Raw genomic sequence first — 144,179 nt, 5'->3', positions numbered from 1 at the left:
TAGTGGTTGTGGAGAGTACTGGCTGTAGACAGTAAAGACATTATTGGCATACCAGATTCAGTAAGTGGCCTACTTTTCTTTTTTTTTTTTTTAATAGTATGTGAAATTCTATATTATGCAGTGATTTCAAAGAGTAGTAGTGCCACATCGATGTCAGATTTGTCTGTCTGATGAAATAGACTTAAGATCACAGTTAAATATTACAGTTTTTGTTACTTCCATTTCATTCTTCCTGATGGAGGATACAGTATTCTTGCAGTGTTTGGTGGAATGTTTGGAATAGAAGCCTACTTACTGAGTACTGTATACTGATTTTTTAAAAGAGTATTCCTCAGTACATGTTATGAAGAGTAGTATGCCACTGTACTTGGTCATCACATGACCTCACTATATTTGTCAGATGACCTCATTGCATTAGGATGCGGTGTCCAGTTACTTAATCTTAAAAATTTAGCATTAGAAATCCATACGTGTGGGCTGTGCTATATAAGAGGTTTCCAATCCTGTTCCTAGAAGGCCACGGTCCTGCAGGGTTTACCTCCTGCAAAAAAAGTCATCAAAACATTAAGTAATCACATGTATATAAACTACCGCACTTCTCTTACTATTGCTGCAGAACAGTATATATCACAGGGGTGAACTGTAGTATGGCTGTTCAATACATTCTTACAATTTCTGCAACACTTTAACAGGGCATAATCTATTCTCAGAATGTCACAGTGATACTCTCTGCTGTTAGTTACATTCTGGCAAACAACATCCCGTGACCATTTAGTCCATAAGGGGGAGACAGAAAATGAATACACATTCTACAGGAAATGTCACTGAATGAAAGCAATAAGACATTCCATAAGATAATGCAAGACTGAAGCATATGCCTGTGGTTATCTATGGTTTATTTATTGGTCATACTCAGCCTATAAACACTCAAGGTAATTCATGTGCATGCCTAAAGCAGTGGCAGTCTATTATCTACATATTTAACAGCCTACACTTTATCTTAAAAATTTTTGAGGAAGAAAATATTATAATTCTCATATATTTGTGGCAACTCATTCTGTTTGAACTCTATTATATCATATCTATTATGTAATCTAGTATTTCTATGGCTTTCTGTTTTCTTAAATCGTTAAATCAAATAGATTTTCTGATGGTATGCTCTGAATCATATAGTGAATTAACATACTTGAAGACAAATATAGGGAATGTTTATACTGATGCGATCAAAGAATGTTAAAAAAAATGTGATGGAAATTTCTATTTTTTTTTCTTTATTTTCTATTTTCCATATTGTATATTCTCTGTTTGCACAGGTGTTGGCCTTCAGTATTTTCTCTGTGTGTGTGGCTAAAACTTCTAACAGGGGAATGGAAATGGCTGTTTAGAACGAATCTGAGATGATTTTGTTGAAGGTCATACATGTAATAGTTGCAAAATTAATTACCCAGTATATAGTTTAATCATGACGATAATATTCCCATGCCCTTCCCGTCTGCATGTTGACGCAAAGGGTTTCTTACTCTAAGCAGCGGAGCGCCCTGCATGTCACTGTGTGTTAAAAAGTGACGCCAGAGAGTTTAGAGTGAGAAAGTGTAGCTTACAGTATTTGTTAAAATGCTTTTATGGTCGACGTTGAACTAAAATGTTTCAGAAAATGCATACATCACGTGAATGACTTTTTGTGTTTGTGTTTGTGTCTGCTGTGCAGGTGACATCAGGTGCAAGGGGATGACCGAACGCATTCACCACATTAATCTCCACAACTTTAGCAATTCTGTACTTGAGACCCTCAATGAGCAGCGAAACCGCGGGCACTTCTGTGACGTGACGGTTCGGATCCACGGTAGCATGCTGCGAGCTCACCGCTGTGTGCTGGCTGCAGGCAGCCCCTTCTTTCAGGACAAGCTGCTCCTGGGCTACAGTGACATCGAGATCCCCTCTGTGGTTTCTGTGCAGTCCGTCCAGAAACTGATTGACTTCATGTACAGCGGCGTGCTGCGGGTCTCCCAGTCCGAGGCCCTGCAGATCCTCACGGCTGCCAGCATACTTCAGATCAAGACCGTCATCGACGAGTGCACCCGCATCGTTTCGCAGAATGTGGGCATTGCTGGACCTGGCAGCTTTTCCGTCGTCCCAGGCGACTCGGGGCAGGAGACGCCTCGGGGAACCCCTGAGTCCGGCACGTCCGGCCCCAGTAGTGATGCCGAATCAGGCTACATGCAAACATCTCACCAGAGCCTTGAGCGCGTTTACTCCTCGCTTTATTCCAACTGTTCTGGGTTGGGCCTGCAAAATGGTACCCGTGGAAATCGCTCCCACTATGCCAGCGCCGTGGTGAACGCCAGCTACGACTCGCCCCTTCCACTACAGCAGAAGGAGGGAGGGCAGGACCCTGCCTGGATCACACGCATCCACGAGCGCTCGCAACAGATGGAGCGCTTCCTGGCCACGACAGAGACTACACACTGCCGGAAACAGCCTCGTCCCGTGAGGCTCCACACAGGTGATATTCACATCAAGCAGGAGCAAGGGGACGAGTACACCTGCTACGGGCTGGAGGACTGCCGCGAGGACAGCGAGCAGCTGGAGTGCGTCGAGAGCGAGCCCAAGGGCGAGAGCTTCGACTCCGGCGTCAGCTCTTCCATCGGCACGGAAACGGATTCTGTCGAGCAGCCCTTCATGTCTGGGTTCGCTCGAGACAACTGTCCGAATAAAGGCCTGCAAGCTGAGCGGGGAACCCCTGTGCAGATCGAGGTCAACGATTCATCCCCCGAGCAGACCCAAGAGTCGGTGGAAGACGAGAATAGAAACGGTCCTTCTCAAGAGAGTGGCGAGCTCGGAATCCATCAGCCGCCACAAGCGTCCCAGTCGATGCCTGGTGGGCCGTACCTGCGGCCAGGTGAGCCACTTACCAGCAACCTGCGTATGCCCCTCACCCTGACCAGCAACACCCAGGTAATGGGATCCGCAGGCAACACGTACTTGCCTACACTCTTCGCAACCCAGTCAGCCAGCGACAACAAGCCTTTCCTCTTCAGCCTGCCCCAGTCCATTGGGAGTCAGCAGCCCCAGTTTGTGGCAGTGCCCTCTCCCAGCATGCCTCCGTTCCCCGGTGGACTGACCGTGCCACCGGGTGGAAGTCAACAGCAAGGTGGTGCTACCGTGGGACAGCACGGGGAGAAGAAGCCCTACGCGTGCACTCTTTGTTCCAAGACCTTCACTGCCAAACAAAACTTCGTGAAACACATGTTTGTGCACACAGGTGAGTTCCCTTGGCCTTCATCTCTGTATGGTTAACTAGTTAAGTTGTGTCCAGTTATATCCATAAGCTGGTCTGAAACACTTTCGATTCAAGGTGAATAATTGGTAATAATCAGCGCTGTCAAACAATTAATTGTGATTAATCACATCCAAAATAAAAGTTTTTGTTTACATAATATACAGTGTGTGTGTGTGTGTGTGTGTGTGTGTGTGTTTACGCGTATTATGTATACACTACCGGTCAAACGTTTGGCATCAGTAAGACTTGTAATGTTTTTTAGAGAGTAAGTCTCTTACTGTCATCAAGGCTGCATTTATTTGATCAAAAATACAGGGAAAAAAATGTTAATCTTGCAAAATGTTATTACAATATAAAATAATGGTTTCTATTTTAATATCCTTTAAAATAAAATTTATTTCTGTGATGCAAAGCTGAATTTCCATCAGCATCATTACTCCAGTATAAAGTGTCACATGATCTTCAGAAATCATTCTGATATGCTGATTTATTATTAGGATTATCAATGTTAAAAATATATATATATATTTTTTGGAAACTGCGATACTTTTTTCTGGATTCTTTGATGAATTAAAAGTTAAAAAGAACAGCATATACAAAATATAAATCTTTTCTAATAATATAAATGTTTGCTATCACTTCTTAACAATTTAACACATCCTTGATGAATAAAAGTTTTAATTTCTTTCAACAACAAAAAAGAAAGAATAAAAATGTACTGACTCCAAACTTTTAAACTGTAGTGTATATTGTTAGAAAAGATTTCTATTTTAAATAAATGAATCAAAGAATCCTGAAAAAGTATGACAGGTTCCAGAAGAATCTGAAGCAGCAGAACAGTTTCAGCTCTGATAATAAATCATCATATTAGAATGATTTCTGAAGATCATGTGACACTGAAGACTGGAGGAATGATGCTGAAAATACAGCTGCGCATCACAGAAATAAATTATATTTTAATGTATATTAAAATAGAAAATTGTTATTTTACATCATAATAATATTACATTTTTCCTGTATTTTTGATCAAATAAATGTAGCCTTTTTGAAATTGAGACTTCTGTAAAAAACATCAAAAAACCTTTCTGATCCCAAAATTTTGAGCGGTCGTGTATACAAATACAAAAACATACATGTATATATTTTAAAAAATATTTACATGTACATAATTCATATATTATATATAAATATTAATATTTTGTATATATATAAAACATATTTTTCTCAAATATATGCATGCATGTGTGTGTATTTTTATATATACATAATAAATATACACGGTACACACACATATATATTATGTAAACAAAACTTTTGTTTTGGATGCATGTCAGTCGTTTGACAGCACTGATTGTGAAGTGTCCTTGTTGGCTGTCCTCTGTGGATTAGGTATTATATTATAAGCAACCCAGTCCATTTCAGCAGTGTGACATCCATCAGGACCTCAAAATTATTGATATGATTCTTCAGTTATTGGGCTTTGAGATACAAAATCAACTAAACCTTTCCCTCAGGCTTAGCTGTACACAGAATGTACTTGAGCTGTTTACCAAATACATGTTAGTTCCAGCTGTGTCCATGCATATAAGCAGGTGCGATCTGGTTTTATGAAAAAGTCTGCACTTTTTTTTTTTGACATGCCTCAAAATCATTGACATTTTAGAAAGGTGCTTTTTATCCAAACCAACGTTCAGCACATCTTTGAGCAACAAGTGACATGTCCACTTGTTAGAAGCCGAGATGAGATTCTACAGTAGAAGTCATCTCTTCAGGAGACTGATTTTTCAAACTATTTATTAGCAGGGCATATTCTGAACCCTTCTCTTGTGACGAAACAGTTCTGAAGTGCACAGTAATATATCCTGCCTTCAAAAGAGCATTCAAGTATGGCAACGTTAAGTTTAGTAAGATAATTAGATTTGACTCTGTGATCTCCTGAAGTAGATTACTATGCAATTATGGTCTGTCTTCAGGCCAAAAACAATTCTGTGTATTCTTATATGTTTATTAAAACAATCGGATGTCTTCAAACATGCTGCCATAATTGAGTCACAGGAGCTTTTATCATGCAGAATATGACATAAGATTGTCAGATGTTATTGCCTGTGACCTAGAAGATTGAGGCTGCTAAAAACATAAATATGGAAATAACTGGCCAGGTATGGCCTTCGAAGGGAATGATTTATACTGCAGAGTTTCCAATATTTTTAACAAGTTTATATTTCACTTTATATGTAGTTTACTGAGATAAAAAAAATTTCTTTACTGTAATTTATACCATCATTTGGTGAAACTGGCACAGGATTTACTCGTTTCAAAAAGGAACTTTTACACCAATACACACTTACTTTCTTGTGATTTGTACTTTTCTATCATAATTCTCTCTTTTTTTTCTACTAATGTTTTAAAATGGACTTTTCTTGTTTTCCACTAACGTCTTTTGTATGCTCTGCAAATGTATGGTACAGTTGCAGTTATTTCTAATTAATTCTCTGTATCTAATCCAATCAATTTTCAGTAGAAATTACCACCTCGCAAGCTTTACATGTCATTCCTGACTGTAATAATGATAACTGACTACAAACCTTTAATCTAACTTTAGCTTTTTCAAAATAATCTGATGTGTTTTGGATAAGAAGAGGAACGTCTGTGAAATTTCAGTGTAGCTTAAGCGTGTTGGCTGTGCTGGCCTTTTTAGATTTCGAAATTTTACATTGCTGTTGCTAGGCAACCACAGCACTAATTAATTCCATAATTTAAATTAATACATTTAGCAAGTAGTTAGTAACCTGCACGCAAAGTTCAACTTTTCAGCAAAAGTTACAGTTGAAAGCAAGAATGAGGAACAACCTTTTTTATTATTATTATTATTTTACCTTTTAGAATGGTAAGCACAGAGAATAGCATGCCAAATTGAGTATTTTTTAAAAAGGTGTTATCAAAAACCAAAACATAGACATTATGCAATCAAGAAGCATATTCGTTCCTAATAAAGAAGTACATGTATGTGTCAAATTTCAGGTCTGTAGCTGTCGCATTGCAACCATAGTCCATTTCATAATCACCTGCATGCAAAATATGGTAACTTTTCACCATGCAGTCACAAAAATGAGAAGTCACAAAGAAGAACCTGCTCAGCTTTGCTGCCTGGATCTATAATAGCATGATCTGTGATGGGACAGTGCTTTATGCAGGAGGCTTTGGTGAAATCTTTGTGCTCTGTGCTCTTTCAGGTGAAAAGCCGCACCAGTGCAGTATCTGCTGGCGTTCGTTCTCGCTGAAGGATTATCTCATCAAACACATGGTCACACACACAGGTGTCCGAGCGTACCAGTGCAGCATCTGCAACAAACGCTTCACCCAGAAGAGCTCGCTCAACGTCCACATGCGCCTGCACCGTGGAGAGAAGTCCTACGAGTGCTACATCTGCAAGAAGAAGTTCTCCCACAAGACCCTGCTGGAGCGCCACATGGCCCTGCACAGCTCCGAGACCGGAGTCTCCGGGGTCTCCGGGGTCAGTGCCGCAGGGAGCGCCGGAGGCCCCGCGTCCATCCCGGTGCCGATGGCTGTTCCCGAGCCGGGAGCAGGAGTGGTGGCTCTCGCCATGCCGGTGGGAGTGGGCGGTGCCGGGGGTGGAGTCGGGGGCGGAGTCGGAAGCACCGGAGTGAGCGTCGCTGCGGAAGCAAGCTGCCAGGAGGGGACCACCTACATGTGCTCCGTGTGCCCTGTCAAGTTTGACCAAATCGAGCACTTCAATGACCACATGCGCAAGCATGTCTCCGACGGATAAGTACAAATAAAAAAAACATGAAAAAGAATGAAATGATTCAGAAAACGGCACTAGATTTTTTTTTCTTTTCTTATATTGGGGCATGAAGAGTAATGAGTATAGACACTGGCACATTAAGTTTTCTAGAAAAAAAATAAGCGTTTAATTTCTTTTCTTTCTTTTTTTTTTTTTTTTTTTTTTGTCCTTGCTATTCTTAAAGAATAAAAAAAGATGGTGGCCTTAAGGCTGTGTAGTTGGATGATGATCCACTGGCTGGATCCATACTACTGGCCTCTAAATGTATGCTTTCCTTAAATACTGATTTATGTGTTGAACACTACCGAAAGGCCTGCGAAAGAACACACAAGAAAAAAAAATTCACATGCGCGCACACACTCAGACATACCCACCAACACAAATACACAAAACCCATGCATGCACTCACACGCACAAACTACTTATACACACTTATATATGGTAGAGGTATTTTGTACGTCTGTGTATTTGTGCATGTGAGCGTGCGTGTGTGCACAAAATTAAATATTGCAGTGAATTTTTTAAACTTGTAGATCTTTTCCCATGTAGACCGTATTGGACACTATAAGCGTCCAAGCTTACTGTGGTATAGATTAAAAAAAAAAAAAAAGAAAGAAAGGAAAGGAAAGGAAATTAAAAAAACAGATTTGGCTCTAGATTCGTCCTAAAATAACGATGGTCACATGTTTGCCTTTTTATGTGCGATAAGCATAGGAGAGTTGTTCCGATTTGACACTGGGTTTTTATTTATTATTATGGCATTGAGGGATTATGATGTTGATGTTGTCAAGGTACAAGCCAGTTATACTAACTGTACTAAAATGGGAATTTTTGAGTGGCTAGATGAATGAATGACGATTATAATTAAGACATTTTCCTTTTCTCCCGACACACTTTTAGTTATTTGATGGTTCAGGTCAAGTTTACAAAAAAAAAATATATATATATATATATATCAATGACAGTATTCGAGCAAAACCTTTGAATGCCGTTAATAATAATTTCCAATTCGTTTTGCATACACTGCCACTAATAAGACGACTGTTAGTTGACCTCCTCCGCTTCAAAACGACTAAATGTGATATAAAGTTTCGAGAAGCTGATTTATTCTTTTCAATTTGCTCCATGGTTCTCTTTTTTATTTTTGGAAAAAAAGAAAAGAAAAAGGAAAATGGCAGATTTTAGTATGCAAACAGGCCCGAAATCCAAGTGAATTGCTGCTCCTCACGTGCTCACTTTGAGACTGTTATCAGCTGTAGAATCCCACATTATGTGTGGATATTTCTCTAATTATTATTATTTCTCAGTGACCGTGGTAAACGTTAAGCTATTTGGAGCTGTGGGCTAGATGAGATCAAAGTGAACTGGACAGAAATAGCCTCCTAAATGCATAAAAATGATGTATGTCCTGTTAGCGGCGACTGCTGTGACTCAGTTGTTTGGGCCGGTGGGGTGACTAAAATGCACTACTCCTGTTCCTAAAGCCCCACCTAGTGGCTCAAACAGCCGTCCTGGTTTTTGCCTGATGGGACATACAGAACAAGGCAACAGAAAAAACATCTACTGAACCACAATAAAATCAACACGGTCATTCTTCTTTAATATACCACAGGGAGAAAACTCTCCAAACAATAAGAAACATTCCCAGTTTTACCGATATCTAGACATCGTGTGTGTATTTCGGAAGTGAGTTGAAAAGGTTGTGTTTTTGGTGTTACGTCACTCAGAAGCTCTGTGTTCATATTTGGCTTTGTTATACACGTATTTTATCGATATAAAAAGACTCATCCGCCGTGCAACTGCAATCTGGCAACTTTGCTCACTTATCTGAGATAAGACACACCTTGGAAGTGTAGTTAAAATGATGACAATTTATTTAGACCTTTTCCTTTTTGGAAGTTGTAGGTTTGAAAAACAGTGCTACTTTGCACATTTACTTCAAAATCCTGTGCTTAAGCATCGAATTGTTTTACTTAAGAAATTAAATTCTATGATTTTCTTTTCATTGTTTATAAAGGAAATATCTTTTCTTAAAAGCTTGATAAGAGGACTGCATTGTTTTCTTGCATATATGTTGCACTGCTTAAACCAATAAGTGCACTACTGTTACCAGAGATGTTCTAGTTTTTAGAGATAATCTTTTTTTTTTTTTTTTATCAAAAATATAACCATACATAAACCACTTGTGTTTGAATAGCTTTGTTCCTTTTTTTGATTAGATGATTACATTATTCTTGGCTGTGTTATCATCACTTGCTGTTGTATTTACTTTGTGCTCTTTATGCAAGCATTTTTTGTTCTTCTCCTCTTTATTTATATTTAAAGCATTGTGAGCTTATCCCTGTCCGATCCTAACGATGTACACCACTTCCATCCCCATCCCAACACTATCCCAACGCAGTTAATTCATTGAAGCAAATGCTCCGTTTTCCTCTCATTCATACCAAACTAAAAAAAAAAAAAAAAAAAAAAAAAAAAACATCAAAACCATAAAACCACAAAAAAATATTCGTAGTGTATGACTAAATATATGATACATGTCTTTTAGAACAAGTACGTTTCTACAAGAGGGTCTTTGTGCAAAGCTTTTTAGTGCTGTCTAGGGATCAAGCACATGTCTGTATGTGTTTGTATGAGCATGTGTGTGTGTGTGTGTGTGTGTGTGTGTGTGTGTGTCCCTCTGGTATGTCTCTATGTACAATTTGTGATGCCTGAACTGTAGGGCTTCCTTTGCAATATGCAGTACAGGTACGGCAACAGTGACAACATGTTATCTTACATACTTAGGAGTACATTTGGTAACTTTCTCAAGAACAATTACTACAGTAAATAACACGAGGAACGTCATGCTGTTAAGGCCCTTGCTTTAAGTCTGAATAATATGATCTGGCCTAACCCAATACGATGATTCTGTATCGTTCTCCAGTGCTTTCAGACCAAACACTTTTTAACTCAATTATGCTGCAAAGTTTGGCCACAGGCTGTGTTGTATCGGTCTGAGGTGCTGCCTTAGACAAGCATACTTGTCGGATCTACGTATTGTTTTATTTCAGCTCGGTGTACCATTTTGACAGTTGTGTTGTTTGGTAGCGAACTGAGAAGAAGAAGAATGTTCCTTTGGTTACATTCGGTCTTGCTGTTATAGTTTTGTCGGTTCTGAATCGTTGTGGTCGCACTTGATATAGTCCAGTAGATAATCCAGTTTATTTTTGAATTAGAAATGTCATTTTTTTACGATTCAGGAACCGTCCATGTGAATTTAATCTGCAGCAATTCACAGAAACGTTATACCGGAACATATATGTGACCCTGGAGCACAAAACCAGTCAGAAGGGTCAATTTTTTGAAATTGAGATTTATACATCATCTGAAAGCTGAATAAATAGCTTTCCATTGATGTATGGTTTGCTAGGATAGAACAATATTTAGCTGAGATACAAATATCTGAAAATCTGGAATCTGAGGGTGCAAAAAATGTAATACTGAGAAAATCACCTTAAAAAATTGTGCAAATGAAGTTCTTAGCAATGCATGTTACTAATCAAAAATTAATTTTTGATATATTTATATACCCCATTAAATATCTTTAAATATATCCCTGCGACTTAAGACTGCTTTTGTGCTCCAGGGTCACACATGTCTCTAAAAGAAAAGTCAGGCCTGCAGAAACATTCACATTTCTACACATTAAAGCACTTAATGAGCGCCACCAGAGAGCAGAGAAATCAATATCACTTCCAAATAGTTTGCTGGATAAGGTGTATTGTTCAAATAACATCCGTTTTGGGGGTGGACTTGTATTGGCCATCAGCTGTGTCTCTTTACAGATAGCCTTAATCATGTTTGACTCAAGCGACCAAATGCACTATTGCTTGTGAAGGTGCTGTTGCAATTTCTAGCGTTCATTTCACACAACAGGATTTATATTCAAGAGAAGGGCAGAGAAGGCAACCTTGCAATACAGTATTGGATTTATGAAGTACATATAGCTTCATGCAAACAGCTGACTTCTCTTCTCATTTCGGTATCGAACCATGCGTTTTAACCATGCATGAAGGCAACAGCGTCACCGGTCCTAGTATCAGGCTTCATATATATACAAGCTGTGTTGAAGTGAGTGCTATGAGGCTTTAATGTCCGATATTACTGTTACTCTGTGTTTGTTCATATGTAAAAAGGAAAAACAACAACAGCAACACAAAACAAAACAAAACAAAACAAAAAAAAGACGTTCTATTTCACAGAGACTTTGTTTAGCCAACATTGTGTAGTTTGTGAAAGTGTAAAAAATGTCATAAATGTCGTAGTCTACTATCCATTGCATCTAGACTGGACACCGAAAAGCACTATGACGATCACTTCTATGGCTAGTTCAGATAGACTTTTTACATTACTTACAGTATATATATATATATATATTTACAGTTCATAAATGTAGAGTTAGCTTTTATTTTTGTTTTCTGCTTAAAATTGTAATTTTACAATACATATTAATTTTCTTCAGTGTACAGAATAGATACAGCCTTCTCTTTGCTATTACAGTGAGTTTTTGTTGTAGGACTACCACCTTCTTTTCTCCTTGCTTTCTAACAAAGGTACTTAATTTATAAAGAATATCTATTCCTAGAGTATAGGCTTGTGGGCACAGAAGAGACCTTGGAAAACATCACCAATGTTTAAGTAGGAGCGAAAGAGGTTTAGAGTGAATATTACTCAGAACAGTTGTGTTGTACGCTCAGAGACTAAGCTTTTCCATAACATACAAACTATATCATGCATCCTATGATAAAGCCCCACTCAAATACTTTAGTCCGATTCAGGCGGCGCAATCTAACATCGCTGCATCGAAAAGGTGTTTTCTTCTTCGAACGAACAAACACAAAACTAAATCACGACAAGCTAGAGTATCCATGTCTTCATCAGCATCTACAGCAGACAGTACTGTAACCAAAACAACACCTAACACTGTACATGTGGAGCTTTACAATGCCTCTCCTTTGTAGAAGAAAAAAAAAATGATGATGAAGTGCCTCTTTTTACAGATCCAAGCTTAATGAAGCTCACGATAACACTGTTATTTTTATTCTGTAATAATAATGCTTCACAAAACAGTAAAAACAAAACAATATCCACTGCCTAAAACGAAACACACACATAGTTTTGTCGAGGCAAGCATGAGGACTACCAGCAATAATAATGACAAAAATAGATCTCAAATGTCACAAAAAGTCATTTAAGGACCACTAATAAGTAAGGGTGTTTTATTATGTTTTAACCCCTGAAATCACCAAAATGAAGCTTATTTTTTACTACAATATACAGTGTTATATTGTGTCCAAAGTGCCCCTGTTAAAATGATTAATAATAATAATAATAAAAAAAATTTGCATATGTATTAATTTCATTTCATATTTTTCAAACCTGCCTTTAGAATTTTATAAGTCGCGTATTTTAAATGCCCTATTGAAAAGTCTGCATTTTCAGTATGCATTTTATTGGACGTTTATGTATGTGTACAAAACTAAAACTAAAAAAAAAAAAAATGTTCTTCCTACTCTATTTCCTCTTCTTCCTCTCTTCCTCTCGGTTCTTTCCTATAGATGCTGAATTTTTCCTTTCGAAGATGTTAATGCTGTATGCTTTTGAGCAGTCGTTGTGATACATAATCAACACAATATAGTGTGTACCGTAATCGATATTGCGATGGTTTATGTGAAAAGAGGTCATTGTTGTTGTGTGATAAGATTTGCTGTGTAAGGGCGAGCTTATACAGACTACTCTGTAAACTACAGACAGTTTTTTAAAGAATATAAGAGAGAAAATGAATACCGTTTTAATCTTTGTAGTCAGTAGACAACTATACGATATGTTCAATACCAAATTTATTTAATCTTTTTTTTTTTTTTTTTTTTGATTCCCGCCAGAGGTTAGATATGTAAGCATGCTTGTGATTACACACTTCTCTTTCTGCGTTACAGCTCTGAATGGTATTCACTATGGATTATATGATATTCTTCTGCTTGTATCATAGGCTCAAATCCAAAGACAAAGCATTTACTCTATTTATGACTACAGAGTTTGTTCGTTTGTTTTTCAGAAACAATAGAAGATTATACATATATTTACAGGACAAAGTACAATGCAGATTTTAACAGGAGAAGCAAGCAAACGTAAAATATCTTTAGATGAATCATATATATAAATATATATATGATATTTCAGATACTGCAGTTTCTTTACTAATCACATAAGGCATACTTTTAATAATAATGCTGACTACACAGTTTTAAAACATGATGTGCATGGAAACACAAGCGTGCTCATGTCATTTGCATGTTGAGGATCGCTTTTTCTGGGCCACTGAAACCTGGAGGTTCATCTCCCGTAATGAGCCTAGTAGGGATTTGGATTAAGGGAGCGGATAGTCTGCATGCTTTTTGGGACACCCACAGTTTGCAACAAGGCCATTTGCAAAAAGTACTCAGTGGATTGTATTTGAGGGCCGGCAAGGAATGGACTACATGTTTGTGAGCTACATGTTTTGTGCTTTCTCTATCTTCCACAACCAGTGCATACACGCAGAAGCATCAATCTGCCCTGTTAGTTGACACATTACACCTCAGTTCACCAGTAACAGTGTGTTTCTGTATAATTAATCAAACTATTAATCAACTAAACATCAATTTATGAAACAGGTTTTGTTCTGCTACTACAGTTCCAGACTCTAAATTTCCTAAACAAATAAACTTTTCGTATGGACGATAATCTGATGTCGCATTCACCCGGTTGGATTAAATTCAAGAATAAATGTTTCTATGATTAGACACATTAGTAAACTTCCACCACGTGTCTACAAAATGTTTTCAGATCATTTCATGATAACAGGTACTTTCGTGAAAATTTGAATCGATTGATTATATACCAAAATAGGCATATTCACATGTATTCTTTGGCAAATGCCTTAGTGTAACAAACAGATAGCTAGAGATACAGTATAAGGACCTCTTTAATAACATCTCTTAAAATGACCTGTTTCACAAAGTTCACCATTAAACAAAACAGGATTTCAGTCCAGCAGAAGAGCAAATCTCTCCATTTGATTTAGTGGTTATTTGATGTAGTCTATTAGATTGACCCAAGATCACAGTGGATGCTTAGATTTCCCCGCATTTATTCAACACACAAGAAAAGACTTCATACTAGCTGTTTAGACACTACACGTTTGGTAAGCACTCATTCTAATACCATTCTTATCTGTCATTTTGATCTGAATTTAGTATCATCATACGCTAAAACACTCCTCTAAATTGTCTCAGTGGCTTAAATCTAGTGAGCTTTTTCACCCTCCTTCAATGTATTTTCTTTAAGCATTTTACTGCTTAGAAATGTAGACATAACAACATAAAATGTGCATAACGCAAGGAAAAAAAGACCATGTTTATAGACCTGTCGTCACAAAAATGTAAAGTTTTTCAGATTTTAACATGGAAATGCTGTAATTCAACTGCTCCTTTGCACTCAGATGTTTGGGGCCGCTCAGTTCTATTCAAATACAGTTTGTCTACAACAAAACATTTTTTATTTAAAAATGCTTTGGGAAACTTTGCATAATATCACAATCAGTTTGGCATAGTTCCCTTGTTTTGTTTTTTTTTACTTTATCCTTTAATGTTCTAACCTTTATTTTAACCATTCTTATTGTACCAAATGTGCTATTGTTTGAGCAACACAAAGCAAACCAATTGAATAGTCCAAAGCTCCGAAAGTCATTTGAACGTAATTCATTTGTTTTAATGTTTATATTTCATCTTGGACTCTGAAAAAAGTTAAGTCAGACAAGCTGAGTTTATGTTAACACCAAAGAATTCTGTCAAAGAAACATACTGAAATTTGATCATACTTCTGAGATATGTGCATCATTTCTCATTATGTGCTATGATAACTTGTCTTTTGATTCCACAGTGACTCCTTTAATCAGTTTTCGATTTGTAAAAGTTAGTTCTTCAGTAAATATGATTTGCTTCTGTAACATCAAACATGAAATCAATTGCACTGATGCAAGATAAACTGATGTGTGTTTATCCTCATATTTTTCTTTCTTCATTATTTCAGCTGCTCTGCTTCTTGCAGTGGATGTTTAGATCCACATGTTATTTGTCAGCATGGACCAAGCGTTTTATTTCTGGTGTTTGCATGTAACCGTTTCATTTACCAAAAGCTGACATTTATAGAACGGCTCAAACTAATTTACCAACATCAAATGAAATATTAAATACAATTAGTAATGGATTCTTTTTGCATAAATCAACATAGAAGTACGTGAGAGATTAGTATCACCATTTTATCTTTAAGGACCAAATTCCCATTTTTCTTTTTTAACATATTGTGATATCATATAATCAGTGTAAAAAAGTAAAGTGTCATGTGAATATTTGGATTTTACCCCTTGACAAATAAACAATGTAGTAAAATAGCTTATTTCTACTAACGTTTTTAGCTCTGTTGGTCCAGATACCCATTAGGAAGACTTTCATCCCTGTTTTTGTGCTATAAAAATGTTAAGGTGACTACATAGAAACCTAACAGTTTTCAAAAAGATTTGGTATTTTTCACTATTTAAAGCCATATCTTAAGCCTTGTTTTATTCTTGCACTAGCACATAATTTATTTTCACAAATTTCATATTGAAGCATTCAAACTGAGTGAATGTGGAGCTGTTGTAGTAAAGGTATTAAACATCTTACAGTATTCAAGCAACCGTAAAATCTAAATCTGCAGTTGTCATTTTAATTTGTGTTTAAAGTTACTTTGTCCAATTTCTATTATCGTTGTGAAAAAGTTTGTTTGCTTTATAATACCTGCTGTTTAGAGATATAAAATAAGGTTTTTTAGAGTGTGCACAAGGCCATTTTATCATTTATTTTTATATGTCAGACACTGGACTACAATAATTTTTACAAATTTGTGAGACATCAGTCAAGCCAAGTCAAATAGTAATTTGATTTGTATAGGGCTTTCATGAACACAAAGCAGCACAGCACACAGATTTCTTACACGGGGTTGTCTACATTCAACTGTCTCTAAATTCACAGTTTGTAGGGAAAACACCAGTTTTTAATCACCCTGAATTTTCCCCAATCATTCTACAAAATCTAGGAAAATTTAAGAATTGTAAAGAAAACCCCTCGGCAAAGTTATTGCATGATAAAATGTCAAAAGCAAACCACTTCAGCGAATACAACACCTGAGAGAAACCACTAAGCATAAACCACAGTTGATCCCTGTAGCAATCCTCATTGACCACTTATCAAACCAGAAAAGAATTTTGCACTAAAATGATTCTAAGTCTTCTTCGATAAATAGCAATAGAACACTTAACATAAACACGAACCAACCACATATAACAGCGAAGGCTTTCTGTGCTCTTTAAAGATGCTATTTTGTGTCTTTTTTTAAAAAGACGTTTGCATTATTTGTTTATACAGATACAACAATGGAGATGTGTAGTGATGCTGAGGCTGTAAAGTTGGGTAGAAATGCTGATAAAGAAAACACATATAACATGTCCGAGTTCTAGGTACATTAAATGATATGCTTCCTGTATCCTCTTGCGATTGTTCTGAACATTTCTTTTACAAGCTCCGAGGAAAAGAAGAAGGCTGTCCCAGAAACATGAAGACACTTCTTTTTGTGGTGTTTCATATCCATATAGGCCAACTTGCTTGACTCTGGGGAGAGATGTGAGAGTCGGAGACCTTCCGTTGAGTGCAAACATATACTTATTGCTTCTTGTTATTAAATGAGTTGATCTTTTAAAAACACTTTGTCAGTACTGCCGTGTTTCTGGGACTTTTCTGGGATTTCAGAGAGGGATGTTTTGTCGGTCCTCTCAGAACGGTTCTTTTCCTTTTTGCCGTGAAATCCACACTCAAAACCTACTTAAAGTCATAATCCATAAAAGAAGAAAGCGTGATTTCAAACTGGAACGTCAACGGTTTCCTATGCCTAACTATAGGTGATCAGTAATAACTTCTAGCAATTATACGTAGTGATGGTTTTTGGTTTTTCTGGAAATAGTGGCTTTCCTGTTAAAACTGCTTCGTGGTGTTATTGAAAGGTGTTGCAGTTTGTCTCAATATGTTGAGTGTTAGAGGAAGCATAAGTATGTGCCTTCATGTAATCTTCTTGGTGAGCTTGTTTTTATGAAGAAGCTGAAGCCAGCCAGTTGTGTTTGCACTAAAACCAAATTGCTTTCGTGATGTTGGTTATTTGAGCAAGCTTGTTGCGTCACTTTAGCAGTATGCATGAGGGTGAGCCTTGGTAAGTTCTAGGGATAGCGCTCGTGTCTTTTTACTTCTAAACTAGTGCAGCTTAGGAAATCCCCGGAATAGTATCTCTGCTTCGTTCTGTTTCATTTTCATCAAATCATCCCACCACGTCATCGTGTCTTGCAGTGACATATTCCATAATGCGCATACAAAGAAATATAATATTGCATACCATACGATATTAGAGTATTTAACATGTCTGTGGAAAAGACTGTCACACATTTCTCTGAATCAGTGGGAGTGCATGAGTTCACGAGGTCGCCTCAAGACTATTGGTCATGTTATTATTGGTTCTTTTGTGCTGTTTTGAACTAAGTAAGTTTGTGTTGCATTTGTAATTTATTTCTGTTTTGTTCATTGAAACCTAAAAAAAAGGCCTACATGCTTTTCAGTCTTACAAATGCACCTTATTCTCACCTGTCTGGAACAGACAGGCCTTGTAATATCTCTAATTTAGCACCTTACTACACAGCATGATTTCACTTTATGCCAGTTTTGCTATACTTCCATGCATATGATTTGAAAGAAAAATAAAACCTTATATATTTTGTGAAAATATTTAAAGGGATGTGCCAAAGTTTGGAGGCGATCTCCCTTATTTGTATGTTTATTATGACTTTTTTTTCTTTTCCTTCTGCTTCAGTTATTTCAGTGGTATCTCATGTAACCTTTCTTACAAATGTGTTTAGAAAAAAAAAATCAGCAAACAGTATCATTACTTGCCATTTTACAGTAAGCCCTGTATTTTCACGTATATTTACCAGTGATGTGTATTTGTTATTAAACAGAAAATAGCCGTAAAAGCTTCATTATGTTACATAATATTGTGACTTTTTTCGAAAAACTGTGAAGACTTGCATATACTTTATACAGAAGTATTAAGCCTTAATGCAAAAGACTAAAAAAAAAAAAAAAAAAGAGTGGAAGAATAACTGATTGTTGCAAAGTAAGGATGATTTTTTTGTAAATGTTACCAGCACCTTTTTTTGTAATTTTCACTCTCTGAGGTATTGTAAGTTCACTCTGTTTGTGAAGTTTGAATATGAAGGAATAAAAAAATAGTACTTTCCTGTACATTAAAGAATGGAACGATTTGTGTTTTTATTTCTGGACCTGTGGCGGGATTATAGAAACATCCTAAATCAGTAACCTATTCCCTTTAGATACCATAAACTTTTCTCTCTCTGTCTTTTTTTTTTTTTTTTTTTTTTTTTTTTTTTTTTTTATAAAAAAAAAAAAAAATATATATATATATATATATATATATATATATATATATATATATATATATATATATATATATATATATATATATATATATATATATATATATATATATATGTATATATAAAATATATATAAATCAAATCTTAAGATAAGAAAATTCTGTAACACAGCCTCTGGTGGATTTTGTTCAAATATCAATGTCCATATCAACAGAAGAAAATACAACTAACACATAATAGTCTTAAGTTATATTTCATTTGCGTGTTTCTCAAGTATATATTTATCAAGTATTCTCGGTTTTCCTAAGTAAAATTGTTACAGTAAAGTCACAATCTATAATACTGAACCACTGTTTCATATATATGTATTACTATTATACAGGTTTTCATAAATATTTTTTCATCAACACAAAGCAGAATAGACTGCTATGGAAAGGATTCGATCCAGAGGCCCATCAGAGAGGTCATCGGAGAAAGATGTTCATTAAGAACATTTTGTCAAGAAAAGCAGTAAGTTTTAAAGTACACACAGTAACATTTACAATATTGACCATATACTCAGAATTGACATTTGACATTGATGACATTCACGTCATTTCATTATGTACTGAATTCTATAATTGCAGGAATGTTGGATTTTTGTTTTGATTGGACAATGTAAGTGTATTGCCTAATGATGCAACTTTACATTTTCAGAGCTGATCCAAACTGATCAGAGCCACAGCTTAAGTGTTTACAATATCTCTCACATGCACATGCACATGCACACGCACACACACACACCGACAAGCACTTTAAAAATTTAAAAACACTATAAATTTATCAAGACCCCACCCGCATACTCGGGTAAGCTATACAAACAACATGGCAATATATGAGGTCAATAAGTAAGACAGGATTTTAAATTCTGATATAATTGATTACAATGGAAGGACAAGATGATAGCTGGTCTATAAATCAGGACTATTCAGTTCCATTCCTGGACAACCATGATCCAGAGAGCTTAGATCCAACCCTAAATAAACACATCAGAATCAACTAACGTTCCGGTTACCAACATAACCTTGGATCCCTCAGACAAAGGAACATGCCTTGCATCACTGTGGCTAAATAAGCCATCTCAGAGCGCCAGTTACGCAACGCTTGTTCACTTATCTAAGGAAACCAAGTTTACGTTAGTCACTGGAGTGTTCCCTATCAAACAGTCACTCTCGTTGCGTTGGTGACGCTAGGGGAATGCATCCAGCAGTGCCATGCTATGAGCAGATGCAAAACTAATCCTGCTTTACAAGCCCAACTCAGTAGCACTCACTAGAGGGTAAGTAAGCTAGTAAACCTAGACTAGTAAGCCTGAGCCACAGAAGAGACCCGAGTCATTAATCTAAGCTCTACTTAACATAGCCCTTTTCCACTAAAGGGGGAATGGGTAGATTTAAGCAGATAATATCCATGCCTGCAGGGCAGGGACATCCAAATTGTAAAATCTAGCGAAGGTAGATGGCGATGATCAGCTGTTGACCTCCTAAATCTCCCCAATAGAGATCCCACTGGACCACGCCCAGGAGGAGGCCATTCCTCTGGTGGAATGGGCCCTCACACCTATAGGGCATTGCAAGTCAACTGCGGCATAAGCCAGAGCTATAGCATCTACTATCTAGCGAGATCTACTGCACAAAAGCAACAATAATGACTAAAAATAAAAACGATTTACAGGTGCAAGGTCGGAAGCTAACATTGCGTGGTGTAGGCTATAGGCCCATACCAAGGCAAAATGTCTGTAGAGCATGACACAGGTGGATCGCTTAATGCTACAGATCTTACAAGGTTACAAGGCATATCTTACATTTTTTAATCCAAACAGAAAAAAAAAAAAAAAAAAAAAAAAGAAAAGGAAAAAATTAAACCCTTACAAAGAATGCAGAATGTACTCAGAGATGAATGGCTACATGTCCTTGTAGGTTTAGGGAGTTGCCAAACAAAGACTGTTTGCCACATGACGGACTAGGGCATTCCTGATTTCCTGTGCCTCTCCGTTCGGTTGATCATTGTACGGTTTATGAGGTGACTGAGGTTGGGGGTTTACAGGGGGGTCCAGGTAGGCAGGTGGGCAGTGTTGCTTCTCTTTCTCCCACATAATGTGTATTACACAACATGCAGCCCCAACCGTGGGCATTAAAGAGTGGTGCACATCTGACCACTTGACAAGAATACGCCATCTTGCCTTAAAGTGGCCAAATGTGTGCTCAACTTTAACCCGAATAGCACTGAGCTGAACATTAAAAGCTTCTTCCTCCTGTGAAAGGTTGGGACCGGAGAACCCTTTCATAAGCCATGGGAGTAATGGGTAAGCTGGGTCTCCAGCTATGAGTAGAGACACTCTCATGCCCTCTACATCTACACTGGCTTGGGGGTGTCTCTCAGGAAATCTGTTGAAAGTCAGAGTTATTTGTCATATGCACAGGTACAACCTACAAATATTGGGTGCTGATGTGCTACAAAGGTAATAAGCTACAAATATAAATTTCAGTTCCACAAATCAACAGACAGGAGTAAAAACAAAATGTCTACAATAATAGCATCACATTGGATTTTTAAGTGTACTAGAGGTAACCAAATGGAACTGGAATTTGGAATCATAAGCCTGCCAGAACAAATTGGAGGTGCTGAAAACAGCAGCGTCATGCACACTGCTGGGTGATCCAACACAAATATCTCTGATTTGATACTGATCATCCACAAGCGCTTGTAGGACTATGGAGGGCCACCCTTTCCGATTCACATAATCCTGGTATCTATCTGATGGGGGAATTATCGGGGTATGGGTCCCATCCAGTGCGCCGTACACTGCGGTACAAGGTGTGCCATTAAGTTGCAGTGCGTTATTGGCTGCATCTCAGGCAAGTCGGGTAATTTGATGAATTGGTTTAACATCTTAAACCATATAGCCCTGCATATGGCATAGACACAGCAGTAAACGGTGGTTTTGCTCACGCTGAATGTCTCTCCGACAACTCTGTATTCAACACAGCTGGCCAACTTGTACAACGCAATGGCAATTAGTTTTTTTGTTGCGATCGGACGTTGTCCAGGGAATTCAGCTGGCGCAACGGATGGACCAATAATGTTGCATAACATTTCAAATGTGCCCTCTGACATTCTGAAATGTCATAGCCACAGGTTGGGCGTAAAATGTATGGTCACTACAAACTCCCAAAAAACCTGCTGACGTTGTCTTTCCCGTATGTATGGGTCTCAACGTCATCTTAATGCCCTTGCTTTTCTGAATTTCATCTTCTGTGCATAGCATTATTTTTAGCAATTGCAAGCTGCACTGCTAGGACATTTAAAACTTGCCCAATCGCTACTAATTGCAGTCCTGTCTCCATTATGCTTGCCTTGTTTACTGTTGGTTACTAGGTTACCAATACCACAGTCAGCCGTGCGAACAACTTAATGGAAACGCATCTAATTAGCATATGGGATTTTTCCTTGTTTTTTTTTTGTTTTTTTTTACATAGATGCAAATTACGACTTGATGTCAAAGGTGCTTTTTGCAACACCATTCGATGCAGGCATTTCATAAACCGGTGAAAACATTCAAGCTTAACTATTTCAAAATCTCAAGAGTATTTGGAATAGTTAGTTCACAGGGAAAGAAACTTGTCTTTGTCACTGACAGAGGAGCGAACATGATTGCAGCTCTCCACGGTTTCACAAGACTGAACTGTAGCACATATTCAACATCATTCTTTCACATGCATTCTCGTCCACTATGATGGACAAAACACCTGAAGTTGGCCACCTTCTGAAAGACTTGAAAAATCTAGTCACTTATTTCAAACATTCTGGCCCTGCAAGTGAAGCTAAGTCTCTAAAGCAGTCAGTGGAAACAAGATGGAGTTCTAATTTCGAAAACCTAGATTCCGTGTTTCAACAGTATGACGATATTGCAACAATCCTGTTGGAAAATAAACAGTATGACAAAGTAGGGTGCATCAACAAATATATTCTTAAAACCCTGGTGACATTTTTGAAGCCATTCAAAGACGCAACCAATGACTTGGAGTCATACAATACAACCTTGAGTGCATTTCTAGTTCTGCCGTGGTCCGTAAAACTAAGAAACCACTGCTAGGCAGCCATGACTGCCTGCATTCTCACTGAAATTGCATCAACTTGTGTGCAACGTCTGGACAAACTAATGTCGCCGAAAAGTTTGGCACCAAAATGCGTCAGTTAAAGATGATTGATGATAATGAAATACAAGCTATGTTTCATGCAGTCAAAGTTCTAGTTAATTAGTTGGGGTTTTATGAAAACAGAGAGGAAAACCTACTGCCACCAGCAAAACATTCTGCTTTTCAAGACTTTGCGGAATGGGAGGATGTGGATGATACCATGGACAGCGACGTGTCAATCGATTCTGAAATAGCTGGATATTTAAAGGTCAGGTTGGATGGATCAGAAGCACACAGGCCCAAGGATGTCCTCCAGTGGTGGAAAAGATGATGTCAAGAATTTCCAAGATTTAGCAAATTAACACGCCATGTACTTTGTATTCCAGCTTCCAGCGCACCATCAGAGAGAGCTTTCAGTATTTGCGGTCCCATACTCAGAATCAGAAAGAGCTTTATTGCCAAGTATGCTTGCGCATACAAGGAATTTGTTTTAGTGACATAAGCTTCCAGTACATAGAGACAACAACACACAGAAAAAAAATAATTGCAAATAAATAAATTGTATAAACAGTTGTGCTATAGATGATAATGGAATAGAATAGAGTGAGATGCAGGGATGTACTAGGATGGAGGGGTAACAAATAAATATTGCACATTTTTATTATTGCATAAGTGGGGAACATTTAACTGTTCATGAGGTAGATTGTCTGGGGGAAAAAACTGTTCTTGTGCCTGACTGTCCTGGTATTTGTGGCTCTGAAGCGCCGGCCAGATGGCAAAAGTTCAAAGATGGGGTTACTTGGAGGAGAGGGATCCAGAGTGATTTTCTGAGCCCTTTTCCTCACTCTGGATGTATACATTTCTTGAAGGGTGGGCAGGGGAGCACCAATAATCCTTTCAGCAGTCCGAACCATTCTCTGTAGCCTTCTGATGTCTGATTTTGTAGCTGAACCAAACCAGACAGTTATTGAAGTACACAGAACAGACTCAATGATGGCTGAGTAGAACTGTTTCAGCAGCTCCTGTGGCAGGTTGAACTTCCTCAGCTGGCAAAGGAAGTACAACCTTTGTTGGGCCTTTTTAACAATGGAGTCAATGTGATTGTCCCACTTCGGGTCCTGAGAGATGGTCGAGCAGATACGCATTAATCTGAAGCCCTTATCAGGGAATGATATGATATTCCTGCAAGGACACATTAAATAGGCCTGCATTTGTTTTTTAGTTAACTCAGTTTATGTTTATTTAGTTAGCTAAATATTGAAAATTGGCCTATTTTTATTTATTGAGAAATAAGGATAATTTATGTTCAATGTTTGGACATTGCTAAAGGCAAAAAAGGCTAACACACAATCTTAAGCAGTAGGCCAAATGCTTTTCTGTTTGACCACATGAGAAATCCACGTTTATTATTATTTTGTTTCACTGCAAAATTATTAGCCTATTTCTGACTGTTCTGATTGTTTTTCTGTATTTCTATGTTCTGAAAAGCTTCTCCTTCATGTCCATGTTCTTCATTACATTGAATTAAACTCAGATCAAACAAAACAAATTTGTTTATTTTCCGTTTCTTTTTTATTAATATTTAAAAGGGAAGCAAGTTAAACACACAACAGAGTAGAGGGAACAAGCAGTGAGGGCGGGACAAAACTTGAATATTACAGGGCCAAAAACTCAAGGCAGTTGATGTGCCAGAGTAGAAGGAATCTGAGGCTGCACACCCATTGTATAAAGTGTCCTAGCCTGTCTTGGAGGCATCTGTTGAATCAAGATTCAAAATTTTTATTTGTCACATACATAGTTATATGGAGAGCATATGACCAGCAGTGAAATGTAGGTCAGGTCCGCTCCATGGACAGTGCAATTATTAAAGAATACAAACACAAGAAAATTATATATAAATATGGTATGGAAGAATAAAATAAAATGCTTATAAAATAAAATTTGCAGGACAGTATACTGTAGACTTAATAAATATTAAGATGAGCAGGAATGTACAAGAGAAGAATGTGCAAACAGGTTGTACAGGGTATTTACATAGCAGCAATAGAGGTAGTAAAAAAAGTAAATAAAAAATTATAGAAAATGCTGTGTGCTAGTGACTATGTCAGTATGTTAAGTATCTTACTGATAATTAAGTGAAGTCATGTAGAAGTTAAGAGACTGAGTTAGAGTTTATGAGCCTGATGGCCTGGGGGAAGAAGCTCCTCCTAAATCTCTCAGTTTTTGCCATCAGGCTACAGAAGCGCTTACCAGATGGCAGTAAAATGAAAAGACATTTATCAGGGTAGTTAGAGTCCTTAATGATTTTAACAGCTCTGCTTTTGCAGCGTTTGAGGTAGATGTCCTGCAGAGAGGGGAGAGCAGACCCTGAGATGCGCTCAGCTAGGTGGACAACTCTCTGCAGGGCTTTGCAGTCATGACTGGAGCTGTTCCCATACCACACTGAGATACACTGAGACAATACACTTTCTATGGCCCCTGAATAAAAAAGTTTTCAGGATGGCTGGTGAAACCCTGAATTTCCTCACCTGTAGCAGATGGTACAGTCTTTGCCTCGCTTTATTAACCTGAGTTTGGATGTGTGAAGTCCAAGTCAGGTCCTCGGAGATGTTTACACCAAGGTACTTGAAGCTCCTCACCCTCTCCACAGGGGTCCCGCTGATCATAAGAGAAGTATAGGGCCGCTGCTGTCTCTTCCTGAAGTTCACAATCAGCTCTTTAGTTTTACTCACATTCAGAGAGAGACAATTGTCCTGGCACCATGATGTGAGTTTCTCTACCTCATCCAAGTATGCGGCTTCATTATTGTTGGAAATGAGGCCCAGAACCACAGTATCATCAGCAAATTTGATAATAGATGTGGAGCTGTGGGAAGACACACAGTCATGTGTGTAAGACAATACATCTGGACACTTGTTCTAGGGGAACTGTAGATATGAAAGGTCTGTTCAAGGGCTGAATACTTGGTGACAACCTAACATGATGGCCACACAATGTGTGTCACTGTACCATGCACATCTTGGGATTGGGCTAGTGCTGAAGTGGTCTTATTTGCATCAACCCAAACAACGTTACCATGGCTGAGGATTCCATGTGTCCTGGAAGCCTCTGGAAATATTTTATAGGGAATGAGCACGGTCTTCTTTTTGACAAAGTCCAGCTCTACACCAAGAAAAGGGATGCATTGGACAGGGGAGAGCTTGATCTTCTCCCAGTTGACCTGAAGTCCCAATTAGGCTAGGTGCTCATGGACCATGTCCCTGTATGCACATGACAACTCTCACAAGTGAGTTAACATTAGCCAGTCATTGAAGTAGTTGAGGAAATGAATGCCTGCTTACCTCAAGGGGGAAAGGGCAGAGGAGACAAGGACAACCTGAAGGGGAGGACCTTGTACTCATATCCCTGCCCCTTGAAGGCAAACCATAGAAATGGCCTGTGCTGAGGAAGGATTGATAAGAATGTAAAAGCTGTAAAACCCCTTCTTCATTTTGACTGGAGGGACAGGCTGAGATAAATAGAATGCCACATTACTTAAGCGGGCACCTAGAGAATTGGAAGCCAGAGTAATGGGCTGAGAAGTGTTATCCAGGCGCCCAGGCTCAGCAACAGTGGTCTCAACAGAACCACATCCAATGGAGCACGGAAAACAAAGTTAAGAAACAAAGCAAGACATGAACAGGGAAAAGCACAAACTAAAAGTCCATGATATTACAGTTCACCCCCCTCCCGGAAGGCGGATCCTTGCTGCCTAAAGAAGTCTAACTGAAGAGGGAGGGCAGGGGCTCTGGAGGAGGGCATGGAACAAGAGAAAGGCAGGGACTGGGAGAAGATGATGGTGGGAGGAACCATGGTGGAAAAGACGGAGGGAGGAGCCAGGAGCAGGAGGAGCAAGGTGTTGGTCCAGAGACCAGCCAGGATAAGGCCCCAGGGCAGGGTCAATGGAAGGAGGAGCCATGGTGGAGTTGAGGGAGCTAGGAGTCAAGAGGAGCGAGGTGGAGTACGGGAGTGGAGGCTGGAGGCAGAGACAGGGGATCCTCACGCTTAGGCGAAGCTGGAGACTGGAAGTCCCAAAGTGGATCAGAGTGCTCAAATGGTGCTGACTGAGGGTGAGCTGAGGGACTGATAGGAACCAGTGGAGACAGAGCTGAGGAACTTGCTGATTTTAAGAGAGGAGGTGGGAGAGGGAGGTTGGGTGGGATCTTAGGATTCATAGGGAGCTCAGGAGACGTAGGAGAGCAGGACAGAACCAGCAGAGACATAGGAGATTCAGGAAACACAGGAGGTTCAGGGGAACTGAGAACAATCTCTCCAAACAAGTCAATTAAATCCTCCATATACATGTCCATTAGTTCCTCATAATATGGTCCAGTGGCCAGTTGCAGCTCACCCTCAGTGGTGGGAGTATAGGCAGGGCTTCCCTCCAGGCCCTCAATCTCCACTAGTACTCCCTCTGGGACGGGTGATGTTGCTGGCTCACACACCTGGTAGTCAGGGCACTGATCAAGCTGGCCATTTTAAGGGCTGTCTCAATCGCAAAATCCTTCCAGTGCACTGGAACGTTCACTCCCTGAAAAATCCAAAAATGCACCGTAAAAACCAGGGAGCATAGGTGCTCACTATGTTCCCTTACTGGAAATTACATCACATTTCTTAAGCGCGAAACATAATCCACATGAGACAACTCAACATATATAATGATACGCAATAGAAGATTTGAAAAGAAACCGTTTTTTTAGTATAACAACATAAACACACATTGTTCGACAGGTAATAATCACATCTAGTTAATATTTATAATTAATATTCGGCTAAAATGTTGTAAGAACATGTAACAGAAAGATGTGTTTAAAGAGAATAAAAAATAATATCAAAAAGAGATCGGTCCTGTCTGTTGTTGATTAATTCCAGCAATGACATTCTATAATGTTGTCCGTTGACGTTGTACATAGTCATGTAACTGGAAATTGAGTAACCAACTTACCAGTGACCGAATTCATGTACATGATATACTGATTCATGAGCTCGGGAGCTAGGGAGCTGATTGAGATGCACCCTGCGTTAAGAAACAAAACAAGACAGGAACGAGGGAAAACAAAATCTAATGCCTTGTCCAAATACCCACACTTGCGGTCTTGGCCACTCAAGAGCGCATGCACGCGACAGGAAGTAAGTGTGCCAGACTGTCCATATCTTAAAAACGTCAAAGCGCAGTGCCCTTAACGCACACCAAATCCACACTATCTCGAATACCGCTCCAGAGTGGTATTCAAGGCTTAGTGTATCCCATCATGCATCATGTTGTGGAAATAAATCGTGAGACTTTTTGCCAAGATCGTGAGAGGTCACGGAAACCTTTCCAATGTAAGTTAAATATTAATAATAATTAGATATTACATATAATTTGGTAGTAAAACAAAGTGCTACACATTTTATTGTTGCAAAGGTGAGTAGCCTATATATGTTTTGTACATCATTTGCAACTGCTTTTTATCACTTAATTAGAAGCTCCAGAAATTAAAGTGTGTCTTATCAGGTAATGAAAAGTTGTACACACACTTGTGTTCTTAATCTTACTTGAACACTTGGGCCAAATATAAGAAATACGTCATATAAGTAGTCAAGTGATCAAGTGCAAAGACCGCAAGTGTGGGTATTTGGACAAGGCATAAAAGTCCATGACCATTGCACATTGGCCCTTCTTCTTCTTCTTGGTTTTATGGCGTGTTGCAATCTTTGAGCATATCGCCACCTTCTGTGCTGTTATGCAATCAGGATTTTCTATTATATTACACACAAGTTCTTGAAAAATAACTTTTATTATTATTATTATTATTGGTTTTATTTAATTTTAAGCTAAATAAAGACATGTTATGTGTCACAGCAGTTAAATGTGTGTTTATACTGCATAATATCATAATATCATTCATATTAACAGGTTTTCTCCAGGAATATATATTGAGTTTGGAAATTTTAGATAAATGCTTAATGCATTACAATTTAACTAAACCCATTAGATTTTAGTTGACTACTGTAAAACGAGAATAAAAAAATAAAGCAATTCAGATTACTAAAATATGACTAAAACTAAATGGCATTTTAGTCAAAAGACTATTACTAAAACTAAATCAAAATGTAATTACAAAATTAACAGTGGTGCAGTGCACTTATCTTGTTCCTTTGGTCTGTTGTTAAGTAAGTCAGTGACGTGTCATATCTTGTCATGTCATGTCTGATCCATACAACAGACATGGTGCATACGAACGTGAGGAGGCAGTACAGTTGTATATCCGATCAGGTTCTGGTGCAAATGTTTGACACCTGGCTGTTGTGGTGACGATGTTCATGAGTGCCGTGTGTGTGTGTAAAACCCAGAGAACAAGGAAATTGCTCTTTTGCTGACCATAGGTAGCCATCCACCAGATGCTGTTTGGCTGATGATAACCACTCTCCTCCGATCCCCTCGCCGGGAGTGAGGCTCAACCTCAAGCCTGGGATGAACAGGTGAGCAGGCTCTCCTCCTTCCCTAGGTCGCCTGTCTCAGGTCCACTTCGAAGCCTTGTGTGGTTTCTTAGTAGCCTGTGGATAAGCTGGTGGTGCCACCTTCCTGCTGTGCAAAATCCGCAACAGTGTCGACGATTAAGCCACCACTAAGCATACTTTCTCAGCATCCCACATCCCCATCAGGTTAAGCCATAGGTGGCACTCCTGGACCACTTGTGTGGGCATCATCTGACCCAGAGCCTGCACCATAACCTTCTCAGACCGCTTGAACTGAATGCGGTTTCTGCATGACTTCTGAGTTGGGACCACCCTTGTGCAGACCTGCAGAATGGCCATGGTGTACAGAACAGAAGTGGCTTGTCCATTGTAAGGCATTTAGCCTAAGCCCTTGCCACGAGGGATGAGGACAACTTGCATGCCCTGGATAAGAGACCTGGGCGTCCTAGCCAGGTGGCAGCATTTTGTAGCATAAATGTACCACAATCACTCTCTCCACCTAAAGCGGTTCTCTCTGAGTATCCCTTCGCCACACTGCCATCGAGAATGATAAGGACGGAAGACCTGGTGTATCGTGTCCTGGTGGATGCCATGATTTCATCAGTTTTTTGTGCAAAGGAACTGGAGCACAGTGCAGCTGTGTGTCATGCTCAGACCCCAAAAAACAGTCCTCATGTCCTTGGGACAGGGTGGAGGAGTCCACTCTAGTCCAATGCTCTTGGCCACATGGGCAAGCATGGCTGCCATTTCAGCATCAGCCTCAGACTGAGCCGTTGTATCTAGAGGTGAGGGCTCAGCCGAATCTCCAGGGTCAGATGGCTCTAGCCCGGCTCCCGAGGCTGCGATCGACAGGTCATCCTCATTTTGAGGCCTGAATGAGAAATTGAGTTCATCCTGAGGCATGCTTTCAAACCCATCCAGAAACATGACAGTGGAGCAATGGAAGGCCCACTGGGATATATATATATATATATATATATATATATATATATATATATATATATATATATATATATATATATATATATATATATATATATATATTTACTTACAAGTATTTGGTTTAAATTACACTAAAACCCCAAAATATAGGAATCAAGTAAAAGTATTTTACACCCCTGCATATATATCAGATACTGCTGCCTACCTTCTTTTACACTATATGTATGTCTTTTCCAGTTAATTTACACTGATATATTAGAGAGAGGCAGATTTAGGAAAACAAAAGAACATGACCTGTCTCTGTACAGTCTGTTTTGAACTCTTCACCTTATACACTAGGACACTGCATGCACTACCCACACAAAAACTGTTAAATGTGCACCTCTCTCATAATAAAGCATATGAGGTAAAGTGAACACACAGCAGGACGCTTATATTTACTTATTTATATTTATGTTTAGACTTTTACATGATTCTGTAAAAATGTCTAATGCAGTCAGTGCAGATGGTGGCGTTGTGCACTTTTAGCAGGTTGATGTGGTGAAAGAAGAAGGGACTGGAGTTTCCGCTCACTCCAGCACAGGAGGGGGCGTTATGCGCTGAAATGCTGTTGGTTTGCGACACACAGAAGAAACCGATGTTGGAGACGCACACAGGGAAATTGAGCTCGCCGCCTGATATTCTCTTTTAGCAGTTCTGATATAATGTCGACATTTTAAGCTGACGGATATATTGCCTGTCGAAACCTCTGATTTCCTCAGTCACATCAGGGACACGTGAAATCAGCAGCTTTTTCAGTTCGCCCGGACACGAGGGGAAACACGTGGTCAGCTCAGCTCTCTTTACATTCCGGTTTACTCAGCGTCTTCTCTTCTCTTGTTATGCACCTTGTGTGTTTTAAATGAACAATATGATTATTTTCTGAGGTTCTAAATACCAGCACTGGCCTAAAACATTCGTTAGATCGTCCTAGAAGGCTTAAATATGAGCAACATGTTTGTGTTCCTCCCCAGTGACGTGTACAGCCGAGCTCAGCCATGGCTCCTGATGAAGAGGAGCTTTCCATTAATGAGCAAGCCATCAGTGCCAGTGAGGATGAGGTGAGGAAGATCAGCTCCCAGTCCTGTATATGCACTTCAGGATCCCCCTGTTTGCTTGATATTATGGAAAAAAAAATGTTTTGCTTGTACTTTATCTTAAATTGTCCCTGTCTCAGTGTAACTATATATTTTAATACTGAGCAATATAAATGCACATACTGTTTTGGGCTTAGTTGCATGTAGTTGTTTAGCTATAATATACTGTTGTTACTAGGCCTGTATCTTGTGAACGCAGTGCCCAAACTTCACGAAAGTTAATACACTTGGACAACAGGTCATTCTGAGGACATGTGCCAAATTTCATGAATTTCTGATGATCAGTGGGCTTGCAGCAAATTCTGTGAATAACAGATGAGGAGCTGTAATGCCGAAGTTGTCCACAAGAGGATGATGCATCATTTTACACCTGCTCTTACTCCATCAGTTTCATCAAACCCTCACTGATCTATACATGGAGCTAGACCACTGCTGACTTTGCAGTGAAAACTCATATCTGGACCGATGACTGGCAGGTGCATCACCTAATTGTTCACATGAGCTATTATTTTTTCATTTAAATACAGGAGGGCAGTGATGATGAGCGAAAACACAAGAAGCTGCTGGAAGCCATCGGTTCTATGGGTGGAAGAAAGAGGTGCGAGATATTTGAGAGCTATCTTTTTAGTGCTGGTCCACCTACATGGAAATACATGACTGACAACTGGAATGTTTGGACGATGAAATAAGCATTTATTAAATAACTTGCGTATTTAATAAACCGTGGTTAAACCATGCTGGCAAGTTAAAATGCACAGTTGTATAGTGCTCTAACAAATTTTCAGTTGTCATAATTTTGATGCATCCCAACTTTTTAGTGTCATGCAAAATGAAAATCTTGTCCAAATCAGCTTTTTTAATCAATTAATGCTTGTTCATCCCAGGAAAAAGCAGAATGAGCGTTCTGAAGCAAGCGTGCAGGTCTCCGAGTACTTCGTCAATGCAGAGGGTAAATGCAGAATTTATTCACATTATGTCCGTGACTGAGACGGAGCATCAGTCGCAAGTTTTCTCTGTTCTATTTTTAAAGGCACAGGAGACAAAGTCAACCTCTCTGACCTCCTGGGAACTGTGGAGAAGACCTCAGGAGCCTCCAACAAGACCAAGAAACAGCTGAGGAACCTGCAAAGCAGTAAAGAGACTTTGGAGCTGCCTCTCAACAAGCAGCAAACGGAGAAGGTGAGTGCTGAATTTTCAGTTCAGTTGCTTGCTCTGTAATGAACCTAGAAGCTCGTCGCCTGTCTTAAACCCTGTGCTTTTAAATGAGTTGGAATCAGGGATATTATTTCAGTTGTGAAGTCCATATGAAGTTGTGCTCACACAATTTTAATGTGATTTAGCACTCTTCTGAAAAGTCTCTGACACACTTGAGGGTTTTAGCAAAGTCAGCCAAGAGATCCTTAACATATTTTACTATTTACGTCTATTTATCATGGCATTGAAAAACATAAAAACACAGTTTAAGTTTAAAGTAGTGTGGGCTTTGAGATTAATCAGGAGCCACTTTTCTAAATTGAGCCCACAGTGTTTTAGTCTTTTGCTGAAGTTTTCTCTCTGTCATGTCCACAGATTCAGAGAGGCATAGCGTATGAGAAGACCACTGCAGAGGTGTCATGCTGGAAGAACATCATATTGCAGAACCAGAAGGCCGAACAAATGGTGTTTCCTCTGAACCAGGAGTCCTCGGGCCCGAAGCGTGTGGAGCAGGTTGTGGCTGGATGGAAGGTGCGCTTGGTTTGTTCCTCAAGGGCTCGGATTCTCATTCTCTTGCGGTCACTGTTTTTGTTTGGTAAATGAATACGTTGCTAACAGGGGTGCACGGTTTGATTTGATAACTAGACAGTTGGATATTTTCCTTTACCAAAGCACTTTTGCATAAAATATGGTGCAGATTTTTTTTTTTTTGCCTTGTCAGAAATCATAGCATCTATATTATTCGTTGATGCTCCAGAGTCCAGGGCCTGTATTTTGCTCAGTTTATAGTATTGTAGTTACACAATGATGGCTAAGTCAATGCATTTTTACAACTTTTTTTAATGCAGCTATGGTTGACATGTAAAAAGTATTTGTGATAATGACAAGTTTTACCAATATAAATATTCTTACTGCCATTTTAGTTTATGAAAGTAATGTCACCGCTGCGTGTTCATTAGTGTTTCTGTCTATTCTACATTGTTCTTCGTAAAACTGCTTAAACGTTGACTTGAATAGAGTGTGCAAACATTGAAAAGTGCCTAAAACGGCTCAAATATTCCCTGGCCTTTTGTTTACAAGCAGTCTAAACGCAGACGCTTATGTTATATATAATTTATCATCTTTGTTTTGTTTAATTCATCGTTACCTTTCTTTTCCTCTGACTGTGCAATGATTCAGTGATGCAGAGAATTACTGTTTACTGGAATTATTCACAATTATGTTCTCAGATGAGATTCTCTATCTCTCTCACACACACACAGAAGCAGTGTTTGTGATCTTGAAATGTGTGTGTTCTCTGACAGGTTCAAACTCCTCTTGAACAAGAGATCTTCAGACTCCTGCACGGCAGCAGGCAGCCCGTCAATGACCCCGTGTTGACCCCTGTAGAGGAGCAGTCACTTAAAGCCATGAGCTTGGAGGAGGTAGGACTTTCCTAAAGCGTCTGTTCTTTTGCCAGAGAGGTTCACAGCCGTTTTTGTGACATTAAGTTATTAATGGTTACAGAGCGGTGTTGCTACATTAGTTTAGTGAGTCACTTTCTCATGGTCCATAAAAGCCTTAAATATCTCAAATGGCACAAGAAAATCTTAATGACGATTCAAGAGGTCTTTGATTTGGGGATGGAAAGACAAGAATGGATGATTATGGATTGATGTGAGGATTAAACTTAGACTATGATTTCATGGAATAAATATGAGCGCTGCAGGATTCAAAGACTAATTGAGGCGGGGGTGATTTTACGGTTTATGAATGTATCGCTGAAGGGAAGAGTTTCACTAAAGTGGAAAGCTATAAAGCTGCTTTGATTACAGCGTTACGTGGAAACCGCTGTATTTCTGATGTCACAGGCGCCCCCTGCTGGCTGAGGATGAAAGTGCAATGAGCCTGTCTGCAGTTTGTGTTCAGACCAACCTGTGATAAACACAGCTGAACACGCAGAGTTATAAATGTGAAAGAAGATAGTGTGCCTTCTAAAAGCCTAACAATTAAGATAAGCAAGATAGTGTAATACAATAATTTATAGCCTACATTTGACATATCTTTTTTTTTTTTTTTTTAATGGTTTAAACGCTAAAATGTGATGTTTATCATTTTGTAAAACTTTTTGTAAAAACTTTCTGAGTAAATCTGAAATCCTAATTTTTAGGGCAGGATACTGTAACATCAAAATCCAGCAGTTAACATTTTTACTCTTGCGATGTGCATATATATATATAGTTGCAAATGAATGCTTATGATTGGTCACCAAGCAGCACATTAATTATTCTATCTTTGTTATTCTCATTTTTCATAAGTATTATTATTTTTATTTTTTTGTATTCCTCTGTGTGACGTTTGTTTTGCGTGGCAGGCTAAGATTCGTCGCGCTGAGCTTCAAAAGGCCAGAGCGCTCCAGTCGTACTATGAGGCAAAAGCCAAAAGAGAAAAGAAAATCAAGAGCAAGAAGTGAGTTCCACAGCTGAACATGTCTTAACAACTTCCTGTTAGCCTTGCTTTCATCTTAAGTGCATAAAATGCATCTTCCTCAGGTACCACAAGGTTCAGAATAAAGCCAAGCGTAAGGATTTCCTGAAGCAGTTTGATGAAATGGTCAAGACGAATCCTGAAGGAGCGCTGGAAGAGCTAAAAAAGATGGAGCTGTCCAGGATGGAGGTGCGTGGTGAACTGTAGAGACGGTATGGGAAGAAAGATTATGAGTAAGTCAGAAGGATTTGGGCGTGAATATATTTTTCCTGGTTTTCTCCGCAGGAGAGGATGTCTCTGAAGCATCAGAACAGTGGCAAGTGGGCAAAATCAAAGGCCATCATGGCTAAATATGATGATTCGGTGAGAGCGGAATGAGAGTGAAAATCTTATGATTCCTGTTCTTTATCATCAGTTTTATTACCGCATCACTGTTAACACATTTGGGTGTGTCCCATGCTCTTCAGGCACGCAAAGCAATGCAGGAGCAGCTGCAGATGAATAAAGATCTTACCCAGAAGATGGTGGTGCCCTCTGATGACGAACATGAGAGTATCGAGGAAGGCTTGGAGACGGTTCCTGATTTTGTGAACGACCCCGAGACGGTCATTGACCCTGTCAACCCCTGGATGAGAGGCCAGCTTACACACGAAGAGCCTGAGGTCAGCTGTGTCACAGCCGAGGAGGTGCAAACCGCAGAAGAGGAGAACGAGGAAGAGGAAATCATTGGAGAATTTGAGAGGAAGAGGAAGCTGAGGCAAGCTGATGAAGAGGACTTGATTCCTACAGAAGAAGAGCGTAAGAAAACACGTACGATTCTGTCATTGTTTGTGTCGGTCCTCATCTAAACTAGTTTCTGCTCTTCTTTTAACAGAACCTGCGAGCGAGGTGGTTGAAGAAGATGTGGTTGAGGTTTCTGACAAAGAGGAGGAGGATGAGGATGAAGAAGAGGACGTTTCTGAGTTTAACACCCTTTTCAGGCTCATGAGGAGTGAGAAGACGCGTGAGGGTTCAAATCAGACACGAGGAGGGTTGAACACAGCCGGGGAAGAAGATGAAGAGGGGCTTTTGAGCGAAGGACAGATTCGAGTCAGGAGTATAGAAGACCTGGAGGTTTTAGACGAGGTCGTCGAGCCCCGAGCCATCGAGGAGCCGTCAGCGCCACAAACCGCCGCAGCGGAGGCCACTTCTGAGCCACCTCATAAAAAGAAAAGGGAAATCAACCTCAAAGAAGTACTCACCAAAGAAGCCAAAGCCGTCAGACTTCCCTTTTTGCCCACAGTGGTTGATGAGGAAGTGAGTTGAACTTTAAATGAAGTGTAACCAGTAGACCTTAGTGAGTGAGCGTGAACACCACGGCTGCATCCCAAATCCAAGTCCTACTTCTAAGTAGGCACGTCTTTTAAATAAGTCATTACTTCACATCCACTGAAAAAGTAAAGTGTCTGTGGGATACACACTTCAGAATCTTGCTGGAGATCTGGGTTCTCTTCATCTACTGTTGTATGAAAACTGAATTTGAACCGTTTTTCGCCTACTGTGCAGTAGGGAAGTTTGCAGTTTGGGATGCAGCCCGTGTGTTAAGACATAGATATAGATGTACAAGATTCTGAAAAACCAGCTGAACAGAATTGCCAACCCTGACTAACGTCTTTCTCTGTTAACTTTGACATTTAGGGCCATGTTTTAACGATCTAAGCACATGGTCTGAAGTGCACTTAGGGGGCCGAATCCACTTCTGCTAGTATAACGACGGGAAGAACGGTCTGTGCAACCGGCACATGGTCTAAAAGTGTTGTCCCTATTCTCTTGAATCATGGGAGTGTTTTGAGCGTAACGTGGCATGAACCAATCAGAGACTCATCTCCCATCCCTTTAAAAGCCAGTTGCGTTCGTGCCATTTGCAAAGACTGAATGCTTCTGCAGAGAAGAAAGCTTCTGCTCTGGCCGTCTATGGGGCACCATAATAATAAAACCTTTTTAATTTTTAATATTTGGCATGTTTGTGTGCTGCTGCGCGTCCCTGTGTGTGTAATAAGCAGAGTGTCCGCTCATTGTTCACCTACTTATAGACACATTACTAACAGACCCTTTAAATAAAAAATAGTGCGTCATTGACTTTAGACCAAGTTCCAGTTGCCTCAAAATAGCAAGGCACCAACAGTGCGTCTTTTCAGTCCAGCACGCTCATGGCAACACAAATGCATTTGCTATTTAAACAAAGTGGCGCAGGATGTGAAAATGATAACTGTGTCCGGCTGGAACTAGCAGAAACACTTGCGTTGCGCCGGGTGTATGATAGGGAGCTACGTTTGTTTTCCTGTATTTAAAATGTTTCTCTTTTTTTTTAGGAGCGTGATGAGCAGATCTCCATCATCAAGGAGGCGTTTGCTGGGGATGATGTCATTTCTGATTTCATAAAGGACAAAAGCAGACAGGAAGCTGCGGGGAGGCCTGCGGTGGTGGACCTGACTCTGCCGGGCTGGGGAGAATGGGGAGGAGTCGGCCTCAAACCCCCGCGCTGGAAACGCAAAAGGTACTGCTAGTAAATCACTCTTATCTTTAACCTTAACTGATTGTTCCCAGCTTTATTTTTAAGCTGTTGAATTATTTAAATGACATTTTATTTTAAATAATAAAATTTTTCTTTCCACGATAGTAGCTTAAAGTTCTATTTAGTATTTTTTTTTTATTAGAATGTTATAAAAAAAAAATGAGTAGCACTTCTGATGATGTTTAAAGTGATACTCACTTGAGATGAAGACTCTACTAACAGCTTCAAATCGGTCTATTTTTCTTACTCCTAACTAGACATGTGCCGATAATTGGTAATGCGATATATCGCGGTAATGAATATGCACGGTATTGTTATCGTGGGCACTTCTAAATACCGAGAATAATTATATATTACAAATTATTCCGAATTTGGAATGCATTTTAAGTATACTTTTCCCATCAAGTGGTCAAAATGCACAACACCGCTGTATGCTGCTTTAAAGACACGTGTGCGCTCTGATGTAAACAAGCACGCACGAGAAGCACATGGAGGAACACGTGAGAGACGCGCTGAATGAAAGCAAATGCACAAACTGAAACCATAACCCGCTAAACTGCAGAAACTGCAGCCCTTACCCTGGAAACCCCATAAATAAAGCAGCTGCTACTTTCTAAACATTTAAATAATATAAAATAATATTTATATATTTCCATAAAATTTTTCCATTTTAATCTGGACTACAACATGCCCTAGATATTGTTTGAAAGTGGTTTTGATTCTCTATTGTTCATTAACACTTTACATTAGGGCTTCATTAGTTAACAAACTGCCAATGAGAAATTCTTCTGAACATTCATTAATCTTAGGTATTCCAATATTTAATAACACATTGTTAAATTCGAAAGTTGCAACTTTGCTATTAAATGAGCTAACATAAGCTAAGACTTGAATTTTTTAACAAAGATTAATAACTTCTGTACCAAATGTAGCTCTTGATCATTGTGAATGTTAATGCATTAACTAAGGTTAACTAATGAGGTCTTATTGTAAAGTGATACCTATGGGCCTTTAAAGTTCTTTTGCACTTTAATTGGTGTAAAACTTTTATTTTAAATATATTTTTTGTATTGCTTTATTGTATTCAAATGTTTAGTTATTTTTGTTATAAAAAAAGTTATTTAACCTGTTATACTGTATTATGACCACTTTTTTTAAAACTTAATTTCAATACCGTAATAATATCGCATACCGTGACAAAACATTATCAATTAATCGCAACAGAAAAATTTGATACCGGCATATCCTTACTCCTAACACTGTGACAGGGAACGCTCTTACTTTGTAGCGAGTTCCGTCTTAAGTTTTACACAGCAGTCTAATCATGCATACACATCCTCAGCCCAAAGCCTTATCATAGCACTGATGATTCATTTGTCTCTGTAGATTTAGGATAAAAACGGCCCCACCTCCTCCACGGCAAGACCAGAAACTGCCTGATGTCATCATATCAGAGAAAAGAACTGCATCAGTCGCTTCTCACCAGGTAACTCAACAGTAGCAGAGTTCTATGAAATCCATACGAACGATCTCTTTCACTCGTGAATGCATCGAATTCCTGATTTTGGGACGAGATGCTAAACAAAAAAGAAACAAAGCAAATGGAAGTTTCAGTTGAACCAGCTACTTTTTTTGGATTGATGGAAACGTGACAGAAGTTTCAGTCATAAACTGAAAGAAAGCCCAACACTGCATCACTCTGATTATTATTCTTGTTATTTTTGCAGGTGAGTCAGCTGCCGTTCCCCTTTCAAAACACTGCACAGTTTGAATCCTCCATCCGTACTCCTATCGGGTCGACGTGGAACACACAGACTGTCGTGAAGAACATGACAAAACCCAAAGTTGTCACTAAACTGGGTGCGATCATTGAGCCTATGGTCAAAGAGGACTTCATAAAGAGTAAGACCACAGCAGCAGGGGGTAAAGGAGCAGCCATCATGCTGGGAGAAAACAGACGGGCAAAAGAGGGCACGAAGCGGTCAGCAGAGAAGCATCGAGGAAGAAGATCACAGAAGAGGAAAAAGTAACCGAAAGATCGTGTGGCTTCAGTCACTGCATAAATAGATTTCATTTGTGAGGTGAAGTGTTTCAGGAAGATATCTCTCTAATAAATTACCAAATTAACTTTTTGTAATTCTTTTCATGTCCTCATACATCAGTTTGTATATTTAATTGATGTGAGTAATAGATGAGCTTGCTTTCTTAAATGAAGACCTTGTTTTTCTGTCCAACTGCCCTAAAAAAATAAATTTTATAATCTTTTTTTTGTTGCAAACCCTGAGTAGTATTTTTGTTGTCTCCCTGCTTGGATGTCTTTTAAATGTTCCAACATGATTAAATAGCATCAATACTTGTTCAAGCGTTTAAAACTGAACGTGGCAATATTACACAAACTATTACACTCGTAACACTGTAAAAATATTGTTACATTTAGTAAAAAAAAAAAAAGTAGCTGTGGTTGCTAGAAATTGGCCATAAAAAATTTGTTTTTTCTGTTCTTGGTATTGTGGGGTTGCATGTTAATTCCTGTGCATTTTGCTTATAACACTGTTTTTGTATTGATTTTTTTAATTAATATTTTATATTATATAATATTTTCAAAGAAAGAATGAAAGAACTAAAATTCTTGCTCTAACAGAGCTCCCTACTGCATAGTTATTATACATTATATTATGCACACTCTTAATCCGTTCTAAAATGCATAAAGGAGAGGAAAAAATGACAACAGCAAGATCAAACAGCAAATAATAAATTTGGATCCTGTACTGTATATATACTGGCTGCCAAATAAGAGAAAAAAGTTTGAGGACAGCCTATGGTGGAGTACTGAATCTTCTCTAGTGCATGATGATTATCTGCAGAGTTCTGTAGTTAAACAGGAGAAGGATTAATAGATAAATACAGAACTCCTGAAAGAAAATTAAATATTAATTGCCAGAAATGAACAAGCTTAGAACAGGGCCAAACGTGTGTATGATTAGCTGTTTTTGTATTCTATTTGTATTATGTTTTTGTATATATTCTTAAGCTTTTGAAAAACTGATTTAAATTATAAAACTGAAAATCATTAACAAGACCTATGCTCAATAAAATAAAATACTGTGCTTTAATTTGTAGCATCAAGAAAAACAGGATGGCTTTTAGTCTTGGTTCTTTTTAATTTATGGAGCGAATCACAGAACAAACCAAAACTCAGCATAGCTTACTTGTCTCACAGGTTTTTTTTTTTTTTTTAATAAGTGAAACATATTTCATGTAAGCTTATTTATTGAATTAATTCAATTCCCCGTTCAGGCACTGCAGACTCTTCTCTGCTCTTTGGTCCACTGACACACAGTTGGAGATCACTTTGGTCTGATCCAGTCCAGTGAAAGAGAGAGAAGCAAGAAGAACACGAGGCAACCAAAGCAACACATGCACTCCACACAAAAACAATATCTCTCAGGATGTAACAGCATTCTGTCTTAGAAAGAACCACTTGATATTTAAAGACAGCATCGTTTCACCTTTGATGTAAAACATGCCACAAAAGTAAGTTTGTTAAGGTTTAAATGAAGACAAATTGATCAACGTAAAGAAAACAGGTATAGCATCATTTCCCAGTGATATTTAATACACTTGTGTGAACAACACCTACAAAAATCACATTCACTCCACTGTAGGGTTGTACACATTTTCTGATTAAAAAAGCCTTTGACAGAAGTTTCAGCATTTAATATTTTATAAATGACATTGCACAAAGCAAAAAAGGCTGTTTACCAAGCACCTGATCTTATACGCCAGCATCCAAACATTATAACAGCAGGATAGGGCAAAGGTTGGGCAAAGAAAATGGACATTTTCCATGCTCTGCTCATCTCCTTCCCGACAGAGGACGTCTTTGTTTCTTTGTCCAGATCAATGACAGATTCCTGGAACCGAGGTTTTTTTTTTTTTCTCTTTTTGAAAACCATCTCACCTGACACCACGTGAATACTTTATGCAGGGGAGGAGCAGTGTATCGTGTTGGCATGAAATTCACATTTTTTATGCAATTGTGACTCAGCAAATGCGTCTTTCAAAAGTTAGTTGTCCACTGCGAGTTCTGGGAATGTGTGAATAAGTTTTGTCCGATTGCAAACGAGCTGGCCTGGTTCAGGAATCATGGATGCTGTGTTTTGTGGGATTGTCATACTACAAGTTTTTACATCTGTCCTGTCCTTTCAAGACGGGGCACCAGGTTCAGCTTGTGCGGATATGATGCCGAGGCACACAGGGGTACGTCCCCAGACGAACCCTGCTCCATACACCATCCATCAAAGCAACACGACTCTCCAGACCGGCAAACCCATCACAGGTAGGGGATGAAGCAAATTTGGATGGGGTCACTACAGTTTTAGAAAGAGAGTTTTAGTACATTAATTCATGAAATTCTACATTCTTTGTTTTTCAAGATCTGCACGTGTATATATATGTATTTCACAAGTGCCTAAAATGAGGATAATAGCATCACTGCTTGTAATGTTTGTTCATTTGTTGTTTGTCAGTTGTAATCGAAGGTCCAGATTATACGGGCGTGCTTCTTGAGGCTCGTTCTGGATCCGACTCAAAAGCAATAGGAACCTGGCAGACACCTCCAAATAACACAAAGTTCTTAGCGGTGAGACTTTGGACTGTATAGAGTCCAATATCATGCTTCTATTTACTGCAATATTTATATCTGAAATAATAAGATCAGATATGATTTAAATTATACAGAACCCCTTTTTATGATTTAGAAACATTAGACTGCACCCCTTACAACAATTTGTCAAGCTGATTAAAGCTTCGATGCATCATAGTTACAAATAACACTATAGTGTTGCTCTACTTATAAGTAGAGTAATTATGGAAACTGTGATGCATAGTGAATTCTTCTCAGGGACTGCACATATCTAGTCATTTTGTAAGATTAAAACGGCTTTTTCTCCATTCCTTGTTTTTGTTTTGGTGGTGTAACAAAACATTCAGAAATATGTCATCAGAGGCATTATAAATTTGGTAACTGTAGTCACTGAGGGTCATACACTTGTGTTCCCTAGTGTTCAGGAAACAAGCAAGGTGCCATCACGCATGCAAACTCCAACATAAAAAACAACTCCACCGTCTACACCTGGATTCCACCAGCTGCAGCGGAAAACATCTTCTTCATGTAAGAGTGAGCATAAACCATCTCAGATGTATACTGCATGACTGTACTAATGATGTAAGATGTAGGTTTGAGCAAAATTATGTCATTTGTACGCTTATACTCTTGTTTATTATAGATTAGATGTTTTTTCTCCCAATTAATCCAGAGAAATGATTAAAACACTTCAGTATTTGTCCACTTCATCCTTAGAGCGACTGTAGCCCAGCAGCGCACTGTGTTCTGGGTACAAGTGAGGTCGTCCACTTCAAGTGAGTAAATATGGAAATCTGAAATCCCTTTTGTTTTATACAATATTTGTGACCCTGGACCACAAAACCAGTCATAAGTGTAATTTTTTTTAAATCGAGATTTGTACATTATCTAAAAGTTGAATAAATAACCTTTCCATTGATGTATGGTTTGTTAGGAGGACAATATTTGTCTGAGATACAAACTATTTTAAAATCTGGAATCTGAGGGTGCAAAAAAATCTAAATATTGAGAAAATCATCTTTAAAGTTGTTCAAATGAAGTTCTTAGCAATGCATATTACTAATCAAAAATTAAGTTTTGATATATTTACAGAAGGAAATGTACAAAATATCTTCATGGAACATGATCTTTACTTAATATCCTAATTATTTTTCTCATAAAAGAAATATACAAATATACCCCAGAGACTTAAGACTGCTTTTGTGCTGGATGGACACACACACACTCTCTCACACACACACATACACACACACACACACACACACACACACACACACACACACACACACATATATATATACATATATATATTAAAAGGCTGTGAAATTGTAATGACATTCATACAAATAAGGAAACATCCATGCATCACTGATTAATTAATTAGACTTCTGTCTCTTAATCATCAGGTGGAGGAGGAACGTCACTTGATGTAAACAATACTGCTGAAAGGATTGTCACACCTGTCCTGATACTTCCTGTTGTTCTGCTGGCAAATGTTCAGTTTCTACTTGCTTAAGAAAGGTCCAGACTGATTGAATTATACTAGGTCAGTTACCGTGTATAAAATATTTAATCAGCATTAAACATTTAGGCACACAATTTTATTTGCCCGACTCATGTTTAGCAGATACTTGCATATGCATTTAAACAACAATAAGATCAATTAAGATAAATAAATATAATGCACCATAATGTTCTTTTGTGCTTGTTTATGTATGCATTTATTTTTATTTTTGTATGTACATTATCCCCTATAAATTCTAATTTTGTTTGTCTACTCTGGTGAACATTATCCTGCTGATTACACAACAATTTACCAAGTGAATAAGTAAATGGACATGAGCAAGCGATTTAAATGGAAACAGCTTTAATTTAAGAATGAAGCCACGGAGAGCATATGCAAATGAAGTTTGGGACACAGTCACAAAGGCAATAATTTTGCAGCTTATTTGCATAGTTTACCAAGGCCCATTGGGTGATTATTATTATTATCATTATCCATAATGGTCACACTTATTTTAAGGAGCAATTCTCACTATTAACTAAATATTAACTATGCTTTTTGCCTCAGTAAACTCCTAATTTGCTGCTTATTAATAGTTAGTAAGGTAGTATAGCTCAGGTATGGGGTGTATTAAGGGATTAATTATTGACAAGCATTCATATGTCCTTTATAAGTACTAATAAACAGCCAATATGCTAATATGTATGCTAGTTAATTGTGAAAATTGGTCGTTAAAATAAAGTGTTACCAAAATGCCACAATATTAGAGCACATCCATAAATGGTTCAAATAAGCCATCTCGATAACACTTTAGATTAGGGAACACATATTCAATATTAATAAGAGTTTCCCTGAACAAGCTCCTAGATTGCTGCTTATTAATAGTTAGTAAGGTAGTTGTTAAAATTAGGTATGTGTAGGATTAAGGGATCTAGAACATGGTCATGTAGAATAAGGCATTAATATGTGCTAAATAAACAGCCAATATGCTAGAAATATGCATGCTAATAAGCAACTAATTAATAGTGAGAATTGGTCCTTAAAATAAAGTGTTACCGAAAATTATTTTTCACGATGCAGAAAAATTAAATCATTATACTTCAATGCTGCATTACCATAATGTGCTTTTCTAAATTGAAAAACTGCTTACTACAAAGTAAATACTGCCTACTATTTTTTTCAAACAATAATATGCTACATTATTTCCACAACATCACTATGTTGCATATTTAATTCAGCAAGTTCTCTCAAAAGAATTAGTACTAAACTTTAACCAGAGTTAAAGGCTTTCTTCATTTTTGATGAAACACAAAGAACAGTCACATTATAAACAGAACTGTAAACAAACATAACCATTGTGAACACCTTTGTGTGTGCAGAGATGACAGCTCAGGAAATACACAGCAACGTTGGATAGTGACAACCGGTAATAAAACGTAACACACAGTGGAAAACTGTTTCCAATCATTGTTGTTGTTTTTCAATGATAATAATAATGTATTGGACTGTTCTTATATAACAAATCACCCCAATACAATAAAGGGGAAAAAATGTACTGACAGAAATCAAAGATTTGTGTTTGAAATAAAATTCAGTTCAATTTTAGTTTAGGTTTGGAAGTAAAATGGAATAAATACATCTTAGCTTCTTGTATTCTGAATCAAATAAAGAACAAGCCTGTAGCTGTAATGACTTCCAGTTCATTCAGTGCATGGTCAAGCCAAGCACTTTGTGGTTTACGGTAATCCAATAAGTACCAGTGATAAATCAAGGAAGAGAAGAAACATTAAAAAGTGCATATTATCTTTTAAATAACTTATTTAAGTACTTGTACAACACTAGTCAGGCTTCATGAGTAAAGCAAGAGTCCATTCACTTAATACACAGTTTTGTTTGTTTTTTCTTCAAATACTGAATTCTATAATGTATTTAAATGATCTTCTTGAAGAGGAAGGCTCCACCCATGACTCTGAGCACATTGGACCAAGTACCCCAGAAGAAGACCTTGCCACCCTCATCACGTGCAGTCTTCCTCCAGCAGTCAATGCTGCCACTGTACATTGTCAGCTAAAATAAAAAATTTAAAAAAAAAAATTAAACACTTTAAGGAATAGTTCATCCAAAAATGAAAATTTGCTAAAAAAAAAAAATAATAAAATAAAAAAATACTCATCCTCTGGCTTTCCAAGATCAGGATGAGTTTGTTTCTTCATCAGGTTTGTAGAAATGTAGCACTGCATCAGTGTCTCAGCAATGGATGCTCTGCAGTGAATGGGTGCCGTCAGAATGAGAGTCCAAACAGCTGATAAAAACATCACAATAATCCACAAGTAATCCACAGCACTCCAGTCCATCAGTTAATGTCTTGTGAAGCGAAAAACTAAGTTTTTGTAAGAAACAAATCCATCATTAAGGCATCTTAACTTTAAAATGTTGCTTCTGGCCAAAATACGAGTCCATAAACCATAATAACCATAATAGTAAAAAAGTCCATCCCCCGTCCATCCTCTCAAATCAAAATCCACCAACATGTTTGTTTAAAACTGACTGTTTTAGCTGGTAAATGGTGTTTGATCTTTGCATATTTCCCTACTGATTCAGATGAGATTACTTTCTTCATTGGGAAAAACAATATTATGGTTTAAACTAAAAAAAAAATCTTGAGGAATGTATTACAAACACACAGCTTTTAGCTTCACAAGACATTAACTGATGGACTGGAGTGGTGTGGATTACTTGTGGATTATTGTGATGTTTTATCAGCTGTTTGGACTCTCATTCTGACGGCACCCATTCACTGCAGAGCATCCATTGCTGAGACACTGATGCAATGCTACATTTCTACAAATCTGTTCCTGTGAAGAAACTAATTTCCATCAAATTTTCATTTGCATGTGAACTATTGCTCTAACATTATATTAAGACTGAACGCAACCAAACATCAAAAGTCCTATGAATGTTGTATGGAGCATGGGAGGAAACAGGGGTTGGACATTACCTTCCTTACGCGCAGACTGCATCATCACACGACAACAGATTGTGTCGAAGGGATGCGATGCAAGACCAGCGACAGCAGTGACTGACTGACTGAGCAATCATCCAGCTGACCACAATATGAGTGTTCTTTGGGTCAGGTAGCATGCCTGTAAAACAAGGATATCTCAATGAAATACAAAAAGGATGCTATTTCCCAATACAGGTTAACCATTTTGGATTAGTGTCTTACTAAAATAGTTTTCAAAACTACTGCATCTTTAAGGTGTTATGAAAGTGAAGTGTGATGAAGTGTTAAGCTGTAACAGTTCTGATTGGCTGTTATTGTTGCAGAATGCTTTCCTTTTCAGTGCAGACAGACAAATTATTAAGATACTGTAGCTGGAATCTTGATGTGTCATTCCTGGTTAAGACATGATGTGAAGGGTCTCGCTCCATGTGGAGCATTTTAGTTCACATAAATTAATTATTTACATTCACTTTATTCAAAACATATTTTTTGGCAAAAACAAGACAGATAAGATAAATTTTACATGCTGCATGTTGGAGTAGTACAACTCAATTATATGCTTTTTTCAGGACTCAAGGTTGTTGTTGGAAATGATACATATATTGGGAGGTGGGAGTACAGAAACTAATAATAATCACAATATTACTATTTTATTTTACAAATACAGTAAGTACAGTTACTAACAATATTATTGCATATTTTGTCTCGTGACATGGACATTGACAGTAAGCTGCTGAATTTAAGTTGCAGAATGTAAATGTACTATATTAACATCACTATAAGTAAAAAGTGTAAATAATCAAAGAGAGCTGGGCAACTTTATAGTGGCACCCATGTGACCTGTTGAAATGACAGGAAGACTAGTTGCAAAATATGGCCATTTAGTCATTTAAAAGTTTTGAAGTTATTTATCATAGAGCTGTCGGGTCCCAAGCACTCAAAGTATGAAGGGCCCCTGCTTTCCCAAGGATTATTATTCTTATTAGGGCACAAAGCACTGAAAGTGCTTGTTTTTCATAGGGATGATTATTATTTTGAGCAGCAGATTTTTTTTATTTTTTTATATTAGTAAAATGGTTTGAGAACCACTGTTAGGCATAGGCAAAAGGTATCATGTGGGTTTAGCAGGGAGTATTTTGAACAGCTGTTGGAGTCATATTTGTGTGCAGACAACAGATGCTGAAAGCTGCTGCTGTTGTACGAACACTCATAGAAAACAATGTTTCCTAATTTTAAAGATGTGCTGCTTCTTATTCATTGTGTGACCCTCTTTATACTTTGTTTTGTTAATGTTGGAGGCTTCTGGTTAGAGGACAGAACTAATAAATCATAACCCACCAAAGTGGCTAGTGAATGGGATTTGATTTGCATTACCAACCATGTCTGATTTTCTAACCCTGGTTCTCATCAAGCTTGACAACTTTTTAAAGTAGTCATACTTAGTGAATTAGTCATTTGACATTTCAATTAAACTAAAATGGTAAAAACCCTCTGTGACGAGTTGTTATGCATCCAAACGGGTCTCAATTAAGTTATATGCGACTGTAGTTGCTGAATAAATGCACCTTTGATGTGGTTTTAAACCAAATCTGAGATAAAATAAATGTAAGTATGCAAGTGAAAGTGTGATAATTCTAATGAAATGTAAAAAGTGAAAACATTTGTGATAACTTGATCAATATAATTGTGATTTTCAGTTTTACATATTTTGTTTAGCCCTAGCTCAGCCCCTGATGTTAGCATATACTAGTCATGACCCTTAAGGGGTAATCTGCCTTGTGTCTAACTCTAATGAAACACACCTTTTGCAGTGTCATAGATGCAAAAGTAGGCCCATCCCCTTAGACCATCAAACTTGAAGATCTTTTCCAAGGCCTGTGGCCTGTTCTCTCTCTGCACCAGCCTTCCCGAGATCAGCAGACAAACGGGTTCTGGCAAAGTCAAGGGGGTAAATGAAGCACAGAGACGTGGCTCCAGCAGCACCACCAGAGGTGAGGTTCCCAGCAAAGTACCTCCAAAACTGGGTGCGCTTGTCCACGCCTTCCAGGAAAATCTTCTTATACTTATCCTTGAAAGCGAAGTTGAGAGCTTGTGTTGGGAAGTACCTATAATGACACTGGCCTCTCTAAGTTGCCTCTCTAGAAGGACAGGAAGCCCTGCTCCTTGGGAATACGTACTACAAAGTCTACAATACCTTTGTATGGTTTGTCTGCTGTGATTTGCTTGTTGGCATGCTGGACCTGTAAGAAAAGAGCACATTTTACAAACAATTAATGTATAAAGCATCACTGAACGCAACCATTTCAAATTTATTGCAATGACCTTTGTGTCACCAGATGCAAGACACCAAGTTGTCAGTCAACACAAAATAATTCAATATCACTTCAAAACATATATTGGTCCACTTTTCCAGAAGAGAGACAAAAAGCTTTGATCTGCTACCTTTGTCAGCTTTAGTATACAAATGGAAAGTTAACAGATATAGACTAAACAACACAATAATTTCAATGCCATTATATCAGCCCTGCAAACAAAACATACTCTCCATACCATAGACCACAACTACAACCAATTACGTCAAGTTCAACTTCACCACTAACCAGAATAAAGAAATCACAAGTTTTGCCAACATCATTGCGGGGTCAAGCACCCATGGGAATGGCCAAGCAACCACAGAAAAACATGAGATATTCTCCATAAATTTTAATTTCTTAAATAATCCATAGAAATGCTGTTTAGAAAGCTTTTGGTAGTATGACTTAAATGAAGAATAAAAAAGACTGCAGCTGTAATAGCATCCAGTTCATTCATTGCCCATGCAACTGCCCAATCAATCACATTACACTGTGGTATAAGTATTCCATACAATGTGTACTTTTGTAAATGGATATCGTAAAACAGGGGTTGTTGGAGAGCTACAGTCCTGCAGAGTTCAACTCCAACCCTATTCAGTCACCTGAACAAGCTAATCAAGTACTTCAGCGCTTCTTGAAAATATCTGCCCAAACAGGAGCTGGCCATTTTAGATTTAATGTGGATTTAATTTGAGTTGCAGGCTCTAAATATTTTTAAATATTCATACAATGGGATTAATGCGATTCTCACCAAAGGTTGTAAATATTATGCAAAAACACTGAATATGCCAAACTGTGAAAATGTATATTACGAATAGTGCTGTCATGATAAAGGGCCATCAATGCTCTTGCAGCTAAATTTTTAATTGTTTGTCTTATTTTTGTTAATATCCTCTAATTAACCATTTTGTTTGTACATATGATCCAAATGCCCCTAATAACTAATATTAGTAAATTCCATTTGTTCACTTTTGTGAATTTATTATTAAACCAGCATACATTTGATTTCAGAGATTAGCTGTGTTGTGCATTAAGTAAAGAAAGAAAGAAAGAAAACAAATTAAGACATTAAACAACCTTGGATCACACAGCCCTAGCTCAGCCTGTGATGTTGCAATTTGCCTTATGTCTAACTCTGATGAAACCCACCTTTTGCGGTGTCATAGATGCCAAAGTAAGCCATCCTGTAGATGATGATGCCTTGCATAGACACGCTGAAGCCCTGATACAAGCCCTTTATACCATCAGACTTGTTGAACACACTTCTCGTGTATCTTGCTTGTAGCAAATGAAAATATCATATATCTGAAGTTGTAATTAAATATTGAGCAATAGTGCGTAATATATGTTTATTGTTTTAAATGCTGCTTATTCATAAGAACCCAAGAAGAGGACGCATATGCAGTTACTTGTTTGGTTGATATAATCCTTAGGTGTGTAAATGTATAATTTCCTTTTCATTATTATTATTTGTTTTTTAATTTTCATTAAAATGTATAATTAAAATAACTAAAATAATTGTGTTTTAAAGTTTAGAATAAGACAGCCTTACGCTGGTAACTCATCACAGTCATCAGTGGACTTTCCTCCTCAGTATAGGCTATATTTTTCACACTTTTCTCATTCTCACTAATTCAAGTTTTTATATGAATGAATCTCTGAAGGGAACCAACTGTCTTCAGAAAGGTTTTGATGGCATTTTCATTTTATCTGATAAAGTAGAGTTAATAAGTGCAGCACTGCTTTGTTTACAGCCGTTACCGGGGAAACCGTTGTATTTCTGATCTTCCAAAAGTGCTTCCTGCTGGCAGAGAATACAAAGAAAGCCATTATAACATGTGCATGAAAAATGTAGAAACACTGGACACAACTGTGGGGCACCGTTATGCAGCAGCAAGCATCACAACAAAAAAGGAACCTCAAGGCTAAATTTGTAATATGTGCAAATACATAGGGCCAATTCATATAGTTTGTCTGGGGCCCCCAAATCACTAAATCCGCCCCTGAACACAACTCCAGCGTCTTACTGGCTAGCTGCAGCAATCAAACTATTATTGTAAGAACACTGTAAATGAAAGTCAGGTCATTAAATTTATGTAGTATCATCATTATGTATTATTATTAGTAGTATTATGTAGTATTCTTACAAATAACCCTAATATTAACAGACTAAGGCCAGATTTACTAACAGCTTGCACCAGCGCACACCGTCTTTTGGTGTTAAAATAGTACTGTCAGGATTTACTAAAGACGTGTAGTGAAGAATTAGTGCTGAAAACGTGTGGACACAGTTATTTTTGCACCTGAAAAATTTAATGTGGTATGGTCAGTATTTATTCATATTTGCTCGGGAAATATAATACATTAAATATGTAATGTTTGGTTTCAATCTATAACCTTTTGGGTGTAATGATAAACTAATCACTATTAAGTGATGTGCATTATTGCTGTGATTAAAATCTCACATGTCAGGGTTTATAATTTTGATCATATCTCTCACCTCTTTATGTTCTTGGTTTGAAGAGTAATATGAATAATGTAACTTACTGTAATATGAACAATAAAATACTCTGAATGTAGACTGTAGTTGTATACAGTATGTTACTGTAATCAACAAAGGATTATGAAAAAAATATATGGTCACTACTGTAATTCTTCTCGAGCCCCCCAGCAGTTTAACAGAAAAGTTAATTGACAATCATGCCATAATATTTATATATAATATAAAATATCTTTAGTCCCCTAGTGTGCAAGCTAAAGTCAATTCTGGCATGGATCAAAAAACTCCAATGATGTTGAATAATAGTGGTGGTGGGGGGGCAGTTCTTCTCTGGCTATGCAGTTATAATACAACAACAGTAATTAAGTAGCTACCTGTTTATTGGTTAATTGTAAGATTATGGAGTAAGTGTCTTTAAGGTACAGATTTGAAGGAGCAGGAATGTGTAATGCCCATCTGGAGACAGCAGCAATTCCCCCACTGTGAGGTCAATTATAAAAGACTGAAGAGATGCAGATGTTGATCCATTGAAATGCACTGGTTGCAGTTTGGAGACACTGGACATCAAGCTGGGCCAGAGGTGGATCTGGCAGGCTTTAGTATGCACTGAATAAGTATCACAAGGGTAAGAAGAAAGGCAAAAAGACTTACATTAGCATAGATTCTATTAATTTAATTTAAAGCAGAGTTACCATCCTTTTCTCCACTCCAGCTCAAGGACTGATAAACACTCACACTTAATATTCATAATTTGAATTTCAAAAAACATGTTTAGTATGTTTTTTTAAGCCATTTGGTTTATGAGGACACAGGAAGTGTTCTTATAAACCTTGTTTATTTTGTATTACTCATGTCATTATACACCTCATAAACCATGTATCCAAGTACACACATATATACATTGTCTGGTCTGGTGGACCTTAATGCAAAAGACTGGATGCACTCCTCTTCACTTCCCTGATGGTCTCCATTGTTGATCTCTAGCAATGTATTTCCCTTGTTGTTCTCTTGCATGTAATTCTCCCTCAGAGTATTTCCTGCAAGACAAACACAAGTCACTCTCAAGGTACTGTAAGTGTTTTCATTGACGATTGGGTCCTTTAGACCATAGAAAGAGGCTACAGGATTCAGTTCAACACTCATCCACCTTGCTTCTATAGTGTGCTTCCACTGTGGTGACCAAAGGGCAGAGTGCACTGTTAGAACAGGAACTGAAGTTCCTTCTGGACAAAGTACCGGAACTGGAATCTGGCTCTTAGGACCCTCAACTCCACCATTGCTCATCATCCCATTGGCTTCACTGGGCTCCCTTATCCCTCCAGCTCCACCTTGGTCAGTCGTCGACCTTCCTCCACCATGGGATTCCACTGTTCCGGCTCCACCTCATCACTCCATCCCTCTTGCTCTATCTGGCTCCTCCTTTCCTCCAGCTCCATCTTGGTCCTCTGTTGCTTGGGCTAAGCTGCGGTCTTCTGGATCCCCGCCTCCACCTCATTCGCCTGCGCAAGCCTTTGGCTTCTACCTGGCTCCTTCCACCGTATGCTCCACCCTGGCCCTATGGACTATTTCCCTTTTTCCCCATTTTTGCCTGCCCTCTGCCTGCCCTTTGTCGTCCTCCTGAACACGTGTAATTAACACGCTGAAATGTCTATATAAACATGCGTACAGTTTTGAGTTGATTTTTATTTTGTTTTGCAATTTAATTCCTCTGCCCAACCAAGAGATCATTGGATGAGGGATTTACAGGCAGCCTACATAGGTATCCAGCGATTACGTCATAAGCTATTTTCACAATCAATTTTTTTTTGCTTCTAAGGCCACTACGAACCCAAGCTACATCACACTACAGTTCTCTTTTGATACGATTCACTATGGGTAAACTCCACTTCTATGAAATACTGAAACCTAATTTGATAACATTCTTGTAGCCGCATGCACAAATGGTATTTCAGCCCGCCAAAACAGGTGGCCAAAGTCAGCACTGAATGTCATTTGATCAGAATCTTTTTCTTTCAGTGAAAAGATTATATCCTTGTTAAACTCTGAAGAAAGAAGAACAAAAAAGTCTACTACTCACCGTAGGAGAGCCCCAGCAGCAAAAAAACGCTTGCAAAAGAAACAAGCAGTACTCGTTTCCTGCAGCAAATTCAGTGAAGCTTAAGAGCCATTTTCACTCTGTTAGAGCAGGTTGTTGCAAAATGTCGCACCATGAGTGTGGCACATGCAGGGCACCCCTGTATCTTTCACTAAAGCGGTCCCACCCTTTGTGTTCTCCTTTTTTTTCTTCCCAAGAGAATCAGAAGAAGAAACAGCAGAGTCATGAGGATGTTGCCGATGACTCTCTCATTGACAGCTTCTGATGCGGTGGAATGGTAGTGCTCCATGGAGGACTTCTGCCCAGAGAACCAAGTGATGTCAGGCCCAGTGTGTACAGCAAGCTCATCTGCATCCTCATCAAGGCTGTTGAAGAGCTCAGCTTAGAGTGGTCGCCCCAGAAAGAGGCCACCAGCAGCTACCTCTACGAATGGTTCCAGCCAGGGCATCATCAGTGAGCCCCTGCCAGAGACCTGCACCTTTTTTTTGGACCTTTGTGAAGGACTCACCAAGTCATGGCATGCCCCTTACTCGGCTCGTGTCCACAATTTTGCCTCCACCGCCTTCACCTCTATTGATGGCACCGAGCAAAAAGTGTAAGAGAAGCTTCCCCCTCTTGAAGAGGCCGTCGCTGTACATCTCTGCCCACTCATGGCCCTGGGATGGAAAGCCACAGCAGTTCACCCTTCCAAATCATGCAGTATTATCTCAACCCTTGTGGCTAAGGCCTACTCTGCGGCTGGACTGACTGCCTCTGCACTCTTTACTGTGACAGTCTAGCAGGTTTTCCTGGCCAAATTCCTCCGCTCCATGGACAAGTCCGACCCAGACCATGCTGCCTTTAAAGAGCTGCACAGTGCAACCGATCTGGCACTCACCACTTCTGGCTCAACTTAGCAGAGTTCAGGGAAGCAGACAAAGCCACCTTGCATAACTCTCCCCAGCCTCCCCCACTGGGCTGTTTGGCCTCAGAAGAAATCACAAGCTATGTGACACTTTCTGTCACTTTCTTCTATGTGACACTTTTTATGGCCTTCTCCTGGGCTTGGTCCAGCTGAGTTTCTATTAGTGATATCTGTGTGGCAGCCAGCTGGTCTTGACCATCTCCTTTGTTAGGTTCTATAACCTGGACGTCCCTGCCCTTCAGGTACGGATTTGTCTGCCTAACCAACCTAAGCCCCTACTGGGGGTCAGGCCTGTTTGGGCCATTTTGCTCTGAGTACTGCAGCCTCATGACCTCATTGATTCTGGGAGTGTTGCGCCCCTATATTAACATCCTTTAGGGCTCTTACCATGAGTTCACTATAGTATTAAGATTAATGCAATGCAAGTGAACTGCATTGATAGAGAATGCTCTGGTTACTAATGTAACCTAGGTTACTTGAGATAACGGGAACAAGCATTACATAGCTGGCCATGCTACATTGCTGCACCTAAGTTGATCCTGTCGATCCTCTTTGCAACCTCATGGGATTGTAAAATGTCCATGCACACTTCAGAATCTCACTCAAAGTACTTATAAGTCATCCAGGAACTATAAGCCTACTGTTTTATGAATACTATGAATTTGGACATTCTACTCGACTCACATACTGTTTTTCTGGTGATCCCAATTGGATAACATACAAGTAGAAATGTGTGTGCATTTGCTATATTCAAACATGGAGCAGGGTAGACTGGAACCTGCAAAGCTCAACCATCAGATCCATCATCAGAACATTTCACAAAAAAACAAAAACAAACAAACAAACAAACAAAAACAATTAGTCTAACTGTCACACTTTTTTGTCATTTACAGTAGTAAATTCTGAGATTATCAAAGAGAGCAATTAAACCTATGAAATGTGGCATCAGTCAATCAGAAACAATACCTGAGTGAAACGGCTATGTTCAGAATATGTTCAGGTACAGCGCTATGTGGTGTACTGTATATGTTCAGTTTTTACATATGTGAAACTCATGCTCTTTACAGTACTGTACTACAGACTAACAGTGTCAACTGTTCTTGGTAAAAGAGCTAACCAAATTATCTCTTTCAGAGGGTGATGAATCTGGACGTTGCTGTGAATCATCAATTTTTGTTGTATATGTTGATGAGGTGATTTTCAAACCAAACAACTGTATTGTCATAAAAATAGTGAAAATAAAATATTTCTTCTGCATGTGATTTCATGTGTTTGTTTATCATATTTTACTTGTATGTTTACTTGGATAATAAGTGTAAATACTGTATTTCAACACAGTAACATTCATTCAGCATCGGGGTGATTTAAAAAAATATATCTTGCATTGCTTGCCATTGAATGAACTGCTAATCAGAAATACTTAACTGAAAGAAGATCATACTGTTGTGTTCTGCTGATTTTAAAAGAATGACTAGCGAAATGACTAGTGTGATCAGGTTGGATTTGTGTTTTGAAAATTTACCATTTACTGTGAAATCACATTAAAGCAAATAAAATAATAATAACAATAAAAAAGATCTAAACCATGATCAAAAAGTTTTGTTTCTCTTCGTTAATGATGTATTTGTGCACACGTTCATATTTTTGGATTTGTAAAGTACAAAATCTTTTTTTTTTTTTTTTTTTTTTTTTTTTACAGAACAAACAGAATTGTGATATATCTTTAATTAAAAATTGGACAGTTAAATATGCATTTAAATGCTTGTACAGGATAAATCTCTTTAACTGGATTCTGCTTTGTCTGTCTATAATAATCTATAATAAGCAATAATAAATAGAATTGTTGATTTAGTGTTTTACATTATTGACAGTTCAAATAATGTATACTGTATATGAGGGTCATCTTACAATAGAATTTCTCACAAGAATTTTACTTTCTCTTTAGTATTTGTAACAGTGTTTGAAATCACCCTTGGAGCCCAATTAAAAATGTTACAATAATACTGGCTACAGTTATTGCATTAGAAAATGCACTTGCATTATGTATTTTTATGTAACTGCAATGTGATCATTAAGCAATCATCAGAATTGTGTTGCTCAAACATCTTGTGGCCAGCAGATGGACCCAAACCAGAAGTGATGAGTAGCTGGAGCAAGAATTCAGCAGGACTGCTGATCATGAGCTAACAAGTATTTTAGATTTTATTCCATTTTGTGTGCTAAACTCACAAAAACAAATTAAGATGTGTTCTTTTGTGAAGCAATACTTTGAAAATCACAAAATAATCATTATTTAATTGAACTGAATGTATTTATTGTATTACTTTATAGAATGTCATAATAGAATGATCATATAAAGAAAATCAGAAATATAGAGGAAGGTGAGTTTTAACCATATTTCAAAAATATCTAAATAAGAAAGATTCCATCAGAGGCAAACAGAATAAAGAGGCAATTGATTGACAAGTGTATATGCTCAGCCAAAGGCATGCTATCACATACACAAACATAAACAGAGGCAGCAGGTGCTCCTACTTGGGCTTTAATTACATGATCTCTGATTCATCTAATTGATATGCTAATGAGGGTGTAATTAATGCATGAGAGAGAACATCCGCAACCTCTATTAATTAATGAATAATCATCACATATGCCCTTGCATATTCAATCACACATACATTTATAGGGTTTTTGTTTGTTTGATTTTGTTTTTGCAGAAATGTTTTACTTGATGGAATCATCTACAAAATTCCATGCAGTTTCAGTTATACAATGCATTTTTAAAAAGAAAGTATGGAAAACAGGAGTGACAGACTGAGCCTTGAATGTTCAGAAGATATAATATTAATAGGGAAACAATAATGCACTTACAGAGAGATGTTTAGTGCCCACCTAAACTAACAGCAGAATTAGGTTTTACCCATACTACTGTCACCTTCTTCCTAATAAAGTCACCCCATCCACTTTTTTTTTCAGATGTGGCTACCACCCAAATGTAAGATCAACAATCACTTTCTCTTTTGTCTCCCTTCTACAGCGCTCATCTGTGAATGGTGAATTAAACATATAGCTAATGATATCACATCACTGCCATAGACTGAATGCTGCTGTAGGGCTCTGGTGATTGATGGCCCAACAGACCTCAAGACAATCAGCGTGTGGACTTTCCCCCCATTGCTGGGTATTGTCTGGTATCCATCTGCTGTCAAATGCTATGAGTTTAATTTGTCATTCGACCAGCAACCGTCTCAGCATAATTAAGACTTCAGTTTACGTTGATTCACCCAAATCCATCGCTCCCAATGCATGAACTCTCACGTTTCAGATATTTGACATTATGCACTATTTATTTGTATATTTCTGTCTGTATTTTCTTGTACTTTTCAATAAAATATACTGGACAATAGCAATTAAAAAAGTCAAAACAGTGGTAGATTTATAAGAAATGATTGTTTGAGACAGTGGTTTGGAAGCATTCTTTGCAAAAACAAGCAGGGAAGCACATGAACTACAGATTTATGTGAAAGCGGACATGTGGCCAAAACTGACTGAATGCATGTGTGTGTGAGAGACATTCTGTTTTGCTTTAAGAAACACACAAGGGACTCTTTCTGTGTATTCCATCTGCCTTTGACGCCCAGGGGACGTGTGAATCTGTGAATCTGGAAGAGTTATAATGTACCTCAATAAAGGATTTGTCAAAAGTGTGCAAACAGCCTTTAGTTTTTAGATGCATTCATTCGCACACATTTTATTTATGCAGGCTGTTGGCCATGTCAAAGTAGTGTCCTTATACTGAGATTAAAATAACATATCCTGTGAGGAAAGGGCAGAATATCAGTTATGTATTTATTTAAACAGCTCTTCTAACTTACTATTAATGAGAATGAACAAAAAGCATTACATGTGTACATTCTTCTGACGGTTTTCATCAATAGGGAGAAGCTGTTTGTCCGTGTGCTGTATGCACATTCAGATAGAATATGTTAAGACATGCCTGCACATACATGCATTGATTTGTGCACTGTGTTTTTAAACAGATGTTGTGTTCATGTAACATAAATTTGATGGTCAAAATAGAATTTAATTTACTGATCCTGTTTACCAAAGCTATTTCTATAATTTTCAGTGAGATGGTTTAATATGTCAGTAACACTTTAGTTCACATGAACTAATAATGAACAACACTTCTACAGCATTTATTACAGTAATCTTAATGTTAATTTCAACATTTACTAATGCATTATTAAAATAAAAAGTTATGCTTGTTAACATTAATGCACTGTGAATTAACTGATGGACTGGAGTGCTGTGGATTATTGCTGAGACACTGATGCAACGCATTTCTCCAAATCTGATGAAGAAACAAACTCATCTACATCTGAGATGGTGAAAAATGTTCAGCAATTTTTCATTTTTAAGGAAACTATTCTTTTAACAACAACCCTGTCTTTAGTTTGTTTGGAATGACATAAAAAAATGAAAAACAAACTCTTTGATGTTTACTAAAAGGAATAAATATATGGGAAATAATGGCCATGTGGAAGAGAAAAAAAAATGCCTTGAGATTTTAATGAATGTCAGAAATATTTTGAAGGGATACTACAGTGAGAACACTAATGTGAAGAGTGGAAGTGATTAGTGATCAGAATATGCTAAACTACTTAATCCTTGATTTTCCAGTCCTCTGGAATATTTGTTTGTAAATTTAACAACAAAACTCTCACATGTAAAAATCTACAGCCACTATTTTAATATGAATAACAAAATGACAACATATAAAATGTTTACAGAAAACAAATTCAATTAGATAACAATAACAATAGCAAATACAATTATGGTTCCTTATATTAGAACTTAACCTAAAAATATAACTTATATCGTTTTTCTCATTAAATAAGTCAATATATGAGGTAATCAGTTCATTAATCTAAACCTAAATAGACATTTTCTGTTTCTCTAAATGAAAAGCCTGGTATATGCTTTTAAAAACATAGTTTCAGTTTAAGGATGTAGCTCTATAAGCATATGGTAAAAAATCTTTGACACAGTTGACATCCCTTTTACTGGCATCTACTGCGGTGAAAGTCTGTTGACCAGTGTGTCTGTCAGGAACACATGGCCAGACAGGTGTAACAGTCTTAAGTCACTAAGTTGTGTTTCATGATAAATTATACGTCTTTTGGCATTTTGTGGCTGGAAGAACCTTTAAGTAACACCATCCCTTTGGCAACCTCCTCACAATCAGAGGCAAACAGTGTGCATAGAGTGGATACGTCTTAAGAAGGTTCCCAAAATGTTTTTGTCTCTAATTCTCTTGATGGCTCTTCATCAGAAGATTAGACAACTGTATCTTTTTCACAGAGACGACGTTGATGTCAGTCTAGTTCTGGCCACTGTCTGTAGAGCTTATAACTGGAAAAGACTCATCCTCTACATTGGGTGAACCACAAGGCCTGTCATTGCTGGAAAAGAAAGAAAAAAAAATTATATTTCTAATTCTATATATTCTTAGGTTTTATTCAGTGACAGTAACATGCAGCTTGTCACACTGGGTTGTAGATACACACAATGACAATGAAGATGAAGGTTCATATGGTTTAATAATGCATAGCTGACGTAGCTATATCAAAGAGATGATTCAATAAACAATTACTATGTTGTGCCTGTATCGCCATAGCAAGAAAATAAATGATGAGTTACTGTTGACACACAAAATGTAATACTTATATATGACATTTAAAGAAAAAGTTCACCTAAAAATGTATTCACCCTCAGGTCATCCGAGATATAGATGAGTTTGTTTCTTCATCAGGTTTGTAGAAATGTAGCATTGCATCAGTGTCTCAGCAATGGATGCTCTGCAGTGAATGGGTGCCGTCAGAATGAGATTTGTTTCTCACAAACCCACAGCTTTTGTCTTCTCCAGATGTTAACTGATGGACTGGAGTGCTGTGGATTATTGTGATGTTTTTCATTCATTCATTCTGACGGCACCCATTCACTGCAGAGCATCCATTGCTGAGACACTGATGCAATGCTACATTTCTACAAACCTGATGAAGAAACTGGTCAGAGGGTGAACACATTTTCAGCAAATTTTCATTTTTAGGTGAAGTATTCCTTTAATCAGTACAGTATCCAAACAGAATCCCTGATCATTCTGGAAAGTTAAAAAAAGAAAACATTTTTGGAAATGTTATAAAGAGGGTCTGTGATCAACAGTTGTACCTCTAAAGCTGGACCCTCCTGAGGTTTGGCAGACAGGTGATGGAGAACCCTGAGGTCTCAGGACAGGAGCAAAGGCACTTTTTTGTTTGATGGAGGATGGGAAAGATGTGAAGGACAAGAGGGAGGATGAGGAACTGGAGCCTGGTACAGTGGGGCTAGAGGGCATGACTGAAATAAATTGTGATAGTGATTTGATTATAACAAAATACTTATCTGACTGTCAAAATTCATACTGTATTTTCAGCAGAAGCAACTGTGAATAAAAGACAACAAAACTGAAACTCACTAGCATAAGGAGAGCTGTTTGGGGAGGCACTGTTAAAGCCAGGTGACCCTGAAACACCCAGATTACTCATGGGCACTGCCCCGTAACTCACATTCATGCCTCCATTGGATCCATAGATGGACTGCTGAGGGGTCGATGCTGAAGGGTAGCCCCGTGGGGACAAACTGCTTGGGTTGCGGGTGTAACCTTGAATAAAAACAAGAGAAATCACAATACTAATACAGCCAGTCAGTCAGGGGCAGTCGTGACCTAATGGTTAGAGAGTCAGACTTGAAACCCAAAGGTTGTGGGTTTGAGCTTCAGTACAGGCAGATGCATAATACATATATAAACATTCAACTCTTAAAACCTTAAATGGAATCATTCTCACAAAAGCTGGTGTTGATATGAAAAGTCAAGCATAACCATTCAATAAATCTGTTGAGATGAGATGTATTGGTATCCACAGTTATCTATAACACTGAATAAGACAAAGACTTCTCAATCGTAGGGTACTTGTCTGCGGGTCCTAACCTTGGTTGCTGGTTTGCCCAGGTTCTCCAATGCTTACACCCAGCTGTGTGGGATAAGAGCTGAGGCCCATGACGCTGCCATGGACCGGGGAACTCGGCATGGCCTGCAGCTGACTGTGAGGTCGTGGCACGCTGTACAAAGCCTCCGCTATATCTGCAGCCCGTTTTAGCAACATGTCCTGCGCCAACACAATATCAAAGAAAAGTTTTGATTGACGGCAATGCACAACAGGAAAACCTATTGGGTGATATGGCTCATGTTAAAGGGATAGTTTCCCTTAAAATGAACATCATTTCCTCACCCTCAAATTGATAAACAAAAGAAGATATTTTAAAGAATGTTGGTAACCAAGCAGTTGACGGTAGCCATTGACTTCTATAGTATGGAAAGTCTATGGCTACCATGAACTGTTTAGTTACCAACATTCTTCAAAATATCTTCTTTTATAATCAAAAGAATAAAGAAACTCACACAAGTTTAGAACAAATTGAGGGTCAGCAAATGATGACAGAATTTTTATTTTTGAGTGCACTGTCCCTTTAAGTAATTAAATATATGTTGTATGAACTGGAAACATTAATATGTAGCTATGAACGTACATATAAGCTAATTTGTTTCATTGACCAAATGCCTTTGCTTCCACAGAAGCACAAATGATGCACTATGGAATATGTTTATTTTATGTTGAATAATAATCATCTTAAGATCATCAAGGAAAACTTGTGAAACGGGAACTAAATTTAAAAACAAATCATGGAATTCATGTTTTAAGACGTCTTTTAGTTCAGTTATTACCCAAACTGCTGTGCTGATAATGTCATAAGAAATGAAAGATAAAAAATGTGTTAAATAAAAGCATCTGAGACATCTGTCCTCCATTTGTATGTTTAACGTATACAATATTAGCTCCCGATGCCACAGACAGTATTCTGTATCTACTGCACTTCAGTGCTTACCTGATTGCTGGTGCTATTTCCATAAAGTGATTCAACAACATCTGCTGCTCTTTTAAGTAACATTTCCTAAGACAGAGAAAATCAATTCCAGAGATAGTTTAAAAAAAATGTTTATGGGTACTTTTTATTTATTAACAGTTATATGCATATAGCAGTGTTCACTAACCTTTGCCAATTTTTCAGGGTCACCGGGATGTCGAGGGATCAGCTTTTGAAGCCTCTGGAAGCCGTAGTCAATAGTTGGCTCATTCAGCGCTAGAGATAATCATATTAAGTGATTCACATATTCCACTGTCTGCATAAATCCCATAGTATGTAATGTAGTTCATAAAACAGAATTAGGTAATGAATCCATTATCACTCTCGTCCTCAGTATTATTATTAGTCTTGTGTACACAAATTGTTAAATATGAAGTATGTCTTCTTCACTATAGTGGCACCAATCAGAATTGGAAAAATAATAATTGTTTCCAAAAAAGATTCTTCCAAACTCTCAACCATTTTGCATTGCTCAGCCAAACTCAAAACTTCTATCAGATGAGCCAGAAGATGACAAACATGGCAATGTTTTGCTGTGTGTTCACCTGTGTAGATGAAGCGGCCCGGAGCTCCTTTACAGAACTGCTTAGATTTGTAAGACAGTGTAACTTCTACGACCCCTGGAATGTGTCGAGGGGGCGTTTGAACTCGGATTGCATGAGGAGTGATTAACTGCAGGAATAATGACAGAGAAACAAGCTCTGAAGGTTCACTGTTACAGACTGTTGGTACGTAAAATATTACAAAAGCTTTCCTTATTGCAAGTCAAAGCTTGCTTCGATATACTCTTCCAATGCATACCTCACTCCACACTAGCATGCTCCCGAACACCACCTGCAGACCGTCGAAGAAGTTTTCCCCGATCACAATCACCATAGCCCCGCCTGTAGTCCAGCCTTCACTGGGGCTGATGGCTTTGATACAGGGAGTAGCTGTAGTGCAGAAACCACAAAGATGAAAAGGGCATTAAAGATGCAAGGGTCTGAGAAGCATCCCTCAGAGCTGCTCTTTTCTACTCCTTCAAATCAAGAGAACAAGCTCATTTACAGCTGCTCTTCCAACTTCATGGTTAAAACCTTCCTCCCCCTTGTATATAACTGAGGATTAATGCAAACCTCTACTCTACAAAACTCGTGAATCTCACCATATTCCATGCTAGTCTCCGCCGTCTCGTGTGAATCCGTTCTTCGAGAGCGGCGTCCGTGTTTGGAGTTGTTGTGCACAAACATGTTGTCAGAAATGGCCAAGACAGGACCATCCACACTGACCGTAGTGGACAGAACCACCTGATGGATTGCAAAGAAAGATTTATTGATAACAAAAAGAGTAGTCCACAAGATGTCCTTGCAGCGTCATCTTTAGAAACTTCTACTGCTGCTGATATAAACTCACAGCTTTATAGCTCTGGTTGAATCATTTGTCATCAAGAGCATTACACAAATAGGAACCAAAGAGGAGAGTAAGAGAAAATAATTAGAGAATTCCCCACAAGTATTGCATTTCTCTCTCATCCCTCTTCTTATTGATAAAATTATCTGTTCTCATCCTTATATGTTTCCTCATTTATTCTTTGCCTAATAATCTCATTTACACTCTCACTCTTTTCCCCATCTTTCCTGATTCATTTCTTCTTTTTCTTCTCTTTATCAACGGACAAATGTCTTTTATAAATATGCAGTATCTACATTACTTGCCATAATTGATGACTCATGTTCATCCTGACATCTCATATAGGAACTAAATTCACAAGACACCATACTGTTTATATATCCATAAGCCATTTTTGTACTATTTTCTTTTAAACATGGAGTCAGAGGAGAAGTTTGTTGCATTACTTGTTGCTGCTATAGCTTTGGATAAAAACATTTTTTTTAACATGCTGCTTGGGTTCATCATTCTTCTTGCACGAGGCAAGTCTCAACCAAAAAGGCATCAATGAATTTGACATGTTTTCTTCTGATGGTTCAAAAACATTGACAAGCTCATATGACAGCTAAAATCCCACCATGTAAGGTCATTATTAAAAACCTACTTGACATTCAGTGAGGCCTTTCAAACTGAGATACATTTCCAAAAATATTGTTTTAATTGGGTTTTCAAACCACATACTAATGTGGTTTCAATTGGACGTTGTTTCAGAGAGAAACCAAAGTTAGTTAATATAATATGAGACAACTCAGTGCTGACATGTGCAAAAGACTGCCGAGCTAAAGACACAACACATAGAAATGTGGAATAAAATTGAGTAATGCTGCAGAAGAAGAAATGTCACACTCCAAAAATATGTAAATAAATGCACAAAAATGAATAAGGAAGGACAGCGGGGAAATGAAGAGTGAGGGACGGAAATGTCAGATAGTGACTCCAGTAGTGAAAGACAAGTGGCAGGAAGTAAAGCAGGAGGGTCCCCAGTGAGCACTTCCTGGGTCACAGAGCCTGACCTTCCCCATCTGGAGCCCATCACTCAACTTCCTGAAGCACCTTGGCTGATTTCCTGATGATCCTTGCTTCTTCAGCTTTTCTTTTTCTGATCCCTCCCTCTCTCTTATGAGATATTGTATTTAAACACTTAATATAAATCACACACTCTGTTTATATAAAACTACATGGTGGCCCCAGAAGAACTGCTGTATATATTACCAGAAATACATAAGAAAAGCTCCCACTAAACTGCAAACAACACTTATTCTTAATATTTAGAGTATTTGTCTTGTTTTCCAGTAAAAGTATATATATTCTTTAAAAGAAAAAAATATATATATATATATATATATATATATATATATATATATATATATATATATATATAATGCAAAAATAAAAAATCCTTAAGAACTTGCATACAATGTTTTTTTAATGTCTTGACTGCAAAAAGGAATACAGAAATAAAATCTTTAAAAGAAAAAAAGATACATTGTTTTTAGGATGTTTGGGTGTTTTTACTGGAAATAAAACAAAGATTTTTTTTTTCTTCTGCAAAAAGGAATACAGTCTGTGGGTTCTACCTAAGAGACACCAAAACATTTCTGCACTTTGCAGAATCATTTTCTTTACATACAGGTATACATGATCGATACCTGAAATCTCCTCATGTCCCGGGGGTTCCCTGCTGTCTTCAGACAATTTTGATTGCACTTTAGGAAAAACTTCAAGAAAAATCTGTGGGAAACACACACAAAGAAACAGACAAACTGTAAGCCACATACGTTTTATTCAAGGAAGGAATGGCCTTCACTTCCCATATGTTTTGCTGTTGACAACAGCTGTGTGTAATATGAAGCTCAATATGCAACGATGCCCCTGTTCAAAACTATATTTAAACCTTTAATTCAACTAAAGTAGGCCCACATATTTCACAGATCATCATGACAGATTTATTCTCTTAATAAACAATCTTTTGACACAGAACCCATCCTTTCCCTTAAGTATAGTTTCTCCGTACTTCTTGCATTTCGAATGCATGTCAAATTGTCATTGAATCAGCAAGGCTGTGTTTACTGTGTTTACCTGTTACTAGATAGCCGTAACAGCAATTCATTCCATAACTGGGATTAATAAACTTAGATATAGATGCAAAACGTGGTCACATATTAATAGCTGTTTTAATAAGAAATAACCCCAATATACAAAAAGCAATGATCCTCCAGCAGTTTTTCTGTAAAGAACCTTAAATTTTTCCTTATTGTTTTTTTTTTTTTTTTTTTACATTTTGTGGACACAGTTTTAGAAACTGAACCAAGGTGACCAGTTAATTGGCTGTAGTTGTACTTTTGATCTGTACTTTTTAACAAAGGACACTCCATAAACACTGCATCTGAACCACTGTCTCTCTCTCATAGTGTCTTACAACACACTTGTCAAGGTTTTGTGTGCCGTTTCATACCGGACCCAAGCTCCACGTACCATTCTTTTCACTTTAACTACATGATAAACATTTGAGCCCTTAATGAAATCATAGAGCACAGCTGCAAGCAGGCAAATGAAAGCACATGGGCCACGCAGCATTAACATGCATTAGTCACTCCTCCACTCACTTAGCATGCAAATCTCTAAGCCTCACTGCCTCGCACCTTCTGCCATGGATCCATTCAGTGCATCATAATTAGACCCATCTTGCATAATTAATTAGGACTCCTGGAAACCTTGCAACTTCAGCACAACACCCTTCCATCGCTGTTGTGTCATGAGGAAAAGTGTAATAATAACAATGCAAGTTTTGCTCTGTTGTGATATTTAGGTTAACTGGAGTAAGGTCTTCACAGTGGACCAGTGATACATATTTGGAACTAAATTGATTCAAAAATAATACTTTCAAAATTCACTGGGAAAATTGTAAAAGATACAGCTTTTCATTTCCATTAGAAAAAAAAAAAGTCTTGGATGATGAGTTACTATATAGTTAATCAAGTAACCAAAAATTAAATACACTACCATATACTAAATTGGATTAAAATGTGTCAAATAACTTCTTGAAAGTTAAAAAGAATAGCATTTATTTGAAATATAAATCTTTTGTAACATTATAAAGATCTTTACTGCCACTTCTGATAAATTTAAATGCATCCTCGCTGAATAATAGTATTAATTTCTCCCTTAACTTTTAAATTGTAGTGTATCATGGTTTCCACAAAAATATTAAATAGCCAAAACGATTTTCAGCATTCAAAATAATATGAAATGTTTCGGAAGTACCAAATCGGCATATTAGAATGATTTCTGAAATATCATGTGACACTGAAGACTGGAGTTTTTAGATTATATTTCAAAATATAATAAAACAGTCCTTTTGGATTGTAATAATATTCTATAATATTACTGTTTTTATTTTTGATTCAAAATCAATCTATCTATCTATCTATCTATCTATCTATCTATCTATCTATATATTATATTATATATATTATAAACCGATAACTGTGATAATTTTTGACATTTTCAAAAATAATGTTTTTTTATCATGTAATCATGTTTTTATTGTGTTTTGTGTAAGTTAGCTGTAATTTTTTTTAACCTAATCAGAATAACAAAACTGCAATTTGATTGAGATTAATTGGAATGTCCAATGAAAAAACATGATTTTTGAGAATTGTTAAAAACCGAGTTATCTGTTTTTGCAAATGAACTCTTCATATATATATTTATATTTATTTAGAATTCCTAACATCCCACATAAAATATGCCATAGTTTTGATTACTATTACTATAATTATATAGAAAAAAGAAATATGCATTAATGAATGAGTAGGTATTTACAAATATTACATTTTGATCATTTTGAATCATCTTGCCATTTATTTGTGGATTCTAAGAAACTCTAATAAATGTTTATTGTGATGGCTAGAAGTTGGTTTCATCACACTTTAGAAGAAAACTGAGTATTTTTGATATATTTAACACTTGAATAGTAAGTAATATTCATTAGTGGACAGCCTGTTGACCACAGACAGAAACCAAGGCTGAGAGGGAGATTCAGAACCATCTCTCATCAGTGTTTCCTCTTGTCCATCTCACCTCTGTCCCGCTCCGTCTTACAAAAACAAAACAGTGTCATGACAGACAGAGAGGGGGAGGAAAATTAGGAAACCAGATGTGCAGCATCGAAACACTGACACGCTGAAAAGTTTGAGCAGCAATACATCAACGACTGTATGCCACATGTGTGTGAGAACAACCGCTCGTCTACACAGAGATTGAGTCCATATCACAACAACATTACCTTCAGCCCAAAACAACTACAGAGATTCAGCCATTTGTTCATTACAGATGAAGTATCAGAACTACCCACAAACATATTCACTTTCTGTATCTATTGGATTTGTCGTCAAATATGCAATCCAAAAAAAAGGGGGGGGGTGTAAAATCTGGTGTTGAATGTGTGTTGTAGGTGAGGATTGTGGGGGAGCCTCAGAGGGGTTTTGGGTAGCAGAGGTTAGCCAGAGCTGGTCATAAATACTCGGAGCTCCCAGAATCCCTTGGCAGACTTTGGGGCCAGACTGGTCCAGGGGTTAACAGGGCACGTTCCCAACCTCTGACCCCACTAACAGGGCACACATAGCAGCTCTAAAAATCAATAGCTCCATCACCACATACCACACCAGGACCTTTCACACTTGCTTCCACAACTAAGAAAAATAAAAGCAACCAATCAACATTTCTGGACTCTGAAAAGATTATTTTTAAGATTTTTTTTTTAAATTCTTGTGAGAGCTTCTATTTTGTGTAAAGTTTCTCTATTACATTTTTCAGAGTTATCAGCATGAAAATATAAGTGATAGCATTTGGAAAATCAACATTATTTCATTTCCTCTGCTGTCAGCATGCACTCGAGCTGGCGTGGACTCCACAAGATGTGCACATCCTGATCATGCATGCTTTCCCAGTTTTGTGTTGCAACTGAAGCAAGGAAACTTGACAAGGACTTCACATGGCGATGTCACAAATTTGCTTATTTGATTAGTTACTTAGAAACTTTACAGAATCTATTTTGCATTAATTGAACAACATGCATGTTCTTTGTTTTTCAGTCCAACGAGCAGTTATGTCACATTTTGTTTCTGTAAATGCTTGTGCATATTTTCTGTTAAGCACTTTGTAAACAGTAGTAAAAGGTGCTAAATCCATTGATGGTGTACATACAAACAGCGACTTAAACAGATGGTACTTTCATAGATACAACTGTATTAGTTTTACTTATAAAAAAATATTTTTCATATATATATTTGTTATGATGCTCAGCGCTTGTCCCGAGTATGTCTGTTTAAGCGCAGATTTATTTAACCATTGCAGAAAATTAAAAATGAGTTCTGCACAAGCCTTCATCTTTGTGGGGAAACAAAGGCAGAGCAATCTGCATGAATACAAGAGTGACAGACAGGAGAAAAGAGGAAAAGATGTCTGCTTAATTAGCCAGTAATGATAGGATCTGACAAACAACATCTGTTTCCAAATTGGGAGTGTGTTTATGTGTGTGTGTGTGTGTGTGTGTGTGTTGTGTGTGTGTGTGTGTGTGTGTTCGTGTGTGTGTGTGTGTGTGTTGGGGGGGGGGGGTTGAATGGAGGATGCCAGCACTCACTTTACTGAACGTCTCAAACAGAACAGCTTGATGTGAGTTTTGAGAAGGAAAAAAAGAAGCATGCAGTTTTCAAGGAGGAAAAAAAGGGTGTGTGTGGGGGGGGGGGGTTGGGGGGTTAATACTTTTGAAAGGCACTGTATTTTTCCCACAGATACTACAAAAAATGCTTAATTGGCAGCCTTGCCATCAACTTATCTTGAGATATTTTAACTAAATGTCCCCTCCGCCACATGTCATGTGTTGGGACATATATGTCTGCCTGTGTGTGTGTGTGTGTGTGTGTGTGTGTGTGTGTGTGTGTGTGTGTGTGTGTGTGTGTGTGTGTGTGTGTGTGTGTGTGTGTGTGTGTGTGTGAAGGCATTGGTGCTTGACTGTCTTAAATTTCACTAATGAGTTAATGATGCCCCCTGGTGCTAGCCTGGCCCCTCTGTTTGTTTGTGTGTGTGTCTGCTTGCCAGCAATCTGGAGGAGATCCCACTTTCTCTGCAGAAATACACTCTTGTTTGTGCACAGTTTTTAGGATATGTTCATCAGGACAGATGCCCTGAATTAGTTGACTTCATAGACGTGCATTTGTGAGAGATCAGACAAAGCAGACTCGTGTGTGTGTGTGTGTGTGTGTGTGTGTGTGTGTGTGTGTGTGTGTGTGTGTGTGTGTGATGACTCTGTCAGGACTCAGGTCAGGGTTGATAGGGCCATTGACAGCTTCCCAGCAGGCCTGCTGTGAGCCCTGTCAGTCTCTCTACTATTTCCACCCTAACACAGCTCCTCACTCCCGCTCTCCTCACACTTCTGTCTGCATATGTACACATTTGCTATGGATTAGCCACGCACATTATATTTTAGCACCACAGGCAGCCCTGTTTCTCACAGCGGCGACAGAAATCGCCTTTCCAAATCATGACCAATCAATTGAATTTAAAGCAGATGGACTCCAATCAAAGGTTAGAAATATTAAATCTCAAAAGTTGATCCAGAAAAATGGGCTAAATTTCAAGTGTCATAGCAAAAGCACATGTAATGTGATGTTTCTTGTTTTCTTTTCCTTCTTTCTTTCTTTCTTTCTTTATTTTGCCATAATGTGTATGGAGTGTAAAAATAATTTTATTTAAAGCATTTTTGCTTCAGGTTGCAACACAAAATGTGAAAAAGAAGGGGTTTGAAACTCTGGCCATGGAAATGAGTATGAAGGGGTTTGAATACTTTTGTAAGGAACTGTTTACTGTTTTCAAAAAATATATATATATGTGTTTTCTTTTATTTTTCTGTTGGCTGTTTACTTTATCTCAGATATCTATTCCAAATATCGGTCCAGGAAGTTCTGCTAGTGATTCACTCATGTAGAAACAACACAAGTATAATGAGTATGGCAGAGATCAGAACTGCATTAAATCATAAACAATTCTGCGCATTCTCTCATTGATATGCCAACTTTTGCTACTGGCCATATGTTTGAAGCTTTTTATTTATTTATTTTATTTTATTTTTTTCCGCCATCCCTTCCCTCGTCCTGTATTTGTTACTCCTGGGTTCCCTTCAGCATCAGTTAATTGTCTTCCTATTGATCCAATAGTTTTGCTCTCCCCTGGGTTTGATTAGCAAAGTGAGAGGAGACAGATGGTACCATTCCTATTACTCAGATTTTTTCCCCCAAATCAGAGCACTTATTGCAGACAGAACTAGAGATGTGAACGAAGTGTCTGTCAGACCAGTCTTTAAAACAACAGCCCGAGTGTGTTAATGCTTGTTTTTGAGTTAACATCCTTCTACCACTGCTGTGGCTCATGACTTTGAGAACACAACGCTATGGTAACCAGTTTGTTTTTATTGCTGTTACATTTTTATTTATTTATTTATTTTTAATTTATAAATCCTGAAACCAGGATTTCATTCATTCAATGGTTACATTAGTACAGTATAGTACTGTGGAGATATTGCCGATTACTAAATTATTAGCAACGTATTTTTTCAGCAGTCATCAAGACAACTTTTGGAAACAGTTATGACAAAAGAAAAATAAATATACTATCTATCTATCTATCTATCTATCTATATATATATATATATATATATATATATATATATATATATATATATATATATATATATATATATATATATATATATATATATATATATATATATATATATATATATATATTATATCATATTGATTATTTAAGTTTGTTTCCACAAAACCCACCGTGTTATTGATCCCCTTTCAGCCCTCTCTTTCTTTTCCACAGTTCTTTCTTCACCCCCACTGGTCGCATGCATCCATTTATTGAACCTGTGTGGTACTGACCTGCTGAGCCTCAAGCTGTTAGCCATACAGCTGTACATTTACCACAGAAGAGAAGCTTGACTATACCAGAGCTCTTCTTTCTTTCTTTCTTTACATATGAACCCATACATAATTAGTGCTACTACTTTGACAGACTTTTCCTAATCCATTTTAGGCCTGTTTTGCATAACACTAAAACAACAGAGATTAATTAAATCGACACTTTTACACAAAGTCACAGTTACTTAACTGAATGGTTACATTGCACAGACTTCTATCATTTTAATACAGCTAATTATAAATAGTATAAACTAACTTAAACCCATTCCTTAACCCAATATATTTTACAATTTTAAAAATAAATATTTAATTATTTTTTTATTTTTATATATACAAAAATTGTTTTTTTTATACAGGTTTTTACTCAAGTATAGATCAGTGGTTCACATACACCACTACAATGCAAATTTGCATGAGACATTTTAAAAATAGCAGCTTTCATCTACAGGATCAAAGTATGTGTCCGAAGCACACTGGTGGTATTGATCAGTCGTGGATTGTTGGATTGACTAAGTTGGTCTTTCAATCTATTTAATCCTAACACATGCACAAGCACATAATAAGTCATGCAATTATATAAACCAACTAACATAAACAAAGTGCAGAAATTAGTATGCAATATAACATGTGTACAGGTAATGATAAAAAGCTAGGCTGCGAGAAGAGCCGAGGATAGATGTGGGGAGCATAATGTGACAAAAGCCTCCTTCAGGATCAGCTGAGAGCTATTCTCTCCCCTTCTGCTCTTAACTGGATTAGTTGTGGAGAAAAGGGAAGGGAGAAAAGGGCTGGAGAGAGAGACAGACAGAGCAGCAGGTCCAAACAAAACGGACACAGATTAAAAAAGGAGGGGGGTGTAGGTGCTTTGGGATCACAATTCCCACATGCACTGGGGAGGGATCCTGATGAGGCTGACTAATTATATCAATATCAGGGGGAAAGGTTGTAGGTGGCACAGAAAATGAAGAAAAACGAGAGTGTGAAGGTTATTAAAACTAGCCCAAAAAATCTAAATAAGGTAGAATTTAGGCCTGAAAAATGCTATTTTCTAGAAGAGCTTCTAACAAATAGACTATTTTATAATATATTAAATATAAACATCACCCCCTGGAAAATCAATAATAATAATAAAACAAAATACTAATAATAAAATAAATAAAAATACAACAGTTCCAGGGGATGGTTTGTTTACTTTTACCAGATTTGAGAAGTACAGTATCATAATGCACTAATGAGGCAATATATAAACTACAGCACACACACACACACACACACACAAAAAAAAAAACTCTCATTTTATGAAAACTCTGGGTAAGTCTGGCCATGTTTGGAGAATTAAAGACATAGATGGGAACAGACAGGACAGAAAGAGAGAGAGAGAAGAATCACAGAGAAAACTATAAAAACAGCTGTGCTGCTAAGGAATTCTGGGAAAATCTAAGAGACAAGAGTCCAGTTTTTCCACTCTTGACTTGAGAAAGACAGAGCAGATCCTCAGAGACGCTTTATAAACAATGTTAGCTTCAACAGGATATCTGAAACTATATTATCCATATCTCTGAGGACAGCTTGGGCTAGTCAGCTGACTTTAACTGAAATATTGACTGTGTACTATTGTCCTCTTTTTAGAGCTGCTTTACAAAAGAACTGGATTTTTTTTGCATTCTTGAAGCATTATTTTCTTGTTAGTCACTGTAAAGCTGCTGTGGCACAATCTGTACTGAACAAAGCGTCTTCTTCTTTTTTTGTAGTGAATAGAAAAAGGAGAAAATAAGTAAGAAACTGATCCTTTCTCAGCAAGAAGGCAAAGAATAAAGAAGAAAATTCCAAATCACTTGCTAAAGGTCAAATATTACTGAAACTCTTCACACATCGACCAAGTTGACCAACTGAGATCTCCCCTGAGATCCCTTATATCTCAAGTTTTCCATCCCTTGAATCACAAATCATTAATGTGGACTGTGTGTATATAACTCCCTCAAACATGCTCCTGTTTGAGTTAAAAACATAAGATTCGTATCCGGACTTACCTGTCAATGATGACAGGGTCAGATGGTGTCTCATTGCGATTGCCGCAGCTTTTTTTCTCACAGCAGCGACTTGGTATGAAAAAGAGAAGATAATGAATGATTAAAACTTGCTCCATAAGACCACTACAATTAAGACTCAGAAAAGGCAGGCCAGCAGTCTGTCACATTGATTGTGAATGATCAAGCTTCTAAAGCACACACACACACACACACACACAGCATCGGTGGACCTCCTGTCTGTTCAGGGCACGTCACCCTCCCACACACAATCCCCCATCTCATGCACCACGCCACCAGCATAACAAAAGTGCCCCCCACCCCTGGCCATCTGCCTATATGCTTTCTCCTTTCCCCCCCGTCAGACAGAGTCACTCCCCAGCTGTGTCGCCTGCCCTCTGCACCCCTTCCCCATCAGCTCTGTTATTAACCAGCTGTGAGCGCCCACTCGGGCATCTGCTGGCTACACAATGGGGGCAGAGCCAATTCTGAAACACCCCCCTCACCACCACCCCCCGCCCTCCCTAACGCTGTCCTCGAGCCTGAGGTCACCGCACACCCTCTGTCTTTTTTTTTTGTCTCCTTATAGATATTAACTTGTGCTTATTCTGTACAGAAAATGTGTGTTATTAATCATTCCATTCATGATATTTAGCATCGTCTGTGGTCACTCTTAAGTGATCATTGCAGGTCACGTTTACTGTTGTTCTGCAAATTTTCGAATTTCAATAGGCATCCGCAATTGGGAATTTTGTGTGGAGGTGTTTTTTCGTGCAGAATTTCCTTAATGTGCCATTAGAGTGAAACTGACTCTAGAAATACATTTTTAGTTAGTAGGCAGCTGGACATGCAGCATGATCCTGTAGATGTATTTCTTTTATGTAAACTTCTAGCTAGGGATTCAAACACAGCTGCTATTATTAACTTGTTACCTAAGACCGTGTGTATTATTGCTGCATTTAAGTGGATTCATTTGGTGGTGTTCTGAGCAAATGGTCTAGGGTCCGAAAACAGTCATAAATCAATGTTAATCAATATTGTGTAGAGTTCATCTATACATATCTTCCCTTAATTATGAGGGGCTGTGGCCTTGTCCTGTGATAGGTCATCTTTGTTTACATTACTTGTGCTAAAAAAAGAACTGAGAACCTTTCAGTGAACATTTTCTAAAATAACTTCTTTTTTTCCCACAGTGTGAGGAATACTTTAATAACCTGAAGAAGCTTTTCCCACTATTAAGGACCTTTTGCACATTGGTTCCATAAATGCTCTTCATGGTTCTTCATTGAAGCACTAATGCCGATAAAGAACCTTTATTTTTAAGGGTGTAGGTAGAGTTGTGATCTAAAAGTGGCTGGAGTATGGGTCATTATACAGCAAACTGAATCTGCCGCATGCTTTCTTAAGTTGCACCTCGCAGATAAATTTAATAAATTTGATTGTGTTTTGTCTCACCTGCACATGACCTCATGAGTTAGCAGAACACGGCACATTTCTGGATTCTTGTTCTGTCCTTCATATGAAATAGGCTGAACCATGTAGAACAGAATTAAAAAGAGGTCATCGACTCATCATAGAGCGAAATTAAGAAAATGTTTCTTGTGACTAAAAGATGTTTAGCTCTGGAAAAGGTGGTGCTGCTTTACCTGTTTCGTGACAGAATCAATGAGACGAGCATAAAGGTCTTGTTCTGTGCGAACACCTGTGAATAAAAACAACATTTAATTTGTAACCACACTTCCATCGGGTCAAATATAGGAGAGAGTAGAATCAGTTCTTTCGTTAAGAAATCAAAAATAAGAATTTTAAATGTTCATTTAATGCATAATGTGATCACCTTATTATTATTTTTTTCTGGGTTTTTTTTTTTTTTTTGTGCTGCACAAAATAAATGTTGATTGCTATATGTCCCAACAAAGAGAACAATCTCTAAATGGACATAAATATGTATATATGTGATGATAAATGAGGAGCATACCATTACTGTAGAGGAGCTGGAGTTTGTAGTGAGTTCCATTATTGGTCTTCTCCCCCGTCTGCTCCTCAGAAGAACAGCAAGGAGAGACATGGCAAGAACAAAGAATTCTGATTACGCAAAATTAACATTTAAACAAGCGTACAGTAATGTCTACAAAGTGCAACTATATAAAGGTACTGCAATATATGACATTGGTGCATTTATCACTCAGAAGCGAATGGTATTACTGTCAAAGATTTCGTTTGCATCTCTTCTTGTTCAGATTGATCAGGGATAGATCAGAATGTATCGTAATGTTAAATGCAAATACAGGCAAATAAAGCGAATAAAAAACTGTAGGTGCTTTTTTAGAGTTTGAGAACCTGCCAAGCTCAAGCTTTAACTCGGTGTTAAACTGTATGAAACATCATCAGAAATCCAGCTATGTTCAGTCCTGTGAAGCATGCTGTAGAATACCTTGTCCTGCTCCACGAAGTCAACAAATGCGGTCCTCTCCACTTCCACGGGCTGCCCATTGCGGTCATAGAGTCCCAGAACAAAATGGAAGAAGTTGGACTTTCGGAGATTGGAGGGGGGCTGCTTTTCAAAGTGAGCGCGGGATAAGGCCACTCCACTACAGGTGCAGGGTTTGGGAGAATAAACACAAACGGTTGATTTAGTCATTTTTTTTCACACTGTTTTCACAGTTCATTTCAACATATACTGATACAATAGCATCCTCTAAATTCAACACAGTTCTAAATGCATGTCTTTGACAAGATGATAATGAAAAATACTTCAACATCTGAATCTCCACTGAATACTCTAATAACAATGCTTGTGTCTGAATCTTTTTAACCTAGTCTTGCTGAAAACAGGAACTATTTTAAGCCTAAAAAGTTTATTTGGGCATACTGTCACTATAAAAATATTAGAAAAAAGTTCAGATTGTATTAGTTACTCCCACCATTTTTTTAATGTAAAAGCTAAATCTTTGAGGAAAAATAAAATCGGACCAATCTTTTGTGTTTGCAGCAGTATCAGATATTTGAGGAGTTTGATCATATGAAGACACATTGTTAGAAAGCACAATGTCCAACAAATCAGTGGTAATTTTTCTAATAATGTATCATTTGATTAAATAATGAAAATGGAGATTAATAAAATTTGTCACAAGCGTGAAGAAAAAAAAAGCTACAATAACAAAATACACTGCAGATCATAAAGCAGATTGACATCTAATAAATAATTATTCATGTAGATGTATGTCTAACAACAAGCAGTTGTCTGGCCGCGTGAGTGGTCTCTCAGAGGATATTTTGTGGAAACGCAGCTCTGTTAATATCGATTCATTTATAGAATTATGAAATCAGAGAGAGGGGAAATCGATCAAAACTTAGGGGCAGGCAGTAGATTTGTGTGTTTTCGTTCATATTAAGATACTTATCTAACCCTAATCAGGAGTGTTATCACCACTGCAGTCCACTTTTAATCATCTGATTTTGAGTTCCTCAGATTAAGATTATTGACTTGTGTATCGGATATCAGTCGGACGATAATGAATTAAACAGATTCTCAAAGAATATTACGCTACTCTTCTCTTCATATGAGCAAGGAATGAAAAGAAAGAACGTCACAAACAATCGTCGTTCAAGTGAGGTGTGAAGGCGCTTTAAATGTAATATCATCATCGCGACACAACCCGGGTATCACTGTATTGCTCGGCTCGAGACTGTCACCTCCAGCTATTGAAGACCTGTTGCTAACTATTTTTGCGATGTTATAAAAAACAAAAGATAGCTACTCATACAGTTAACCTAAAAGAATGTAGTGGACTAGCTATTACTACTATTCTATAAATATTAATAATATACATATAAAACATAACGCGCGAGCTACTGAAGAGAAATATTTCGACAACTCGTGCAATCGTTTAGGTTGAAACTTATTTTAATCTTAAATTTATGCCTTGTTGTTTTGGATAGTAAATAAATAGTTTAACATCTGTGTCGTGGCTATAATCAGAAGACTGGACAGTTAATACAGATTAATTTTTACATGCATGTAAAGACTTCAGCTAATTCAAATAATTGAGTGTGCATCAGTGCAGAAGAGCCTACCTCTGTGCCGCTGTGTTTGCATCAATAACGCCGACATTCCGCACCCAGGAACGAACAGGGTCCATTTCTTCTTCAAAACTCCCCACTTTCAACCCAGTGATGTTTCTAGTCGGGTGATCTTGACTCCCAAACATTTACAACAAGTTTGCAATGACAAGGCAACCTCCTGTGCAAATCCACAATCAAAATGTTCTGGAAATTCTGCGTTTCACACAGTAGATGTGACGATTTCCCCAGCTTTTAGATTCTCCGAAATAGTCCGTGAGTTACCCAGTTCTTCTTCTTGTAAGTCTTTCGGAAACTTGCAGTCTTGGCGTGGATCACTTCTTCGAGACCCATCCAAACTACCTGCAGTGCGCTCGCCGCTCACCTGTTCCGCGCGAGCACCATTCACCGAACAACGGCTGCAAACAAAGCCACTCGAGGTAGGAGTTAAACCATCCACAAGACGCTCTGCAGAGGTGATGTGCTGGAACTGTAGAGGATGGAAGTCGTAAGAGCAGAAGACCGTGATGATGCTGCTGCAGGGACCCACAGGATGAATGAGCTGCGCTGCAGGAGCTCGGAAAAGAGGAGGAGCGAACCCGGAGCCGGAGCCGGAGGAAGGAGAAAGTCCTATAAAGACGTTCTTGCGGGAACTGAATGTTTGTTGAAATGTATTCAAATGACATCGCTTAGCAAATGGGGGGAAAAATTATATATAGGCTATATATATATATATATATATATATATATATATATATATATATATATATATATATATATATATATATATATATATATATAATATATATATATATATAATATATTCAGTTAATGCCTGTTCGTTGGACTAGCCTTTTTAGAGCACATCAGCTGCCAAATCAGCTAACAAACAGGACACATCTTTGGAAACGAAATTAGAAATTAAAAAATCGTTGTTGCATGGATTTACAAGACTCGCTACGTATGCTTATTGTTTGTTTTTAGGACTAGGCCTATTTCTTTTCCTTATTTATTTAGAATAAAAATGTAGCCTAATGCATCAAAGAGAAACGAATAGCAAATGAGTTTGAACGACCGACATCTGCGGGTGGAAAGCAGCAGACGGCCAAAACAATGAGATTTTTCTCAACTTTTTTTTTTTTTAGACTATTTCCTCTGTGTAAGAAGAAGCTTTTCCATCTTTTCTTGCTACTGGATGGGGTTATTGTCTGTGCGTGGGGCTCAAATAACTAAACAATGAATGTGAGCCCCCCACCCACCCACCGAACACACACACACACACACCCGGCTTACACCGGCCATCTGCCAGCACGCCCAGGAGTCAGCTGTGTCTGTGACCTGTTGCGGAATCCACGCGCACTCTGTAACGGATAGATCACAGCCACAACACTGCTACATTTGTATTATATGAAAAAATAGATGTAGTTTCGTAATCGATAGCCTAATAAATATTTCTTAGCTTTACCCGTGAATGTAACTAACCAACCCGATCTCACGAATTTCGTACACATTCTGATTCGTATAAAATTGTATTTGTTTAATACAAAGTAAATACGAGGCTCCACCCCTATATAACCCCAGCCCAAACGAATTGATTAAGTAATATTGTCAATATTTCTCCAGCTCCATTCATTTGCTTGGCCTACATTAAAACACATTAGAGAGAGCATTTTTGGAGATATATTTCTTTGGAAAGACGTTATTTACAAACAATCTCCCTTTTCCTCCTTGTAGTAGCTAATTTATTGTTAGCTGCTCATTGCTTTATCATTATATAAAGTTGGTATGTCAGTTTATATTTGATCTTTCCAGAGATGCAGTAATGTTTTGCCAGCAGGTGTTTATTAGTGTTATACGTGCAGGAGCAGCATCATTTGTAGAGCTCTCTGTAGCTCGGTCTATTAAATGAATTATTTAACTGAAACCTGTTTTTAAGACCAATAAATACTTTAATGATTTATAGATCTTCGTAATGTGGGGTCATAATAGAGAAGCAGCCTGTGCCCCTGTCCCAAGATGAGACTGGAGCACAAGCGAAGATTCATTCAAATAAATAACAACGGTCTCTGTATGGTTGTAGAGGAATAATGTACCAATTATATTTAATATACCCATACTGTCAAATTTCCTGTCTATTTAAGATCATTTTTGTGAAATTAGGTGGTGCTATTTGTTAGCAAATGTCATGTTTTGAGGTGAGCAACAACAGACAGACTCTAAGCGGGATTAGGAATATATTTAATGAATTAATAAATGAATAAATAAATAAATAATAAATAAATAAATAAAACCTTTTCAATACCAGGCAGCAAATATATCTTAGACTTATATTTTGAAATGTTTTTCTTGATTTATAAGGCATGCGAAATTGATTCTTTTGGTTGGATTTAACTATTTTTTATTTCAACGACCTAACAGTCTAAATATTTAGCAGAATATCTCATATTTCAAAACAGGCACAGCTCTGTAATTGTACACTCTAAAAATGCTGGGTTGTTTCAACCCAACTTTGGGTCAATTATGGACTAACCCAACTTTTGGGTTCAAATTTTAATAAAAAAAATAAATAACCCAACTGGTGGGTTAGACCACATTTGACCCCAAAGTTGGGTTGGAACAAGCATTTTTAGAGTGTACATTTTTCAAGACATTATTTGTCAGTTTCATTTTTTATTTTCTTGCATTGCCATTGTCTTAAAAGAGGAATGTTCATTTACACGTGCATTTTCTTTAACTAAACCTCTCCAAAGCTCTACAACATCGTGCTCTCGTTTTTCCACAATTAGCTGGGTAAGATTTTCCTGCTCTTAAGTATTTTTCACCTTTTACATAGCTTGCGATGTTTCAAAGTAGCTTCACAGGAATTCACAATGTTAATGTTTTGTTAATAAATACATAACGCTGTAATGCCGTACAGTCCTGCAGGACAAACGAAATAAACGACCAAACTGATTTGATAAATCGCTTTATGTGAGTACATGGGTAACGCAGTTTTTAAACTTAAGTTAGTAATTCATCGTGGGATCATACTGAGGATTATGAGATCTGTCAGGTTTTGATGTATAACATTCAGATGAAGTGACAAGCCTAATTGCTAACAGATTAGGTGATTACGCCATTATTAAAATGACACATATTGAGGTTTAAAATCATATCGACCAGCCCTGAAAAGTTTAAATGAGAGTCAATTTGAAAGTCACATAATAAATAAATAACAGCCTATCTCTAGTCCCCTACAGTGTGAAACGCAAGAACAACTCTATTTGATTAGATGATGGGGAAACCGACTGTAAGGCTCCTCAAGCAACCGAGTAATTCACAAGCTGTTTTTGCTGTGCCTGGTTTGTTTTACATCTCTCTAACAAAAAACAGTGTATATTTATTTAAAGTATATATATGTATAGTTTGAGTACAGAGGGTTGTTTAAATATGGACTAACCCAACGTTTAAAAAATGTATTTAAAAAAACGTAACCAAACAGCTGAGTTAGTCCATATTTGACCCAAAGTTGGGTTAAAACAAGCCATCTTTTTTTGACTCACAGTGCCAGAACTGTCACTGGTGCCCTTCGGATATTACGCCCCTGGCTGCAGTGCCCTGAAACAGCCACGTGCTCCGCGCCCTCCTCCTCCCTCCTCCCTCCCTCACTCCCTCATCTCGTCCCATCCCGAGTCCACGTCTCCTCCAGAAGCCTGTGATCAGTGATTGAGCGGCGCCTCGTGGCCCAGCCGCAGACACGCACAGAATCACAGCCGAGTCCCGACGCTGTTCGAGAAACTGCAATGTTTCAAATATCTAGCAAGGTAAGATGCCCCCCTTAAAGGACAATGCGCATTTACTTAGAAACTGTAGCACATTTAGATATTAGTTTAGCATGTGCTGGTTGATGACGCATCAGCCAATGTGTTATTAAGGGAAATTAATAATGTGTGAAATCGACTGGTGGCCTAATATGGACACACTCATGTCTGTCTTTGGATAAGAGTGCCAAACTGTGCCCTCAGCACCTCCCTTTGCCCTCAGCACCTTGTGAAAAATTGGCAGTACACATTGTGGGCCCTTTCAAGACTGCTGTTTGGGACAGTCGATGTGACACTTTAACCCCGACAACTCAGGGCCTCGGTTCACTTCACCTGAGACTGATCCATTCCTTAAAGAAAAGGACATGACAAGTGTGATTCAGCCAGCTGTTCTACAATCAGCAGCATGGAAATCAACAGAGACGGACTCCCTCCATGCTACACTACATGTTATGAGAAACAGAGCCTCATCTGAATTACTGAAAGTGCACGCACAGCTCAGTTTTCATGCACCCCACCTTCTGGTCATGAGCCAGGCATCAGCATGAGCACCTCTAGCTGAAGGACTAAGTGTGCTAGACACAGGAATTGACAGGGATAACACACACACACATTCTGTTATAGTGTTCATATTGTCATTATTAAGTGTTTTCTCACCTTCGTTTAATATGCAGTTTAGTATTGTTCACATAATTGTGAAATTGTTGATTTATAACAAATTGCGACGCTCTTTATTTCTTTCATGCACTGTTATTGACTACAGAAAGAGTTCATGGTATAACATTTCAGATTAGGGAACATATATTAATAGAGACTAGTGTTCCCGAATTCATTAAACTAAGAGTGATGCGGTTGCATAAATTTGCCACTAGATGTCACGCAGGTTTCTTGGTTGTAGTTAATAGTGAGGCGAGAGAAGCGACGCGGTAATGCTCAACATGTGCTGACTGTGATGAGGGTCTCTTAATACCAAACACTCATTACATTTCTTTTAACTTTATGAGTTTCTAAGCAGTCGTACAGCCTTATAGTGATAATTTAAAAGCTAGAAATTAAAATTTCAAGATACAAATTATGATTTACTTTTACATGTTTAATTGGGGTGTTTTGTGTGTGTGTGTGTGTGTGTGTGTGTGTGTGTGCGTGACATGGGTATGACACAGATATTAAAATATGAAGGTGGTTTATGAGGACACTACCTGTGTACCTGTAATTCAAAAGCTTAAAAACATACTAAATGCTGAAAGTTTTCTGTGAGGGGTACGTTTAGGTGTAGGGTTGGTGTAGGGCTATAGAAAGTAAAAATGTTACTGTAGAAAAACGATTACGACTATGGAGAGTCCCCATAAAGCACCAACACCAATCTGTGTGTGTGTGTGTGTGTGTGTGTGTGTGTGTGTGTGTGTGTGTGTGTGTGTGTGTGTGTGTACCTCTGTATTATATAGAAGATTTCCATAAAGGTCAAATATAGAATTTAAAACTATCACTTTTCTAATAAACTGTTTCTACAAACATTTCCATCCTTGCATCAAGCTATTTTACCCCGACGCCAGACTAGCTTGTTGTTTAGCTTAATGGAGGGCTATGTCAGAGTGTATTGAGGTGTTTTAATAGTGTTTTAATTAACACAGAGGACAGACACAGTGCTTAAACTGAGGACAAACACGATCATTACCAGGCTGTCACCAAAGAAAGACATTTAGACACCAGGCCAGGGGTGTAAAATAAAACTGACATAAAACTGATTTTTAGGATACATGGTATTAACATTATTACTATTCTGTATATTACTATACATACTATTTAAATTTAACAAGAAATAGTAATAATAATAATAATAATAATTATTATTATTATTATTATTATTATTATTATTATTATTATAAAAGGTTGGCTGTACTGCCATCTTGTGCTGTAATGGAAAAATGATCTGGAGTCTTAAAAGGAAAATGAGTTCTTCAGGATCACCTAACATTGTGTACCGATCAACCTGTATATGATTATGATTATAGTTCCTGTTTTGATTCTAACAAAATAAGCACATATCCCTTCAATATCTTCTCCTGGATTAAAGGATGTAGCTGCATCAGGAACACACACAACAGAGAACGACTGTAGATTTGACACTAGGATTATGAGAATTTTTTTCTATTTTATTTGAAGATTATTTTGCTGTGGAGATGATTATGATACATGGGGATCAGTGTCCAGAAACCTGGGAGGTCCCTGCTATTTTCTCCATAATTACTTCGATAGTAATATACTGTTTGGATCTTCAAATCCAAATGTAATCTAAGACCCATAAGCTGATAAAACATGAGCCCTGAGGTTTTAAAAATATATATATATCTTTCGTTTATTGATTTTTGTTTTTTCCATTTACTGTTTATTCCCAGGTTTTGTTTTCGTTCTGGTGAGGTAGAATTTAGATTTCATTTCTTTATCCTGCCACTGCAACACATTTGATATCACATGTGATTATATTAAAGATTACATGAAAATGTTTTTGATGTTATGAATAAACGATTAGTCAAAACTGATTTGTGTATTTGTATGTTTTTGTATTAGTTAATAGTTGTTTTGCAAACAAACAAGATCCGTTCTTATGAGAAATCAGTATTGTCAGATGCAGACATTATTTTAAACATAAGTGTAAACACACATTCCAAAAAGAAATGTGTGTATTTGTATATGTATATAAATATATGACAAAAAATATATGACAAAGATACCTTTAATTGGTTAAAGGTGAATGTAAATAAATAGATTAACAAGTGATTAATTTACATAAATATCAATGCACACCATGTAAAGATCTTAATAAAAACAGAACACAGAGGAAAATTTTTCCCATCACTCCTACAGAAAGACATACTGTTTAAAACCAAAATAACTGTATTAAATCAAAAAACGTACTGACACATTTTTTTTTTTTTTTTTTTTTTTTTTTTTTTTTACAGTTTGCAGATTGCATAACAATAATAGAATCATTTTCAAAGTCATGTTGGACAGTCCTAAACTATAGTTCTTCACAATTTGCAATGATCAAAATAGCAAAAAAGAGGGGAATCGTGTTTCATTAACACATATTAACAACTTTAAGGACACATAAGTCAGTTCACCAAAGAGTTCAAAATAGTGTTAAATAAATCAAACTACTGTTCTAGCAGTCTTCCAGATTGGTGACTACAGCTGCTTTATAAATGAGGTCAGAGATGTCTCCCAGCGAGGTCTGAGGGTAGTGGGTCAGAGCCTGTCTTTGCAGTGCTTCCTCCAAACTGGTTTGATGTGTAGGCATCACTTGGTCCACAGACATGGAAGAATATATGGCCTGACTGGCGGGACAGTAAGATTTCAGCTGATGTCCAGAGAAGCCTTCAGGGTGAGCTGAAAAGCAGTTGATCTGCCAGTGACCGCTCGACTGGCCTTGGAATGAATAATGAGCCAACCTGTCGGATGGGCAGCTGGAGACAGATGACGCTCCATGTGTTTCCGACTGTCTGCCCCCCCACTGGAGACCTCCAGGCAGCTCTGGAGAAATGGCTGGTGTGGATGGCGTTGGATGCGGAAGATTCTGAGACCAGGGACTGAGAGCTGGTCTAAGGCTTTGCTGATGGTGACGCAGGCCTCTGCTGGCTCTTTGTTCTGGAACACCATACATTTGTTCCGGATTTAAATCAAGATCGGTTGATGGAAAGGTCGCTCCAGGTGTAGAGTGAGAGCTCACATCCCTGGCTGGACTCCTCCTGACCGCTGCGCTCGACTTCTTGCTTTTCATACTGCGAGCTCGTCTGTTTTGGAACCACACCTGCAAAGAAATATTAAGATGTAAAATCAAGACAAGTTATTAATAAAAGTAATAATAGTTGTAGTTTTCTGACCTGAATTTTGCTTTCTGGAAGCAGTGTGAGTGCAGCCAGTCGCTCGCGCAGAGTGATGTCTGGATACGGCGTGATCATGAACGCGCGCTCCAGTTCTGACAGCTGAGCGCGGCTGAAGATCGTCCTCTTCCGCTTCCTTTGCCCCTCAGCATGGTAACTTCTTTCGAGTTCAGGAGAAGACAACGAATGCTTGGTTGTTACATCTAAAGATCAGAGTCAAATGTTCAGATAAGTGTTGTCAGAAAACACACGCGCTTGATAGTTGATTTGAACTATAAATAGGCGAAAATAATAAGAAGGAGTAGCGCTATTTTATTATCATTCCAACATGAATGTGTTTAAAGATAACGTGCTCACCTGTCAGCTGGACCATGCTTGTGTTGAAAATAAAATCTCTTTCCGTCTCCACGCTTATTTTTTTAACCAAATCGAACGATTGGTCAAAAAACAATGCCATGGTCGTTGATCTGCGCAGTAGAGTTCCAGCGGCACGCGCTCTGTCGGGTCTCTCGGAGGTTCCAGTCCCGCTCGAGCGCAAGGATGAAATGTTGCGAGCGCATTTACAGCACCTACTTTATACTCGCCCCTTTTCACACCCACTCGCTCCCATCGCCCTTCAAGGTGTCGTCGTTGGCACAGCACAGCCTAAATCAGAGAGGAACAGAAAAGCCTTCAACTTTGATCCCCCCACATCTACAAGCATGTCTGGCAGCTTGGAGCAGCCATCTCCTGCAGCCGCCGTGCCGACAGGAAAGCAGAGATTCGGCTTCACAGGTCCTTTATAAGGCAAATAACCACACACTTCACCTGCCTGTTTCTGTCTCTCATCAAAGGCCGTCCAAGATGATTTTTTTTTTTTTTTTTTTTTTTTTTTTTTTTTTTTTTTGCCACAGAAAATGTTGGAGGTGTTCGATCAAGTTGATTCGATGCAAATTTACACAACAGAAATAATATATAAATATCCTATAAAATAAACTGAATAAAATAAAGTTTCAACAAAAACAACATGAAATAATACCAATAAATAAAATAGAAAACAGAGACCAACTTAAATTCTAGGAAATGAACAATTACCTTGAAATAAAAGGGGAATAAATGTGGGGAAATGTTACTCCTGCTGGATTTGTCTGAGAGTTTCGATTTTATTCGTCAAAAACTAAAATAAAATGATCTAAAAAGTGCCAACAATAAAATGTATACATATATAAAAAAGTTTTTTTTTTTTTTTACAGTATATGCATATTCCCTAGATGCATTTTTCTAATATCCAGGGACATATTATTATCTAAGGATGATATTATTTGTGCGGATTAAGAGCGGTGTGCGACGAATGAACAGTAATCTAAACCTGAGATTACTTCAGTAATCTGTGTGTTTTTCAACTTTGTCGGCATCAGGCTCCATCACTCTCAGGTCAACAAGCTTTTTTAACCACCTTCCTACTTTTTAATTTAATGTGTGCAACATTTAAGGAAGACTCTGATATGATCCAGCCCAGGACATGTGCTTGGAATACACACAGCCTGTTTCAGACGCTTTGATATTAAAAGCCCATTGACAGAGACAAGTACAGGCTATTACAGGCTACTGCTGAAAGACACAAGACACAGACACTTTGTTATCTGGAAAGGTGTATTGACCTGGTTTTGTTATAAATATGATTTGTGGAAGGTATACATGTTTTTAATTAATAAAAACTAATACACGGTGATTCTTGTATGGGATACTGAAGGACAATATCAGAAAGAGCAGAAGTCGGGACTCGAACAGAGACTCTGACAGAAGCCTGTTACAGACGAGAAAACAACAACGATTCACAAAACTACCAAAATGTTTCATTTATCACTGAATAATCTGAGAGCATTTTAATGTCGGGGTGCTTGTTGTTGTTTTTGTTTAACATTTCACATTATCTACATTTAGCACTCGCTTCTCTTTCTTTCGTTTTTTCTTTCTTTGTTTTTTTTTTCTATATCGCCTATTTTATGTATTTTTATTATTTTTTCATTCATTTTTACAGAAGGAAATTATTTGGACAGTATACACTTGATGAGTTATAAACTAAAATTACAATATCAAACCAAGTGGCTTGAGTACTCCTTTTCGTAGGACTATCTTATTATTATTATTATTTATGTTATTCTTTTATGTTCCTGTAACATCGCACAGAAATGCTAAATAATTTCTTTACCCGTTTTGAACATCGTCTTGTTGTTTCATTTGAAGTTTTTGTGAAATGTTTGCTGTAGTGTTGTTGGTGTTACCTTTGTTCAGAATAGTAAAATATTTCCTCCTGTTTTTGCTGCTAAATATATGAAAAATTTAGGAGTGCCATTATGAACAAGAATGTTCATTATATTTCTCATTTTTCGTTTGAGGAAAAAAAAAGTGTGCAGCAGGAATACATGTTAATATTCTAAAGTGTATACTTATCCTCACAGAATTGTTATTACAGTCATGATCACATTCGAGGAAGCCATTAAACTTGGTTTAATTGCGAAAAGAATGCGGCTTATGAATACGCTGGTATAGTCTGCTGTTTGATTCGACCACACAGGGTCGCTGTGGTTATGTTGACATGCCTAGGGTTTCTTTTTATTATGATACTGTCATCTGACCTTGTAAGGTATTTTTTCATTGTCATTCCTTTTTCATTTTTTTATCTCTCTTCCCTTTTCTGTTTTCCCTCTGCTCGTGTCATCACCCATTTTCATGAAAGCATTTTAACATCATCATAATTAGGCTATTAGTAGAAATAGTAGGCTAGTAGTAAAGCAAAAAAAATAAAAATAAAATAAAAATAAATAAAATAAATAAACAAGTAGCCTACAAAACATTACAGCCATGCCACACTACCAGGCTCTTTTTATTCATATCAAAATCAACTTAAATGAACTATACCAACAAGTATAAAACAACAGCAATGAGATCATTATTTTAAATCAATAAAAATAATAATAATAATAATAATAAACATTTATATGAGTGTAATCACTGAAACTAGTTTTAAACATTTCAAAGATTTTTTTTGTGCACATCGTAAACAATTGAGAATTATAGTCAAAAAAATGACAGCACATTATTCCTACCTATAAAATAGTTTTTTTTTTTGTAAAAGTAATAATGATAATAATACAAATAAATAAATAAATAAATAAATAATTTATTTATTTAAATAAATAATAAATGACTGAATCCAACAGTTTGTGTTGTAATAAAGAAAATTATTTACGTCCCCCAAGAGACAGAGACACAAGGTTCCAGAAACACAGCATGATCAGTCTGCTCTGAGTGACAGAGAGAGCTTCTTCCTCTCGATACTTCACACTGAAAGCGTGTGGTTACAATAGTAACGTTTGCGCGTTACAAGTTTTAAATGTATCAGTCTTTTTATCTTATTCGTCACCCGGCACAAGCGGAATGTTACTTTGTTACGCCCTCACGCAGTGACGTCACAGGCATCTGGCGGGAGTTAGAGCTCTTCAAACACTATCACGCGTCCGTATCTCGCGCATTGTTCTTTTCAAGTTTATTTCTTTTAAAAGACTCTAGATTTTATTTGTGGAAATGATTGGACAGAAAAGTATCACGTCATTTTTTTCGCCCATGTCCAACAAGAGAGCTCTGGACGAGATAGTTATCTGTCCAGGGGATGCAGGAGATCATGTGAGTAAAACACGCTGCACACACCGACACATCACGAGTGAGAGTAGTCGTGTTTATTTATCTGCTGATCATGTTGTCATTCATTTAACACATAGAATTGACACTCGCTATTTTATCGTTCCCGCTAAAGTTTACACGCTTCCGGAAGTAGTTTTACGTCACTTGCCTAAACAAAAGTTAGTGGCGATTATTTCAAACAGCGTACATTCTATTTCTCTCCTGTTCACTTTTTAGTTAACTCAGAATTTCATAAAGTGTAGTCGCGAATGCAAACCCATATGATGCATGATTTGCGTATATGCTATAAAAACATGCGTTTTCAGAAAACCTCCTGTGACGCCATAAATAAGCATGTTTCCTAGCATAGCATGCCTTGGTTTTTTAAATGTTCAAAAGTTCGGTCTTCTTGCCAAGCGAACACAGAGTTCAACCAAATACACTAGAATATTGTCTCAGGGCAAGAAACAGAAGTTGGAGACGCTGAGTCCCGAGCAGCTGCAGCGGATCTCCAGGAACAAGGCGGCGGCGCTGGAGAGGCTCGCCGGGAACCAGGCACTTCCGAGCGGCTGTGGAGAGAGCTGGAGGGCGGCGCTCGGCGCGGAGCTCGGGAAGCCCTATTTTAGATCAGTAAGCGCCCAGCACATGAAAAACAACTGACATTTGAAACTTTCTAAAATGTAGAGTGACACAGCAGAGTTTCTCTTTCGCAGTTAATGTCATTTGTTGCTGAGGAGAGGCAAAAACACACCATCTATCCACCTGAAAATGAAGTTTTTACCTGGACACAAGCCTGTGACATCAAAGATGTGAGTGGGAGCTTATGCAAGCTAGGTAGGGTCTAGGGAGGCCAACTTAAGTAAAGATAAATACAGGACAATCGTGGTTTACCCAAAAATGAAAGCTTACATTATGTACTCGCCCTCACATTGTTCCAAACCTGTGTGACTGACTTTCTTCTGTGAGACATAGAAGATCTGCAGAAGAAAGTCATCAATGTCTGAAGGGTAGTAAAGTAAAATAGATAAGGATTCTTATTTTTGGGTGAAATATCCCTTTAACAGACCTCTTTGAGGTGTGCTTTATATTATATATGTGTATGATTATGTATTTCTAGAAACTGATACATGCATTCTAAAATTACAGTTAAGAACAAATTAACTTTAACAATTATGAAACTAATTCTGTTCAGCTATAAGGTGTCTCTACGGAAGGCGATGGTGGTATTATCCAGCTCAGTTCAGATACTGTCGCTGTAGGTGAACTGAAATCTTCTGAAGTAATTGTTTCTGATCATTTTTTTATTTATGAATATTAATCGTCCACTCAAGTGCTTTCTAGAACAAGAATTAGTCAAATCGCTGGTCGTGTATGACTCTGGCTCTGCAGGTGCACATGTTTCCTAATATCAGCAGCTGCGTCTGAAAGCAGTCAGTAAATGTTGCTTATGCACTGTTTGGTTGTTGTTGCATCCGGGACTCTCTGGAGCATGCCCTGGAGTCATTTATTTCATTAACCGTTTGTACAAAACATGTCAAGGTGTTTATTTGCTCTTAAAATGCAGCATGGTTTTCTAAGAATGCTGTAATGATTTTTTCTTGTGATGGCAGGTGAAGGTTGTGATACTTGGCCAGGATCCTTATCACGGACCGAACCAGGCTCACGGGCTTTGTTTCAGCGTGCAGAGACCTGTGCCTCCTCCACCGAGGTATCGCCCTGCAGTCATCAAGTCAAGTCAGGGTTTATTTTTATAGCGTTTTTCACTTCAATGCAGCTTTTCAGAGTGGATTACCTTATTGTGATATGTATCAGTTGCTAGTTTGATAGTGTGAATGCATTTCTTTAGTTTCCCAGACAGCACAAAAAAGAAGAAAAGAAATACTAAATTTTGTGTTACATACAGCAAGAGACAACCACTGAGTGACAAATTATGTTCTAGCAGCTTAAGTGTTTGTCTCTGTTCTTTTGAATGTCACTGAGCATATAAGCACAAGGATGTAGCAAATTATTAAAGGGACTAGATGATTGTTTTTGAGTACAGTGATTTGATGACACTTTTGCTGTTGACAGCTTGGTGAACATCTTCAAAGAGCTGGCTTCAGACATCGAAGGCTTCGAGCATCCCGGTCATGGAGATCTGTCAGGATGGGCCAAGCAAGGTGCGTGTCTTTCTCCTCTTCGTGCAGTACACGTCAATAGATAGTTACACAACTGATGACACAAGATATGTTAAAACACAGATCCATTTTACAACTGCAATGCAGATTTTGGTTTAAAAATAGTAGTTTTTATCAGCAAAAAAACACATTTCATTGCACAATAAATCAGGAGGAAAAAACTAAGATTACGCAATGGAAGGAAAAGTCCAGTGGTTCAGATTTTTACTTGCCTTGCCATCAAAATAATAATAAATATAAAAAAGTACTGTTTTGATTGTTTTTGACCCATATACATGGTAAGGTTTCTGAAATGAAATTAAATGTTGCATGCAAAAAACAAGAAGGAAAAAGGCAATGTCTTCCTTTTTTTTTTTTTTCAGTACAAATATTGAAAGATAAACTTATTTGAGATGCAAAGTAAAGACATGATCTTATTTTCTGAGAAACTTAACAAAAGTTTGTGCTTGACACAAGAACAAATATGTTAATGGGGTCAGAAAAATGAACTTGTTTCCTTAAAGAACATTTTTCTGAGCCCATTTGCAGAAATTAGTTCTTGTTTTAATCATAAACTCACTTCATTTTGATTCATTTCTTTGTCGTCATCTATTCATTCCTCAACTCTTCTTAACTTGGTCTTAAATTTATCTTCACAAAACCTGCAGAAACCCTGAATGTAAGCTTTTATTCTAATAAATAAGATTGTTCTGACACCAAGATTTTAGATACCAGTGAAATCAATTAGTGATTAGGATTTTGATACCATAGCAAATCCTGAGTGTCTTTCTTGCTGCTCCCAGTCATGATTACCGGGCCCTGCATAGTAGTGCAGTTTGAGTTCTGACATGAAGTCCTTTCTCTTCTTCTTTTGCTTCCTGTCTTGCCTCATACTGTTCTATTGGAGAAACACAAAAACTCCAAAAATATAACCAAAAAAAATCTAAAGATCTGATGATATGTTATTAAAGAGAGGAGCACTGAACCAGTGTATGGTGCCTTTCGATTGCACGACCAGTTGCTATTTTCACAATTCATCAATTTACTTTAATCTGTCTGTTATTCAGCAGTTATACAAATGTCTGATCCAAACGACACCTTTACGTGGATGAAATATTACCATGTGCTGAAACTTTAGCAAATCATATGAAAATATGTAAAAAAAAAAAAAAAATTCTCCCATTTGAATATGAATTTGAGCTAATTCCAAAGTCATGTCTATTGTACTTTTCTCCTCCTAGGTGTATGATAGCTGATTCCCTCGTGCATGTAAGTGTGCTCAGTGGCACGTCTCTTTATGAATGTCTTTGGCAGGAGTTCTGTTGCTGAACGCGGTGCTGACGGTGCGCGCTCAACAGGCCAACTCTCACAAGGACAGGGGCTGGGAGACGTTCACTGATGCTGTGATACACTGGCTCAGCACTAACATGCAGGCTCTTGTCTTCATTCTCTGGGGCTCTTATGCTCAAAAGAAGGGGGCTGCCATCGACAAGGTGTGAATCTGTTTTAGTTTATAGATGAACATGAACCGGGGTCAGTAAGGAGTTCAAACAGGCATTGTTTTCTGATTGAAGGAGCGACACCACGTTCTGCAGGCGGTGCACCCCTCGCCACTGTCTGCTCACCGCGGCTTCTTCGGATGCAAGCACTTCTCAAAGACCAATGAACTGCTGAGGAAATCAGGAAAGAAGCCCATCGACTGGAAAGCTCTGTGACCGTTTCCATTCGTGGCTGTAGACGGAATGCTGTCTGTCCTGTTTCAGAAATAAACTTTGTTTTTTTAATGTTCATTTCCTGCAAATCAATATCCATGTGCTTGTTCTGAATACATGTGTGTTCCTAAAGTAGGCAGACTGTTCATTTACATGTCCATTTTCCATCTACTTGTTCCTGTTTTCCTTTCAGATGTTATCGATGTAGTTTTAAATGTACAACACTAACTGAATGTTTTTGTGTTTGTCTGTTAACACAATAAACTATTTTTCTACAGAATTTTATGTGTACTTTGCTTTGACAGTCTAATTTTAGGTATTTTAAACCTCCATCCTTGCTTTCAAATATACATTTCCTACATTTTTCTGAAATTGTAAGAATATACATGTTTAAGTTATAATTCAGTTTGAATTTTAAGAAAAAAAAAATAGATTTATTTTTTATGTCTAAATATATCTTTGAATGCATAAAGAAGCAAACTGAAGCTTCAAGTTGGCTAATTCTGTTTTGCTCAGTTAGGAAACTTCATAGGATCCTGTAGGGCTCTAGTGGCAGTAATCATAAAATGCCATTTTATGTCATGTTTTTCCCCCAGATGGCATCAGAGACACTCTGACCCACTTCAAAGTGTAGGATTTTAATAGAGAACGACTGAATTGGTTCTGGAAGAAGAAGAAGATGAGGCTCCTACAGTCAGATTATGGCTTGGAGAGATTATTTCTACTTTACATTTATAACAAGTCATAAATACTGTTTAAAGAGCAAATTTAAACAGTTTGACAAAATCTTGCACCCTTTTCTCTGTTAAATTGATGGAAACCCTATGGATTAATGCATCATTGGTTAGTGTAATGTTTATATATTTCTTCGTCATACAGTTTAATGTAAACAAGTCTTGTAAAGGATGGTTTGTAATGTCTCTTTCTGTCTTCCAATTTTGATTGTAATCTTAGTACAGGTAAAAGAAACAAAAAAATAAGATTGCAAATCCATCTTCAAAGACCCCCCCCACATAAAAAACCTACATATTTAGAAAGAAAAAAAAGATAAAAATGGATCAATATAAGCTATCTGGACAAAAGAAAAATGCAAATTTCGAAAAATGTAAGATTGCAAATCCATCTTCAAAATCGTTGTCTTTCAATAAAATATATTTGACAAAAATAAAAAAAAGCAAAGGACTGAAATTGTCTTTGTTTGTTTTGTGAAATAATGCAAACAAATTGCTTATTTGCTCATAGTTTCTTATCCAGACTGTAAATTAAAAAAAATAAAAACAACCAAAAATAAAGAAATAAACCCCTATATATATATATATATATACCAGTATAAGCTTTCTGGACCATAAAAAAAAAGTATAATTTTAGTTTTGCTGGCCGCTGATGTGTTATTATTGCTTCTCATTGTCAGTGTTGCCAGGTCCGCGGTTTTTGCGCGGAATCGTGTTCCGTCGCCGCGGATTGAAGCGACAGCAATAACGTGATAGTTAGCCTCTGGAATGCGCATCTTACCAAGGGAACCCCGCCAACACAAAAAAAATCGTTTTGCCTATTTTACCCCCCGGAACGCGATCTAGTGTAGATCAGCAATTGGGCGGGTTTAGTTGTGAAAACCTGGCAACCCTGCTCAACCAATCGCGACGCAACAACGCCCGTCCTGCGCTAGTACAGGCAGCTAACGCGAGGGGCGTTTAATGAAGCTGCTGCTAACACGAGATTCAGCAGTAATGGACGCAGGACGAGTCGTGAAGTGAAGCAGCAGCGAAACCGTTTAATCATGGCGACTCGAGAGCCGAGGCTGATGGTCAAGCAGGAGCAGGACGACGACTCTGACGCAGAGGAGCCGACGGTTTCCTTCAGGAGAGCCGACCAGCAGATCATCCACAGCGGGCACTTCATGGTGTCCTCCCCGCACACCGAGCACCCGCCGAAGAAGGGCTACGACTTCGACACCGTCAACAAACAGACCTGCCAGACCTACCGCTTCGGGAAGACCAGCACGTCGCATTTCTCCATCGACACCTCGCTGACGAAGCTCTTCGAGTGCATGACGCTCGCCTACAGGTGCGTGGTTTAGTAAACTCTCGACCGAGCGGGTAGAGGCTGGTAAACAACAGCGTTGCGTCATCAGCCAGCGCGGATGGGTTCAGTCCCGCGGCCACGCGACGGAGGCCTTGTGTGCGCGAGATGAGTTTGGTTTGTTATTGTCAGTCACGTTCACAGCTGTATTAACCTGTGCGTACACTAGTTATGCATTTAAAACGCGCACCTCCCTGATCCACAAGACGCCTGGTTAGTCAGGAAGTGGAAAACATTTCCTCTTCTAATTTTGGCAACCAGTTACACAAACACACACACACTTAAAACATTAGTCTGAAGTAGTACATGACTTGAGGCTTTCCAGTCTTTGTCGGGTGTGATGCGTCACTAGCTAATTATTTACTGTAATTTAGTTACTTTTCCACTGAAAAGTACAGTAAGGGATTACTAATTCATCTGCAAGTTAATTACAGTCACCTAGCATTAAATGCAGTTATGCAATTTATATATAAAACAAAAAATGGTAGTTTTGTAGTAATGTGGACGGAGACAGTCAGCTGTCACGTGACTGAAGGAAAAGAATCTAGAAACATTCTGAATGATGAAACATGAAGACCGTAAACACTCGACTGCAACAGCGTGTACAGTATCTGTGCTTTTCAAGCCAGTCTTTATTACAGTATATCTTCTTCCTCATTCTGTGAGGAGAAGCCACATCAGATCACAGAAGGAAGTGATTTAAACCCTGGACTGATGTTGTGGAGTGAAGGTTTAGAAACGCCTCTCATCACAAGAGGAGGTGTGTGACGTGTGTTGCTACACGTTTCAGTTCTTAAGGTGTTTCTCATATATTACACAAGACCAAATAATCTTTTATTAAAATGATTAATATGCATGTTTTTTTCAGGTTCATTCTGACCGCAACTGTGTGACGTTCACTCAAATAGTCCTGTAGTGTGACAGAATTGCAAATGTATTTTATATATTCAGTTTTCAGTGAGGTAGAGGATATAGGAATAGATCAATCAGACTGAATGTTGAGGAAATGGGTTTAGTGAAGCACCGCTTGCAGATTTTAACCTGAGCTCAAAATAAATAAAGTGTAATGCTTGTCCAGAATATAAACGCGTCTATTTTTGTATTATTTGTGTTAACATTTGTGTATGTGGTGGTGGTTTAATCCAACAACAGACTCCTGTTTTTCTTAAACTGTGCATTCACCGTCATCTGTTTCACACTCAAACCGAGGAACTGTAATAAAAAGACCAAAACTCTGTGGCCATCTCTTTGTGTTTAGATTTCTATCTTCATGTTAGAATTTCGCAATTCAGGCCCAAATTTCACAGTTTTGTTCCGTCTTGGGCATGACTCTACTCACTCACTACGTTAATCAGACCTTGCTCTCGTGTAGTTTCGTCTGAATCGAGTTGTGAAGCTAGTTGCATGCATTGTTTCCTTGTTTGGTTGTATTTCAATATATAGAGCGTTTGGCAAAAATATTATGGTGATAATCACAACTGAAAATTGAGATTCCTGGATTACTGTGCGCTTTAAAACACAACATTATTTGCATAATGGCCACTTTTTTCCTATTATAGGTCAGAACACAATTATGCATGAAATTGAATTTATGTCTGTTATGCATATTACAATATTGTGAAATAGTAAAATAATAATAATAATAATACAGGTTGACGGTAAAATGGATACAAAAGAGAACATTTTTTAAATGATTTGTGCATGTAAGCCGTCAGACGGCCTGTATTTTTCTTTTCTTTTTCTTTCTTCACAACTTATTTTTCTCATGATCTTCACATAACAAAAGTTGTCCGACCCTGTAGACTGCACTGTAAGACAGAAGACTGTTAGACTGTATAAAATGGTTTTTATACAAATAAAATGTTTAGTCTACTGCGTAAAAGCAAATCAGCAGTGATTGATTAGACTTTATTTTTTATGTTTTGTTTTTTTAAGTGATATTAAAAGGAGTGCACTTTGCATGCTTTATACACTATAATCCATTCAGAATTTGCATGAAACCTTTGTTTTTTCGGACACATACATGTTGCAAAGTTTGGGTTGCCCATGTTTGAATGTGAAGTAGACTCCAAGTGACATGAACAAACCAGGCGATTAAAGAGTTAATTGCAGCTGTTTGTACCACCCACAGCCCTAAAATGAGACATTTATGTTGTTTCTATAAGGAAGGTTGGTGTCTCCGAAATGGAAGAACTTCAAAGGCCTCAAGCTGCTGTGGAGAGACAAGATTCGCCTCAACAATGCTATTTGGAGAGCCTGGTATATGCAATGTAAGTCCAACCACTAAACACACAGATTACTCAGAAGGGATGAAACGATGATCTCCGTCTGCAACGCCTTGTTTCTGCAGATGTAGAGAAGAGACAGAACCCCGTGTGCCATTTCGTCACTCCCTTGGATGGAAATATGGACTCAGGAGTACACCGGCCAACAGAGGTGTGGCGCTTATACAAATATTGTTCTGTTTCTTCAGCTCTGGAGGTCTACATGCATGCATACCCATTGTTTTTTGTTTTCCTTGAAGAACTTGCAGCTTTCATTTCTCATGTCAGATCACGTCTCAAGTTCCATGTTTTTCTGTTAACCAGGCAATCGCTACAGAAGGAAAGTACTGGAAAAGGAGAATCGAAATCGTGATCCGAGAATATCATAAATGGAGAACATATTTCAAGAAAAGAGTAAGTTATTTGCCCCCGCATTTAACTTTAGCAGTGTAATTTATAAAGTATTGTCACTTATTTTAACTGTTCAAATTCATATTTACAGCTTCTTATTATAAATATCTTATTACAGTTGCATATTTATTATAATGTACACATTCATATTTGTAGTTGCAGAAGCACAAGGATGAAGACCTGTCAAGCCTTCTCAGGGTAATTTTAAAAGGAATATTTTAACATTTTTCACTATGCTTTGAATTTAGCATCTGCGTGAAGTGTGTACATGCATGCCGTTGTTTTGTTTTGTTACACTAACTTGTCTGCAATTTGTAAGGTATCCCTATAAAAAGATTAGCAGTGCCTAAGAGAGTTTAGTCAGGGTAGATGGTGTTAGGCATATAGTCTCTGTACTGTCTTAAAATTTAGGAAAAACAGTTGTAATTATATTAGTTATATATATATATATATATATATATATATATATATATATATATATATATATATATATATATATAATGCCTATATATGCATGCACACACACATATAACGTATGTATAATAAGGAATTGCAAATGATTTTAGTAGCATAGTGCAATTAGGGGTGTGCGATATTAACAAATGATCTCTCAAAAAAAAAAAATTGTTTTTTTTTTTGATAAGCGTTAAGTAAACTGCTGAGTGTGGCTTTGTGCCTGTTCCTTGATTGGTTTAAGCCCGTCAAGGATGAATAAATATGACACTAAAACCTCCAGCAGGTGGCAGCAGGTCTCTGTCATAATGAGTGAATCATTGAATCGTTCAAGCGATTCATTCAAAACAGCTGATTCATTTAGAAATGAAGCAATCTTTTTGAATGGATTATTGAATCATTGACTCAAATGGTTCGTTCACAAACAAAACAATGGTTTGGAACCTTTTCCATTTTCATTGGCGAAACAGAAAGAAAAACCCCAGACACTATTGTGTCTAAAATGTAACTCACTCAATATTAATGTTTCGTTTATGTTCATTGAACTGTTGTATAAATTTTAATATCATATTTGCAATCATGCTCACGTGTTAATATTTAGGAAAACAGCTTGTGTGATATTACTTAACTATAAAGGTATAAAAAAAAAAAAAAACATACAAGGGATATTTTTGGCTTTCATAAGTTGAATGAGTTAAATACTCATCTTACTTTGCACAATCTTTTTGAGCCCCTCCAATCTGGCTTCCGCAAACTGCACAGTACTGAAACAGCATTGGTTAAAGTCACCAACGATTTGTTAATTGCTGCTGACTCTGGCTCTTTGTCAATCCTGATTTTACTCGATCTCAGCGCAGCTTTTGACACTGTAGACCATTCTCTTTTACTCTCTCGATTGGAAAAAAGTTTTTGGTGTTACTGACACTGCTTTAAATTGGTTCAAGTCTTATCTGTCAGATCGTAGGCAGTTTGTGTCCCTGGGGTGGTTGCAGGTCCAATATTGGCTCAGTGCAATTTGGTGTTCCACAGGGTTCAGTTTTGAGTCCCTTACTTTTTAGTATGTACATTTTCCCCCTTGGGCTATTTCTAAGATCCCTTGGTCTTAAGTTTCATTTTTACACAGATGACACTCAGATTTATATTCACTCAAAACCTGGTGATAATTCGGCTGTTGCCTTTCTTGAACATTGCATATTGGAGGTAAAAATATGGATGTCTCAAAATTTTCTTTGTCTCAGTGACAAGACTGAGGTTATGCTGATTGGTTCACCCCATCAAATACGTAAAGCTAATATCTTAAATTTAAAGATGGATGGGTCTATTATGGAGTTTCAAGCAAAATTAAAAAAGCTGGGGGTGATATTTGATTCAAACTTAACTTTTGATCCTCATGTTCAGAACATGGTTTAAAGTTTCATTTTTTCACCTTAGAAACATTGCAAGACTACGTCCCATGTTGTCTTTTTCAGTGGCTGAAAAACTGATCAATACGTTTGTCTTTTCTCGAATAGACCACTGTAATGCTTTGCTCGCGGGGGTTCTCGAAATCTACTTTAGGCAGATTGCAGTATGTTCAAAACGCAGCTGCCAGAGTCCTGACAAGTTTTCCAGGACAAGTGAGCACATCCCTCCAGTCTTGGAGTCCTTGCACTGGCTTCCGGTCAGGTTTCGCGTTGATTTTAAAATTCTTATGCTTACCTACAGGGCCCTGCATGGTTTAGCTCCAGAATATCTGATTGAACTTTTAACTGTCTACACCCCAATGCGCAATCTTCGTTCATCGGATTCTGGCTTTTTAACTATTCCTGTAACTCGTTTACGCTCTATGGGTGACCGGGCCTTCTCTTCTGTGGCTCCTAAACTCTGGAACTCTCTTCCTACTGAAATCAGACAGGCTGAATCCCTTAGTATTTTTAAATGTTCTCTTAAAATGTATCCGGTTTTCCGGTTAGCATATATGTGATATGTTTCCCTGATGGTCAATCTCAATGTATTTTTATTTGTTTTTTTATTGATTCTTCTTTTATATGCCTTGGTAAAGCGCTTTGAGATGTAAATCTCAAAAGCATCATAAATAAAAAAAAATTTTTTTTTTTTTTTTTTTTTTTATTATAGTGGCATTCTGATCAGATTCATCACTTATATAGACTTACGTTTTTTTGTTTGTCTTTTTTCTTTGCAAAGTGCGTGACTCTCAATAATGTCAACTCGCGTATTGTTAAAACGACAATTGCAGACGGTAAATATCGCACACCTCTAATTACAATATAGATTATATATTGTGGTTTAGCACCAAGCCCCAAAGTGGAAGAGGTGATGGACAAAAATGAGATGGGAGGAAAAATGCATCTCAATGCTTTTGCTCATTCTCCTTTGCATTCTCTCACAAAACATTTATTTCCCCCATGAAGCCTTGTATTCGATGTGAAAACATTCATGTTCACTCGCAAAAGTATTGCACCCCCCAAGATGCAGAAGCTCTGAAAATATATCTACCACCCACCACATTATGTCCATTTTGTGAATGAATGCAAGTTCCTCGTGGGGAAAGGAAAAGCATTCAAATATAAATCTTTCCTCCCAACTCATTTTTAATCATCATGTCCCTTTAGGTGCTCTGTAAGTTTAGTATAGTAGTTGCACAATGGTTGTTGAGCAGGTGCCTTGTTTAAAGGTTGCATCGTTCAGTTTATTTTGTGATTTGCTCAGGTAGGCTGATGTTGAGGGACATTGAAATGGCTTTGGAAAAAGTGAATTTTGACTCCTCGCTGACTGTCTTGGGCAGTCTTGAAGTGCTTTTGATCCAAGACTCTAGGCAGTGGAAACACTTGCAAGGAAAGGAGAACAGAGAGTCAACAGGGATATATAGTTTCCTCTCAGCTTAGTGCACTGATCATCAAGAAGCTTAGAACAGGAACGATGATGTTAAGACTGAAGGTTAGAGGTGAGCACAGAAGGTTTGTAGCTGTATTTGTGTGAAGAGAGGGCATGTACAGTATATCATATGGATAAAGGCAACATTGATAAAGAGGTTTGAAGGAGCTCTCAGTCAGAGCCGGATCATGCAGAGTCGGCTGGCTAGAGACGACTGGAATGAAGCCAGTTTATTTACAGCCAAATGGCACTTCCAAAATCTGTTTGAGCCTGTAGTGAATGACAAGAATGCGTTGGAGGTGTTTGTCAAGAACTGGAAGAGGATATTAAACCTGAGACTGTCCACATCTATCCACACAAACACTTAGAGCTTTATAGGTTGGGCTATATATTGAAAATATATCTGCTTTAGCTCAGATCGAGTGGACACTGCCTGTGGTTTAACCTGCATTTGGGAACGCAGTATATGCTGTGCTCACTTTCATATTCACATTTGCCTAATTTCCATAATTTTTTGTGCATAGGAGATTATAGCATTGGTCAGTATTCTGCAAGTAAAAAAATGCATTGCATTGTGACTTACAGTGTTGGTTGCTTTGATTTACAACAGAATTACAGAGCCTGCTGTTCTTTGAGTCTGCATGTCTCCGCAGTAGAAATATGAGACATTTTCACATGAAATAAAAATGTTGAATGGTGCAGTGTGTGACAAAATATTCACATTAAATCGTGCAGCCCGGTATGATTTTTAAATACACGCGTGCATGTTTGCATACATGCCATGTGACTAACAACCAACATCAGAGGACCACAGATGTGTCCTTAAATTCTCTAAATATTAACTTGAAATCTCAGGGGGTACTTTACGGTGTTTAAAACATTGGAAACCCCTGGTTTAGCCTGTAGATCAAAAGGATTTTTAAAGAGACATTTCACCCAAAAATGAAAATTTGCATACTTAATTTATTCAGTAGAGAAGTAAAGGAGATTTTTACTTTGGTGAACATAAAGTTAATACCCGTGGCTCCTGACGAACTTATGAAGCGAAACAACTGTCTGAGCAAGAAGCTGGATATTATTTACAACATTATTACATTTACATGTCTAAAGCATATAAAGTGTATAAACCAGTCTTACTACGAGAAACCATAAAAACCTTAATTTCACTGGTTCAACTAGTTCACCAGAAAGAACCAGTTCAATAGAATGATTTATTTGTGAATCAGATGTCACTCCAGTCCGTTCGCTGAGGCTCTGGTTTACAGGTAATACTGTTATAAATAATGTTCAGTTTCTTGCACAGACTGATCGTTTCGCTTCGTAAGACCCCAGTATATTGTTATTTTGTGTTCCTTGATGGGCCGCCTTTATTCTCAAAAACTGGTAGCCACTGATTTGCAATTTATGAATCACCAAGGAGTTTCAGCTAAGAGAAAACTAACAGCACATCTTCATTTTTGGTCGGAGCTATTCCTTTAAGAAGCATAAATTGATCGGTTGCTTGATGCTTGCATCTGTGTCTGCATGAACCTTGAGTGTGTGTCTGATGACCCGGCCGGCTTGTTGCATTTTGACCTCCCAAAGGTTGCGGAGGAACAGTTTTCACTGTTTGGGGAAGTGTGTCCAGACACCTGCCGTGTCCTCTTGTACCAGGATGAGGACGTCAGCGCGGGAGGCCGCCGCAGGTCCCGCAGGAGTCACGATTCGCCGGTTCCAATGGAGATGGACCTGCTCTTCGACATGGACGTGCTCATGTCCGAATTCTCAGACACACTCTTTTCCACGCTGGCCTCTCATCAACCCGTAGCGTGGCCCAATCCGAGGGAGATTGGTGAGAAGTGACAGTCGAGTGTGCCGTGTTAAGGTGTTTATTCTAGAGAAAGACGGGCTGACTCTAAGCGCCGCTGTGCTCTCAGCCCATGCAGGTAATGCAGATATGATCCAGCCAGGCCTCATCCCACTGCAGCCCAACCTGGACTTCATGGACACTTTTGAGCCTCTGCAAGGTACAGACCAGGCCACTCTTGGATTAAGGTTGGGCTTGTTAGATTAGGGAACAGTATTCACTGTTAACTAGTTGCTTTTTAACATGCATAATACTTGCATATTGGCTGTTTATTATTATTTATAAAGCACATATTAATGCATTATTTTACATGACCATATTCTAGATCCCTTAATCCAGCCCATACCTAAACTTAACAACTACCGTACTGACTTTTAATAATCAGCAAACTAGGAGTTTATTGAGGGAAAACTGGTAGTTAATGGTAAACGTGTGTTCCCTAATCTGAAGTGTCACCAGTAGATGTTTTGCCCAGTTACAGTCCCAGCCATAAGTGATTAAAGATTTTTTTTAATGTTTTTGAAAGAAGACTCTTATGATCTCCAAGACTGCGTTTATTTAAACACGACTACATTACAATAAAAACAGTGATTTTGTGAAATATTATTACAGTGTAAAATAACTGTTTTCTTTGTGATCTATTTTAAAATATAAAGTGATCAAAGCTGAATTTTCTTCAGTGTCTCATGATCTTCAGAAATCATTCTAATATGTTGGTTTGCTGCTCAAGAAACATTTCTGATTATTATCAATGTAATTTCTTTTGTTGTTGATTTCCGTGGAAACCATGATGCAATACCATTCAAAACTTTGATGTAAGTAATAAAAAAATAAATAAAATACTGTACTTTTTATTCAGCAAGGATGCATTACATGAATCACAGTAATAACATTAAAGACATTTATAATGTTGCAAAAATAAATGTTTCAAATAAATGCTGTTCTTTGAACTTTGAAAAATCTTAAAAAACATGTATCGTGGTTTCTAAGAAAATATTAAGCAGACAAACAACATTAGTTGTTTAAGCATTGATATTAATATGAATAATTATTAATAATTGAGCACCGGATCAGCATATTAAAATGATTTCTGAAGGATCATGTGACACTGAAGACTGGAGAAAATTCTTTGGAAATGCTTTGATCACAGCAATATATTACAGTTTAACATGGAAAAATAGATATTTTAAAATGTAGTAATATTTCATTGTATTACAGTTTTATTGTATTTTTTTGATTAAATAAATGCAGCCTTTGTGAGCAGAAGAGACTTTTCAAAAACAAAACCAAAACAATCGTAATTATTCCAGACGTTTGACCAGTAGTGTACATCTAAACCACTCTCTTAGCTGCTCATTTTGAAAGAATGAATTAGTCACATCATTTTGTGCAACATGATGATATCATAAACCAGTCATTCAGTAACTGAATCTGTGGGATTCAAAGATTTTTTTTATTTTGTTTGTTTGTACCTAGATTTGTTTCACACCCTGCGTCCGCCAGCCTTCCCCTCCACCCCCCCCACCGCCCCAGCAGTCACTGCCTTAACCAGCAGCAGCTCCCAAACACAGGTGACAACACGTTCTCCCTTTCCTACCTTACATGCACGTCCTGTTGCTTCATGATAATTATAAAACTCTACAATCTCATTGTAACCCATTAGAATGAATACAGATTATTATGCATAACTGACCATGTCTGCGTGGTAATTAATAATTACTCAAAACAAAATACTAATAAAAAATATTTAAGAAAATTAACTAATCCTAACAAAACAACAACAATCAATAAAAACCAACAAGCACTTTACATATGATCGTTGTTCAGAACATTTACTGATGCTTACGAAAGCAGCACGATGCATTAAGAGCCAGCAGGCAGTTTAACTGTTTAGGAAGAGAGAAGATTCGTGAAGAACTGTCACAGAAACGTAGCCACTGATGGTCATCTGGTAATGAGACACAGTATTAAGGATCAGGGGAATGTAAACTGAGTAGTTATTTAGCCTTGTGGACTATATGTACTACACATCTGTTATGTAAGATAGCTTATTCAGGGCAACACTAAAAAAAAAAAAAAGCCATTTTTATGATGACTTTTGTTAAAATTATTAACTTTTCCTAAAACATTTTATAGCAAGGACTTTACATTTCTGCGAAACTCCAAAAGTTTGCCTGTACGTGCATTTTCTGCTGTTTTCAACTGAAATGCACGTTAGAGGCAATAAAACATCAATAACTTTTAATTATTTTCACACGAATTATGAGTGCTGCAGTAGATTACAGATCAATAAAGACAGTTTTTAAGGAGCACATGAACTATCATGTGAGGGTGGCCAGTTCTACAGTGATACTAAAAGGTTTTTTTTATTTGCTAAAACGCTATGAACTATCAATCAAGTGTCAGAAGGCATGTAGTATTTGTGACCCTGGAGCACAAAACCAGTCATAAGGGTCAATTTTGTAAAACTGAGATTTATACAGCATCTGGAAGCTGAATAAATAATCTCTCCATTGATGTCTGGTTTGTTAGGAGGACAATATTTGTCTGAGATACAACTATTTGAAAATCTGGAATCTGAGGGAGCAAAAAAAATCTAAATATTGAGAAAATCATCTTTAAAGTTGTTCAAATGAAGTTCTTAGCAATGCATATTACTAATCAAAAATTAAGTTTTATTATATTTACGGTAGGAAACGTACAAAATATTTTAATGGAACGTGATCTTTACTTTCCTAATGATTTTTGGCATAAAAGAAAAATCAATAATTTTGACCCATACAATGTATTTTTGGCTGTTGCTACAAATATACCCCAGCGACTTAAAACTGCTTTTGTGCTCCAGGGTCACATTTGTGATCACAATAATTTAAATCTTATACCACAGCTCATACAAATAATAGCAAACATATTGCAGATGTTAACTGTATGGTTTATCCCTCTGTGTGAGATCCAGTGTTTGTTTGTCTCAGACAGTGAGAGGCAGGAAAGAGCCTGCAGTCTCTATGAGAGTGTGCTGATTTTGGTGTCTGTTGTTCACTAGGCTCCCCTGCTGTCCTCCATGCCGCTGGACTACCGCCTCATCCCCTCTGCTCCTTTGCCCAGCCACCTCTCAGTCGGCACTCAGGACAATGGTAACGCTGTTGGCCCGTCCTACCAACAAACCTACATGCCTCTTTTCCCAGAGCAAGTGAGCCCCTCCGTCCCACCTCTCCTGCCCCCACCAGCTCCTCCTGTCCCAGCAGCCCCTCAGCCTCTCCAGTGTGGAGGTGTGTCCACCGTCACTACAGTCCCGAGTGTCCCGAGCGTCCCGCCTCCGTCCGTGGTCACGCAGACCTCCCCTTCCACAGTAACCCCCTCTGATGCAGCCACCACCTTCAGTCACCGATCAAGCTTTGAGCTGCCGTCTCCACAGCCGGCGGCCTCCGCCTCACACCGCTCACAGGCGGTCAACTTCGCCTCGCCCAAATCTATTCTGCCTCCTGTCTCGGGCAAAAAGATCAGACATACACAGAGACCGATTGTCCCGGCCAACCCGCTGCCATCTCCTCAGCTCATACTCACAGGTTTGTGCCTCTCCTCAAAGCAGGTTTTCTAACATGCTCACGCTCCACTGTAAAAAGAAAGAAAGGAAAGAGGAAGCTGTGGTTGCCAGAACCTTACTGTAAAAAGTACAGTAGCAGCATTTTCAGTTTTACAGATGTAAATGGAAAATGTACATTTTACAGATTGAAGATGGTATATTTCTTCATCTAAAAATATGTTAATATGCCAAAATGCAACAATCTGTTTTTTTACATTTATAATTCATTAGGCTTACTCAGTACTCAATGTCACTGTTACAATTCAAACGAATCAAATTCATTTAGGGCTGTCACGGATCACAGTTTGCACGCATGTTTAACCATCACAGAGAAAAGTTTATCTTTTGAATGTGTTTTAAATCCTTCCAATTTAAAAAACCTAAATTAATTTTAAAACAATCAAATTCAAAAAAAAGCAAAAAGAAAAAACCAATTCGGTAATTGCACACAAACTCGCACACAAAACATTTTAGACAGTGTGCAAACACATAATTCGGTTCTCTTTCACATCTCCTTCTGCTTGAACAGATACAAAACGATCTCAAAATACCCGTCTCACCATGTATCCCCATAAACACAGACTGTAATGTCTTAAATGAACGTAAACCTGTTCCTGTGGCTCAGTGGTAGAGCATTGCATTTGCAGCGCTAAAGGTCGTGGGTTCAATTCCCAGAGAACACAGATACTGATAAAAAACAAAAAACAAACATATAGTGAATAAAAGCGTCTGCTAAATGCGTAAATGTAAACACACAGGAATCGGATGTGTATCAGTCTATAGCTTAAATAGCTGCTGCTGTCTTATCATTTATGTTAAACAACAAAAACAAAGTTTAATCTATATTAAATTTATACAGTGAACACTATGCAATGTTATTTTGCACTTAATTATTACATTTCTGTGCCTGAATGCTACTGTTTGTCCTTATTTAGTTGCAATTTAGTTGTGTTGTATTTATCAATGATGTTTGTTCTTGTTTTATTACGGATCAAACCGTTCACTGCTAGGCCAGTAGTTTCTGCTCTGGAATCAAAGAAGTACTTAGTGTTCTTTAACTAATAAGTGGAAAGCAAAGTAACTTTTGTTTCAGCCCATTCCCCCGCCCCCATTTTGGATTTTTTTTTGTTTGTTTGCTGATCCAAAAAAAATCCGATCTGAGACTCAAAAACCGTAAAACGATCCGAACCATGAGTTTTGTGATCCGTTGCACCCCTAATCACATTACTTGTCCACCGCCCCATTCTCGCTTTGCGTTTTTAAATAGAAACAACTATTTAGTTCAGTTGGAAAACGGCTACAGTTACAAATCGAAAGCATCTGCTCCATTTAATAATTGTCTAAGATTTACAAGAGTTCATCACAAGTAGCTTTTTCCTACAAGCTGAGGTGAATACTAATATTTGGAAGGAACCCAGTGTCATATGCACACAAAACACCATCATGGTAATCCACACAACACCAAAACAATGCAGTGAACGTTAATTTAAAAACATAAGATACATAAAAGCCTAATGTGTATATAACTGAAACTAAGAAACAATTATTTCAATGAAAAGCCATCAAATGTGCGCTACCATACAGAATGCATGTAATTTTACTGTAAATTATAAAAACGACTTCTATGAGGTGCTCTCTTTACTTCAAAAACTATACATTTAAAAGTATTTTACCGTAAAATGACATGAAATGTCTCAGATGTATTAGTTTTTCACCATGTAAAGTAAGAAAACTACCTACCAATGAACAGGTTTTTACTCTAGCCTTTTATTTATTTATTTTTACAGTCTTTTACTGTTAAAATGACAATCTTTTTTTTTCTTACACTGGACAAGTGGAAGTTGCCATAAGATGACCAACCCTCTGTTTCTGCCGTTTTTATTTTTAAGATTAATGGAGAAGACATCTCTCTATTGGTCATTTCAAATGCAGGGAAGTCTAAGAAGTAAATCGCTAAGGTCTTTTTTTATGGAGAAATTGAATATCATCTTTGCTCAACAAATGAAATAAGCGAAACACCATCAATCATAAGAAAGCAGTGGAGGACTGCATGTCAGCAGCATCTTTACACACGCAAGATTGTTTGCATAATGTGTGTGTGTGTGTGTTCTGTGTTTTGTAGAATGGCAGCATCTTTTGTGTAAGAGCACTGTCACTTTAATTAAGCTGTGAGTGTCATCCACACATACTGCAGAACCTAATAGCTGCACAAATGTCTGTTTACTTAAATTAAGATGAATTAACCTGTTTGGCAGTCCTAATTACGACACACATTTACTGCAAACTTTCCACAAGCTGCTGATCTTCCCCGAGGTACCATGGTAGAAAAGTTCATCTAATAGTGGAACTAGAATGGCTCTCCAAACATCAAGGTTTTAAATGTGTTCTCATCCTATCCGTCTCCCATCACAACCGTTCCCAGGTCCCAGCAGTGCTATGATTGTCACGTCGTCTCTCAGCGCTGATGTTGTCCCCAGCACTGGTATGGTCCTTGCCCCCCCCAGTATTCCTTGTGTAAGCCTCTCATCCTTCATGTCCTATCCTCGCCGTCTGTAGAACAGGGTTGTGTAACATTCAGAATTGATTTGAGAGATGTTTGAATTCCAAATAAATTCCTAAATTTGAATCCAGGTAGCAGAAAGAATGCTGAATTGTAATTCAAATTAGAATTGAAGAAAATAGAAATTAAATATAATGGCTGTTTGTAATTTTATAAAAAAAATTAGAGTAAAAGAATCAAATGGTATTTATAATAAACAGCTATTATTGTTATTATTAATGTTATTGTTTTTTTTTTTTTTTTTTTTAATAATTCATACACTGCTGTCCAAAAGTTTAGGGTCTGTAAGACTTTTATTTTTTTTGTCTTATGCTCAGCAAGGCTGCATTTATTTGATCAAAAAAATCTATAAAAAATTGTGAAATATTTCTATTTATTTCAAACAGCTGTTTTCTGTGTGAATATCTGTTAAAGTGTAATGTATTTCTGTGATGTGCAGCTGTATTTTCAGCATCATTACTCCAGTCTTCAGTGTCACATGATCTTCAGAAATCATTCTAATATGATGATTTGCTGCTCAATAAACATTTCTGATTATTATCAATGTTGAAAACAGTTGTGCTGCACAGTATTTGCGCGGTGTAATATAGCGTGGAAACGGTGATACAATTTTTGTTTTCTTAAATAATTAGACATTTCAAAAGAACAGAATTATTTGAAATAGAAATATTTTGCAACATTATAAATGCTTTAATCTAAGTTTTGATCAATTTATTGCATCTTTGCTGAATAAGTTTTAATTTCTTAAATAATTAGTAAATCAGGGTGCATGGCTATAATGTAAACTAAGGGCCAGTTAGTTTATATATATATATAATAAAATGGACAAACTTTTTTTTTTTAATGCCCCATACTAATTTCCGAGTTCAGTAGAATATAGGTCTTCTTTAGAAAGAAAACTGCTAAACAAGCAGCTTCTTGGAAGTCTTTAAACAGAAAAAATTTTCATGCTCATTTTTCTATAGTGCGTATTTATTTGAATTGCAATTCAGTAAATTCCCATAATTCCAATTCAGCATTGTTTGAAGTGCGATCCGTTCAGTTTCTGATTCATAAATTAAATAGGAGTCAACTCTTACATTTTGAATTCTGCTCAACCCTGGTAACCCTTAAAATTCACTTTACCCAAGCAATACATAATTGCAATATAAAAATAAAAGAAATCGCACTGCCTTGCAGGGATCCGCTGGTTTTCATATTCTCCCTCAGACACAAAAGTCTCCACAACTAATCGTACCCAAAGAGGAAACTGCCACAACTATATCCAACAAGAAGAGATCCGTACAGTCAGCAGGTACAGGTTCGATTCAGCCCGATCCCCTTAGTTTTTATTGTGTTGAATGGAGGATTCCTGAGAAAGCTTCTTTTCTCCTTTTCTGTAGCACATGACAGACGAGTCTCAGGTCAGGGGTCACCTCTGGGAGCAGAACAGGTCCCGAGCCCCCAGTCACCCCTCAACCCCTGCGCAGGCAAAAATGAAGGCAGTCAGGTATAGTTCATGATATTACACTCTACTGTGGTTTTCCAAACCGATGCCGATTCAGAAATGCATAAGGTTCACTTACATCTTTCAAAGCGGAGTGCAAATCTAATCTATTTTTTTTCTTCTTTTTTTCACATTAAATTATAGCACAAAATAATATATTTTATCATCCAGTGGAAATGAGTTGTAAAGGCTGGTGATATTAGCAGAGAGTACAGGACGGGTGATGAAATACTAATATATTATAAATTGGGCTGTGGATTTAATACTTTAATTTGTTGCGATTAATTATGGAAAAAATAACACATTTAAATGATTCTAAAGAACTGATGTGTCTTTCCGAGCAACACAAAGCACTGATTGTATCCATGTTTTTGAACGAATGATTCAGTGAGCCATTTGTAGAAAGAGTCAGTTGCTTCATTTCTGAATGAACTGGCCGTTTAATTGAATCGGTTGAATGAATGAATCTCTCATTTACTGGTGGTTTTAATTTCATATTAAGAGAATTAATGTTTTTTCAAATGAAATCATGTGGTAATATTATTATAATTTTTTTTTTTTCAGTCTCATTGCATTAATTATGCAGCTCTGATTGCAGTGTAAATGCATTCATGCCACCTCTGAGCAGTCTGTGTTAATACACCGAAATGCCACTTCACATGCAGCTTCTGAAAACAGTGTTATGCCCACATGGTAGCCTTAAGAGTTTGTGTAATACATTGTGTTGAATGAAATGTATATTTCTAAAGCTTTTCTGTTCGATGCTGTTCTCACTTAACACAATAATGACTTTAAATGATCTTTGTTTAGGGGGTAAATTCTCAGCTCAAATTGATGTACGATTAATTTGATTAATTGGGACATCATGCATTTGGTAATCACTTGGCAGCCGTGATTATGAGTCAATATAATGATGGAGTTTGAGGTGTACAGAAAATTGTTTATATTGAATGAACACTTATTTTACTGAATATTTACTGGATTCACATTTGTTTTTGTTTTGTCCATTGACTGCTGTTTAATTTGGGAACTGACATAGGGGAACTAGGAACTCTGTTAACTGGCCAGCTGAGCAAGGTTATCATTAATTTTTATGTTGAAATATCCAGATATCTGCTAATTTATCAGTCTGTCTCTGTTTGTAATTTTGACCTGTGATTTGGCACAGAGCCGCAGAGTGAATCACATATCTGCTGAGCAGAAGAGGCGATTCACCATAAATGCCTGCTTCAAGACGTTGTGCAATCTGGTGCCGACTCTCAGGCCTCAATCAAATGTAAATCTGCTGCTGTCTTTCCTTACTCGATTCTCAAAATCACAACTTGATCCGTACTTGTAGTTGTCTCTGCAAGTATTTTAAATAGTGAAAAGTAATTACTTTTCGTCACCCATTATTGGCTTTCCAGATCAGTAATGCGGCGACTCTTCAGAAGACCGTTGACTACATTAGCAAACTGCAACTAGAGAGACAGCAGATGCAGGAAGAGACCAAGAGACTACGAGAGGAGATTGAGGAGCTTAATGCATCTATAAGGTATGTTTATTTATGAATTAGACTCTTCGTATTTTTCTTTTTTTTGCTATTTGTAAGTGGCACATTTGGAAAAACTGCTGTATAATAGCAAAACATGCTATTTTAGTGTACAGATATATCAGTGATGGGGAGCTCAGTAAACACGAACATGCTGTGCAAAAGTCTAAGTCCATTAGTATTTTCACCAACAAAAAATGGTTTTAAGTATCCGATATTCCAATATTTTTCAACTCATTTTGGACAATAGCCGATACCGATATATTTCCTTTTGTTTGGAAACAACACCAAGTCTCTCCTGTGCAGAGATTATAAACAAATAATTTTTCATTTTGGTTAGTTTTTGCTTTTGAGAATTAAATAAACAACAAAGTTATTTTATAACGAGAGTACATTGAAAGCTTTGAAAATAACTATAAAGCAATCCTTAACATTAAAAAATGTTTATGTAGATGGTCTAAAGCAAAAGAGTTGAACAAATTCTGGAAATCTTGTAGAGGTTCTTGTGTTTAAGTTTTCATAATCCTTTTGGGAAAAAAAAAACATATTACACATTAATGAATAAATCTGTGTGTATATATATATATATGTATATGTGTGTGTCTTGTTTGTGATTATTCATGTAAGCTTTAACTTCTGATCTTTAAATCAAACCATACTCGTGATTTTAAGACATCAACTACTGCTTTATTTAATCAGAAACACAATCTTAATGTTATTTGTCTATTTTACATTAATTTTAAGTAAATAAAAGTCCTTACAGGACGGGCATTAGCTGCTGCTCGCGCTAGTAACTGTGACTCTATCGCACACCAGACGCCTCATTCTGTACTCGCATACTCAGATTAAATGCTCAAAACAGTGAATCTAATCATCATTTAGGCAAAAGTTCGCTTCAAGAATGACAGCACTGATGACATGATCTTATTGCGATCACACCCAGAGCACATTATCGGCAAGCCATATCGGCATAATGTCATTTTAATGTCATTTTAAGCCATTATCGGCTGATTTCAATAATGCTCCAAAACTATCGTGCATCCCTAGTTTTAAGTCAGTTATTTCAATCATTTGCTGTAGTGTGTCAGTAGGAAATGTCAGTTTACATTTCCAAACAGTTCTTTTGCCATTAATTGTAATAATGCCATGAGATTGCTGTATGAACTCTTAAAGTTGCCCACTGTTTATTGCAGCTTGTGTCAGGAACAGCTCCCTGATACAGGGGTTCCCGTCGCACGGCATCGCTTTGACCACATGAAGGAGAAGTTTGACGACTACGTGAAGAACAGAACTCTTCAGAACTGGAAATTCTGGATCGTATCCTTTAGTCTGAAAATATTGAACTGAACAAACCAATAGTTTCTTCAGATCATTCAGTCCACAGTATTGGTTTCATTCTGTAGTCACATGGCATATGAATACACTAAATCATTTCCTCATGAGGGTACTTCTACATTTTTTTTTTTTTTATATTTTTTTTTATTACATTTAATTATTTAAGTAAGCATTGACATTTCCGGACCTGCCCACGTGTGCATTTTGTGTATGAGGTATGTACGAATTTTGACCTCAGAGTACACAGGAATGATTTGTCACTTGAAACAAGTTTGAGTCATTTATAACTAGTTTAAAAAAAAATAATAAAAATGCAACACATCAACCGTTTTCCCAAAGCCGTTGGTTCTACAATATTTGAAAGTAAAGAAAAAGACAGCCATGCATGTTTAGAACTGTAATTTTAGTGTTGTTCTGTTAAATAAATCAATACAGTAGCATCACTACTGTAGTTTGTTTATTGGTTTAATTTTTATAATTTAAGAAAATATGTATTAGTGTGTAATAATAATAAAATCCACATTTTAAAGCTGATAATTTAAAAATTTTCACATTTTTGTGAGGGGTCTGGTTGACAACAATGGTCACAAAACCTATTAGACTGGACTCCTCCACAGGCTTGTGGTTTTCTTTAGCACTCCTCTCTCAGTTCAGCGTCATTATTCATCCTCTGTTTGAGTCCTTCAATGGAACGGTGTCGACCACCAACAGCACAGAGCTGTGTGAAACCACCATGCAGTGGCTGGATCGTTACTGCGCCCTGCCAGTCCTCCGACCGAGTGAGTTCTCTGTTTCATTTCATATAAATATCTTTTTTTTTTTTTTTTTTTTTTTTTTTTTAAAACACATGAAGATGCAATTTTATTTATTTAGATTTTAATTCAGATGTGTTTTGGTGTACTGGTTCCGTGCATTAGGTCTTAAAGTGACAGCAGCCTAATATCTTGAGAGGGTTGATAAAGATTTGTGAATCAAAAGAGAGCAATATTTGAGTTATATCTGATATATTGACAATACTATAATACAATACTTCAAACCTGTGACTAGTACACTTGAGACATATTTATACATTTATTAATTTAATTTGTTTCTCGTCTGTTCTAGAGACATGATGTTAGTTTTATTATCAAGTGCAGTACTATTTTATTTTATTCTGAAATGTGTACACTGAAATTAAATGTTGAAATGCAGAAAAACATTTGCCAAAATTGCAAATAAAATCAGAATCTCAGTATTCATTGAAAGAACTGAAATATGATTTTGTCTATATTGCACAGCCCTGCTGGACAAAAGCTTCGGCCTGTTTGGCTAAACGTCAAACTACAATGTATATGCAATTGCTATAGGAAGCCATATGCTTCTAAACAATTGTTAAACTGGAACTTGGAATGGTATTTTATATTATATTTTTAAAATGTAAAAGTGTTTTAGAGCATAGTGATATGTATGCTACTGGTCTATATGGCTAAGTTAACTTATTGTTAAGAAACATTCAAAATAGCAAAATTCCTAATAAAATATAGAATGTATGGCATATAACCAACGTGAAATGGTAATAGAGATATGTTCATGTATTGGTGGTGTTTTGCTGTGTATTATCTGTGTATTATGTTCACTCTGTGTGTGTGTGTCCTCCAGTGGTACTCAGGACGTTACGACAGCTCTGTACTAGCACCTCCATCTTGACGGATCCCTCACTTTTGCCCGAGGAAGCTAAAAAGGCTGCTCTCAACCCAAAAAAACATTCCTCAGGATCTTAGTTTCAACACTCTGACATCTAAAATGTGATTTAGTTTTTATTTACCAGGGCTTATCAGTCTTCAAGAAGCCTTGACAGCAACACTTCTTGCACTCTTTGCTTGGCTGTTACTCACTGAACTCCACTCAGACTGGTGGAAATGCAGGAGAACTGCTTGATTGTCAAACCCCTTTTGTATGTTCCTCTTGTGTACAGCATAGACACTCCATTAGCATTTATCTTAATGGGACAATCTCAACAAGAACAAGCCCCCCTTTTCACATTTGAAAGTGGATTTATTTTGAAATGACAAAGCAAAGGCAATTTCTCTTGTTTACATGCATCCTTATGTCTTTGTGTTTCTCAGACTTCATTACGCTTCACTAGAGCTGTTGCCTTTAGACTTACAGATTTTACCTCTCAGGGTGTTTTTTTTTTTTCTTCATATATTTGGGAGTCCTCCATATTCAGTGCTGTTAGTGGAGCCTCACCCTCAGTTCATCCAAAAACTGCAGCACCCCTTAACAAACACCAGGATCAAGACTGGCTTTTTGAAGTGTGTGGATAGATGCATGGACGTGTAAAAAAAGTATGAGCTAAAGTTACAAATATTTATAGTCATATGATAAACCACATTTGTTGTGCCTTAAAGGGTTACTCCATCCCAAAATGACAATTTTGTCATTAATCACTTACCCCCATGTCGTTCCAAACCCGTAAATGCTTTGTTTGTCTTCGGAACACAATTTAAGCTATTTTGGATGAAAACCGGGAGGCTTGAGACTGTCCCATAGACTGCCAAATAAATAACAGTGTCAAGATCCAGAAAAGAATGAAAAGCATCGTCAGAATACTCCATCTGCCATCAGTGATTCAACCGAAATGTTATGAAGAGACGAGAATACTTTTTGTACACAAAGAAAACAAAAATAATGACTTTATTCAACAATTCCTCTCCTCTGTGTCTCTCCATTTTGACAAATCTGACTAGTACGCTCTTCCGAATCAGCCGCGCCACAAGGATACGTTTTTTACGTGTATTTACGCTTTGGTTTGAAAGCAAACAGTGCATCGGTGCAGTGCGGCTGACACAGAAGAGAATTATTTTTCTTTACTGCTCAGAATTGACAAAAGGGCGCTGCGCTGATTTGGAGAGACACAGAGGAGAGGAATTGTTGAATAAAGTCGTTATTTTTGTTTTCTTTGTGTACAAAATGTATTCTCGTCTCTTCATAACGTTACTGTTGAATCACTGATGACAGATGGAGTATTCTGACGATGTTTTTCATACTTTCCTAGACCTTGACACTGTTATTTATTTGTCAGTCTATGAGACAGTCACAGGCCTCCCGGTTTTCATCCAAAATATCTTAAATTGTGTTCCAAAGACGAACTAAGCTTTTACGGGTTTGGAACGACATGGGGGTAAGTGATTAATGCCGAATGTTTTATTTTGGGATGGATTATCCCTTTAAATTAAGTAGAGCTATAGAAGAAAAGAGCCCAGTGAGTTGTACTCTGTATAGTTTTGTTGATTTGTTTTGTTTTAAGGTATCATTTTAGGTATATAATGTTGAAAACAGTACTTTTAATTGCATTTGGTAGGCCTTTTAATAGCATTTATTTTTTCCTGGGAGAATGTCTTAATGTCAGACACAGAGTTCAGCAGTTCACTTCAAGTGGCCCACAGGTCTGGAATGAAAGGACGTAGCATTTACATCTGTTATTACAAATGAAGTTATTTTTCACAGTGTCCTTTGAATGTTGATTTGCTCAATATTTTGTTTCTGTATTTTTTTTTTGGGGGGGGGGGGGGGTGGTAGCTGTTGTGGGTGTAAAACTGAATGAACCTTTCTAACTGTGGCCTGTTCCCAATAAAAATAAATGATTTTGCATTCATTTAGGCCTTATATACAAGGTGTTTGACTAAATGTTGTTTGTATGGGAAGCTGGATATTTCCACTAATCTGCATGAGCAACCAGGTCAAGATGTATGTAATGCTTGGTATTTGAATGTGACAATAATATCTATAAGCCTCCTGATTTGTATTAACAGTATGAAAAAAAAGACAAAATATATGGTGTGCCTTCCGAATTTAATATCCCATGAAATTCACTGGAATGCACTAAGAATCTTGTTCTTCTCCCAGATCCTCACATCTCTTTCCAGGCTTTAAAATGTAATAACATAGATGTATATTACTATAATTATATTTAATATGTCTGTGAAATAGAATCAAGCTTTAGAGGCTATTCACAGTCTCTTGAAAGCTGTTAATGCTGTGATGGATCTGCTATAAGCAAGAACAAAGCAAATAAACAAGAGCAAGTCCATAGCCTCAAACGGGTCAAAGTGAGATTGTGATGCTATTTATTTGAAGAAGTCGGAAGGTTGTACTCTTAGCAGATGGACAAATCAAACACATTATTATTTGTTATATAATCCAACAGACCCCTCACCCAACAATCAGACTGGGAGCAGGGATGTCTGCAAATGCCCCCCAGAGCTCCTCAGCCAGATAACATGGCTTTTATTGCTCAAAGGAATGTGGGCAGAGCAACTCTCACTCAATTTCCCCTTAGGAAAGACAGACAGTGCTCATAAAAAGGGACTCTTCTATGAATGAACATGCATATCTCCAGGACATTGTGTGTATGATTATTACTGTCTTGTATAGTGTCTTTTGTAATGTGTACTGTTTTATGCATGCTTCTTGACAGGAAGCATGATACCAATAAGTTTACATTATCTGGGGGTAATGCCCTACACATTGGTGTCCATATGACCTCCTCGTAGCATGCATTGTATTCCTGTCATATTAAGTCAAGTCAAGTCTGCTTTATTGTCAATTCTTCCACATGTACAGTACATACATACAGAGAATTGAAATTGTGTTACTCTCAGACCCTTGGTGCATACAGATAACACTAACAGTAGAACATTAAATACAGATAAAATATAAAATACAACTGTTCAAATATACATATAAGGTCATGTAAAAAAAAAAAAAACACAGATAAGTAAAGCAGCACAAGGCGCATGGCAGATAGAGTGCAAACCAGTGAAGTAAAAAAACAACAACAACAGTGCAGATATAATGATTGTAGTGCAAAAGAGCTTATTCAGTCTGATTAAAGTGACAAAAATCTCTCGGTTCTTTAAACTGATAGAAGAGGTAGTTGAATGAGGTAGTGAGCAGACCAATACTGCACAAAGTGTCTGGTGCAGGTCACAGTGTGTTAGTGGGAGCTGGGGGCGGGGATGGGGGTGGCTGAGGTTCAGAGTTCAGTGGTGCATGGGGAAAAAGAGGGCCTGATGAATGAAGCTGTCCTTCAGTCTGCTGGTCCTGGCCTGGAGACTCAGCAGTCTCCTCCCTTATGACAGCAGACTGAAGAAGCTGTGTGACGGGTGAGTGGGATCACCTGCGATGCAGAGGGCTTTATGGGTGAGACGGGTTCCATAAATGTCCTGGAGCGAGGGGAAGGAGACACCAATGATCTTCTCAGCTGCTCTCACTATGCGTTGAAGAGTCTTCCGGCAGGACACATTGCACGCGCCATACCACACAGTGATGCAGCTAGTCAAGATGCTCTCGATGGTGCCTCTGTAGAAGGTGCACATGATAGGTGCCGGGGCTCTGGCTGTTCTCAGTTTGCGGAGGAAGTAGAGATGCTGCTGTGATTTCTTGGCCATTGCTGCGGTGTTGTCGGTTCAGGAGAGGTCCTCTGTGATGTGCACACCCAGGAACTTGCACACACCCCTGGGGGGCCCCAGTGTTCAGTGTGATGGTGCTGGATGTGTTGCTGCCGACCCGTACTGCCTGAGGTCTTCCAGTCAGAAAGTCAAACAGCCAGTTGCACAGCGAAGTGTTGAGCCCCAGCTGGACCAGTTTGTGAATGAGCTGTTGAGGGGTGATTGTGTTGAATGCTGAACTGAAGTCTATGAACAGCATTCTGACGTATAGGTCTTTTTTCTCTAGATGTGTGAGTGCTGAGTGGAGGGTAGTTGAGATGGCATCATCGGTCGACCGGTTGGACCGATATGCAAACTGGAAGGGATCCAGGGAGGCGGGGAGGGCAGACTTGATGTGGTGCATGACTAGCCGTTCGAAGCATTCATGAGCATAGGAGTAAGTGCAACTACACGGTAGTCATTGAAGCAGGATGGAGATGGCTTCTTCGGGACTGGAATGATGGAGGTAGCTTTGAAGCATGTGGGAACAACAGCATGACTAAGCGAGATGTTGAAAATGTCTGTGAAGACATCAGTGAGTTCTGCTGCACAGTCTCTCAGTACACGCCCAGGAATGTTGTCAGGACCTGGAGCTTTGCGTGCATTGATCCTGCTGAAGGATCTCCTCACGCTGTCCGGGGTCAGCGTCATCACCTGGTCGCCGGGAGGAGGTGGAGTCTTCTGTGCAGTGGTGCTGTTTTGTGCCTCAAAGTGAGTGAAGAAGGCGTTCAGTTCGTTCAACAGGGAGATGGTGGCGCCTCTGCTGTGGGCGAGATGCATCAGTGGGGGTCGGTGATGGTGAAGGCCGCCGGAGCAGACTGAGATCACGCAGCTCTTCGGAGTGTGCGGAGTTTAACTCTAAAAATGTGGTTCAGCCGACATCCAGCAGAAACTCATGACTGTATGCACGCTTAAAGATAGTTAATATAAATCAATATAAAAAGGGACACAAACTGCCTGCCCACTCTTCTTATGCAAATGAGCCAGCTTTCAAACAAAGGGTTGTAAACCTTCCCTCCGAAAGTTTTATGTTACCATTGGCTCATTGACCCCCTGGAGGTGTGATCTTGCCAGAAGTTAAAATAACTGTTTTTTCTCTCTCATCATCTTCTGCTGCTCTTCTGCTTCATCTTCTGGTTGGTGACTACAGCCATGGAAGAAAATGCTCCCAACCACCACTGAATCAGAGTAACGTCTTTGGAGTTCATCACTCTTCAAACCCAGAAAAACGGGATTGCAATTCCAACACCAACAAACCATCAAGACTTTCATCTGAGTCTGTGTCCGATGCTCATTCAATGGCCAAGATAATGCAAGTATCGTACATTTGTCACAAGGTGACGATCTTTAGGGGCGGAACCAAAATTCGGGAAGTTTGGTTCCGCCCGGAAGTGTTTCCGCCCGGACCGGAAAAACAGAACACCGGAACTTCCGGTAGCGCCGTAAGAAGGAAAATCAGGGAATTCGATGCACCTGTGCCTAGTTAGGGACAGCGGTTGGTGATTGGAGGATACGCTGGACAAGGCAGTACTTAAGGCCAAGTTATTTCACAGTCTGGGTGCTCTTTCTGGTGTGTGTGAAGCACTGTGTTGTGCCCGTCTTGGTGCGCTGCTGGTGGCTGTCTAACTCTCTCTCTCCCTCAGGCTGGAATTGTATGATAACCAATACAAAGCGAACCTTAAAGGTTGAGAAGTGAACGGATTATACGGCGAACTGAGACGACGTGAAAAAGGGGATTGGAAGCGGCATTGATGTGAGTACTAAGAACCAGTCGAAAGTGCCCTGTATATTGACCTGGCGTTGTGTAGATCTCTCCAGGAGGAGGAGGGCGGCCCTACCCCTAATATAGCGTGGTGGGAGAGCCGAAGGAATACTTATTGAAGTAGTCACAACGACGACATCACTAGCTAGGCCGCATATTCCATCGCCAGATCCGAACCAAGCGAAGTGAAGGAAGACGGGTGTCCTTTTCGTACACTGAGTGTGGTGGGTGAGTCTTCGTGCTGTGAAAACCTATAATTTTGACGTGGTGTTGTATATTGCTGTGGGCTGCTGTGTATTGCCGTGTGTCCTGTCAGATAAACCCCCGCCTTCACGCACTTCGGCGCGGGAGGACAAGGAGACTGCTGGTCCTAGCCTAGTTCAGTACAGTATATGTTGTGAGCGTGCTTCAGATCTCCGGAGATAGCACGGTACGCTGTGTCCAGCCCAGAGGTGAAAGCCATCCAAAGCAGAGTAACTGTGCTTTGTGTCCAAGTTGATACCTGTGGAGAGGAAAGGAAAGAGAGAGTGAGTAACACAAGGAGAAACAGAGGAAACCTGTACTTACAGTACGCTGTGTTCAGCCCAGAGGTGAGAGCCATTCAAAGCAAACTAACTGTGCTATTGTGCCCAAGTTGATATCTGTGGAGAGAAAAGGAGAGAGAGAGGGAATAACACGAGGAGGAATAGAGCGAACCCTGTACTTACAGTACGCTGTGTCCAGCCCAGAGGTGAGAGCCATTCAAAGCAAACTAACTGTGCTATTGTGCCCAAGTCGATACCTGTGGAGAGAAAAGGAGAGAGAGAGTGAATAACACGAGGAGGAATAGAGCGAACCCTGTACTTACAGTACGCTGTGTCCAGCCCAGAGGTGAGAGCCATTCAAAGCAAACTAACTGTGCTATTGTGCCCAAGTTGATACCTGTGGAGAGAAAAGGAGAGAGAGTGGGTAACCCGAGGAGAGACCGAGGAAACCTGTACTTACGCCGCTGCCTGTGGAGAAAGAGAAAGCGAGTGAGCACCCGAGGAACGAACTGTGTGAACCAGAACTTACTGTGAGCTGTAATCAGCGAAGAGGGTGAGAGCAAAACCAAGCTGAACTAACTCTGCCTGTGTGTCCCAGCCGTTGCCTGTGGAGAAAGAGAAAGAGAGTGAGCACCCAGAGAACGAACTGTGTGAACCAGTACTTACTGTGAGCTGCAATCAGCGAAGAGGTGAGAGCAAAACCAAGCCGAATTAACTGTGCTTTTGTGTCCCAGCCGTTGCCTGTGGAGGAAGAGAAAGAGAGTGAGCACCTCGAGAACGAACTGTGTGAACCAGTACTTACCGTGAGCTGTATTCAGCGAAGAGGAGGAAGGAGGGGCGCTACGGATACCTAAGACTCAGGCCGGGGCCCGAGTCCCACGCCCCGGATCCCCGTGGCCCCCTTGCTCCCTGACCTCTTCCCGGCCATAGCCCATCTGGAGGGCCGAGTCAGAGTTTAGTTTTAATTGCCCTTTCCCTATTCCCCAAGCTATTTTTAAATATTTAAATAAAGATTGTTTTATCACTTACTTGTTCTCGTGTTGTTTGGCCATTGGGTTGGCTTTGGGGACCTCCTTGAGGTGGAAGTTGAGAAGGGGTGTGGCTTGGTCAAAGCATAGCCAGCCCCTGGGTGTGACACATTTAGCTAAAGGAAAAAGGTTTAGTATAAGCTGTTGTTAACCAGCGCTGATGGTTTCTGCTCAGGTGGTTAACTGACTCATTTCCATAGCTTCATTCGCTGGTTTCTAACGGTTTTGTTCATTCTGTTCTGCTCCCTTTTTGCCCATGTATGTACAGTGTGTATTCATGAGTGTGTGTATGTTTCTTAGACTAGTATTTAGTTTTTGTCACTACTGTCAGCTGATATAAATAACTTTAATTAATTGTAAATATTTATATACATTTCCCTCTTAAGCTAATTTGGTACATACTTGAAGGTGTCAACTTCACCCACTACTTCACCACCAGGCACTCCTTTTTAATGGTAAAGTATCATATCTCTCTTGTTTGTAGCTTTCTACTGATGAATACCTGTGGATGACTACTGTTTGATTCACCCTGAAGGTACAAATCATCTGTACTAACCTGCCATCCCTAAGATTGAACAGATCTTGGTCTTTGTATGTGGCAGAGGACAGTGTTGAATAGCCTCAATCTTTTGAATTTGGGGTCTGATGACACCATTACTGACTACATACACAAGGTTATTTTCCTTTTGGCTTATGGCACATTTGGAAGAGTTGATGGTGAAACCCTCCTCATGAATGCAATGGAACACATTCTTCGAATGATGGAGATGTTGTTCCCAGGATCAGCTATAAATAATCATAAAGGTCCAAAAAGCAGTGCCAAAAAGCATAACAGAAAAATGGAAGAGCCCCCAGGGTGTATAAAAGATAGGCAAGTCTTGAGAGTGAGGTCTCAAGGGGACCTGAAAGTAGCCAAAGAGGTCGAAAATAGCACTGGATGAAATAGTCGTCACCTATATTTATATAGCCCTTTATGCAATACTGGTTGTGTCAAAGCAGCTTTACAGTGTCAAACAGGAAAATAGTTTGTTAATAATGCAAGAAGACAATAACAGGGTTATTTTTCCTGCTAAAGTCAGTTCATTGATGATTCAGTGATGTCCCAGGTAGCCAAAATGGTTTGGCCCGATAATGGCCAAGATCCAGCAGGCTAGAAGAAATAACTCGGCCCGGCTGCGGTTGCCAGACTTGGCATGGACATGGGATGAATGACGCCGCAGAATCAGCCCAAATACACTGGGCCGAGTCCGGCTGCCAAAACTGCTGGCATTGGGCCACAATCACGCCGACAAGAATTGAAACACTTAGCCAGTACTGGCCCGAGTCTGGGTAGGCTACTGAAACTGAGCGGACACTGGGTCACAATCATGACAACACCTAGCCAGTACTAGTCTTGTTCGCTAATTAAAAATAAATAAATAAATAATAATTAAATTTATCTCCAACAAGACTCCAACAAGCCACTTTGGCGGGTTGAATAATTGAAGTGTTTTTAAAAGGCATCTGAAACTACAACTCCCATGAGTATTTACATGCACACTAGTGATGCGCGGGTCGGGGTTTTTTCCAACCCGCGGATCCCGCTTTTATGAAATTATTTGGCCCGCCCCGCAAATAAAGTAAAATTTCCTTACCCGCCCCAACCCGACCTGCAGGTTATTAGGCGGCCTATTATAATTCAGCTATCAAACTGCCCAGCTATTTCACTTCAGCACCACATTTCACACACGCGCGTGCAAATGAGGATTAGCGCATGTAGCCGGTGTAGTCTCTATCCACAAACAGACGTACATCGTCTGCAGATATAAGGTATTTCATTGCACTTTAACAAGTAATCTGAACGGCGTATATATGTGCAATATTTTAAACGAGCCATCACTAACTGAGTTTATGGCACAGTTATGTTAGAATGCATCTCATTCTTGTTTCTGTGGCGGTGCGTCGGTCTCGTCGTGAGGCGCGCGGTCCAGAGCGCTGTATGACTGATGAAGCAGTTCAATTCAATTTTACTCCAAATATATGAACTTACCTGTTTTGAATAGCCTACTTTATATTTAACGTGTTTGTTTATGTCCAATATTAATGCTAAACTGTTGGACTTCAAATTAAATCTACTATTGATATTATTAACCGTTGACTGATTTTGCAGAACATTTAGACTGATAACTTCCGTGCGCAAATGCGGCGAATTTGTCACAGGACGCACGATATGACAGTTGCGTCCGACTATATATGAACTAACTGTTTTAAATACAGTATTTGTATATTTAACGTTAGTTTATCAGTATGTTTGAAAGTATATATTTTAGATTACTGGTGATTCCATAGGCTCTCTCTCTATACCAAACTATACCAAATAGTTATGCTATGACTCTCTCTTGCTCCACCCATGCACGATAATATCGTCGATCTAATCTGATTTGAAAAATGACCATATCGCCCAACACTACAACATAAATGGATTTTTTTTGTTTTGTTTTGTTTGTTTTTAATGACCCGCCCCAACCCGACCCGCGCATCACTAATGCACACAAGTGTTGCCTTGCGCTTGCGCGCTAGTGACAGAAACGAAGAGACAGCTAGCTGCCCTGCTGGAGTTACGTCGTTGGACGCCTGTGGATCTATGTGGCAACACATAAAAGGTGTAACAAAACCCGGTGAGCAGACAACACACAAGAGAATACCTGACGATGAAACCAAAAAGGAAGAAGAGACAAAGAAAAACAAGACTTTTCAACGAAAAGTGGAAGTCAGGTCGAGAATGGCTGGTATATGATATGAGAGTATATTCACAACAACAAAAATGTGGCTAGTAAAAATACTGTGTGGCTAGTAACTAGGGCTGGGTTTCGATTCAAATTTCAAGAATCGATTCGATTCCGATTCTCAAGATCTTGAATCGATTATCATTATTCGATTCAAACCGATCTTCGAGATTTAGATAAGTGTTTTTGAAGAAAGAATTTTTTTTCCATTCGGCAGTTTGAGACCGGCTTGCGAGGCCAGTCTGATTATGTGCGCGAAGCAGCCGACGTGGGTTAGCCCCTTAATCTCAACCGCACGGATCATATTCGCCGCGTTGTCAGTGACTATGGCTGGGTCTTTACTCAGCAGCCCCCACTCCTCCATAGCTTTGGTTAACATTTCAGCTAGACTGACAGAGCGATGGTCCGTTTGAACTTCGGTTGTCTGCAGCACGTAAGACACAAGGTTCCAGAGCTCGTCTATGTAGTGTGCTGTCACACTCATGTAAGATTCCGTAGCTACGGATGTCCAGGTGTCACTCGTAATGCCCACCCTCTCTGCGGTCTTAAGCTTACACATTACACCATCTTTTACTGTCTGGTACATGTTGGGGATCACTTCTTCAGACAGACGTTTGCAAGACACAATGACATAATTTGGTTCCATTACCTTCATTAGCCGCCTGAATCCCGCATTCTCAACAACAGAATAAGGGCACATATCTTTGCAAATGAAGCCCGCAATCGCCTCAGTTATTTTGACAGAGCGTGCAGAATTAGTTGGCAGTTGTAGAGTTTGTTTCAGTGTCATCTGTTGCGGTCCGGTGGCGGGCTTAGATATGATGTCGCATCATGTGGTTCCTGAGATTAGTAGTATTTCCACAATACTTCGCCTCCATTTGGCAGGCTTTGCAAATTGCTTTGCTTTTGGTCAAGCTCATTCTCTTTATTGCTTATGAACCCGAAATGGTGCCAGATCGCAGCTTTTAGCGTTTCTGGAGTTTTCAAAGCTGCCATGTTCGCTGTTTTAATGTCCTTCCACCTCGCGCGCATGCATGAATTCAATGACGCGGCAAATTAAAATTCACGGGGAAAATGTAGGCCTATTATTAAATCGATCCTCTGAGTTACGGATCGATCTTTAGAATTTAATATGAAAATCGATTCAGAATTGGTGAATCGATTTTTTCAACACAGCCCTACTAGTAACTTTGAGCAAAAAAGTTAATGTCAAGCCCTGTATGTATGTACTTACACTTACTCATACAGAATTACAACTTCTAAAATATAAAGACTAAATACATACCACATTTTTGAAATAAAACCAGAGCTTTGAATAATTAGTTTTTCGACAAAATGGAATTGTTACCTTAAAATCCTTAAGATGGCATTTACTTCCTTACTTTTTAATACTTATGAATTTAATCATTAATTTCCAAATGTACTTAAAGAAAAAAGAGAATGTTGGTTAAAAGGGAGAAAAAAATATTAATTGGAATTAAAGGCAAAATATGTAACACTTTTTTTATTAAAATATCCAAAAAACCTTTAGAACAGTGTTATATATTTTGCTGACTTGTGTACTTACATTATCCCAAATGTTTAGAAGAATGTTTAAATCCAGAGAAATAAGCCTTTTTAACTAGTGACACGGACTGTGTCCATATTGTCATTATGTCGCCTGCCAGTGATGTCATATACCCCTCGATTCCCGGTTTTGTTTTGTAGAAAACATGGAAAAACCAAAGATGCTTTAATATGTTATGCGTTTTAATAGACCGGTGACAAGCACACAGAGTAGCATAATAACAGAACTTTCAAATGTTTGTAGTATGATTAAACAGCGTTGCTTTTTTTCCCCCACATACGCACGAGCGGAAGGAGCGGAAATGGTCGACTATGGCATAATAAAAGCTCCACTGCTTTTGAGCCGTGTGTCACACTCGTTCAGAGGCCTCGTTTCACTTCAACAGCTTTCAGCCTCACCCTTTGTGACAAACCAGGTTCAGTCGGTGGGCCAGTTCCCCTCTGGCCAGACGAAACCAGCATGATGTGATTTAATTCCAGGCTGCAACAAAGGTGCAGAGGACTCGTCTGGTTCCCGTGATCTTGTGCCGATGGATATCGAGGTGATGAGGTCTTCACAGGGGATCTGTCTCTGGGGCTCATCTAGTTGACATGGTCTCTGCTCACATTCAGAGCTGTAGAGGTTGTACCAAGGTGCTGATCCACCATCTGATCTGGATACGAACTGGATCCGTATGGCTATGATGACCTCAGAATAAGAATGAAAGAGACCAATATTAGCATAGATGCCATTTTTCTTATGATGTAGTGAGTACATCGGGTATTATGGGAAGTGTTCCCGGTTCCGGTTGACCTAATTAATGCAGCCTATTAAAAAGAGATGGCGCTTTAATCTAGATTTAAACTTACAGAGTGTGTCTGCCTCCCGACCAACGCTAAGTAGATTTTTCCAGAGCTTGGGTGCTAAATAGGAAAAGGATCTGCCGCCCGCAGTCGATTTTGTTATTCTAGGTATTATCAAATGGCCAGAGTTAGGCAGAACGAAGCAGTTTTTGGGTCATGTTCTTCAGTCCATATTCACAGAAACTGTTCCAACACAGTCACTTAATCAGCATCTTCCTTGGTTTGATTCTGGGGTTGAAAACATTCACAGACAAGACAAAATTAATACCTGTGCCTCCTGACGATACATTAAGGTCTTATGAAGCGAAACGATTCATCTGTGCAAGGAACTAACTAGAAACCATGGGTTGATAGAATGATCTGGTACAATGCAGGGCTCTGGTTGGGAGACATGACTGATTACAAAGCAGCATGTTATGCACTCTGGCGCACAGTGAGAACTGTTAAAACAACAGTACAGAAAGCGAATGGAGTCTCATTTCCAACTGAATGACTCAAGGCACGTGTGGCAGGGACTGAGGACTATCAGCGCTTTCGGAAGTAAACCATCCACCGTGATGAGAGTTGACTCTTCTTTAGCCAACAAGCTAAACAGATTTTCTGCATGCTTCAAGGCAAACTGCTCTGGCAACTACCAACAGCAAATCGAAACGCACTGAGGAAGGGAACAGCTGCGTCAGTGACGAGCACACAATCACCATATCGGAGGATGAGGTTCATAAGGCTGATCAGCTGGCTGGTTTGTTTATGTCCATCTTTAATAAACCCTCTTGCCTAAATGTCTATCAACCTGTGGCACTCAAATTGCTAATTATGAAGGTTTTTGAGAGGGTTATCAAGAACACCATCTGCTCAACAACATTGACCCAGTCCAGTTTGCCTTGTGCCCTTGTGCCCCAACAGATCTTCTGAGGATGCTATCTCCCATATCCTGCATGCTATTCACACCGACAGCAATAAAGGGAATTATGTGAGGATATAGCTTAGCCTTCAACACTATAGGCCCCCACAGAGTGGTCTCTAAGCTCAGGGACCTTGGCCTGAATGCCCACCTCTGTGACTGGATTCTGGACTTTCTTTCATGCAGACCTCAGTGAGGGTCAGCCAAACCACCTCCAACATCATCACCCTGGGGGGGTAGGTAAGGTAAGGTCTTCTTGTTTTAGGGAAGTTCACGTTTGATTAAACATCCGTAAATAGACAATAGCCATGACATATTAATATATATTATAATATATGTATATATATTAACGCTCTTTAAGGTCACTAAACTCTGGACTTTTAGTAGTACCTAGGAAGTCCCCTAAAGGAGGGAGATCATTTTCCCATCTGGCTCCTTAACTCTGGAATAATCTTCCTGATAATATCCGGGGCTCAAACTCACTCGCTCTGTTTAAAGCTCGATTAAAGACACATTTCTTCAGCCAAGCATTCACATAACGAATCTCAATCTCACCCTTGTTCCCAGTGAGATCAGATAAAAGTCACAAACATATATATCTATATATCTTTCTGTTCCTATCCTGGGATGCCCATCTCGAGGTATCTAGAGATTACTCCAGCTCCAGTGTGGATCCAGCCTGATAGAAAGACTTCAGATGATCCAACACCTGTGAAGAGATGATGCTGAACCCTGCGAGGACCCCAGATGACGCCGACTTGAATCGACCTGCACAGATGGCAAATTTTCTCTATATTGTATTCATTATGATCACACTTGGAATAATCGCTTTAATGAACTTCTGCCTTAATTTAATTTATGTTAGCTAACTGTATGATTCCGTTACTATTCATTTATTTAGTATCATTCACTTCTGATAACAGATCACTCTAAATTGTAATGTAGCAACATGCATTTTCTGTAAAACTGCTTTGAAACAATGTGTATTGTTAAAAGCGCTACACAAATAAATTTGTATTTGATTTTGAATTCTATAACATTTTACTTGGCTAGTTTTAGGTTAAAGTTTTTTTTTCTTCTGTGTAAAAATAACTCTACTGGGTATATATTTTTGTAATAAAAAAATAAGCTTCTGTTACATAACCTTGGTATAACAGCTTAACATTATTTACCTTAGCTTATAGGGTCTTTGTTATTATATTCCTATATTATTATGCCTTAATTAGCTAGTTATAGATTAAGAGTTGTTGTTTTAGATGTACAACTGGCTTCCTGCTGAGTTTTATAATTTATGGTCTGTAAATGTCTGTAAATATTAGCTACTTTTCAGTACACCACATTAAGTATGCACTTAGTACTGTAAGACTTTGAATGTTAAAGTGCAAATTAACACCTGACCACTCTTGTGGGTTTACTACTGTTACAATGAAGAATCGTAGGAGGGTAAAAACATCCCAAGCAGACACTGGTATGATGTCAGCAACACAGTTACAACAAATAAAACTGATAATGGATGTGTTCGATTTAAAGTGTGCGAATAATCAAGCATTGACAATAATTAGTTGAATTGGTTATTACAAAACTTGTTTTTAATAAACATGCATAACAAAAAAACACAATTAAAGTGTGTTTTGCATTCAGAATACATTAATAACAAGTGCTAAAGTGGTTTCAGTCTTGGTACTGAAACTGGGCCTACACAGCTGACATTGGGCCACAATCACACCAACGTCAGTGTGATTGTGGCCCAGTGTCGGTGGTGTTGGCCCAGTTGCAGTACCCAGACTCGGGCCAGTACTGGCTAAGTGTTTCATTTCTTGTCGGCATGATTGTGGCCCAATGCCGGCAGTTTTGGGAGCCGGACTCGGGCCAGTGTATTTGGGCCGATTCATTCATCGGGTCATTCATCCCTGGTGGCGGTTGAGGAAAGACCCGCCCCAGATGATTGTAAAGCAGTTTGGGTGTACAACAATTAGGGATGTAACAATTAACCGCAAGCCGGTTAAAAATCGATACAAATATGTGACAATTCAAATCGGTTGAGATGCTAAACAAATCACGATTCATTTCGGGGTAAGAGTTTATATGAATGTGTGTCTGAGAGGAACTTAGTGTCTTTAGAAATTAAATAGATGGTATTTTTTTTCTTTTCATATTGCCTCTGTATAAAGCATATTAAAGTTCATAAGTGCAGTGCTGCTTTGTTTACAGCGGTAACCAAGGAAACGCTTTACGCTCCACCTGCTGGCAGAGAGTGGATCTGCGTCTCGTTCAGCTCGTCTGCTGTTTCTGTTTCATGCTGATATTTTTTATGTATAGTTTCACAAAACTGAAGTCAAATCATTCTGTTTTTGCTTCAAATGTAGAAATACTACAATCACATTTAGATTAAAAACTGCTCATATTGCATGCATGCAGCATTTTTGTTTGGATCATGATTAAAATGCAGTGGTTGCCTTTCATTTTAAATGGAAAGATCACAGACAATGCCTTATTTTGTTTATATGAAGAGATATATTTTATTTGTGTTACTTATTTGATTTGGGGCTTGTTTTAAAATTTCTATTTAGTTTTGTTATTTACATTTACATTATATTTAAATTTTGTCATTTAGCAGACGCTTTAATCCGTAGCGACTTACAAATGAGGACAAAGAAGCAATCAAAACCAACAAAAGAGCAATAATATGCAAGTGCTATAGTATATTATTATAGTGTTACATTTCAATTTCACAAAGAAACGTGCAGGATTTTGTCCAAGCAATAATAAAAGGAAACATTTAATTTATAATTGACAGAATTATTACATCCTTAACAACAATACACAATAAAGCACTATATAAATGCATTATTCGTTCATTCATCCCATGTCCATGCCGAGTCTGGCAACCGCAGCCTGGCCCAGAGTTATTTCTTCCAGCCTGCCAGATCTGGGCCATTATCGGGCCAAACAATTTTGGCTACCTGGGAAGTGATACCCTCTGGGGGCATTTGGCCAGGAGTGTTTTTACACCACAGACAAGGTTTGAGAAGAAAAAAATCATAATGAAAATATAATTATATTTTCCTTAATGTTCTTCCTAACTTCAGGCCTTATTCTCATTTCATATATAACTGTGATGTTCTGCAATACAACAAACTTTAAAGCACTGTTTTCTTACTGGTGAAAATCAGATGGTCAAATCTGTTTTGTTTTGTTTTTGTTTCACAGTGAACATTAATACATCACGCTCGTCAGCGTAGACCATATCAACAACAAAAATGTATCTTGACTCCATATAGTGGATATTTTGGGAAAATCCCAGGTATTTTAAGGAGTAGGATTATAAAAAATATATGGTAATATAAAATTCAATTAAGTAGCCTATATAACATTGAAAAATAAATCTATCAGTATTTTTTTACTGAAATAAAAAAATTTGAGTACTTTTGTACTTTCACAAGTAAAATTGAAAATGGAGTCCTTATTTCAACTAAAAATTTAATAAAACACTATTACATCTATCCTAACTTATAATCAACCAAAATAAAATATCATATCTCACACAAACGTCCACAAGATGAAGAGGTTCTAACACACAGGATAACATTCAACAATAATCAAACACCCAAAGGAACTGAGGAAGAAACTTGAGGAAAATACACAGACAAGAGAGGGACTAAATGACTTAATTATCTAGACACAGGCGAACCTAACTAACATAATCAAGGGGGAAACAAAAGTAGGTCAAAGGAACATGTGAGATGAATGAAAACAAACTCAAATTCAATGAACAGAACATAACTGTGACAGTATTCCCCCCTCCAGCCAGTCACGACCTCATGCCGTAACAAGAACAAACAAAGGAGGGAACAAAGTAGAGCAGGCAGGAAGGCAGACAGATGACCAGGACGGTGACAGCCCAGGAGAGAGCCATGGAGGGATCAGGAGGAACCATGACTGACCAGACGGAGGGAGGAGCCAGGATGGAGACAGCAAGGATTTGGAGTAGGATGAGCCAGGTGGCTCCCAGAACGCAGCCAACATGGTGGCCCATGGTGGAGCCGATGGAGGGAGGAGCCATGGTGGAGGAAGAGCTGACAATTCCAGGGGGCCGACTGACAGCAGCAGAATAGATGGGAGAGGAGCCTGAGGTGGAGATGGAGAGCTGACGAGCCGTGCTGGAGTCAGAGCGACAGAGGACCAAGGTGGCACTGGAGGGAGGGAGGAGCCCACTGGAGCCAGAGGAGTGTAGTCCCAAGGCAAGGGCAGGTCAACTGACCAAGGTGGAGCTGGAGGGATGAGGGAGCCCGGCGGAGCTGGTGGACTGACGGGCCACAGTGGAGAGGAGGGAGCTAGGAGCCATGGTGGAGCTGCTGGGTCGATGGGCCGAGGTGGAGTCCGGTCCTGGGAGGCTCGAGGCGCAGACAAGGGATCCTTCAACCATGATGCCAATGGGAAATGGCAGACCCGCAGTGAAACTACACCACTGATAGTGGGCTGAGGGTGAGCAGAGGGGCTGACAGGAGACAGCGGAGACAATGGGGAAGACTGATGAAGAGATGGAGCTGGAGGGATGGTGGGAGGGTATTTATGACTGGCAACCGGGAGTGCTAGGGACAAAGGAACGACCTCTCTGGTTGTGGTGGAACAGACATACAGTTCAGGGCAGATGAACAGTTCAAAAATGGCCTCCTTGGCCGTATCAGGACAGGCAGAGAGTTCAGAATCAGGAGAGGAGGTATGTTGGAATAAAAGTCTATTAAATCCTCCAGAGTCCAGCTGCAGCTCACCCTCAGCAGTAGCAAAGTGGGCAGGGCCTTCCTCCACACCCTCGTCATAATCCGCCATGGGGGGCTTTGTTGCCGGCTCTCACACCTGGTCAGATGTTGGTTAAGGCTCTGGCTCCGGGGCGATCCTCAGCTCTGTCGCTCCTATAGGTGATGGCTCGTCGGTAGCAGCAGGGTGACGTTTGGCTGGGCTCTGGGTCTGGAGTGGAGCTTACGAGACCGATGGTGAATGGAGAGTCATTGCTCACCAGCACCCACTCCACAAAGGTGGCGAAATCCCTTTGAGGTCCACATCCGGACAACCACGCTCTGCAAGCGGTGTTAAGGTAGAACGTGCAGAGGCAGTCGTCCGGGTAGCTGGTATGGTTGGCAATCCCCAAAACATTTGGACCTCAAGAGGTAGATCCCCCTGCTCCAACAGGAGAAGGAGATATTCAGGACTATGGGTCATAATAAAAAAGAAAACTTTCAAAAATGAAAAACAAAACACAGGGACACACGCCACTTAACTTTTTTAGGTCTTTTATTCTGTCACGCTGTTGCTAGGAAGATGAAGACGATAACGAAGATCACATAAACAAATCCTTTTAATGGTAATCCACAAGATGAAGAGGTTCTAACACACAGGATAACATTCAACAACCGAGCACCCAAAGGAACTGAAGAAGGAACTTAAATACACAGACAAGACAGGGACTAAATGACTTAATTAACTAGACACAGGTGAACCTAACTAAACATAATCAAGGGGGAAACAGAAAGTAGGTCAAAGGAACACGTGGGATGAATGAAATATCTTTGAATATCACTTAAATGATCATGTAAGTTGAAGTGTAAGATCCAACAGTTAATTTTGTCTGTATTTATATTTATCTTTTTTTCTCCTCTCTCTCAAAAAGAAATTTGTTTTTGACTAACAAATAGGGTAAATTCTGGTAATGTGGGCTGTTTAAGTTAGGTGTTATGTTGCCATTTTTGGGTGGGTACCATTGTGGTGAAGAACAGGGCCTGTGGTTATGGAGAACCAGCCAAGAGACATTGAGACTGTGTTGCTTTATGATAAATAAAAATCTGTGTGCATGTGCCCTTGCAACCGTAATCTCATCATTATTAAGCATTAATGTGCATTATTATTAATTTTAGTGTATTCAAAGTGAAGATGTTTACATTACTATTTTTTTTTAATTGCCTCACTGAAATATTTAGGTTACCTTTACTTGTTGAGTTAAATTTTCTTGATTCATAAGGTATATTTCTTTAATTTTACAGCTTTAAAATTTGCTGAATATTTTTAAGTGTAAAAATGTTTCACCAAAAAAGTTTTTGACAGACGAACAAGGAATATACAACGGACAATGATTTCAACTGAAAGGGAGCAATTTCATTTCAAATAAATAAGCATGTATGTTTATTGAAATGTTAAATACTCAAATATCATATTCAACAACATATATGTGACATAATCTGTCAGATTGCACAAAAATGGGACTGCTTAAAAACAAGCATAAAGGTACAGATCTGAAATCTTTAAACCTCTCATACATTTTTTCTTGATGTGCAGAAATATTCTAATGCAGTAATGCATTAAAAATGAATTCATTTATAAATACATAAATAAAACCAAGAACAATAAATAATTTCTAGCATTAAATAACTGAAACAGCAAAAATAAATAGTGAAAGCATCTGTAGAAATGGGAATGATGGAACGTTTATCACTAAGTACCATCACTACATGGGTTTGACAATCCACTGTATGTAAAGCACAAGTAGGCTTCTCAGCTTTTCTAAATTCCTATGAGCTTCTTTACTGCCTTGAAAGGCTGGCTCACAGGTTTTTAAACTTCCACTGCACTTTGTGTCTGTTAGATATTCAACACTCTGTATGATAGCTTTCAGCTTGTTGCACAGCTCTTTGTCGAGATTCTTTAGATTAGCTGCCTCCTCCAAGTATGAGCTGAATGTGGAGATGAGATTGCAGTTGAGGTGTTCGTGCTTCTTTGCCTCCTGAATGCATCCAGCTGAGTGGGAGCCTATGTGATTCCTCAGGGCCGACTTTGCTTCATTCTCCTTGAAAAAGAAGCAACCAGTCACTTTTTAGAACTCCACCCCATGCCCCCCTCAAAAAAATCTGTCTAACATCGTCATATGAAATAAACCATTGAGAAGACCAAAGAATAGTTATGTTTTTCAGCTATTTCTGTGCTATTGTTTCTTTCATATGATAGGTCTTAGGTAATGTTCTTTATCAACCCACTAGTAGGCGATTGCTCAACCAGTACAGTAATGTTTTCAGTTCATACAGCATAAAGAGGCATTTAAAAACCCACCAGATATGTCAACGCATCTCTACCCAACTCTGCCATTTGCTGCACAGCGACAATATGTGCAGACTGACTGGTGTGCAGTAAGGACAGCAGCAGGAGTACACCTACAAATGCAAGAAAACAATACAAAAAAACAGATGAAACTTTGGCAGGTGGATTTGATCTAAAAACCAAATAATCTAAGATAAATTATCATCAACTGCTGTTTTGTTTTTGTTTTGTTTTTTTCATAGAAGCTGAGAGAAAGAGGAAGTGAACTCTAGTTTGTCTCGTCTAGTTTGAAAATCTTGTAATATTGGGTAACACTTTAGAATACTGTTCTGTCGTCAAGGAATAACCACGTATATATCCTGATATATTTCATATATCCTGGAGAACTACTAAGGGCTTCTGTATACAGGTTCGTAATTAATGTGAATTATGCATAATGTATAATTCATTCTAAAGTGAAGATCGTGGTAACCCACTAGTAATGACTAAAATCCTTCTAAAGGAACTACTGATTATTTGGATCAGTATTCTAAAGTTAAGATCTCGTTAACCAACTAGTAATGATTCAAGTGTTACCAAATCTAGCAAACGGGATTACTATCCAGAATCTCACAAAAAGCTTACAGTGATTTCAGTAATTACTAGAAAGTTACCGTAACCTTCACTTTAGAATTAATTATACATTATGTATTACTCATCTGACTAGATAGTAGTAGTGCTAATATTGTGTGACACGTGTTCTTGTGTAGTTATTTATCAATGATTCTAATATTGTCTCTTTCATTACAAATGAAGTCAAAATTGAAAACAAGACTTACCAGCGGTGCAAAACTCTATTCTGTATGCCATGCTGAGATGCTTTCTTGATGTGTGTAGATGTGTTTAGCCATATATAAGCTCCCAATTGCTCTTTTGTTATCAATTAATCAGTGGTTTTTTTAAATGGGGATTTTACGTGTGATGCACAATGATTCACACAAATCCAAATTCCTAACCCCCGCCACAAATATTTCATAATTGTTTATTTCATTATCTGATATAATGTGTAATATATAATTAGAATAACACTTAAATATGCAGATATCTACTATAATTACACAGGTGGCACAATAGGAAAAAACATGCTAAATGAAAGTTACTTAGAAAGTGCCTTTATAGGCAACAACTGCAAAACACAATTAGGGTTATTACAATAATGCTAGTAACATTAAACAACATTACATTTTAAACACTCTAATGTACCGTTTTTCACTTAATTAACCCTGTAAAGCTTGACATATGAAATAATAGTCAGATAAACCTTTTTTTTAATTTTTATTTTTTTTATGGAACAGTGTTAAATGACATTAAACCTAAGTATTAAACCTTCTGACAAAATATGTAAAAACAAATCTAAAACACTGTATTGATTTTAAAGTAAAAAAAAAAAAAATGTCGAAATGGTCACTATTAGATTATGAAATTAAAAAAAAAAAAAAAACTATTAATGGTATTTCTAAATAATATGCTGTCTAATATCAGAATTTATAAAAGGAAGACAAACTCTGGTTTGTTCCATGAATCAGCATGTAATTTTATTGGCAGTCGATGTGGTTATGATGCTCCAAATTGATAAATGGCACATGCTTCCACTCTCCATTACACAAGATCTTTGTTCATAGGTCAGTGCAAAACTTTCAACGTGGAATTTTAAGTCGTGAAGAAACCTTGATGATGTAACAGTTTGTGATCCTCCTACATATTCAGAGCGCTTGGTAAAAGACCTTAACCTCTGATGTAATGAGAATGCTCTTATCGTCTTGGTTATTGCTGACATCACGTCGAATTGCAAAATGTGGCAAAATCCAGACCTTACTCATGTCAACTTGGAATCTAATAGTGAAATCACACAGAAGAATACAAGTCTTATCTCATCTAGGTGGTTTGCTGAGGCTGTTAATTAGTAAGACTGTTAATGTAAATAGATGACCTTTCTAAGGTTTCCCTGGCATGCTGGTGGGATTATTTGGCCCCTTTGGTATACTTGCAGCAATACATGTATTGCACTTTTTCAAACACAGCTAGGTTAAAACAAGTTACTATGAGGACCTGTCAAAATTTTATCATAACGTGATTTCTCCCAGATTCTTTCTCTTTCTTTCTTACATTCTTTCTTTTTCACAGAATGATCCACTTTAAGGGTTGCAACAGTACAGGAAACCTATCGCTCTGTCATCTTCGCATCATTGCTAGCTGCTTTCACACATGATAACAGCACAGAAAGACAGAGCTGGGGGGTTTTCTTTCTGAATAATCTAGATCTGAGTATGACTGGGAAGACCTTAATTTTAGAGTGGAGAATTTTGCAGTCCCTTTGCTGATAACATGCAGATTTCCACAAGATCACTCACTTCCTTTCCAATGAAAACATCAAACAGGTTCTCCCCACTCAGTGGTGCACCCACTGAGAAACCTGATCACAGTGGCCTAGTTATTGGAAATTCTACTGTACAGAATGTAAAAACAGAGACACCAGCCACCATAGTCCAATGTTTACCGGGAGCAAGAGTGCCTGACATCTTGGCAGATTTAAAAGTTCTGGTTTATGCTAAACGTAAATTTAGAAAGATTGTTATTCACGACGGCACTAATAATATCTGACTTCGAGAGGTGTGCGAACTTGCAAGCAGGATGTAAGACACTGTAATATGATCTGCTCCCCTCCCTGCTTCCCGTAGTGATAAGGCAGACTGTCATCACTCAATGGCTGGATGTCTAAGTGGTGCCCGCAGAATAACATAGGTTTCACAGACAATTGGACAAGCTTTTGGGGCAGAGCTGACCTGTTGAAAAGAGATGGTCTTCATCCCTCCTGGGGTGGTGCCGTTCTTCTCACAAGAAATATGGCACACAGTCTTAGAGTTTGTACTTGACTAACTGGGGCCCAGGTCAGGAAGCAGACAGACTGGCTAAACCGACCGCCTGCTAGGTGCCTTACGTCACAGAAATCAGTTAATTCTCAGCACATAGAGACTATTTCACCTAGATATCACATTATAGAGACTGTGTCTGTTCCCCGGGCTAGAAAATACAAAAAACATCCAAACCAATTTAAGAGCAACAATTTAATTGATATTCAACGAATAAAAAACAGATGTAATACGGATAAATAAATGATAAAGTTTGGCTTATTGAATATCAGGTCCCTTTCTACAAAAGCACTTTTTGTGAATGATATGATCACTGATCATAATCTAGATGTGCTCTGTTTGACAGAAACCTGGCTAAAACCTGATGATTACATTATTTTAAATGAGTCTACACCCCAAGATTACTGTTATAAACATGAGCCACATCCTAAAGGTAAAGGGCGAGGTGTTGCTTCAATTTATAACAATGTTTTCAGGATTTCTCAGAGGGCAGGCTTTAAGTATAACTCGTTTTAAGTATTGGTGCTTCCTATAACATTATCCAGAGAAAAACATGTTAATAATAAATCCCCTGTGATGTTTGTACTGACTACTGTATACAGGCCACCAGGGCACCATACAGACTTTATTAAATAGATTTCTGATTTTACATCCGAGTTAGTGCTGGCTGCAGATAATGTTTTAATTGTTGGTGATTTTAATATCCATGTTGATAATGAAAAAGATGCATTGGGATCAGCATTTATAGAACTCTATTGGGGTTAGACAACACGTCTCAGGACCTACTCATTGTCGAAATCATACTCTAGATTTAATACTGTCACTTGGAATTGATGCTAATGTTGAAATTATGCAGCCAAGCAATGATATCTCAGATCACACTTCATATAGCTAAAACTGTAAATTCTACTTCTTGTTACAAGTATGGTAGAACCATCACTTCTAGCACAAAAGACTGCTTTGTAAGTAATGTTCCTGATGTATCCCAATTCCTTAGCATATCCAAAACCTCAGAACAACTTGTTGATGTAACAGAAACTATGGACTCTCTCTTTTCTAGCACTTTAAATACAGTTGCTCCTTTATGCTTAAGGAAGGTTAAGGAAAACAGTCTGACACCGTGGTGTAATGAGCACACTCGCACCCTAAAGAGAGCAGCCCGGAAAATGGAGCGCAGCTGGAGGAAAACAAAACTAGAGGTATTTCGTATTGCTTGGAGGGAAAGTAACCTATCCTACAGAAAATCTTTAAAAACAGCTAGATCTGATTACTTTTAATCTCTTTTAGGAGAAAACAAACCCCAGGTATTTATTCAATACAATGGCTAAATTAACGAAAAATAAAGCATCAACAAGTGTTGACATTTCCCAACAACACAACAGTAATGACTTTATGAACTACTTCTAAGATCGATACTATTAGAGATTAAATTATATGCTAGCTGCAGTATCGCATAAGATAGCGTGCTATAGATCCCCTGAGGAACAGTTCCACTCATTCTCTACTATAGGAGAGGAAGAATTGTATAAACTTGTTAAATCATCTAAACCAACAACATGTATGTTAGACCCTATTCGATCTAAGCTCCTAAAAGAGGTGCTTCCAGAAGTCATAGATCCTCTTCTGACTATTATTAATTCCTTATTGTCATTAGGATATGTCCCCAAAACATTCAAACTGGCTTTTATTAAGCCTCTCATCAAAAAACCACAACTTGACCCCAAAGAACTAATTAATTATAGACCGATCTCGAATCTCCCTTTTCTGTCCAAGATACTAGAAAATATAGTATCCTCACAATTATATTCCGTCTTAGAGAAAAATGGCATCTGTGAGGATTTCCAGTCAGGATTTAGACCGTATCATAGTACTGAGACTGCTCTCCTTAGAGTTACAAATGACCTGCTCTTATCATCTGATCGTGGTTGTATCTCTCTATTAGTGCTATTGGGTCTTAGTGCTGCGTGTGACACTATTGACCACAACATTCTCTTGAATAGACTAGAAAACTTTCTTGACATTAGTGGAAGTGCATTGTCATGGTTCAAATCGTACTTATCTGACTGCCATCAATTCAAAGTGTAAGGGGACTTTACAGTTAAAACTTAAGGACCAGATATGATGAACAAAGACCAGGAGTCAGAGATGTGATAAATTTACTGAAGAGCATAGTTTGCAGTTTCATCAGCAGAAGTCAGCTTCAACACTTTTAATGAAATTCGTAGGCCGCTCTGCATACACGTTCAAGACACCAGTAGTTATACTCACTAATCACTAATTACATCAATACATAGGTAAGCAAGATTCTGGTTGGTTGAAACATAGATAAATCAATAAAATCTTCACACATGGACGTAAAACTCAAAGCATATCTTCTAATGATTAATTTGGTGACAAGTGACCAGAGGTCACACGCAATAGGTCTCTCCCTCTCTCTGCACCTAGCTACAAAGATAGACATTCACACACATACGCAGAGAACACTTATCTGTACTTCTGGGTTGCGGGGGTTTGCCCTGAATCTTAACTACATACACACAATGAGAGCAGCTTCTAGAGAGTAAAAAGGCAGAATATAGCCATATTCAACGTAGCTTCTAACATGCATAAATGTAACTTTTGATTAACAATTATTCAAGAAATATTAAAAATAACATTATTATGAAGGCCATTGTAGATCTGCGATCCACTTCTTCAGTCCCCTGTTTTAGACCAATGGGGGGTCCAATACCCCATGTCTGGTCTACCAAGTGAGGTCTCTACGGAAGGTGGAGTGGTGATGCAAGTTCCCCTGACGGGTCACAATTGTCTCTTCACCCTGTCATGGACATGCTGGAAACTATAATTCCAGTCCTCATGTTTGAGGCTCTCCCAACCCTTCCACTCACAACAGGGCGTTGACGTCATGCTTCATCAGCTGTAGCAGGCTGTTTGTCAACTTCAGCAGGTGCATATACTTAACATCTCTGGTAATGTCTGACATTTCTAGTAATAAACACATTCCTTTGAGGGTGCTCTCTGGATAATATGCCAATGTGTCACTGTTTCTCTGCCATTAAGTCTAAAATATTTACTTTTATCATTTGAATAACAAAGTGTTAACTTGTTTAAATTTAGACCCTGCAGTGAATTTAGACATTGGGTGTTAATCCATTATGGACGGCAATCTTCAATTTCACAAATCCAAATCATATAAACACTCTTAAACATATTAATCCAGAGAGTGATTCAAATCAGCATTATAAAGGCCAAAATAAGTTGTTATTACCCATAGCAGACAGAGCTGGATAACCAATCCACTTACAGCTCGTCCCATGTTCTGCATTCTCTTTTCATCAGATTCACTCAGAATTATCGACTTCTGTAAATCTGCCATTTTAATAAACCTATCTGTAATAATAAAACACTCATTCCAGAGGTTAGTGACACAATATACAAAAAACAATCCCCCAACATAACAAACACAAAACATAAAGTAGTTATCCCCACGCTCGCAAATACTAGACACATGAATACTGAAACAGCTCATATTCAGTGTTTGCTTTTGGTGATCGGAAGGATTTAAACATAACATTTCCCTGTCATCTTTACCTAGTTTGTTCCTCTTATCTAGTCTCAAAGTTTGCCTGTTCATTAATGACTTATTTTGAGAAAAATCAGCTGGGTTGTTTTGGTCTTAATATCATTGCTTTGTTTTGTTTACTCTTGCTTAGCAGGCCGATAAGAGAAGCACAGAACCATCCCGCCTGCACTCAAGCAGTCTCTCTCTCTTACTGTGCAAACTATCTTTTGTTAGTCTTGCCAAACTTTAACTTTGACTATAATATCAAATTCATTGCAACATAGAGCCCTTCATCATTCAAAGAGGTTCAAAATGTCAAAGTTTCTATATCTCAAATCTCAGTTTAGACTATTTAAAATAGACTATGCTAGGAGCATTTCTTTAAAAAAAAATTTTTTTTTACCTTAAATGTTTAATAAAAACTATTATAGATATATTAGTTCAATATCATCTCAGCCTCACTTATTCAGGAAGTCATCATAATGCTGAATATTAAACTTTTTGTACAGTTCTTGCCAATAAAGCAACCAAGATCGTGCTACTAATATAAATTAAGAAACTGTCTCAAAATAATGGCTGTCATCACATGGTCTCACATGGTTCTTGAAAGCCCATTGCCATTAAGTCTTTATAAATAAGCTCCTTTTCCTCGGGGTGTGATCCCCTGGCATTGTTGCATCAAGTCGTGGACATTTGTCACACTGAAAAACAAGCCATCAAGGAACACGGTTGCTGGTGATCAGGTCTGGAGGAGCCCACACTTTTGAAGCAGATTGCTGTACTTCCTACAGTTCCCCTCTTAATGATGCTTCAGGCCTATCAAGCATCCGCTCAACTCCGCTACCATCTCACATATAACACCTCCCTTCGGGGCAGGTGCCTCAGGTTGTGCCCTATTGGCCAAAAGAGGATCTTACCCATTATTGAGAAATCACCTCATGTACACTGGTAACCACTGTTTCCTGTTGCAACATCCTCGACAGTGTTCTTCCAGAATCCGGTATTTCCTGCAGCTATAGGAAAGGTGCACTCATGAATCATGCCATTGACACCACCTACTAGTGTTAAAACATTGAGACAGGTTAATCACACTAATATATAATTTTATATCTTCAAACCATCACGCTGAGATTACTCAGTGAATTTAGATGTCACACCCGTCCATTCAGTGTAATGTTCAGTTACTTCTGTAGCCGGAGCCATCGGGCCCTGTATGATGGTGAAGACTAAAAATAAGACAGATAAGTTACTGGTCATAGAACAAGCAGCAATACAACTGTTTAACTATTCAAAATTATAGCTTCTATAGATCAGGGTCTGGATTTTAAAGACCTCAATAGCTCATAAATTGTTATTCATTATTTTTACAATCTCTTATTTCTTAAATGCATTGGGCAGTTGAACATTTAACTACCAATTGTCCTCTTAATGCATTAAATCTGAACTCCTTGTATCATGTCCTTTAACATCTCAGTGTCCATGATTTGACTGAAACACTGTGCTTTACTATAAACAGCTTATCACTAAAGACACAGGCTCAGATAACAGCATTTTAGCTGACTTTGAATAAGAGAAAGAACTCTGAGGGATTCAGGATTGGTAGTAATGCATTTTCATTAACTTTCAATATAATGTTATTGAACTATCATTTTACTCTATCCCAGCTTAAAACTGGTCAGAAATTACATGCATTTTCAAATAAACATCTTTATATTTGTATTTTTACTTTATTTTTGCAACTCAAAGGTTTCTCAAAGTTCTTTGCAGTCCTTGTCATTACTTTTACATCAACGTTACTTCGGGTCGTGCTAGCTGTGCTTTTTTAAATTAACTTTGAAACCCCCATTTATGTTACTTGTTTACAGCATTATCATCTCATATGCAAACAATATTTTCTTCACTGGAAATTGGCATTTGGCTGAGATGCTGAGTGGCTGAATTTTTGTAAAATTCAGTAAAATTAAACAGACAGTAAATGACAG

The 144,179-nt window shown here is 38.2% G+C and overlaps 7 protein-coding genes and 1 pseudogene across 20 annotated transcripts in view; 5 read left to right on the top strand and 3 right to left on the bottom strand.

The window, feature by feature from the left end:
* The window catches only part of LOC109088377 (zinc finger and BTB domain-containing protein 20-like), a 54,411-nt gene extending 46,262 nt beyond the window's left edge, over positions 1-8,149 (top strand). For all 3 annotated transcript variants that reach the window (XM_042757101.1, XM_042757099.1, XM_042757100.1), the window contains exons 3-4: positions 1,709-3,262; positions 6,514-8,149. In XM_042757101.1, the coding sequence (XP_042613035.1) occupies positions 1,729-3,262; positions 6,514-7,070 (2,091 nt within the window). In that variant the 5' untranslated portion in view covers positions 1,709-1,728 and the 3' untranslated portion in view covers positions 7,071-8,149. The remainder of the gene's footprint in view (positions 1-1,708; positions 3,263-6,513) is intronic.
* Positions 8,150-30,857: 22,708 nt separating this feature from the next.
* Positions 30,858-39,888, top strand: si:dkey-251i10.3 (uncharacterized protein LOC553498 homolog). Of its 2 annotated transcripts, none has more exons than XM_042757095.1 (15): positions 30,858-31,086; positions 31,274-31,360; positions 31,924-31,994; positions 32,281-32,345; positions 32,427-32,575; positions 32,966-33,121; positions 33,895-34,014; positions 34,944-35,038; positions 35,122-35,245; positions 35,342-35,419; positions 35,524-35,854; positions 35,931-36,352; positions 37,408-37,592; positions 38,997-39,096; positions 39,338-39,888. In XM_042757095.1, the coding sequence occupies exons 2-15, from the start codon at positions 31,298-31,300 to the stop codon at positions 39,638-39,640; spliced, it is 2,262 nt and encodes a 753-aa protein (XP_042613029.1). In that variant the 5' UTR covers positions 30,858-31,086; positions 31,274-31,297; the 3' UTR covers positions 39,641-39,888. The 2 variants fall into 2 exon arrangements, with proteins under 2 accessions (XP_042613029.1, XP_042613030.1); XM_042757096.1 differs by lacking the exon at positions 30,858-31,086 and adding an exon at positions 31,132-31,150.
* A 1,670-nt stretch (positions 39,889-41,558) lies between these two features.
* LOC109106289 (putative defense protein Hdd11) lies at positions 41,559-44,519 on the top strand. The gene is made up of 5 exons (XM_019119671.2): positions 41,559-41,949; positions 42,140-42,252; positions 42,674-42,783; positions 42,973-43,031; positions 43,662-44,519. Exons 1-5 carry the CDS (start codon positions 41,757-41,759, stop codon positions 43,769-43,771), a joined length of 585 nt encoding a protein of 194 aa, XP_018975216.2. The 5' UTR covers positions 41,559-41,756; the 3' UTR covers positions 43,772-44,519.
* A 965-nt stretch (positions 44,520-45,484) lies between these two features.
* LOC109106326 lies at positions 45,485-52,901 on the bottom strand (annotated as a pseudogene).
* A 6,239-nt stretch (positions 52,902-59,140) lies between these two features.
* LOC109055939 (transcription factor COE2) lies at positions 59,141-78,723 on the bottom strand. Of its 2 annotated transcripts, none has more exons than XR_006160133.1 (16): positions 78,162-78,723; positions 76,519-76,675; positions 76,063-76,120; positions 75,731-75,786; positions 75,540-75,613; positions 74,088-74,156; positions 65,719-65,800; positions 63,786-63,927; positions 63,443-63,573; positions 63,187-63,313; positions 62,769-62,857; positions 62,603-62,668; positions 61,647-61,824; positions 61,225-61,319; positions 60,848-61,015; positions 59,141-60,081 (listed from the first exon to the last, which is right to left on the bottom strand). XR_006160133.1 is itself a non-coding variant. In XM_042757094.1 (16 exons), exons 1-16 carry the CDS (start codon positions 78,293-78,295, stop codon positions 60,050-60,052), a joined length of 1,749 nt encoding a protein of 582 aa, XP_042613028.1. In that variant the 5' UTR covers positions 78,296-78,722; the 3' UTR covers positions 59,157-60,049. The 2 variants fall into 2 exon arrangements, 1 of the variants encoding a protein (XP_042613028.1); XM_042757094.1 differs by having other exon boundaries at positions 59,157-60,081; positions 61,134-61,319; positions 78,162-78,722.
* A 6,206-nt stretch (positions 78,724-84,929) lies between these two features.
* On the bottom strand, positions 84,930-86,600 carry LOC109055937 (homeobox protein SEBOX-like). Its single transcript, XM_019073122.2, has 3 exons — positions 86,185-86,600; positions 85,828-86,030; positions 84,930-85,754 (listed from the first exon to the last, which is right to left on the bottom strand). Exons 1-3 carry the CDS (start codon positions 86,282-86,284, stop codon positions 85,110-85,112), a joined length of 948 nt encoding a protein of 315 aa, XP_018928667.1. The 5' UTR covers positions 86,285-86,600; the 3' UTR covers positions 84,930-85,109.
* Positions 86,601-89,263: 2,663 nt separating this feature from the next.
* unga (uracil DNA glycosylase a) lies at positions 89,264-93,638 on the top strand. 2 transcript variants are annotated; one of them, XM_042757093.1, is made up of 7 exons: positions 89,264-89,493; positions 89,950-90,120; positions 90,204-90,299; positions 91,101-91,198; positions 91,561-91,649; positions 92,961-93,139; positions 93,221-93,638. In XM_042757093.1, the coding sequence occupies exons 1-7, from the start codon at positions 89,395-89,397 to the stop codon at positions 93,359-93,361; spliced, it is 873 nt and encodes a 290-aa protein (XP_042613027.1). In that variant the 5' UTR covers positions 89,264-89,394; the 3' UTR covers positions 93,362-93,638. The 2 variants fall into 2 exon arrangements, with proteins under 2 accessions (XP_042613027.1, XP_042613026.1); XM_042757092.1 differs by lacking the exon at positions 89,264-89,493 and having other exon boundaries at positions 89,527-90,120.
* A 1,334-nt stretch (positions 93,639-94,972) lies between these two features.
* LOC109055921 (MLX-interacting protein) lies at positions 94,973-116,113 on the top strand. Of its 9 annotated transcripts, none has more exons than XM_042757086.1 (18): positions 94,974-95,429; positions 97,603-97,707; positions 97,788-97,873; positions 98,026-98,115; positions 98,269-98,310; positions 103,093-103,270; positions 103,356-103,445; positions 104,762-104,856; positions 106,329-106,851; positions 109,291-109,382; positions 110,608-110,728; positions 110,811-110,917; positions 111,953-111,991; positions 112,083-112,190; positions 112,321-112,448; positions 113,639-113,762; positions 114,430-114,559; positions 115,419-116,113. In XM_042757086.1, exons 2-18 carry the CDS (start codon positions 97,701-97,703, stop codon positions 115,538-115,540), a joined length of 2,082 nt encoding a protein of 693 aa, XP_042613020.1. In that variant the 5' UTR covers positions 94,974-95,429; positions 97,603-97,700; the 3' UTR covers positions 115,541-116,113. The 9 variants fall into 9 exon arrangements, with proteins under 9 accessions (XP_042613021.1, XP_042613020.1, XP_042613025.1 ...); XM_042757082.1 differs by having other exon boundaries at positions 94,975-95,429; positions 103,024-103,270; XM_042757083.1 differs by having other exon boundaries at positions 94,977-95,429; positions 103,024-103,270; positions 110,608-110,722.
* Positions 116,114-144,179: the final 28,066 nt, after the last annotated feature.

This window comes from Cyprinus carpio, chromosome A5, assembly GCF_018340385.1.
Source record: "Cyprinus carpio isolate SPL01 chromosome A5, ASM1834038v1, whole genome shotgun sequence".
In the NCBI taxonomy this organism is placed as follows: Eukaryota; Metazoa; Chordata; class Actinopteri; order Cypriniformes; family Cyprinidae; genus Cyprinus; species Cyprinus carpio.
This window is presented reverse-complemented; position numbering and strand designations above follow the sequence as displayed.

What these genes read in the sequence shown, in the direction of transcription:
- LOC109055921 (XM_042757082.1), top strand. An exon ending in GAGTACACCGGCCAACAGAG is followed by an intron (nt 97,874 to 98,025) that starts GTGTGGCGCTTA and finishes TCTGTTAACCAG; the next exon opens with GCAATCGCTACAGAAGGAAA. An exon ending in CTCTCAGGCCTCAATCAAAT is followed by an intron (nt 112,191 to 112,320) that starts GTAAATCTGCTG and finishes TTGGCTTTCCAG; the next exon opens with ATCAGTAATGCGGCGACTCT.
- LOC109106289 (XM_019119671.2), top strand. Translation starts at nt 41,757, where the DNA reads ATGGATGCTGTGTTTTGTGGGATTGTCATACTACAAGTTTTTACATCT. An exon ending in ATAACACAAAGTTCTTAGCG is followed by an intron (nt 42,253 to 42,673) that starts GTGAGACTTTGG and finishes TGTGTTCCCTAG; the next exon opens with TGTTCAGGAAACAAGCAAGG. An exon ending in AGTGAGGTCGTCCACTTCAA is followed by an intron (nt 43,032 to 43,661) that starts GTGAGTAAATAT and finishes CTTAATCATCAG; the next exon opens with GTGGAGGAGGAACGTCACTT.
- LOC109055939 (XM_042757094.1), bottom strand. Translation starts at nt 78,295, where the DNA reads ATGTTTGGGAGTCAAGATCACCCGACTAGAAACATCACTGGGTTGAAA. An exon ending in TTGATTCTGTCACGAAACAG is followed by an intron (nt 75,614 to 75,730) that starts GTAAAGCAGCAC and finishes TACATGGTTCAG; the next exon opens with CCTATTTCATATGAAGGACA. An exon ending in ACTCATGAGGTCATGTGCAG is followed by an intron (nt 74,157 to 75,539) that starts GTGAGACAAAAC and finishes TTTCATACCAAG; the next exon opens with TCGCTGCTGTGAGAAAAAAA.
- LOC109055937 (XM_019073122.2), bottom strand. Translation starts at nt 86,284, where the DNA reads ATGGCATTGTTTTTTGACCAATCGTTCGATTTGGTTAAAAAAATAAGC. An exon ending in AAGCATGGTCCAGCTGACAG is followed by an intron (nt 86,031 to 86,184) that starts GTGAGCACGTTA and finishes TCTGATCTTTAG; the next exon opens with ATGTAACAACCAAGCATTCG. An exon ending in TTCCAGAAAGCAAAATTCAG is followed by an intron (nt 85,755 to 85,827) that starts GTCAGAAAACTA and finishes ATTTCTTTGCAG; the next exon opens with GTGTGGTTCCAAAACAGACG.
- si:dkey-251i10.3 (XM_042757095.1), top strand. Translation starts at nt 31,298, where the DNA reads ATGGCTCCTGATGAAGAGGAGCTTTCCATTAATGAGCAAGCCATCAGT. An exon ending in TCAGTGCCAGTGAGGATGAG is followed by an intron (nt 31,361 to 31,923) that starts GTGAGGAAGATC and finishes ATTTAAATACAG; the next exon opens with GAGGGCAGTGATGATGAGCG. An exon ending in CCACAGTGGTTGATGAGGAA is followed by an intron (nt 36,353 to 37,407) that starts GTGAGTTGAACT and finishes CTTTTTTTTTAG; the next exon opens with GAGCGTGATGAGCAGATCTC.
- unga (XM_042757092.1), top strand. Translation starts at nt 89,845, where the DNA reads ATGTTTCCTAGCATAGCATGCCTTGGTTTTTTAAATGTTCAAAAGTTC. An exon ending in AAGCCTGTGACATCAAAGAT is followed by an intron (nt 90,300 to 91,100) that starts GTGAGTGGGAGC and finishes TTGTGATGGCAG; the next exon opens with GTGAAGGTTGTGATACTTGG. An exon ending in GTCAGGATGGGCCAAGCAAG is followed by an intron (nt 91,650 to 92,960) that starts GTGCGTGTCTTT and finishes TGTCTTTGGCAG; the next exon opens with GAGTTCTGTTGCTGAACGCG.